Source organism: Phocoena phocoena, chromosome 5 (assembly GCF_963924675.1).
Source record: "Phocoena phocoena chromosome 5, mPhoPho1.1, whole genome shotgun sequence".
Lineage (NCBI taxonomy): Eukaryota > Metazoa > Chordata > Mammalia > Artiodactyla > Phocoenidae > Phocoena > Phocoena phocoena.
The window spans coordinates 69,278,875-69,423,053 of record NC_089223.1 but is presented as its reverse complement, the minus strand read 5'-3'; the positions used below and the strand labels follow the sequence as shown (position 1 = coordinate 69,423,053).

Genomic DNA, 144,179 nt, shown 5'->3' with positions numbered 1-144,179 from the left:
AAGCCTCTTTCATTTTGAATCCATACACGTTAGTGTTCAACTATTAGGTATGTAGACCGTGTGTGTGTGTGTGTGTGTGTGTGTGTGTGTGTGTGTGTGTGATGTATGCATGTTCCTTATATAAGGATTTACTGAGTGTCCTTTTCTGTCAAACGTTTGGTAAGATCGAGAAAAAAAAATCCTTCATGTGACTCTTCCCTCTTTCTGTTCTGGGGATATTTTAAAATAATAATCAACTTAAGAGAGTGGCTATCTGAGTACAACAATCTAGCATTCAACACGAGCCTTGGAATTTCTACTTTCTCTCAATAACAGTTTGATGAGGACAGGCTTTGGCTGCAGACTCCAACACTCCATATGTTTGATTTAGAATATTTTCCATGTTGTCACTATTTTTTCACAGATGCACAGATGAAAGGCAAAGTAGATTAAGCTGCCATAAAATACTAAGCTGTATTTTACAACAACCATACAATGACTACCAATGAATCTCTGCTGAAAATTGTCATGGGCAGGCCCTTCCTTTTCAGCTTTCTATTTAAGGAGCACAGAAAGAAAGGGTTGGAAGCAACCCAAAGGAGTCTTTCAGCATCTTATCCTATCTCTAATAAAGTCTGTACTTTGACCTACCCAAAAAGAAAGTTAATTTATTCTTTTGCTTTGAAGTACACAAAAAGAAAAACTTGATAACATTCTAGTTTAAAAGTACTTAATTTGCTTTCACACCTATTGTTTACCTATGCCAGTTATGTGCAAAGAAACTTAAGTCATGGTCCTTGCCCTTAAAAAATCTCATAACGGTCCCAAATCACACTTAGCTAAGAATAACAAACGTCAAAGGCATTACACCTTAAAGAAGGCTTCACAACATTCCTGTAAGATAGGTGTTATTATTATCCTCATTTTAGAGAAGGGGAAACTGATTTCCCCAAACGTACATAACTGAGTTTGCAGAGTTAACATTTACATACACGTAATCTCATTCTAAAGCCCATTCTCATTCCTCTACCCCACATTTCAACTTAACTGATGCCATTATTCTTCCTGGTTTTCACAGCAGTAAAAATGAGCAGTGAGTTGGGTCTGGACACCAACATGAGGCAGAAATAGTTGTTGAATATGTCTGACTCTCCAAATGTGACTTCTGGAGTCTAAAACATTCCCTGAAAATGCATACAATTATAGAATTCAAACATGATCTAATCCACTCTACCTCCTGAACTCATGGTCTTCATTGCTAATCAACCCCAGTTTAATTAGCTAGATGGGAGGACACCCTTCACAAAGAATGCATATATCAAATCATCATGATGTACACTTTAAATATCTTACCACTTTGTCAACTGTACCTCAATAAAGTTCAAAAGAAAAAGAAATTTAGCCTCAGATTCTTTATTCACAAGAAGCTCATGGTGGCCATTACCAGAGCTTCAGAGTTAACGTGTGAAACGAAAAGTCTTTGCTATGCTTAGACTAGTCTAAATCTTATTTCCCCAGGTTTATAGTTAAACTGAGTACACTACAAATCCTTAGTAAGGTATATAGTACCATATAAATATTAAGTTACAAGTCCTGTAGAGTTTATTCTCAACCAACCATCTTTTTTGCTTTGTTGTAGAAGAAAATAATAATGGTATCACAAAATAAATTCTTCATGAGAATTTCCAATAATGACTCCTCCTCTGAGTCAAGTAACCCTCTTCCTTCCTTGTCTTAGGGGGGATAATTTCAACAGGAGATTAGAGGCAGAATTTAGGCCTCATCAGATTGAGCCACAAGTAGTGGTTTTGAGGACAGAAGTATTGAGTTGAGTATGTATTACACTATTTAGAACCTTTAATCAAAAACTCTGTTTATTTTGAGGTGCAAACGCATACAACAGGTGTGAATTTATTCAACAATAATCAAATGTAAGAAATGTCATATTTTGAAGCAAATTACCCTGGTTCACGGCCCTCCGCAGGTATATTGCAGACATTCCCCACTGAAATCCTGCCAAATTGCAGAGTAGGTTTGCATATAGGAAACTGATCTCCAGCATCCCTTAATCCTCACAATCCAAGAATCTCACTCTTTGCCCAGATCAGGCTTATCCCCTCTCTCTTCTTTCTGCCTCTAACCTTCTAGTGTTGTGCTGTGCGTTACAGTGGCCATTAGCTCCATATAGATATTAAGCACACAAAATGTGTCCAGTCTGAATTAGGTGTTCTGTAAGCACAGAAAAACAAAAACAAAACAAAACAAAACCAAAAAAACTGCATTTCAAAAACCTCCTATGAGGTCTTCCCTGGTGGAACAGTGGTTGAGAGTCCGCCTGCCGATGCAGGGGACGCGGGTTCGTGCCCCGGTCTGGAAAGATCCCACATGCCGCGGAGCGGCTGGGCCCGTGAGCCATGGCTGCAGAGACTGCGTGTCCAGAGCCTGTGCTTCGCAACGGGAGAGGCCACAACAGTGAGAGGCCCGCATACCGAAAAAAAAAAAAACCTCCTACGAAAATAAGAGTCTTAAGTATGTCACTAACAATTTTTATTTTGACTACATGTTGAAACAATAATATTTTGGATATATCAAGTTAACTGAAATCTATTGTTAAAATTATGTTTACTCTTTCTTTTTACTTTTTTAAAAAGACGGTCACTAAAATATTTAAAACTACATGTGTGGTTCACATTACATTTCTGTTTGACAGGGCTGCTCTAAGATAATTTCAGCTACATTTGTTGATGGACTTGTACTTGTGAATACTGCCCTAGATTGTTACTTATTTTAGAGTGTTACCCCAAACAAAGAGAATCAATTATACATTCTCTCATCCCTAGAAGAACTTAGAAAGGCACAATTTTGGCTGTCCCAGGAGAGGAAAAGAGAGAAAAACACTTATCTCTCTTTTTCTCTTGAGGAACTGAGAGAAACACACAGCATTTCTCAGTTAGAAGTATCTCAGAACTTTCAGCGCTACTGTGAGACTGAAACATGGATCCAAGGTAAGAAAAATAGTTTCTCCCTGTGTTACAATAAATTATGTGTCATAGCATCACTGTTCCTAGTTACTCTGGGTTTCAGTTTCCATATCTCAAATATAGAACAGGTCATTAAGCTGTTTCCCATCTAGATCTCTTGTACTCAATGGAAACCATGACTTTCCATGTCTTTAAACAGACAAATAATATGACTGAAGTAAAGAGAACCAGGTTTTAATCTTATAACCACATAGAAAGTTTAACTCTGTATTCTGACACAATTGACCATCCCACATCTAGATATATTGGGTAAGCAGATTATGGCAAAATCAAATTACTAGACCATTGGTCATGACCCAATTATTTTCATCATTCAGAAAAAGTTTCCTTCAGTTTCACTGACATTTTAATCTCCTTCTCATAGAAGAGGGCTCTGCTTTGTAACTGACTCCCTTAGTATCATTTCAGTCAAGTGATTTTTACATCTCTGGTTCTACCTGTAAATTCTGCACCCTCTTGGGTTTCATAAAATGGTATGAAGTTTGTGACTTGGGAGCTGAGAAACACAATGTTCTGATCCGGTGCCCAAGTTAAATAGTATGGAAAATGACTCTTTCTTGAAGATGGATACTTTTGTTTACAACTAAATTTGATGATAATTTTAATTGCCATTAATATAAAGTCAATACTCATTTTTGAAAAACAAATAGAAATGCTTTTCACTGAAATTAGAAATGCTTGGAAAAGTCTGATCTTAATTGATATATATGGTCTTCTAACTTATGCCTGAAAAATATGGCAGAATCCAGTATCTTGACTGCATTTCATAAGATCTGGGTAAAGGCTTCAATTTTAATTTCTTTTTAGTGCTTAATTTCCCAGAAAACATTACATTTCTAAACTGATATCTCATATTGAAAACTGTACCGAAATTGACATGACTCAGCCACAATTCAACAAAGTAAAATGCTATCCAAAAATTTCCTTCTCAGGAGCTCTACAAAAGATATATGGCTCTCTAATTCAAAAAGACTCATGTACCACAATGTTCATTGCAGTTCTATTTACAGCAGCCAGGACATGGAAGCAACCTAAGTGTCCATCAACAGGTGAATGGATAAAGAAGATGTGGCACATATATACAATGGAATATTACTCAGCCATAAAAAGAAAGGAAATTGAGTTACTTGTAGTGAGGTGGATGGACCTAGAGACTGTCATACAGAGTGAAGTAAGTCAGAAAGAGAAAAACAAATACAGTATGCTAACACATATATATGGAATCCAAAAAAAAAGGTTCTGAAGAACCTAGGGGCAGAACAGGAATAAAGACACAGATGTAGAGAACGGACTTGAGGACACGGTGAGGGGGAAGGGTAAGCTGGGATGAAGTGAGAGAGTGGCATGGACATATATACACTACCAAATATATAATAGATAGCTAGTGGGAAGCAGCCTCATAGCACAGAGAGATCAGCTCGGTACTTTGTGTCCACCTAGAGGGGTGGGATAGGGACGGTGGGAGGGAGATGCAAGAGGGAAGAGATATGGGGATATATGTATACATATAGCTGATTCACTTTGTTATACAGCAGAAACTAACACACAATTGTAAAGCAATTATACTCCAATAAAGATGTTTAAAAATATTTTAAAAAAAGATATATGGCTCTCCATTAAATTTTTTTTTTTCCTGGCAAGTGTTTACACTGGCTAGTTCCATTAGCTAGTTTATTTATGTTTTACATATCAACTTTAATATAGATTTAATTCTAATGATGTTCATTTTTTTAGATATTGACATATTTCCATTAAAATACTAAGGTCAGTGGTTATTAATGTTTCATAATAAAGAGACGTAACACAGGAATAGTCTTCAATTCCAGTAGGGAATAATAGAATATTGAAAAAACTCTTCTATCTTGGAGTTATATTAGAGAATACGAGTGATTATACAACGGCCTTCTCCAGATATATTTAAGAATCAGGTGGGTGACTGGGTGGTTTAAGAATAATCTTGAAGAAAAATATTTTAAATCTCTCCTCTATTGCCTTCACATTCCAGAGTTGTGTTTTTAATTTCAGAAATATGAAAAAATATACTGTGCTGTATCCAAACAAAAAACAACTAGCTACACAGTATTTTAATCAATTGGGTTGATGAATTGTCCAGTGTTATCTGAAATAAATACAGCAACAGTTTTTATTAAGCTTCTAAATAGACTAATCTATACTATCTCTACTCCAATATTTACCAACTCTATCTATTGCTTCTGCCCCTCATCCTCTGGTGAAATTATTCACAATAAGACCACCAAGTCACCAATGTTCTCCTAATGTCAAATACCAATTTCAGTTCTGTATTTATCGATGCCATTGACATATGACGGGAGTTTGGCTGCACAAGGGCTGATTAGCAGTACTTGATAAGGGCCTTTCCAGCAAGGCTGAAGAGAGTTTTCCTGGAAGTCTCTTTTCCGATAGACAAAATCTCCAGTTTGCAAGGTGTGATGCTTAAGGTCTTCGTCTTCTGGGGTGCACTGTGAAAAGACTGCTTTACCCAACCGTGGTTATTTTTATTTATTTATTTATATTGCGGTACGCGGGCCTCTCGCTGTTGTGGCCTCTCCCGTTGCGGAGCACAGGCTCCAGACGCGCAGGCTCAGCGGCCATGGCTCACGGGCCCAGCCACTCCATGGCATGTGGGATCTTCCCGGACCGGGGCACGAACCCGTGTCCTCCGTGTCTCCTGCATCGGCAGGTGGACTCCCAACCACTGCGCCACCAGGGAAGCTCCAAGGTTATTTTTAATAGAAGCTTAGGCCTTTGCAACATTAGAGTATCTCTCCTTTTATCAGTTGTAGGTCAAAAGAAGCAGGAAGCAAGTGCATTGGGAGTCCTGTGACTGTCTCAAAGGGTGAGAGCTGATGAGTCCCAGAAGGGATGGATCTGAGATTTGGAAGGACCAACAGCAATGCTTGTGGCCAATGTATTGGAGGGCTTCTACAAACTTTTCCAACTGAGTCTTTTTTTTAAAAAAATTAATTAATTATTTTTGGCTGTGTTGAGTCTTCGTTGCACTCTTCGTTGCGGTGCACAGGCTTTTCATTGTGGTGGCTTCTCTTGTTGCGGAGCACAGGCTCTAGAGTGTAGGCTCAGTAGATGTGGCGCACAGGCTTAGTTGCTCCTCGACATGTGGGATCTTCCCGGGCCAGGGTTAGAACCCGTGTCCCCTGCATTGGCAGGTGGATTCTTAACCACTGTGTCACCAGGGAAGTCCCCTGAGTCTTAATAATGCCATTAGTGTGTTTGACTAAAGCAGAGGATTGAGGGTGGTGAGCACAGTGAAAGTGTAAAACCAGCCAAACAGCAGAGACTTGCAGAGGCACCTGGCCAGTAAAATGAGTCCCTTAATCACTGTGAAGTTCAAGAGGAGTTTCCCGGGTAGGGATGATATTTTCCAAAGGGACTTTAGCCACAGAAGAGAAAATAGCCTCTCTGAAAGGGAAGGCTTCACTCCAGTGTGAAAATATAAAGACCATGACTAAAACATATTTATACCCATTAGACAGAGGGAGTTGTATAAAATCTATTTGCCAGACTTCAAATGGTCCACTAGACAGTTTAAAGTGTTCCAGGAGCAGTAGGAACAGGCTTCCCTGACTTGTATTTTGGATAAGTAGGACAAGCGGGGTAGGTCATTGTTGTGGCCTTGTTAATGTTTCCCCACCAATATCAATTCAAGAAAGCTATCATTTTGTCCATAAACGAATGGCTTAATGTGTGTATAATGGCGAGGAGTGGGAATTTTAGAGTCTCCAGTAGGCCTGGATTGTTATTTAGCCTAAACCAGAGTTTTCTCTTTTTGCCAAAACAATTGTCAAGTTTTCAATCTTGTTTTTCCTTTTCTGAGGTCAATTTTTGGGCCTCTCTGGACAGTTCTTCCAAATTATTATTTGGGGAAATATCCCTTTGGACCATGACAGAGGTTTGGCTGCTCTTGGTCCCCTTAAGGGTAGTATTCCCTGCAGAAATATCAGCAAGGTGATTTCCTCTAGCTTCCTGACAGCCAAGTTCAGAATGCCTTGGAATCTTAATAATCACTAAAGTGGCTGGAAAAGGTATTGCATCTAATCATTCCTGAGCATTGGGGCCATTTTTAATTCTATTTCTACAGAAAGTAAGAAAGCCATGTTGCTTCCACAACATTCTAAAATCATGAACTATTCTGAGGGCATATCTTCTATCAGTATAAATATTGGCAGGTTTTTCCTTGGCCAAAGTACAAGCCTGTGTAAGAGTGTATAATCCAGCCTGTTGAACCAAACTAGCCACAGTGTCAAAAGTATTTATAATAGCATACCCAGTACAATATTTGCCACTGTCACCTTTTAAATAAGAACCATCAGTGAATAACGAGAAGTCAACTTTATCCAATGGAATTTCCTGTAGGTCATTATGAGGAGTCAGGAGGTGGTCCACCAGATTTAAGAGGTTGTGATGGACTTTGTTGGTGACAGAGGGGAGAAAAGTAGCCAGGCTAAGATTATTAAAATGTAAAATAGGGGACTCCCCTGGTGGCACAGTGGATAAAACTACATGCTCCCAATGCAGCGGGCCCGGGTTCAACCCCTGGCCAGGGAACTAGATCTCACATGCTGCAACTAAGAGTTCGCGTGCCACTACTAAGGAGCCTGTGTGCCACAACTAAGGAGCCTGCCCGCTGCAACTAAGACCTGGTGCAACCAAATAAATATTAAAATGTAAAATAGTTATCTGAGGGGCATTTAATACAAAGGATTTCATAGGAGGTGAAGTGGCTGAGAAATGCTGAGTGTCACGAGAATTCATGAGAGTTTCTACTGCATGAAGCACAAAAATGATTAAAGGGAACAACAATTTTCCCATTGGCCTTAACCAAAAGGGCAGTGGCTGTAATGTCTCTAAGGCATGTGGGGTATCCCTGCATTACAGGGCCCAGTGGCTGGCTATAATACCCTATGGATTGATGGTGGTTCCCATGTTTTTGGGTGTTTACCCAAGGGCATTCCCTTTCTTTTCACATCTAAAAAGGGAAAAGGGAATCTAATAATTGAGATTCCCAAGGACAAGTGGGTTCATCAAACTCTCCTTTAAGGCCCTGAAGGCTACGTCATTCAATTCTTCCCATAAAATTGGGTCAGGTTTATTATTGTTGAGTAAAACATATAGAGGTTTGACCATAAGAGAGATATATGGAATCCAATTTTGGCAATAACCTACTAGCCTGAGAAAACCTCCCAGTTGGCATTAGTTTTGGGTTTGGGGAAACAGGACACTGTGAAGTCTATCTGGATCTAGGTGTAGCCCTTGTTCTAATATCAGATGGCCTAAACATCAAACCTGGATTTGGGCAAACAGCAATTTTTCTTTTGTGACGTTACATTTTTCTAAGACTAAAAGCTTTATTAGCAAGTGGATGCTGTCTTCCTGTGAGGAAGTTTGAGAAGGAAAGCAAAGAAGCAAAATCATCCGCATATTGCAACAAAGTAGAACCTCTACGGAACTTTACATCATCCAGGTTAGCCTTGAGGATTTGCAAAAAATAAGGACTCTCAGTATAACCCTGAGGCATTACTGTTTTCTTACCTAGTGAAAGGAAGAAAGCATTGTCTAGCTTCATCAACCGGAATACTAAAGACGGCACTACATAAATCAAGTAAAGAATTTATTTACAGTGGGAATGCATATTAGTAAGATATAAGGGTTATGAACAACAGGAGTAACAGTGTTGTTCATTGCTTAGAGCATGGCCCAACCTCTGGACCTATACGGCCCTCGGCCTGTTAGGAACCGGGCCGCACAGCAGGAGGTGAGCGGAGGACAAGCGAGCGAAGCTTCATCTGTATTTACAGCCTCTCCCCATCGCTTGCAATACCACCTGCACCATCCCCCCATACACACCCCAGTCCGTAGAAAAGTTGTCTTCCACGAAACCAGTCCCTGGTGCCAAGAATGTCGGGGACCACTGGCTTACAGGTCCTGGACAAACCTCCACTCTCAGCCCTTAGGTTTTCTCACTGGTAAAATAGGAGTGTTACGGGGCTAGTACAAGAGATAATGAAGCTTTGAGCCTTGTAATCTTTTATTATAGGCTTTAAGCCTTGAAGGGCTTCATATCTTGAAGGGCTTCTTTACTTATAGAGTATTGATAAATTCTGGGGTTTTGAGGGGTCTCTGAATTTTTATGTGAATTTTGCCAACATCACTTGGCGATTTCACCCATAAGGAAAGTGGCAGCTGATTCAATAGTGACAAGTGATCAGTGTTTTCAGAATCTGCTCTAGTACCATCAGAGACTGAACCAAAAAAAGATGTCAAAGGGTCATTTAATTCACCTGGTGGGTTTTGATAACTGCTGTCAATTTCTAGAATTATTTCCATTTGGGAAAAAGAAAATCTGGCATACTTCTCTAAGAAGTCTTGGCCTAATAAGTGGATAGGGGTGGAGGAACTAAGGAGAAAATGGTGTGCATCACTCAAAGGGCCTAAACAAAAGGGAATAGGTTCAGAGACTGGAATCACTTGAGGTTTAGTAGAGACCTCCATTATTCAAACTTGTTTATTACTCTGAGACAAGCACATTTTAGAGTAGTGGGGTTGAGCACCGAGAGATTCATCCCCAATCTGAAGAAATGTTTCTCCAAGACAATTAAGAGAGAGGACTGGGAAAGGCCCTTGTACTTCCTTGGGCCACATGGCTGAGAATTGGGAGGACACTGGAAAGGCTGATTAGAGGTCTGGAGGCACCTAAAGCATGTACATTTGTAACAATCTCTCTTCCAATGTCCTGACTCATTGCAATAGTAGCTGAAACTAGGAGGGTTTTGGTTTCCTTTAGGAGCCTTCATTTGTTGGAGTTGAATATTTTGGTGTTTTCCTTGGAGGTAACTCATCTAAAGTACCAGAGAGTTGATTTGCCAGATGAACTAAATCTGGAGTGGACACAGTTTCCCATTTTACACTGGTCCTTTTCACTAGAAGGGAAGGGTCCCCGTTCATCCCATTAACAAAAAGAGAGTTAAAAATTATTTGGGTAGATTCAACATCTGAAGGAAGACCAGAATTTTCTTTAAAAAATAATCTGAAGTCAATTGCAATAATCATGAATAGGTTCATCAGATTTTTGTGTGCAGGCCTGAATTTTGTCCCAATGACCAGGCTTTGGAAAAGCTCTAGAAATTTCTTGATGAAGTCACCCAGCGATCACCCAAACCTGATTGTATGTTAGTTACTCTCAGCTGTAATTCTAGAGACCTCTCAGAGCTTTCCCAATTAGTGTTTTTTATCCAATGCTGAGCCTGGCCTACACGGACAAGCATATGAACTAGCTGATATAAATCAGAGAAACCAAGTGAATAAGTTTGAGTGACTGTGTTAAATTTCTCATCAAATCTGTGAGAATCCTCAATTACTTTGGGAAAATCTTTGACTATGGCTTGCAGTTCAGCTTTAGTCCAGGGAATACAGTAAGTCCCTGTCTTTGGGAATTATTCCATAGAAAACAATACTTCCATTTCAAGCCGATTTAGTTACGTGGTCCACTGGCAAAATAGATTTGTATTATATGCGTAGCAAGATATAGTCAAAGGGCTTCACAGGCGAATTCTATCAAACATTTAGAGAAGTGCTAACACCTATCCTTCTCAAACTCTTCCAAAATATAGCAGAGGGAGGAACACTCCCAAACTCGTTCTACAAGGCCATCATCACCCTGATGATACCAAAACCAGACAAAGATGTCACAAAGAAAGAAAACTACATGCCAATATCACTGATGAACATAGATGCAAAAATCCTCAACAAAAAACTAGCAAACAGAATCCAACAGCACATTAAAAGGATCATACACCATGATCAAGTGGGGTGTATTCCAGGAATGCAAGAGTTCTTCAATATATGCAAATCAATCACCGTGATACACCATATTAACAAATTGAAAGAGAAAAACCATACAATCATCTCAATGGATGCAGAGAAATCTTTCGACAAAATTCAACACCCATTTATGATAAAAACCCTGCAGAAAGTAGGCATAGAGGGAACTTTCCTCAACATAATAAAGACCATATATGACAAACCCACAGCCAACATCATCCTCAATGGTGAAAAACTGAAACTGTTTCCACTAAGATCAGGAACAAGACAAGGTTGCCCACTCTCACCACTCTTATTCAACATAGTTTTGGAAGTTTTAGCCACAGCAACCAGAGAAGAAAAAGGAATAAAAGGAATCCAAATCGGAAAAGAAGAAATAAAGCTGTCACTGTTTGCAGATGACATGATACTATACATAGAGAATCCCAAAGATACTACCAGAAAACTACTAGAGCTAATCAATGCATTTGGTAAAGTAGCAGGATACAAAATTAATGCACAGAAATCTCTGGCATTCCTATACACTAATGATGAAAAATCTGAAAATGAAATTAAGAAAGCACTCCCATTTACCAGTGCAATAAAAAGAATAAAATATCTAGGAATAAACCTACCTAAGGAGACAAAACACCTGTATACAGAAAATTATAAGACACAGATGAAAGAAATTAAAGATGATACAAATAGATGAAGAGATATACCATGTTCTTGGTTGGAAGAATCAACATTGTGAAAATGACTCTACTACCCAAAGCAATCTACAGATTCAATGCAATCCCTATCAAACTACCACTGGCATTTTTCACAGAACTAGAACAAAAAATTTCACAAGTTGTATGGAAACACAAAAGACCCCGAATAGCCAAAGCAATCTTGAGAATGAAAAATGGAGCTGGAGGAATCAGGCTCCCTGACTTCAGACTATACTACAAAGCTACAGTAACCAAGACAGTATGGTACTGGCACAAAAACAGAAATATAGATCAATGGAACAGAATAGAAAGCCCAGAGATAAACCCACGCACATATGGTCACCTTATCTTTGATAAAGGAGGCAAGAATATACAGTGGAGAAAAGACAGCCTCTTCAATAAGTGGTGCTGGGAAAACTGGACAGGTACATGTAAAAGTATGAGATTAGAACATTCCCTAACACCATACACAAAAATAAGCTCGGGCTTCCCTGGTGGCACAGTGGTTGAGAGTCCGCCTGCCGATGCAGGGGATGTGGGTTCGTGCCCCGGTCCGGGAAGATCCCACATGCCGCAGAGCGGCGGGGCCCATGCGCCTTGGCCGCTGAGCCTGCGCGTCCGGAGCCTGTGCTCCGTAACGGGAGAGGCCACAACAGTGAGAGGCCCACTTACCGCAAAAAAAAAAAAAAAAGCTCAAAATGGATTAAAGATCTAAATGTAAGGACAGAAACTATCAAACTCGCAGAGGAAAACATAGGCAGAACACTGTATGACATAAATCACAGCAGGATCCTTTTTGACCCACCTCCTAGAGAAATGGAAACAAAAACAAAAATAAACAAATGGGACCTAATGAAACTTAAAAGCTTTTGCACAGCAAAGGAAACCATAAACAAGACCAAAAGACAACCCTCAGAATAGGAGAAAGTATTTGCAAATGAAGCAACTGACAAAGGATTAATCTCCAAAATTTACAAGCAGCTCATGCAGCTCAATAACAAAAAAACAAACAACCCAATCCAAAAATGGGCAGAAGACCTAAATAGACATTTCTCCAAAGAAGATATACAGATTGCCAACAAACACATGAAAGAATTCTCAACATCATTAATCATTAGAGAAATGCAAATCAAAACTACAATGCAACATTATCTCACACTGGTCAGAATGGCCATCATCAAAAAATCTAGAAACAATAAATGCTGGAGAGGGTGTGGAGAAAAGGGAACACTCTTGTACTGCCGGTGGGAATGTAAATTGATAGAGCCACTATGGAAAACAGTATGGAGGTTCCTTAAAAAACTACAAATAGAACTACCATATGACCCAGCAATCCCACTACTGGGCATATACCCTAAGAAAACCATAATTCAAAAAGAGTCATGTACCAAAATGTTCATTGCAGCTCTATTTACAATAGCCAGGACATGGAAGCAACCTAAGTGTCCATCATTGGATGACTGGATAAAGAAGATGTGGCACATATATACAATGGATTATTACTCAGCCATAAAAAGAAACGAAATTGAGTTATTTGTAGTGAGGTGGATGGACCTAGAGTCTGTCATACAGAGTGAAGTAAGTCAGAAAGAGAAAAACAAATACTGTATGCTAACACATATATATGGAATCTAAGGAAAAAAAAAAAAGGTCATGAAGAACCTAGGGGTAAGACGGGAATAAAGACACAGACCTACTAAGAGAATGGACTTGAGGATATGGGGAGGGGGAAGGGTAAGCTGTGACAAAGTCAGAGAGTGGCATGGACATATATACACTATCAAACGTAGAATAGATAGCTAGTGGGAAGCAGCCGCATGGCACAGGGAGATCAGCTCGGTGCTGTGACCACCTAGAGGGGTGGGATAGGGAGGGTGGGAGGGAGGGAGACGCAAGAGGGAAGAGATATGGGAACATATGTATATGTATAAGTGATTCACCTTGTTATAAAGCCGAAACTAACACACCATTGTAAAGCAATTATACTCCAATAAAGATGTTAAAAAAAAAGATACAAAGTTTCTTAAACCTTAAAATACAGTAAGACCCCTACATACGAATGAGGTCCGTTCCGAAAGCACATTCGTAAGTCCAATTTATTCGTTTAGTCCAACGAAGTTAGCCTAGGTACCCAACTAACAGAATCGTCTATATAGTACTGTACTGTAATAGGTTTATAATACTTTTCACACAAATAATACATAAAAAACACACACACAAAAATAAAGAAAACATTTTAAATCTTACAGTACAGTACCTTGGAAAGTACAGTAGTGCAGTATAACAGCTGGCATATGGGGGCTGGCATCAAGTGAAGAGGCAAGAAGAGTTACTGACTGGAGGAGGGAGAGGAGGTGGGGGATGGTAGAGCTGAAGGATCATCAGAAATAAGAGACAGAGGGCAAGCTGCAATTTCACTCACGCCTGACGTTGATGGCACAGGTTCTGGTTCCTCGCTGGATTCATTCTATCTACCCTCTTGAAAAAACGATCCAGTGATGTCTGGGTAGTAGCTCTTTTTTTCTCATCATAGATGACATGATAGCACTGGGTTGCATTCTTTTTTAAAAAAACTTTTAATTTTATATTGGGGTATAGTTGATTATCAATGTTGTGATAGTTACAGGTGCACAGCAAAGCAACTCAGCCATATGTATACATGTAGCCATTCTGCCCCAAACTCCCCTCCCATCCAGGCTGCCACATAGCATCGAGCAGAGTTCCCTGTGCTATACAGTAGGTCCTTGTTGGTTATCCATCTTTAAATATAGCAGTGTGTAAATGTCAATCCCAAACTCCCTAACTATCCCTTCCCCCCACCCTGGTTTGCATTTCGAACGTCTGCTGCAACCTTCATATACCATTCTACGTTCGGGTCCTGTGCCTCAAAAACTAACAGTGCTTCCTCAAATAAAGAAAATTTTCTGTATCATGAATCTCTTCACTTCTTCAGCTACATCACCGCTTCTTTTACGCTTGCTTCCGGACGTCCTGGACTAGAAATAAAGACACTGTACTACTGTACTCTACACAGTCCTGTACAGTGAAGTACACAAAAGCACAACCACTTGTAGAGGATGCACACATGTGACAATGTACACCGGACACATGAACTTATGTGACTGGACATGTGAACACACGTTCGCATCTTTGAAAGTTCATACGTAGGGGACTTACTGTATTAAGAAATTAAGAGTTTAGTCTCTGGAGCCTCAGAAGGATTAAATTTAAATAGGTTCTGACAAGTTCAGAGGAAAAGGGAATGGGGCAAGTTTTGAGAAAAGGGGAAGTTTGGTATGATAATTATTGCAGGGGAATTGTGGGAATAGTGGAGGCACAGGCAGTGTAGAAGGAAAGGAAGAAGATGGGGCCAGTGACAGTTTCAGACCAGGAAAGAGTGAAGGGAGAGAAACAAGACGGCTCTGGAGGTGGAGCCTGAGGCAAAGAAGTCAAGGAAGAAGAATGTGAGGCTTCGGGAGTTATTTTATCTTTCTTAACCATTTGTTTGCCTCAGTTAATATTAAAATCTTATTTTGCAGAGAGGCACTTTTAGACTCCTGATAATGTTAGGAACTCTCAAAATACCAACCAAAACAAGCATTCCACTCAGCTCTGGAAATTTTTGAGTTATTGTGGTCCAATTTAGTAGTAAGGAAATTGTTTGGGGATTACAAAAGTTCCCCATAATGACCAGTGATATTCTAAATTGCCTTTGGTCAGGTTGGTCCATTTAGTTAGAAATGCACGTAAGGAAGGACCTCGGTTTTTAAACATAACATTGGCCACGGTCCATGTGGGTGGGCACCCTCAAAATATTTAGATACTTGGGGTCCCATTTTCAGCGGTTTTTCTCTCTACATTAAAAACAATTTCCAAGCAGCTCCAACAGCTTACAGCACAAATGGCTCAATTCAAACAGCTTGCAAGCCAATTCCAGCCAGTCCTAAGAAGACAGCTTGGTCCCAGAAGGGCCAAGGCAAAGGCTTTTTTTTTTTTTTTTTTTTTTTTTTGCCAGTCTGCAGAGGATAGTCTTTCCAAAGGAATAGTCTGAAGGCTGAAAAACTTGGCACAGTTTCTTTTGAAGCAGTCCCTTCCTGAAGGAATTGGGCCAACAGCAGTTCCAGCCACTCTCAGTTGAAACAGTCAGATCTCAAGATCAGCTTGACATGCCAAACGAGTACTAGGATACGGAACAAGGTCTTAACCAGAAAGTCAAAACCCTTAAATAGATCCCAAATAACCTGGAGAGCTTCAAACACAAAGATAGTGTGAGCTCAGATCCAGGAGAGAGACATACCTCCAAGCCCCAGAGTTGGTAAGAAAAGCAGTGAGTGACAAAGGGCTCAAATCTGCTCACCAGCCCCAGAGCCCTCAGGGGTCTTCTCTGGTTTCCATATGGGTGACCAAAATGTTGCCCTGAAACAAAGAAACTGCCAGATATTTCTCCAGCAAAGGTGGGTTTATGCAGGATTAGCAGAGAATTGCAATTCAGGATTTGCAACATGGCAAGCCATGTATACTTTCCAACATGGCAAGGGAAGAAGAAAGTTTTTATAGAAAGGAAGTTGAGAGGGTTCTAGTAAATAAAGAGTCCATGGTTTTCATTGGCCGAGTCCTTGCCAGGAAAGAAGAGGAGTCTTTCTTCTTCCTGTTGAGCTCTGCTATCATCACAGGACATGAGAGCTCCCCCTTCTGGTCTTTTGACTCTATTTAGTTGAGGTTTCTCTTTATTCTTTTTTTTAAGAGCAGACAGAAAGTCAATAATTTCTGGTTAAAATTAGCAGAACCAAACACACACACACACACACACACACACACACACACACACACACACACGACTATACTATTCAATTATCCCTAGAAATAAAGTAGTCTCAAATTGCAAACGATGAGAAAAAAAAAACTACTAACATTTTGCATTGCCAAACTTTTCTAATTTGATAGGTAAAGAATGGAACTTCATGTTAATGTACAATTTTGCAGTAAGGTTGAACACTGTACTTAATTTTTCCATGTGAAATATTTACTGGTTTACTTTCCACTTTTGAAAAGAGTTGTTGGTATTCTCTCTTACTTATAAAAACAGCTGATGATTAAATAAACTTTGTCAATTATGTTGGAAACATTTCATCCTGCCTCTTACCAGAAGCACCATTAGTATTTTCTTATATATTCTTTCAGAAATTTCCTATCCATATAGAGCCAAATATATGTGTGCTGTTTTCATATAAGGAATGTATATTCTTTAACATACAGGGAAGCTTACAAACTCTTCACTATTTGCTTACTTCATTTAAAATATTTTTTTTCATTTACAATATATTTTTAGAGGATTTTACCTTGTCAATACATATTTAAATCACTTTTTAAAGGCTGATAACATTGCCTTTGTATGTAGGTAATATTTTGTTTAAAAAGATCCCTTACCCCTGATTGTTTCTGGTCTTTTAATATTGCATATATCATACTGTACATATATTTTTAATGTATGTCAGCCATCTATAGGAAATTATTGTGCTGAAAGATATGTGCAGTTAGACTCCTGAGAGTTTTTATCAAGTGGTTAATCAAAGAAAATGTGCCAATTTACATCCCATTAACAGTAAGGGAGTACCTGTGTTAACCAAACATTTTAACTTTTGCCAACATAATAGACCAAAAATGGAACATCATCGTGTTAATTTGCACATCTTTGATTACAAATGAAGTTGGGATGTTTCAAATTTTCATAAGGCATTTGCATGTCTTTTATAGACTATCTGTACATAAGCTTTGCTGGTTTTATGTATATTCGTGTGTAGGTATGTATATTTATATAAAATATACCTTATGGGCTTTATTTACATCTTTCATATTTCAAAAGTTTTGTTCACTTGATCTTTTGTGGTGTGAGAAAGGTAGACAGATCAAAGGAACAGAATAGAGAGAACAGAAATAGAAGCAAATGCATATGGGGATTCAGCAAATAGCTAAACGTGGCATTTCACTTCAATAGGGAAAAGATGGATTATTTTTTTTCTTAAAGTGTTTAGAATGACTGCTAGTCACTAGGAACAAATAGAGCTATATCCCAATGTTATTATCTTTTACCAAAGTATATTTTATAGATATCAAAGTAGAAAATGTGAAAATTAGTCTCATAGGAAATAGAAAAAAAATGAGTATATTTATTCATTATTTTAGTGTTGGTAATGACTTTCTTCATGAGACATACAGCCCAGAAACTATAAAATATTGTTAAATTGCATATAACAAAATTATTAAATATCAGTCCAGAAAAAAATTACAAAAAAGTAAAAGCAAATGATAAACTAAAAATAGGGCTATGTCTCCTAAAGATATATAGCATTTCTACACATTAGAAAAGTAACAACCCAATAAAAACATGGGTAGATTATATAAAGAAGAAATATCACCAATTTATAAACCTCTCTCATCATCAACAAAATGCAATTTTTAAAAAAAATCTGATACCATCATTACCTTCCAGGCTGACAAAAGTGAAAATATTTATTAATATTCATCCAAAAATCTCAAATGCTGGTGAAGATTGGCTCCACTTCTTTGGAGAACAATTTGGCAACCACATAATTTAAAAGGCACTACCAAATGTAAAGCAGATAGCTAGTGGGAAGCAGCCGCATAGCACAGGGAGATCAGCTCGGTGCTTTGTGACCACCTGGAGGGGTGGGAGAGGGAGGGTGGGAGGGAGACGCAAGAGGGAAGAGATATGGGGATATATGTATACGAATAGCTGATTCACTTTGTTCTACAGCAGAAACTAACACACCATTGTAAAGTAATTATACTCCAATAAAGATGTTAAAAAAAAAGAAATAAAAGGCACATATTTTCTGGTTTAGAAATTTTACTTCTTGGAATTTATTCTTATACACACATGTGCACAAAAATGGATGCACTGACATTTATTAACAATGTTGTTTTCTGTCAGTATATTGTTAGCGAGGAAAGTAAAGCACTGAGCAGTAGGCTGGGATGGCTCCTATTTGTGTTGACATGTGGGACCCAGACCTAAACTGGAATGGAAACCTCTTTTTTTATTACACACGTGTTCAAATGTTACCATTTGAATTTGTCATTTAATTAATAATAATGCAGGTGATCATAGGACTTTTACTATCTAATATCCTGAAGTTTAATATTATGGCGGGATTTCACCAATCTCAGATGGACTGGTTATCCAGGAGTAACTGAAATTTTAACCTGCACTACATCACCCTTCTCATGAGACTATACACAACGAACAATATCAAATGGAAGAAGGAAGCTTTTGGCAGAAGCTATATTTGGCCTTAAACCTCAAAGCTTGTAATCATTTTATGTTGGAACTTCTGAAGCTTAACCTGTCACCTTCTGTATTTCACTCAAACTCTCCTCCCACACACACCTACTCAACCTAAGGCAGGTTTTCAGTATTATCACATTTCATGGCAGGAAGAGGCAAAAAATATGCAAAGAAAGAAAAAAAAGTAAGCTTCAGGGTTGTAGAAATGGCCAAGTTCCTGAACTGTAAGACTCGAGGAGGCATGAGAGAAAAATTCAAATGGAGCTAGCCATTTGATCCACAGATTAATTTCACTCATTGGTTGTTACAGCCTTTTCAGTATTTGACATCCAATAAACAGATGTCTCCTTTAGAAGAAAAAAGAAGAGTATGAGGGTGGAATCTTGAAATCTTTCTTTCCCCCAGACACTACAAAGCTAACAATTCTTAAGTCTATATTGCAAACTCATTCCTTTATTCAGAGGCCCGCCCAGACTGTATTTCTAAGTCAACTAAATTTCTTAATTTGAATATCCCACCATCATCTTAAAATTAACTTGTCCCAAACGGAACCTGTAATTTTCTCCTATATCTGTTCCTCTTGCTATGATAATCCCTGTCCTGGTTAAGGAGCCCCCCCCCCAGGAACCTAGACACTTAAGGTAAAAATGTCACGGTGGTCCCCCAAGCATCATTGAAGCAGGGCAAGAGGAACCCTTATGCCAATCCACACCCTTTAAAAAACACTGGATCTCTGTCTCTCTCTCTCTCTCACACATATACACAGGCACAGAAGGAGACACTATTAAGGAAGTCATGGGCACCTCTGTCCCTCTGAGTCTGGCACCCAGACTGGCACAAGGTGACCTGTGCCACCAATATCTTTCCTTTTGACAAGTACCCTTAAGTTTCCATGACAATGTTTCTCATATCTCTTGCCCTGGGAACTACTTCTGAATGATGGGAAGGTGTGAGGACTGTGTCACTACTGACTTCAGAAAGAGGCCTTGCTGTGGAGGAGGATGAAGATTTCAGTGGTGGATGTGCTTAGGTAAATGAAAAGACAAATTAATGAACTTATCAAATGTTCCTTCAGATGGCATAGGTACAGTGGATTCTGGCAATAACTTCTCATTAGTGCTAAGCATACATTTTCATGTTCTCTTCATGTTCCAATTTGTAGTTCCAGAGGTACTCAAGCATTAGTATCATATTACTAACTGTTCAATGGAGGCTGTGGAATATTTAGCAATATTAACAATTCATACTGATTTTAAATTTGTATCAGTAAAGGTCTAGAAGAAATAGGAATGAAGTATGACACCAATTCTTCATACTGGCAACCAGCTAGACATTAAATGCTAGAATTGTCCTTTAAATATAATATTCATTATAATTTGCATTTCACATCTTAATTTTAATAGATAATTGGGTTGCTTTAGATGAAACATCTTTCCCAAAAATATGAAAAGTAATTTTTTTATGTTTACTTCAATTTGCCATTTTATTGAAAAAATATTAAATTACATATACTTTGAGTATAATTACATGTTAGCTTTTAATCTCTTAAGCCATTGTTTTCATGAAAAATTCTTTACCAGAACACTCATATATGTACTATAATAATTAAATTTAGCTATTGTTGATATTTTGCCACACTGTTATATAAAAATCATAGATTAACACTACAGTTAATCTGTCATTACAGAATTATATTTTTCAAGATGGAAGGACAGAACATGTTTTCATTACTGGATTGTTAACTTAAACTTCTAAAAATTTGTGATATGTTGGTCTGCATTGACTGGGACCTGAAATGTGAGGGGCCAGCCTCCTCCTTCTAGCCCCCTCCTGTTCTCTCACCTCTAACACCAACCCCTCACCAAGTCCTGCTAGACCAACACCTAACCGCTTCTTGAATCTTTCCCCTCCCTTTGTCCACATCCTCATGGATTTAACTTGGATAATAACAACAGTCCTCTAACTGGTCTCATCTCCTCTATCCTCACTCTTATCAAATCTATTTTTCACAATACCAAAAGTAGCTTTTCTACATATCAAATAAGCAATATCACTACTTTGCTTTAAATACTTAAACACCTCGAGGGCATTATGCTAAGTGAGATATGTCAGGTAAAGAAAGACAAATATTGTATGATATCACCTATACATGGAATCTAAAAAAGCCAAACTTGTAAAAACAGAGAGCAGAATGGTGGCTACCAGAGGTTGGGGGTTGTCGGAATTAGGGAGATGTTTTAGAGTGCATACTTGCAACTAGTAGATAAAGAAGCCCTAGAGATCTAATGTACAGCATAGTGATTATAGACAACAATACTGTATTAAAAACTTCGAAGTTGCTAACAGACTAGATCTTAATTGTTCCCACCACAAGAAAAGAATTCATAATTATGTTACCTGATAGAGCTATAGTGGTAATCATATTGCAATAAACAAATGTATCAAATCAACACATTATAAACTTACACAGTATGTCAATAATACCCCAATGAAAATAAATTAAAAAATATATATATATAAAATGATGTTGGCAGACATTTAGGAAAAAACACCGTGATTATTAGGAATCAGCACAAATAGACATAAGAAAACAATATGTAAAACTAAGCCCATTCCCACCGCAGTAGTTGTGGTGGTTGTAATGGTGGTGGGTGATGGAAGTATCAGACTGAAAATACTTCAGTCACTCTGTGTTAGGTGAGACTTTCAGTAAAATCATAGTCTCAAAGATGAAATACATACATATATATATAATCAGCCCCCAACTAATTTTATTAGTAAAATCTGAACCTGTTATCACAATATTTAAGGACACTGCATAACTTCCATGTTTAATTTTCTGCCATTTTCTCACATACCTTATTCCTCTAATACTAGATGTTTTTTTCCCCATAGGCTCTATTTTTAGATCAGTTGAGTTTCACAGCAAAATTGAGCAGAAAGTACAGTTCCCATATACCCCCTGACCTCACACATGCACAGCATAGCCTCCCTAGCTATCAACAACCCTCACCAGAGAGGTACGTTTGTTACAATCAATCAACCTACACTGATATATTATTATCAACCAAAGCCCACAGTTTACCTGAGAGTTCATTCTTGGTGTCATACATTCTATGGGTTTTACCAATGTATCTACCATTATAGTATCATACAGAGTAATTTCATTACCTAAAAATCCTCTGTGCTCTGCCTATTCTTTAATCTCTCTTCCCTAATCCCTGGCTATCACTGATCTTTTTACTGTCTCCATTGGTTTGTCTTTACAGAATGTCATACAGTTGAAATCACACAGTATGTAGCCTTTTCTGATTGGCTTCTTTCACTTAGTAATATGTATTTAAGGTTCCTTCGTGTCTTTTCATGGCTTGATTGCTTATTTCTTTTTAGTGCTGAATAATATTCCATTTTACAGATTTACCATAGTTTATTTATCCATTCACCTACTGAAGTTCATTTTAGCTGTTCCCAGGTTGTGAGAATTATGAATAAAGCTGCTATAAATATGTTTGCAAGTTTTTTGTGGGCATGTTTTCAACTCAGATGGGTATACATCAAGGGAGTGTGACTGCTGGATCATATGGTAGTAAGTTTAGTGTGAGGTTCCCCCCTAAGCCTGGGTCCCCTTGACATTTTAAACCTCAGGATTGCCCACACTGAAACTCTAGCAATTTGTCAAGTACAGTTTAGATTTCTGTTCCAGTAAATTGTGATTTTCTCTGTCCTCCTGTCTCTCTAATTTGGGGGGCAGAAATTTGCCCTGTGACCTCAATTCTCCGATGGATGTAGAAGAGTTGTGGATATTCAGTCTGTTAAGCGTTTTACTTGTTTTTAGGACAGTGACAACTTCCAAGCTCCTTAGATGCCAGACCAAAATCCCCCAAATGTTGATTTTCTTAATGTGTCCTGCTATCTCTTTTACCTCCGTGCCTTTATACAAGTTTCTCTGTCGATCTGGGCTCCTGTGCACTTGTTGCCACCATCTACACTCATCTACACTGGGTGACAACAGTCTGTTTTTGTTCATTTCACTTGAAGATGGAAGCTGCATACCCAGTGTCTACACAAGGCACCAGGACACAGTTCTTTAACAAGAAACAGAAACCCAACCCAAATTAGCTTAAGCTAAAAAGGAAACCTATTGGCTCATTTAATATGAAAATATATGTGGTGGTTCTTGCTTTAGGCTTGGCTAGATCCAAATGTTCAGATGTTATCAAGATGGTACTGTCTTTTCATTCTCAAACGGACTATCCACATCTTAACAAAGATGGGTGCTCTGGGTTTTGCTGTTTCCTTATACCAAAAATTCCTGCCACAAAAATATAATGATCCCTTTACTACCAACATCTATAGTAATCCCTTGAAAAGTTTTGGAGAGGTTATTGTTCCCAACAGTAAGGGCTATTCTTACAGGTCAGCCTGGATTATGTTTTCTTGTATAGCCAGGAATCTCACATATAGAGGACAGGAACTCACCCAAAGGAAGGAATACAGACAAAATGTAAAGGTCACAGATAAATTCCAAGATGTAAAAGTCACAGATAAATTCCATGGTAACCTAGAGAGTCTCAAAAAATGTTCATATAATGACTTTTGGCAATCAAAATAGACAACTGAAATGACCCCTAACTTCATTTTTTTCGTATTTATTTTTTGCACATAGATTTCAAATTCACTGAAAATTTATTTTCTCAAATCTGGTTTGAAGTGCCTACAATAGCTTCTAACAAATATATATCCATTAACAGTTGCATAAATGGAATGTAAATTAACAACAGCTGCACTTGAAACAATTTTGTTTCTTTTTTTCCAAAATTATCTTTAATATGATTCTGATATTGTTTTTACAATTAAGAGGTTTTGAAGAAAAGATTCCTTGCCAAAAAGAGAATAACTTTTAAACATTTTGAAGGTTGTTTTATTGCTATAGAAACAATCACACCACCTGCTATTTAAAGAAATACTAACTTTTGCAACTGTATCTGCCTTGAATATGAATTAATACCCTTTCCATTATGTATGATATCTTGATAAGAACTGCTTGTATTTACCCAACTCTGTTCTGAAGAGTCCAGACCATTTTTGAACATTAGCTAATAAATACAACATCACCTTGAAGTGTTGTGGATATGATTATTTTCAGTAATACAGAAAAACTAAAATAAAAGAAGAATTCCTGATCTGCCTTATTTACTTATCAAATCATAGAAAAGACTGAAAGAAGGAGATGTCTGAAGTCCTCTGCTCATAATTCCCTGACTCATTCATTCACGAAATATGTATAGGGGTACAGCCTCTCAGCCAGCACTATCATAGATACTGCACTTTGCATACTTTGCAATTGTGTTCCAGTTATTTCTCCCATGCTAAGAATATTACTGTTATCGGTCTTGCTACATGTTTCTTTTCTTTATGCTCCTATTGTGTTTATGATTTAGTTTTTAAAGTTTGGCAACATGCAAAACTGTATGTAGATGATAACAGAAAACCCAAAAGTTGACTGGACATTTCAGGCAGGCTCTACACTACAAAATTTCCAAAACAAAACTAGTGGTGTATAGAGGTAGCTTTGATATGGAACACATCTTGATTTGTTACAAATTCTAAAATGCAACCGTTACATATCATGATCTCAAACAACAGCAAAGGATCCAAGGAGATAATTCGTGAAAGAAGAAATGGAAATAGTCAAATAAAATTTTAAAAATTCAACCTCGTTAATGATTCAATAAAAGCCAAGTAAAATAAGATGCAGGTTTTATATGTGATATTGGACTTTAATAAGTTAATACCATATTATGTAGAGACATTGAGGAGATGGGCCCCTTATATACTGCTGATGGATACTTTTGTAAAGCAATTTGGCACACGAATTGTGAAATATGGTATTTTTATAGACTATGATTCAGAATTTTTACTTTTAAGATAAAATCCCAAGGAAATAATCAGGAATGGGTACAGGTTATGTAAAGAATTCTCACTGCAGCATTATTTACAACAGTGATTAAAGAGAAGGCATTTTACACTGTAACCATGAGGGAATAGTAAATTATATTATGATACACTCATGTGTACAATGGAGAATTATATTTCCTATAAAATTTATTTAAGAGTAATTATTATTCACATGGAAAATTTTTACCATACCATGTTGTGATCAAAGTTGGACCAAATCTACACTAGAGGTATAGATACAGAAGTAAAAGGAGATACAGATTTGCAAAAAAAAAGTAGCAAAATGTCATTATTATTAATAATGAGGCAATCGTTGATGGTTACTTCCTTCTTTATATGTTCCTGAGTATTACAAGTTTTCTTCAATGATTATGTATTTGTTTTTAAAATAAAATGCAATAAAATTTATTTTAAAAAGTAAGTTGGTTTCTGGTTCAGGACAGCTGACTGAATATAAAAATTTTTTCTTCTCTTAACTCAAGATCCTCAAAAAGGGTCAATAGTAAAACGTATACACAACTATAATAAAGTGAGATAAGGGCTTTCAGCAGACAGAAGATTTATCAAATATGGACAAACAGAGGAGGACACACCCATCCTAAAATTTAAGAAGGGCCCAGAAATTGAGGAAGCTGGCCTTCTAGATATAACACCTCACTGTTAAGTTTTAGAAAAGGTGAAATATTCCCCATTTACCTTGACCCCTAAATAATGCAAACCTACCCAAAGTGTTGGGGTGGGGGGAAGAAGACTTCTTTCTATGAAACTGAAGTGGCTCTCCATGGGCAAGCTGGGATAAGTGGATATTTGCCTCAAAAGAAAAACTGTTCAAATTCTACTATTCAGAAAAATTCCAGTCCCCTGCTCAGTTATTCAAAACGAAGTCTGCCAGTTCACAGGTCCCATCCATACACCTGACATTGTCAGTCATTCTCATTATCAAAGAAAAATGCTAGAAATTGAAGAAAAACCTGTAGCAAGAGAAAGATCAGGGTAAACAAATTTGAAAAAGTTAGTCCAGTAGAAATATCAATTATCAGGGAACTGAAGAGAACTTTAAAAAAATAAAGAACTTTAACCCTAAACATGAAATTTTGAAAAGATTTTCTAATCCCAAAAATGAGAAAAGTGTGGTACAAAGAAAAAATTGCTAGATATTCATGTATCATACAAAGACATCCACAGACAATGTCTGAAATGGATTAATTAAGACATATCAATTTAAGTTTAATGATGTAGAGTTGTAAGAAGAAATAACGAACAGAAAAACAATTAGAAAACTGTAAAATGGTTCTAATGAAAGAGAGACTGAAGATAGAAGGAAATCATGTGGGAGACTGTTTATTTTGTTAAGCCCTTTACACTGCTAGAGTTTTAAAACCATGTACTTGTATTACTTTGTTACAAATAAAAACTAATGTTAAAAATAAAAGGGAAAAAATCTGTTTCAAAATGTTCCTTCTCAAAATAACAAGATTTCCAAACACAAGTCAGGTTTCTAAATTCACACTTGTTTTAACTCTCTGAGTAGTGAAAAGAGAAATGGAGAATCATCTCTGAAGTTTTAACAGGAATGATTTATTTTGTTGTTGTCACTGAAAGTCTGTAGTCAAATATGTACTTGATGTGAGTTAAATAGTGGGATGAAACTTTGGGATTTCAGTGGTTTAGATAAGCTATGTCTGTGAATGAAATTCTCCAAGCATCTTGCTAAATGTCTCCTATGCCATCATTAAAGAGGCAATGACAACAAAAATTAAACCTTGCTTTTAAAATGTTGACGTTTTTCAATTAATTCTCTTCTGTATTTTCTTCTCATGACCTATTTGCGTCAAAGCCATGTGTTCACACTGTAAGGCATTGGTGATCCTCTTGTCACAAGTTGGCTTCCGCAGCCTTTAGACTAATAATGCTCTTCAGCTCAATGCTGGGAATTTCCTGCTGAGATCAGGTCCTTTGACAGCCAGGATTCTTCAACCAATTCAGACTACAAAACAGCCTTGAAACAAGTTGGTCCAGCTCTGAACTGCCTAGAGAACAGGCACTACAATATCCCTTCCCCAGACTAAACTGGCAAAGAGCTTGGTAGATTCAAGGATATGAAAGGAAATCAGTTGACTAGAGCATTTTGGACAAAGGGGAGAATAATGTCTCAAAAACAAACCAACTAGTGCACAAGCCTGTGAATGTTTCTCTGATGTTGTGAACCCAAAAGACTATCCAAGTGAAAAAGCTCACTGGAAAAGGTCAAAGGAAATGACTGATTAAATGATTACATCAAAACTGAAAAAATTCACCTGTCAGAAATATCCTGAACAAATTTAAAGGGCAAAAACTAAAGTAAGAAAGCATTTGCAGCACATATGCCTGAAAATAACTGGTACTTTACGGTATCAAGAAGTCCTACAATTTAATAGGATGAGAATGTCAGTCAAAAAGCAGATGAAGGAATATAATGGACAATACATATACACACATACATACAGTTGCATAATACAATATTATCTTATTTTAAAATGTCCCATACTATCAACAATCAAATAAATGAAAATTAACACACAAATGACATGGCATTTCATTACCTCTCAGGTTTCAATCCTGCTTCTTAAAAATGAGATTACTAAGTGGGACTCAAGTGTACTGAACACCACATAATGCTGAAACTGCTATGTACAACTGGTGGAAGTTGGCAAAATTTTTCTAAAAAGCACTTCTGTCAATATCCATATCAATATATAACAAGTTTAAAAAGGGTTATACCTAGCAATTTCTCTTACAAGATGCTACTTAAAAATACCAGAAGTGGGCTTCCCTGGTGGCGCAGTGGTTGAGAGTCCGCCTGCCAATGCAGGGGACACGGGTTCGTGCCCCGGTCCGGGAGGATCCCACATGCCGCGGAGCGGCTGGGCCCGTGGGCCGTGGCCACTGGGCCCGCGCGTCCGGAGCCTGTGCTCCGCAGCGGGAGAGGCCACAACAGTGAGAGGCCCGCGTACCACAAAAAAATATATATATATACCAGAAGTGAAGATTCAAGATTTGTGTATAGGCTGCTTCATACAGTATTATTTCTAATAGTAATAAATAAGGAATTTATAGGTCTAACAGAAGATAAATATTTAAATAGATCCTGGATAGGTGACTCTCAAATAACACAAGTTTCCAAGCATGATAAAATGAATTTAGCTAATAAAACTTTTACTTCATAAGGTAGTTTACTTCATAAGGTAGTTAAGGGTGTCAAATAAATACACCCAAAGTCCTTAGAACAGTGCCTGGCACATAATAATAATAGGCAAGCATTATTATTTCATAATTATTAAATATTAAAAGGACTTATTCACTGCCAAACTTGCAACTGAAATTTTTATCACCTTTACCACTAATTAAATAGAATGGCAGAGAGGCAAATAGTTGTAAGGGTAAAGGCTTTGAAATCAAACAAATCAAACAAATGGAAATAATCATAAAAAGATCACATATTTACTGGGGAGATTTAAAGAAATAATGCATTTAAAGTGCATTTAAACATCACTGTTCTCAAAATGAAAGGCACATTGTCATTATTATGCACTATAATGCACTATAATAAGTGCATAAACAGTAAGTATAAATAAGTATACTAAATGTATTTTTAATTTTGGAAAATGTCAAAAACAATATATAAATATACAAATAGAAGTAATAAGAAAATGAACTCCTATGCATACAATTCTAAGTTTTAATAGTTTTCAACAAATGGCCATTATCATTTCATTTATGCACCCACTCCCAACATACACACTGGATTATTTTGAAGCAAATTCTAGACAGCATTTTACTTTAAAATGTCTCAGGGTATATTTCTAAAATACGAGCATTCTTTTACTTTTAACATAACCAAAATATCATTACATCTAAAAAAAGTTCTTTAAAATAATCACACGTCCAGTTTAGTCAGTATTTAAATTCCCTATCGTCTCATATATTTTTTGTTTCTTTAAGATCCAAGGAAAGTCCATATATTGCAATTATTTTGTCTGTTAAGTCTCACTTAATATATATGTTCCTTCCCACTCTCTTCTTTTTTTTCCTTGCCAGTTATTTGCAGAGGAAACTGGATATATTTGTCCAAAAGAGTTTCCCAGTCTTGATTTTGCATACCGCAGCCCCATGGTGTTGTCCAAAATGTTTCTCTGTCTCCTTATTTCTTGTAAATTGGTAGTTAGAATGATATTCAACTCTGGATTTTTTTGGCAACAGTAGTTCAGAGACAGTGTTTGTACTCTCACCAGTAGGCGTATATTGTCTTATTTTCTCTTTTTTTGTGATGTAAGTAGTCACTAATTACTATTGCTTAGATCCATTCTTTTAGTGGTAATATTCTAACTCTGTCTTTTTTCTTTACTTATTAGCTAGAAAAATATAAATGCTAAAATTTTTATTCCAATTTCTGAAATAACGGGATGGTTTCCTAATATTCTCTGAAGGGAACATTTAATTCCATTTTAGAGTTTTTCTGATTCTCACAGATGATTATGCTATCACAGACACCAACCAGCACAAGCCTGCTGGTTGCCCCTCATTGGAGGTCTGGATGCCAGCTCTGCCGGACTCCAAGATCAAAGATGCCAGTGCCAGCCAAGCAGTGTCCCTTTTCTTTGGAGGTCTAAGTAACAGTTCTATCCACCAACCTTTTTATGATTTGAAGTTCTCGTAAGTGCAGCTTTTTTTCCCTTTATTTCCCTGGTCATGGGTATTGTTTTTCCCTCTAGTTACTACCTGTGTGACATATAAGTGTTCTCATGTTCATCTAGTTCTAAGATTTCATTTTTTAAATATTTAAATCTCAGAACAATTTGGAATGAAGCCTATGAAGAGTGCCGTAAATGGAATCAATGCCATCTATTTTCCTATGGTTAACCAGCTAGTCCAACACTACTTAAAAAGTCCAAGTTTTCTTGGATATTGTTTGTTCTTCCAAATAAATTGTATGATCCACAAGTCAAGCTCCAGACAAAAGCATGTAGTGTGCGCTAAAGGCAGTATTTAAATCAGTGGGGAACAAACTCTTGCTGGAGTGAAGAAGTGTTGCTGTTGTGACACTCAAAGGAAGTAAAGGCAAAGCATCATCTAGACCCTTCGGAAAGGCTGGCGTCCTTTCTTTCCTTTTCAAGTTCCAGTTTTGCTATAGTGCCCCCTGCAGGCATATAGACTTGGGGAAGCCAGGGAGCAAAGAGGTGGTTAGCAGAGGCCCAGACTGCAAATCTGAGGGTGGATTTTGAAGCAGAGAAAAAAAAAGAGTTCAGTAACTGGCAATTTGCAGTATTTTGCTATTTCAAAAGTGTTTCCATGAATAGCATTCTGCATATACCTTTTCATGTATTTGCCAGTGCATTCTGAGATAGATTCCTAGAAATGAGATTGCTGGGTTAAAAGATAAATGCAAAATATAGCCAAATTCTCCTTCAGAGAAATTTACCATTTTCCATTCCCAGTAGCAATCTATGAAAGTGCCTGTTTTCCCTCAACCTCATCAACATTTAGTCAAACTTTGGGATTTTTGTCAATCTGATTGGTGAGAAACAGTATCGCAGTTTAGCTGTAATTAGCGCATTTCTTACGGAAAGTTGTGAAGATTTTCATGTATATAAGAGCTATTTGCATTTCTTTTTCTGTGAACTATCTGTCTGTTCCTATCTCTTTTGCCCATTGTTCAATTACCTCTCTACTTTCAGAAGGCTTTTATATATTAGGGATAGTAACTCTTTAAATTGACATAATTTTCAAACACTTTTTCTGATTCATCATGTGTTTTTTACTTTGCTTATTGGAATTTTTGCAATGTAGAAGTTATTTCTTTATATGGTTAAATGTATCAATATTTTTTTCTCCTTGCATATGGACTTTGATTCATAATTAGGAAAAATTTCACACTCTTGCTTTATAAATCCCATGTTTTCTTCTTGTTTTATATTTTCTTCTTGTTTTATATTTTCATTTTTTGTATTTAGAGATCCAAACCAGTCAGAATTTATTCTGTCTTCACCGTCAGAAATGGATACAATTTTATCTATTTTCCTTGTGGTTGACTAGTTATCCCAACACTATTCATTAAAAATTCATCTTCTCCCCACTGTGTAAATGCTACTGAGGCAAGAGACAGATGGGCCCAGGGTGGGCGGCAGGAGTTCATTCCCTGTGGACAGAAACTCCCTGTCAGCAGGAGCCAGAGAGGAGGCTGGGCTCTGCCCAGATAAAGGATAAGAAACCACAGACTTCTCATTCTCAAAGTCAAGGAGACCTTCCTGACTATAAAGCTTCTTGGAGGTCAAAAGGGGAGTGATGTTAAGCTACCCATAGGCCTCTTCGATGGAATCCATCTTGGCTAAGAGATGCATGTGCACACATGGGAGGTTCCTGAGATACACCAAATATGGACTCAGAACCAGGCGAATCAAAATGATTCGCCAAAGGAGACCCGGAAGAAATGTCCTATAAAAGTGATTCAAACTACCACAAGGCTGCAACTCTCTCTCTCTGAGCCAGCCCATGTGTCTACCCACACGTACCATTTTTCCTCCTAATAAACACTTCACTTGTTTCACTACTTTCCGTCTCTACGTGAAAATTCATTTCCACACAGTGATGGGCCAAGGCCTTGTCACTGGCTACTGGTCCCTTGTGGTCTAGTGGCTAGGATTTAGCGCTCTCACTGCCCCAGCCTGACTTCAATCTCTGGCCGGGAACCGAAACCCTCCTTCAAGCCGTTGCAGGCCGAGGCCAGCCGAGATCACTACCTTTGTCATATGTTAAATACAATAAGGTCTATTTATGGATTCCCTATTCTCTTATATTGAGCTTCCATTTGTACACGATAGCACAGGGCTTTAGAAATACAGACTCTGAAAAATGTTTTAATAACTAAGAGAGTCAGTCACACACTTACAGGACTTTCGTGTGTCCTGATTATTTGCTCTGATAAATAAATATTATAATTAACTTGCCAAGTCCCAAAGAAATATAGTTTATTAGTATTTCCTGGAAAAGCTTTAATGTTGTAATTATCTCAAGGAAGATTAAACTCTATATGACATTAAGTCTCCCTGTCCAAGAACATGGTATGTATTTTCATTCGTTTATATAGACACACACATATATGTTGGACATATGTCTATATCTAGGTGTTCTATGTGCTCATTTATTTTTCCTTTTGTAAATGGAATTGCCTCATCCACATTATCCTTTCGAACACTGATCTTATGATTTTATAATCTGATCCCACCCTGGAATTCTCTTATTGTTTGTAGTTACCCCATCAGTGTTTTTTGGTTTTCCACATACATAATTCTATCATCTGCAAATAGAAGTTAACTCTTTCTTTCCAATTCCTATGCCTCTAAATGCATTTTAATTTTATAAACTAATTCCTGCAATAAAAATGTTAAGTGACAATAGAAATACAGAACATATTTGCTTTGTGCTTGATATTAATCAAAAGTCTCAAATGTTTTTCCATTAGGTAAGATGCTGACTTTAGGGTCAAGGGTTGTAGGGGGTGTGTGTGTACGCGCTCACATGCATGAATCATATTTTTATTTTGTTTTTAAAGCATAATACATTTTAAATATTGTTATGCATCTATGAACATGAGCAGATGATTTATCTCCCTAGCTCTATTAATACAATGGGTTATATAAATGCTTATTGATATTTAACTATCATTGCACATTGCATTCCTGGAATAAATCCACGTGATCATCATGTATTATTCCCATACTAATATTGAGATTGGATTGTAATTTTATTTTAGGTAAAATCTTTGTAATGTTTGGAGTCTATAATACACTCATGTCATTCCTAAAATGAATTTGGAATTTTCCTCTTTTTTTTCTGTTCTAGAATAGTTTAGATTGAAGATTTTCTTATTTTCAAAGTTTGGCAAAATTTTCAACTGGGCCTATTCAGGGGTGTTTTTTTTTTTTTTTTTTTTTTTTTTTTTTAAATTGGAGTCATCGCTCTACTTCCTCTGTTTATTCTATGGTAATTGGTCTGTTTAGGCTTTATATCCTTTAGGATTAAGGAATTTTGATAAATTATTCATTTTATCTAGATTTTCAAATATATTTGCATAGGAATATGCAGAATAATCTGTTATATTTTTTCCTCAGTTTGAAGGAAACATTGCCATTTATATATATATAATTCATTCCAGGTGGATGAGGCTTTCTGTTTTATAATTTTGGGATTTTTTTTTTTTTTTTGGTTTTAATTGTAATAAGGTCATAGTATTTATATTACTTCAATCACACACACACACAACACAAATATAATCTTACTGTTTCTATAACCATACTGTTTTGGGGGAAAAGAGTGAACTTATTTAGACTTGAGAGATATATAAATCTCCTTCCTATTATTAATGCTTCTTTTTTGTCCTTGCATCTCCAGTGGCCTCTGTTGTCGCTATGGTGTTGCTTACGGCCCTGAACCGTGTGCCTACACTGAACTGCTAAATCAGAGAGATATAAATTTCAATTTTCTTGAAACTGCATTTTAGATCTCTCTCTTTAGCGCAGCCTTACTGTATCTAACCACAGACAAACTTAACAAGTTTATAAAGTTTAGCTCTGAAGAGAGATTTGGCTCAGTGACAGGGAGCTTTACAAAATGGTCAGTTCCAACTAATACAAATAAGGTGTGGCAGGTATTTGGGACTAATTCATAAAAGAAGATGCTTTTTGTTATTTTGCCACTCTCTTTCCCCCAGTCACTTCAAATTCTAATAATCCTATTCCACAGACTAGTTAATTATATTATATTCTGAGGAGATTCATAATGCAACCCAATAAATTATAAATTTTGAATGAGTAAAGTATTCAAAACATTTGTCTTAGTATATTCAGGCTGCTATAACAGAATCCCATAGACTGAGTAGCTTATAAACAAGAGCCATGTATTCTCTCACAGTTCTGGAGGCTGGGAAGTCCAAGATCAAGCTGCTTTCATATTCAGTGTCTGATGAGAGTCTGCTTCCTCATTTAAAGATGCTTCTTCTGGCTATGTTCTCACATGTCCGAAGGGCAAGTGGACTCTTTGGGATCTCTTTTATAAGGGCACTAATCCCGTTCATGAGGACTCTACCATCACGATCTAATCATCTCCCAAAGGCCCCACCTCAAATACCATCACACTGGGGATTAAGCTTCAACATGAATTTTGGAAGGATACAAACATTCACTCTATTGTAGCATTCTATTAATTAAACAACTATATAAATATGTGACATATAAGTAAAGACCAAGAAAATAATCTTGCTTAAACTTTTTATGTAATATTTCAGAAAAAGTAGTTGTAGTTGTGTACAATATAAAATTCCTCTTCATCCAACTGTCCTGGAATCTTCCTTTTAAGTGCTAGTAATAGCATTTTTGTTTCATTTTACAGAAACAACCATCCTAAATTTCTTCACTTCTTGGTAATAACTCAAGAATTGACTACCGAAGTTGGATAACATTTAGCAAATAAAGAAAACGCTATTTTTTCCTGTTGGTTTGATTCTTTAATTAGCCAAATTTTAATGCTGTTTGTTCCAACAAGGTGAAGTTAAATTATTATTTTTTTAAATTTACAGAATGATTCTCATGTTCAACAAATCATTCTATGTTATCACATTAGGAAAATAACAAGCATATTTCAAACTTATTTGTATTCCAGATATAATATTGTGAAAGTACATTGAAAATTAATTTTTACTCATATATGAAGTGGGTAGTTTCTTATAAGCTTAATTTATGAATAACTTTTAAAAAATAATTGTAAGGCCTGAAGTCTTACCCTATTCCACTGGAGATAACAGCTTTTATTGCTTTTCAGTATTCTTAGGGAGTAATTTTTACAGTTACTAGAACTGAAACAATTTCTTAGTATCACAATTTAGAGAATGTATGAAATAAACAAACTTTGGCAGGGTGGCATATGATCCTAACCAGCATTCTCATTAACACTGAGTGATGTAAAAATCACATAATGTCTTTATTACTACAGTCCTAAGAGTTAAAAACTCAGGTTCACAAATTATTTAGTAGGTAGGGGAAGTAGGTATATAGAGAAGAAGAAAGATATTGGAGTGAAGTTAAGGTTTTGCTAGCATATGCCCCTCATAAATATTAACATTTGAACGTGTTTCATCGAGAAAAAAAGGTGTGTGGTCAAATGTAATGCACTTGAAATTGTAACATAACTGAAAGCCTATATCTTAGCCTGAGGTAAGCAAAATTTTAAAATATAGCTCTTTAACATGCTTGAAGTAAATAAATTATAACATACTTGAGGTACATAAATTATCATACAGCTTATGAATATTTAGTTACTTCCTTAAAAACAGTTTGAGAAATTCTATAATCAATGAAATCACGTGTGTTTAAAATACTTTTATGAATATCCATGACTTCTTAATCCACAAAACATTAATGTTTCTATTGCTTACTTTCCTTATTTTTGGAAAAATAAAATTCTGAATACAGGCATAGAAGTTTGTTGTATATCATTCAGCATGGGTTGCAGCAGAGAAAGTTTAAAAGCTGCTTGATTTTAATATTGTTTCCGGGGTGATATAGTGGAGTCACATCATATATGTATTTAATTTAATCAGATTCAACTCTGTAGACTTGGAGACAAAGAGACAGGAACAGAGAAAAGGAAAATGGAAAGAGGTGTGGGGAGAAATTAAGAGACTGTGATGCAGATACAGAATGACAGAGACAAAAAAAAAAAAAGGAAAGATAGTGCATACAGGGCAGAACATTCCATTTCTTGTTCTGCTCCATAAGACTGTGTATTCTTGAGTGGTTCACTTTGCTCTCACAAAAGGACATGTCCTCACACTCTGTGCGGGGTGTATTGTACAATTATATTTGTCATGTGTATGTCTGGTAAACATATACTACTGTATCTATTCTTTATATAACAGAACACCACATTAAATGAATACAGAATTTTATGTGTAATTTAAGGTAATTTTGAAAATATGATTTTTACCTTATGGGCTTATTTTAGAGCCTACTCCTATAATATGATGAAGTCCCTTCCCCACCCCATTCATATGATCCAAGCTCCAAACAACAGTCTTAAAAATAAATTTTTGGAGATTATTCAAATTTTGAACTAGGGATAGTCTTTGTATTATCAAAGCTATATCATAGTCTAAGCCCTTGACAGTGACATTCCTATTTAGTCTCTTTCACCTAGAACAATAATATCTCTTAACCATTTATTAAAGGGCTGAAATTATAATCCTCAATCTCATCCTCATCTTCAGCAATACTTCCATCACTCATTTATTCATTTAACTAGATAAAATTTTATAACTGGGCTTCCCTGGTGGCACAGTGGTTGAGAGTCCACCTGCCGATGTAGGGGACACGGGTTCGTGCCCCGGTCCGGGAAGATCCCACATGCCGCAGAGCGGCTGGGCCCGTGAGTCATGGCCGCCGAGCCTGCACGTCCGGAACCTGTGCTCCGCAATGGGAGAGGCCACAGCAGTGAGAGGCCGGCGTACCACAAAAAAAAAAAAAAAAAAAAAAAATTATAACTGCTTATTAAGCATTTACCTTAACTCATTAGCAAACAGAATCTGTAAGTCAGGTATTATATCCCTTAACTTTATGATTAAAAAATTGGGAGAGATGAGCCAGATAGCTAAGGGGCAGAGTTAGGTTTTGAATACAGATTTTTCTGAATTCAAAGTCCGTATGAGTTTAGAAAGTTGCCTTTAATGCAAAAATCTAGAAAGAACAATATTTAAATAGAGCGACAGAATATTGTTTTCAAAACTGTATTTTTATTTCTGTAGTTGGCATAATACTTACCATTTAAATGTTCTCATTTATGAAGCAGTTTTAAAACTCTTCTGAATGTATTATATAATAAAATATCCATATACTTTTTTTGTTGTTGTTGGTATATTTGTCAGACAGCCATCAGTTATGGTTGTGTGTCTGATTGGAAGATCTTTCATTTCAAGAAAATGTGATATGTTTCCATGGAGATCAGCTTGAGATAGCCCAGTGACGAACTTCTTAGCTATAATTTCACATTGGTTTCTATGGTTTCCAGATAGGGGAAGAAAATGAAGTTGCCAATTTTTTTGTAACATAAAAGGTTATTGGAAAATAAGAGATACTGCTCAAATTAATGTCATTCCCCCAGGAAAGCAACTGCTGTTACTGCAAAACATGAAAGATTTTATGATGTATGTCGTACATCTATGCCATTTACTATACTCATAACAAATGAGGAACTAACATAATACTTAAACAATTTCCAAATTTCACAGAAATTTCTCTTAAAAGGGGGAATTCTCTATTGAAATCTGTTTTAACAATGGCTGCTAATAACTAGCTTGCTATCTCCACTTCATTTTTCTTACAACTTTGAAGATGGCACACACTGCCTCTGTTAGATCAGTTAAGGACGTGAGTGAAAACTCTAACACAGAGATATCTCTTACTTTATTTTACACCTGAGACCAGAATTTATACAGTTTTTTTTTTTTTGGATAGTTCTTGTCATTGTTATTAACTTATCTATAAGGTTGTGTCATGAAGCAAGAACTGGTAAACACTGGACCTCATATTCAAATCCCATTAAAGTGGCTGCACATAAATTAGGCTGATCAAACACACACCACCCTTTCAGTCCTATTCTCCGGCCTGACTCTTTAACTTACCAACCCTCCCAACAGTTGGCATGCAGCCACCCCAGTTATTTATCAATTTACCATCATCACATAGGATAAGATCAGGGTTGTCTTTTCTTAGAAAGCATGAAATATTCTAATGGAACAGTAGACCAAAAGCCAAGAGATGTGGATTCTATTTCTATCTTCATTTTTAGATGGCTTCCATGTCACTTAACCAACCCATGGCTAATCATGTGTATACATATATTGAATAGGATACATGACCAGCTTATGTACTCTACAGGATTACTATAAATTTCAAATGAGAAAAGCATTCAATCCTTCAACAACTATAAGAGCACATAGATATAGAAAGCTTTAATTATTCATTCTTCACTTATTATTCATACTTAAGCCCAGTACCAAAGTGTAGCCCTAGTAGCCCAGTTTTTCCAAGTAAAGGGGGAGTATGTGTCAAAATGAAGTTCTCCTCCTTTGCTGACAGCAAGCAAATGTATTCAGTAACTGCCAAGTAATATTTTCCTCATAATAATATATAATAATATAATTTTCCAAGAAGTGTATGAGGCACTATAAGAATTACATTATGACTGGAAATTTGATAACTTCATTCAAAAGTTAGTTTTAAGACACATGGAGAACAACAAAACAGCTTGTATTTGATGTTTTATGTATGATCAAATTGTAATAATCCAGTGAGAAAAGTCAGAAATAGCAGAAGATTCAATATCTCAATTTTCTTATAAGAAACCAGCAGTCACAAATTTTAATATAAAATAATTTATATATTTATGTGTATATACATTCCTAAAATAATTGTTTTTTTAAATATATATATGTATATATCTGTATAGACATATGTGTGTGTACATATCTATATCTATACAGATATACCCACGTATGCACACTCCACACACACACATACACACACTCGCACGCATGCGGGCACATGCTTACACATACATATATAAACCTAAAGAGGTAGGCTTTAATCCTCACTTCAAATCAGAAAATATTCAGGGCGAAGGTAAGAAAGAAAGAAATTGCCATTTTAAAATATAGTACTCATATACTGCATGCCTCATGCATTCCCTATATCTACTTCCTTGTTGATATACTCTCTTGATAATGTTTTTCACCCCCATGGTTTTCACAACAATCTAGATAGCTCCCTATCTTCTCTAGCTCCAGCTTGAATCCTTCTCCAGAACTTTCAACCTGTAAACTTGAAGAAAGACTAACAGACAGTGTAACTTGGAAGTAAAAGAACATATTCTAAAGCTTGACTCCAAGCTCCACTGTTTACAAGTTTTGTGTTTGGGAAGGTTTCATGTCACTTCAAACCTAGGATTGATAGGTTTGTAAACCATTTGACCAAGGAAGAAAGAATTCGGATCTGGTTCTACAAAATATGCTGGCCATATTTTGTAGAAGACAGCTTCAGTAATACAGCTTAATTCCAAATTGGCCCTGAGGAAGGGAAATCTTCCTGGTGGGCAGTACATGAAATAGTACACAGAGTTGTTGCTTGGCCAGAGGTACAACTGTATACCAAGCCATAGATGCCAGCTAATGGCTTGGCAGACTGGGCAGGGAATTAGAAGGAACACTACTGGAAAACTGGTGACAAGCATGGGGATGGATTATGTGAACAGACTTCTCTAAATGAGCACAGAGTAGGAAGATATTCTGGTTCCATATAAATACTCACCAAAAGGATACTCAGCAGAGGAGTATCTTAATACTCTGGTGGACAAGATGACCCCTTCTTATGGCTCTCACTCTCTTTCTCAGCCACCCTGTGCTTTCACAATGGCTCAGAGACAAAGTGGTCATCACAGCAGGGATGGAGATTATGTGTGTGCTCAACAACGCGGACTTGCACTCATCAAGGTTAGTCTGGCTATAGTCACTGTTGAGTGCCCAATCTACCAAACGTACAGACCAACACTGCACCTCCATTGGCACTATTCCTTGGAGGAAGGAAGGGAATCATCAGTGCCAGGTTGATTTCATTAGACCATTTCCATCATGGAAAAGGCAATACTTTGTTTTCACTTTAATACACACTTAGTAACAATGTAGATTTACTTTCTCTCTCTGTGACTTTCCTGTGAATACCATCATCCATGAATTTACAAAATGTCTTAATTACTACCATGGTATGCAACACAGCACTGATTCTGACCAAGAAGCTTATGTTTTATAATAAAAAGCAAATAATGTATAGTAATGGGCTTATGCTTATGGGAGTCACTGATCTTACCATGCATCCCATCACTGATAAAATGGTACAATGGCCTTGTGAAGTGTTAGTGACTGCGACAGCTGGGTAACACCACCTTGCCAGGCTGAGGTAATGTCTTGTAAGATGTTGGACATCCTGTAAATAGCCAACAGATATATAGTGCTATTTTCCTAGAGGTGAGATTTACAGGTCTGGGAATCAAGAGGTGGAGATCAGAGTGGCTTCTTCACAATTACCCCTAGCAACACACTAGAGAAGTATTTGTTTCCTGTCCCTATAACTTTGAGCTTTGCTGGTCTAGAAGTCTTAGGCTTTCATTAGAGATCACAGCAATGGTTCCATTAAACTGGAAGTTGAGAGTGCAACACTGCCATGGATAAAGGGTCTTTGTGATGTCCTCTTTTGGGGATAGGATTAGTTTTAAGAGAGAAAGTTGCATCATGTTAGGTGAAAGCCTATTTTTGCTACTGTCTTTTTTTGAAATATAGGTACAGTTAGGAAAGATGTGCACTGATGTCAAGTTGACAAGGGGTGGATTACTGTGGCTTTCTTTTTTTTTTTTTTTTTTTTTTTTTTTTTGTGGTACGCGGGCCTCTCACTGCCGTGGCCTCTCCCGTTGCAGAGCACAGGCTCCCGACGCACAGGCCCAGCGGCCATGGCTCACGGGCCCAGCCGCTCCACGGCACGCGGGATCCTCCCAGACCGGGGCACGAACCCGCGTCCTCTGCATCGGCAGGCGGACTCCCAACCACTGCGCCACCAGGGAAGCCCTACTGTGGCTTTCTAAATGTCAACTTAGCCAGGCTTGAACTGCTTTTTCCAGAATTCCCTCCTCTCTATGGTTTCAGGTTAGGATTGGCCACAAGAGAGAATGCATGAGATAGGGATGGTGGACATGAACCAGCATCCATTTTACACTTGGAAGGCTGGTGTAGAACAGCAGCCCTGCGCTGCAGCAGCTTGTGTATGCTGCTACTGACCTTCCGGCTTGATTGATAAGAAACAGCACCTGGGCCTATAGCTACTTTAACTCCTACCAGTTCTTCTCCAGCTCTTCTGAGTCCTGAGCAAGGTGAATGTGTAGTTCCACAGAGAAGGGCACCAGCTTCTCCCATAAGTCATCCATGTCATCTTAGTTAAAGACAGTGAGAAACAGGCACAGGTTCCAGTTTACAGTCATGACCCCAGTGCATCCTTCTCAATTCCCATTGGCCCTGGCTCTCCCTTACTTCATGTTCAGTTTTCCTCCTTTACTGTGAACATATTTAGTACCAGATACAAAGGCAACAGTCTTGTAAAAACTTCTCTACTAGCTCTCACAGCTGTAAGTTTTAATTCCCAAAATCAATCCTATATTCTATACTATTCACACTGCTTCTTCCTCTCTGATTAAATCCTGACTGAGATAATTAGTATAAAGAATATACAAAAAAAATTCTACAAATGATTAAGACAAACAATTGAATAGAAAAATGGCAAAAGCAACAAATAAAAAGGTCAGGGCTTCCCTGGTGGCACAGTGGTTAAGAATCCACCTGCCAACACAGGGTCATGGGTTCGAGCCCTTCTCCGGGAGGATCCCACATGCCACAGAGCAGTTGCCTGTGTGCCACAACTACTGAGCCTGCACTCTAGAGCCTGCGAGCCACAACTACTGAGCCCACGTGCCTCAACTACTGAAGCCCGCATGCCTAGAGCCCATGCTCCACAACAAGAGAAGTCAACGCAATGAGAAGCCCACGCACCGCAATGAAGAGTAGCGCCCACTCTCCACAACTAGAGAAAGCCCACAAGCAGCAACGAGGACCCAAAGCAGCCAAAAATAAAATAAATTAATTAATCAAAAAAAATAATGATTAAAAAAAAAAAAGAAAGGTCATATACACAAAAAACCCCAAAACACAAAAAGCTAACACAAGATGTTTGACCTGATCAGTAATCGGGGAAGCATAAATTAAAATATGAGCTATTGTTTCATGTTCATCAAAGTAGCAAATATTAAAGTGCATGAAAACTCTTAAGAGTGAGTTTGGATGTGGAACAAGAGGAGGTTGTACACATTGCTGGTGAGAATGTAACCACTTTGGGGAATAACTTAGCAATACTGATAAAGCTGAAAATGAGCATTCCCTAAGACCTATAAATTATACACCTAGGAACATGTCTTTTATCCAGAGAATAATGATATCTCTATATATTTGAGCTTGAGGAACAGTACACTTACCCTGAAGCTGATCATTCAGGAGTAGGAGGTGGTCTCCATTGCCAACTGTGATAAGTCACCCATAAGATAGTCCCAATTATCCTTGACTTGAGGCACTCATGTCCTTGTAAAATGGGGAGCCATGGTGTTTTGAAAAGAGGAGTGATATTACTAAACTAATTAAAAAAAAATTATCATTGTCACTGTTGTGCTTAAAAAAGATTGTGTGTGACTGCGGTGGGGGGGGGGTTCAGGGCAGGCTTGACGATCATCAAGTGTAAAGGAAAGGAGACTGGCTAGAGAGTTTTTATAATAATCCCAGCAAAAGTATGGTGGTTCAGATCAGGGAAGGAAAGATAAAGGATGTGAAAAATGGTCAATTATGAATATGTTTTTAAGAAAGATTCAATAGGATTTGCCAAACAATTAAATTAATTTGTTAAGTACCTATGTGTGTATGTCCACTGAAAGATACCTAGCATAAATCATTAAGCCAGAAAAATGCATGCTTCATTAATTCTACTTTCAAATATTTATTATTCATAATCCCCTGTAATCTATACCCACTGCTACTGCCTTGCTTTCAGGCACTATAATCACTATTTTCAACAACTTTTTAATGTTTTCAAATGCATTTTATTTCTTCGATTATGCTATATTTCAATGCACAGCAGAGTATTTAAATGACAAGCTGACTTTGAGACACTTCTGTATTACAGTAACTGTGATGCTTACTCATCATTCCACTCTTTTGGGGTGGCTCTGCCAACAGGGGAGGGGTTCCATTCTATTCCAACCTGTGTGGCTGTAAACACCCACACAACAACACAGAAAGTGGTTCCACCGGCTAGTATAATATGACCATATTTGTCGTGAAAATCTGGTGAGTGTTTTGAGTGGCTCTGTCTTGCCCTAATTTGCTGAATGCTTCGAATCCTGAGGCTACTTAGTGCATTTCTGACCAAGGGAAACATCATGGAGGTATGACAGAACTGCAGTTGATTGAAGCTGCTGGTCTATTTCCTTGCAAAGAAACCTGCAAAAACAAAAGATAGGCGATGACATCTGACCTACGTTTAATTCTTCTCACTTTGAAGGTTTCACCCACACTACGTCTTGCAGTGTGGCCAGGCAGGTAAGTTTTGACATCATGATGTCTGGAGTTGAGTCTTAGCTCTGCCACTGATTAGCTATGTGAACTTGTGCAGTTAGTTAACCCACTGAATAGAGAAATTTTCCATCTTGCTGAACTCCACATGACTTACTTCTACAATAAATTTTGTGTTATCTAGGAGCCTTAAGCCTATTACCCAAAGAACTGAAGCTATAGATTCTAATAACCATATGAAAGCATAAAAAAGGAAAATTCAATGGCAAACTGAGACAACAATGTCCAGCTGATAAAATGTCTAAAATGCCAACATGCCCCACTACTCCAGTGACCTGCCTATGTCTACTATAAACTCTGGTTTCAGTCAGAATTACAAGGCATTCACAGGGTATGTCACACCACCTCCTCTTCTTCTTGCTCCTTTTCTCCATTCCTTTTAACCTCCTCCCCATTTCTCATTTCTACCAGTACTTCTTGCCTTGAACTTTCCTACAGATGAAATTCTACTTGCCTTTTAAATCCCAGTCTAAAAGCCACCGTTTCTGTGAAGTCCTTTCGAAACCTCCCTAGGCTGAATAAGCCAACTCTTCTCTGAGCTTCTACACTTTTATAACCCTTCTTTCACACCATGTGACATGATGCATTCGCTTTATCATTTTTAAAAACAATTTTTTTAGAGTAGTTTTAGGTTCACAACAATATTGAATGGAAAGCACAGAGTCTCCATATAATTCCTGACTCCATACATGCATGCCTTCTCCATTCTGTACCAGAGTAGCACATTTGTTACAATCAATGAACCTAATTACAGTCCTTTATCATATATGTCTTTTGCAAATGTTTTCTTCCAGCCTGTGGCTTGTCTTGTCATTCTCTTGAGGAATTATCTTTACATTCTCCTCCAATAGTCTGCAAAATCTTCAAGATCAAAAGATGTAATTTTGCATACACAATAGCTGACACAAAAGCAAAGAAAGAACATTTTTGAGCTAATCTGAAATATAAATGGACGTTGGTATCCTCATAAGAAGTTAAAACCAACTGAGAACAAGCCAAAAAAATCATGAAATCAGATGTACATGTCCATAATAGCCCTAATAATTCTTTTTTTTAACAGATAATTATACTGAACAAGAGATATAGAAGCAGAAACACATGGAGGAGTTCTTTTCTTCAATGTCTCTTCTCAGTGCAAGGTAGCAAACAGTGCTCAGTCTCTAGCAATGACATATGTTAACTGTGGCCCAAATGCAGGCAACATGGATACAAAAGGGCCTGAGGTCAGTACTTGTAAACTTATAACTGCTCACTGAGATTTGCTAACGCAAATGATTTTATTCCCAACTTAGAAAACCAGACCCTAAGGTTCTCTTTTATTTCCTACCAGATGGTAAAGTGGTACTTTTCGTGATTGTGACAAACAGGGCTAAAACAGAACCAAGTGCATTTCCTCTAAGGTTCCAAACATTCAAAGTTTTTTCCTGTTAGTCATGAATCTCTTCACCAAAAGGCACTACAGGTTTAATTTGAACTGAATTCAGAGAATTGGTTGAAAGTGAAATGGATCAGAGTATGACAGGTGCAGCCTTAATCCAATACAAAAGCACTTGTGCCACACATAGCTTTCAGTCTTTAGGAAGGCACAGAACCAGAGAATAATCTGTGATAATAGGGATCTCTTGTGGATCATCAACTCATGCCTGCTGCTTTATGACAAATTGGTTTCATTATTCCTATCCTTTCAATGTTAAGTTGAAGTTCAAATACTTTGTCTCTAGTGACAATGATGGCACCCTTTGTAGATTAGTTCATCCTCTGGCTATTCCCATATCTGTGAACATTTTCTTTGCCATCTAAGTCTGAATTTGCTTGTACCAATGTATCCATTATTAAGAATTTTTTATTAGGAATGCCTTCTGTAGTACCTTTGATCTATTTTTGTTTATAAAACACATGTAAGAGCTAGGAACCTACTGATTAGAGAAATTTTCTATCTTGCTGAACTCCACATGACTTACTTCTACAATAAATTTTGTGTTATCTAGGAGCCTTAAGCCTATTACCCAAAGAACTGAAGCTATAGATTCTAATAACCATATGAAAGCATAAAAAAGGTAAATTCAATAATATAATCCAGGTAAAGAAAATGCTTCTCAAAGTGGATGCTTTCTGATGAAAACAACCTACAAAGAGAAGGAAGAACACAGATTTCTCTAATAAGAACAAAGCAGAGGTTCTCTCATGCCTGTGGCAATAAAAGAAAAGAAATATGTTCTGAATAAATATAAATAGTTAAAGGGAGCGAAGTAGCCTATGAGGATGAAAAGGAAAGACTGATTGTCTCATCTACTTTATACAGCAATGCTGAAGCTCAGTTCAGAAAAAATAATTAATACCGGACCTCAATCTAATGGTGATAGGGAGGTATACAGATTTGAAGCTTCACTGGTAATAATAATTTTAAATCACTAAAGTCCATAAAAAGAAGTAAAGCATAATGCAGGAAGGAAACTAATATTTATTATATATGCTTGTTTGCCAAACATCATGCCAGAATTTTGCACATCTGCAAAAAGAATGTGAGATGGTGATTATCTCCATTTTACACACAAGAACAAATGACAAGATGTGAACTCAAGTCCTATGATTCTAAATCCAGTGCATTTTTCAACTATGTCATGTTTTCTTAAAGTATATTCAATTCCAAGCATTGGAAACAAACAAACATACAAAGAAACAAAAAGCAATGTGGTTACCAGAGATGGGTCTTTAATTGAAAATGTTTCACTTCAGTTTACTATATATTTATGGAGTGACTACTGGCATGGCAGGGCCTGGTCTGGGAGCTATTGGTACCACCCCTACTCTTATGGTAGCTCATGGTACAGGGAGGGGATAGACAGAGCACTGTTATAAGGGAGGAGACAAGGCTACAGAAGAGCACAGGGTGCCCTTAATCCACAGAGGAGAGGTACATTTCAACCTGGGGTTCTAGGAATGGTTTTACAGGAAATGACACCTAGGTTAGATCTTGAAGGATGATTAAGAAACATAAAACACAAAACTGGTGGGAAAAAAAACGTAGACAAAGTAACACAAGCGAAAGCACAGACAGCTGAAATAGTATGGGGGCAGGGCAGCCTGATGAGCTCAGTAACACTAAGTAATAAGTGCTGAAGCAGCAAATGCCCATAGATGAGCCTGGAGGGATGAGAAAAGGACCACAACGGACACTGAGGACTTCATACGCCTTGCTGTGGCATCTGGACTCGATTCTGTCAGTGTTTCCTGTTGTTGAGAAAACCATGCTCAAACTCAAAGCCTTTTATGTGAGTTAACAAAGAGAATTCTTAATTCTGTGATTTTTCCCTTCACAGTAATATAAAGAAATACAAGAAAATAATATTCAACTATTCTTTGTTGAATAGTTTGATTCATTTTTAATTTGAAAATTTGTTTTGGTTTCATAGTTGTGTTAAGCTTTAAGCATAAAGAGGATGAATTTGATTTTATGTTTACACATATATAAGTGATTTTATAATCAAATAATTTAAGATGATACAAGTTGAGATGAAATAATGTTTCCTCTTTAAAAAGATGCCATAGGGCTTCCCTGGTGGCGCAGTGGTTGAGAGTCCGCCTGCCGATGCAGGGGACACGGGTTCGTGCCCCGGTCTGGGAAGATCCCACATGCCGCGGAGCGGCTGGGCCCGTGAGCCATGGCCGCTGAGCCTGCGCGTCCGGAGCCTGTCCTCCGCAACGGGAGAGGCCACAACAGTGAGAGGCCCGCGTAACGCATAAAAAAAAAAAAAAAAAAAAAAAAAAAAAAAAAAAAAAAAAAAAAAAAAAAAAAAAAAGATGCCATATGTATACCCAGAGAAAACCATAATTCAAAAAGACACATGCACCCCAATGTTCATTGCAGCACTATTTACAGTCGCCAGGACATGGAAGCAACCTAAATGCCCATCAACAGATGAATGGATAAAGAAGATGTGGCACATATATACAATGGAATATTACTCAGCCATAAAAAGGAACGAAATTGAATCATTTGTAGAGACGTGGATGGATCTAGAGACTGTCATACAGAGTGAAGTAAGTCAGAAAGAGAAAAACAAATATCATATATTAACGCATATATGTGGAACCTAGAAAAATGGTACAGATGAACCAGTTTGCAGGGCAGAAATAGAGACATAGATGTAGAGAACAAACATACGGACACCAAGGGGGTAAAGCGGGGTGGTGGTGGTGGGATGAATTGGGCGATTGGGATTGACATGTATACACTGATGTATATAAAATGGATAACTAGTAAGAACCTGCTGTATAAAAAAATAAATAAAATAAAATTCAAAAAAAAAAGATGGCATATGTAATCCACATTTGAGAAACATTCTTATAGGTGAGGAGAAATTACTGATTGGTTTAATCAGGAAAAGGCTAAGGTGGGAAAAAATCTGGAGGAAAAAATTAAGTGTTTATTTCAATGGTTTATTAAAAAGATGATGAGGATCTGAATTAAGTACTGATAACAGACAGAGAGGAGACAGAATTGAGAAATATTAGGAAAAGAAAATCATACTGATTTGGAAAATAAGTTACTCTAAGTAAATTGTGTATTCTATTCACTTAGCCTCTGCAGTAAGATTATGACCAAAACTCTGTCTCAATTTCTGTTAAAAATCAGCAGACATTGACACTGTAGCTTTTAGCTGATCCCAGGGAATTAGAGTTTGGGTGATTTAGATACAGAATGCAGAAAGGTCAAAGGAGACGTAATTGAGGTGTGCTAGGAATGACAGGTCTAGATACGTGAGTAGAAGAAAGAGGAGGAATCCTTAAAAGATTTACTGTATGGTCCTAAGGAGGGAAAAAAAAATTTCATCCAGTCTAAGTATAGTCTAACATGGATCAATAAATGACCTGCTTAGCTATGATATAAGGCTTTCTATCTAATTTCAGGAAGAAAATTGGAAACTGTGTCCTACTCCTCAAATGTGTTCAGATAGTACTGTTAAGTATCTCACAGGGAGATAATGCTCAAGAAGCAATCAATACCGAGCTTTCCCAACCTGGACACTATTGATATTGTGGTCCAAGCAATTCTTTGTTGTGGGTGGATGTCCTGTGCATTGCAGGGGGTTTAGTAGCATCCCTTCCTCTATACACTACATACCAGTAGTACTTCTTTCTCTTTAGTTGTGACACCAAAAATCTATCTCCAGACATTGCCAAATGTCACTTGTGGAGCAAAATCATTCCCTGTTGTGTACAGAGAATTCCACTGTCATATACAGAACAAAGTGTCTCATCACTTCTCCCACAATCTTCTAAATAGCATTGTTCTATTCAATACAGAAGGCTTAAATTCTAAGAAAATACATTCCCTACTATGGGATGCATGAAGGTTGCCCAACAATATTTTTTTTCCTGAACTAATCTCAATTTTTCAAATTTTTTGTGCAGTATAACTTAGATGAATCACTTTATCTAGGCATCTGCTTCCTCAACCATAAAATTAAAAAAGTGGAACTAATTTAGCTTTTCCCAAACCTGCCTGATCCTAAGAGTTATTTGGACTCTTTGTTACAAAATGTAGATTCCTGGGCTCCATGTCAAATGTATTGTAACAGAGTATCCAGGGGAGTAGCCTGAGAATCTATATTTTTTTAAACAAGTTCTTAGGAGAGTCTTGTCATCAGACAAGTTTATGGAACACTGAATCAGATAATCTCTAAGGTCCTATCCAGCTCTAATACTCTAGACCTTTCAAAGAGAAAAACATTTTAGGAAGACCATTTATTCTTTTAGGCCACTGAAAGAGTACAGTAGTAATTGAATTCACCACCATGGTAATTTAGAAAGCAGTACCCGAGTAACCTGAAAGAGTTATAGGGACCCCCTGGGAATAAGTTAGTCAACAAAAACATTTGGCGGCATTTAAAAACATTGAAAGCACTAGTAACACTGGTGTTCTGCTGTATAACGAATGATACACTTTCAAAGCTAAGGCTCCTAGACTCCATTACTCAACTGTAACATCTTTATTTCCACCTTTTATTTCTACTCTTCTTTGACAGTTTCAGAACAACAGAAAACAAGAAACAGTAAAAAGGCAATCTTCTTGAAATGAAATGCACCTAACCTGCAGTGTCTTCCGTTCATTTATGTATTTCTCAGAAAAGCAGGTTGCTCAAGGAGGGATTAAGTGTACATGGAGCAGTGTCTCCCATCAGGATTACTTAAGCCTTCAGCCTTTTTGTAACAGGAAATCTAGGAACCCTGCACAAGCAATGCTGCTGGTGGAAATGCTGAAAAATTGTTCTGTTTCAGATGTGATGGTATCATCTCCTGAGTCAATGAATCAATGGACGGTACAGCCATTTGATTAAGGCTGTAGATTATGTCACTTTATTAAGCCTAAAAAGTGACATAACGGATGTTACCTCAACAAATAAACAGGCAGATTACAGCGGTGGATTATTATGCCAGGAGGGAGAAATGACAGAGTGGACAACTCGCGAATCAATGTCCTTAAATGGCACATGTTGCTTGAAGAGTGAAGGGATATAAGGTATGTACTCTCCCTCAGGTACTGCTTCCCATGGCCACCATGAACAGACTGTTTCTATCCTATATAGAATGCTGAAGGTATTCAATAATGTCCATCCTGGGAATAACCACAGTGTTCATTCAGGCAATTCCTTTCATGAACCTAATTACATTAATGTGGTTCACTCATGAATCCCATTATATTTTTTTAGTCACAAAGTGCTCTCAACTATACTCACTTTTTCCCTTTCTGATAGCTATGTGTAAGAGAACAAAACAATAACAGACACATTGGGAGCTTTTCTCCATGCCACACTGCACGTCAAAGGCATGACTGTTCTCTATTAAACTTTATTTTGTTCTCTATTAAACTTTAGTAGGCCCAGCAAATTTCCTTAGAGCCCATGTTATTTTTACATTACAGGCCATTTCAAATATTGGAAATTACAAGGACTGAATAACAAATCCTTGTTATTTCAAGCAATGTATTAAGTGTTAGAAAGTGGGCTGCTGTGCTTACTCCCAAAAGATTTTTTTTTTTTTTTGCTGTGCGCGGGCCTCTCACTGTTGTGGCCTCTCCCGTTGTGGAGCACAGGCTCCGGACGCACAAGCCCAGCGGCCATGGCTCACGGGCCCAGCCGCTCCGCGGCATGTGGGATCCTCCCGGACCGGGGCACGAACCTGTGTCCCCTGCATCGGCAGGCGGACTCTCAACCACTGCGCCACCAGGGAAGCCCCCAAAAGATTTTATATTAACTACATTCCATGGCTTGTAGGTTGTGATATAGTCATGTCCAGCTAGAAGAGTCTATTTCAGTGGATCTGGCAAATCAAAACATCTGGATAAATGCATAGCATTTCTCCAACTTAATCTTGGAAAAGAAAGAGATCGTGGTTATAATAAATTCTAGAAACTTTGAAAAGTTTATCCAGAAAATGATATGGAGCCATTGAAAGACATTAGGAACGTGAGTTATGGGGTCAAATTTGCAGCTGAGACATTACTCTGGAGTGGGGAAGAGTTTGCAGGGGAATAATGCAGATGTTAGTGAGTAATAGTAAGCACTTGTACAGTTCACCCAGTCAAGATCTTAAAATGTGCCAGTCCCTTATTTCTGCAGTCATTATATTTCTGCATCCAATCCTTTGTTTTGCAGAGCCAGACCACAATTCTTTTGCACACACACACAAAGGTGAGAGCCTCTGAGGATCCACCTCGGGCCACTGGAACTCTCAGAACTTGACATATAAACTGGAATGTGAGAATTTATTTTATTAACTTTAAAAAAAGAATATTCCATTCCAGTGACTGGAATACATAATTTATCTTTCAGCTTAACTGGCTTGACACTGATTCCAAATCATGAAGTAACCTTCTATCAGTATTTCCCCAAACACGTGCCTATTTCAGTAGTTCTGTTTGATGCTAGCGGGTGTTATTTATAAAAAGGGCTTCTGTGTCATGTAAGTTTGAGAAATTTGCAGGTAACAAAGTCAAATTCTTTTTTACGGAAGTATTTCCCAAATCTCTATGGTGCTAATGCATACAGCGATTCTCTGAGAGGGATACCATGTGGTGCTTTCCAAACTTAGCTGAGCATGCCATGCTTTTTTCCCTCTGGAGCATATCTCCATATTTGTGTTTTCCAGAACACATTTTGGGGAATACCAAAGGATGTCTCTGTGGTCTCAAGGCTGTTACACCATTGTACTCATTTTAAATTGTTTAATAGTTCCAGGAGGCATTTCACAAACTAAATCACTTCCTTGTGGGGACTTGTAACATATGACTCAGGGAGTACAGAGTGTGTGGTAAGCCTAGGGTATCATAACAATACCCACAGCAATTAACTCTTGCCTTCATTATGTGAGTCTAACTTTTGCAGTTTTAGTATTTGTGCAGATGTTTTTCTCCTCTCCACATCTACCTTTATTCATTAAACGCTCTATGAGCAGAAAGACTGTATGATTCTTCAGTGGCCATTAGAGTTGCATCAGTGACCCCTCGTTGCATAATTTGAAACTTTCATCCAACCTTGAAATGAAAATGTACAAGCCATTCTTGTCTTTAAGTATGTCACTGATATAGTCATAAAAAGAAAAAAATAAAATATTTAACTTTTAGATATCAAAGACATTTTAATTTTGAAAGACACATTTTCCAAGTGTTTCTATTTTTCATGAAAATTGTTTTCAGGTGCTAACCAGAAATTAGGCTAGTAGGGGTCTACTCCAGAAGTTAATTCTGATCAAATCCACATTGGATTGGAATACTTAGTGCTGCAAAATAATACTTTCCCTGTTGTTTCCGAAAACTCCAGATTTTTAAATTTCCTACTTGGACTATCTCTGCCCTCCTAAACTCTGTTCAAAATATATCTGTAAATAAAACCTTTATGAGTAAGGCTTTTGTTTTGCCATCACCTGGGCAACTTATGGAGCATTTGCAGAGAAATTCCATTTGATGAGAAGAGCACTTCACAGCCCTGAAGTAGTAACTGTGATCACTTTGCAAGTTGTTTTACCAGACCAGTTCTGTCTTTCAGTATAATTTATTTTTTTCTTTTCACTTTCATAAAATTTTGGAAACTTCTTGAAAACTCTTAACAAGGTGTTGGCATTCTACTTTTTTTTTCTTTTCCATTTAGAATTCATTATTTGGAAGTGAGAAAGACTTTGGCCAGAGGGGCTGACTTTAGTAAACTGATTTTTTTCTTTGTAGATCCTCAGAAAAAACAGTGAGACAGGATGCACTTTGCCAAACCTTGGGGCAGGGTGCCTGCTTTAGTGAACTGATATTTCATTTTAGTTTTTCTTTTAAATTCCTGAGGGAAAAAGGCTAAAGAAGAACCAAGCCTGAAGGAGGTTACCCATCTAAACACATACAACAGAAATTCAGAACAGATTCTTGTTTTGAAGTCTTAAAATTTCCAATTAGAATTCTGGTTTCAAAGAGGTTACTTTCAGTTTCTTTAATCTAATGGAGTCTAAAATTTCATAGACTAAAAGGGTATGCTTAAACTAAATTGGCATAATTTAACCATTTGAACATTTGTTAAGGGAGAAGTGAGATTTACATGCAAATAGGCCATAATTTTGATTACACATACAATTTATGCAGCTTAGAACGATAGCTGATGGTGGATCTGTGGGCTTCTTATATAATGTATTTTATCACATTAATTGAATTGTAGATTGAACATCATATTATAATCATCATAAAAATGTGTTGTTAACGTTACTAAGAAATAATAGCAGATAAGCCTGAGAGACTTCTTTGAGAACAAATGTAGATAATTTATAAGACTGGGTAGATACAAAATAATGAGTTAAGATTGTTAGAATCTAATTGTGTTTTGAATTAATAATATCCAAAGTGAAGCAATTCCCTGCTTTTACTTCATAGTTCATGATTTTGCAGTTTCACCTATAACTTTATAATTTATATTAAAGAGCCAGAGAGAATAACTAGGAATAACTAAGAAAATCTTGGAATTAATACTGGGAAAATAAACCAGAGCCATGCTTCAGAAGCACATGCTCTCTCCAGGACTGGATTTAAGCTAAATTGTGAAAATGTTTCCTTTAAGTATGCCTTATAATCAATGTCACATATTATGTAAGAGCCTACAAATGGTATTTGCCAAAATATTGGGAAAGTCCCAAAATATTGATACAACATACACCCAGCAGGTAGATGATTCTGGGGATTCCCTACATAAAACATTCATTTATTTAACTGGAGAAAATAGTTCCAGAACAACAACAACAAAAATACCTTAAGCCAAAAGAGCAATTTATATTATGTGAACTGTACACAACGTGAGAATGTGTAGAAGGACACTATTCCATGGAAAATGGGATCTAGTTTCAAACAACAATTAATGAACCTTGGAAAATTCCTGAGTTTCCATTTTTTTTTCTTGCACCCCATCCAGTTTCCACCTCATCATTCAACATAAATAGATATTACAAAGATAAATAATGGCCCCTCTGTCCCTAAAATGGACATATTAAGTCACTTTTCTTGAATTTTCCACTATAATAATACCAATGATGCACTTTTCCTCTGGATACCTTCTCTTCAATTAGCTTCTATAATATTCCCTTAGTTTTCTATTTCTGTTTCTATGGCTATTTCTTCTTTACAAACTCATCTTTCTGTAACAGGTCCTTAGTGAAGGAGTTCTTCAAGGCTAAGACATAGGTTTGATTTTCACTTTATATGCTCTCTCTCTCTCTCTCTCTCTCTCTCTCTCTCTCTCTCTCTCTCTCTCGGTATTCCTAGGCATGCTAATAAACGTTATCATCAAAGGGCAATTAGACGACTCCCAAATTACGTCTCCACATATAAACCCTCTTCTTAGATCCTGGGCAATACATTAAACTGCCTTCTTAACATCTCTCCCAAGATAATTCAAATTCCAAAATAATTCAAACATAATTCAAAGATAATTTGATGCCCCTCCACTCTCAAACCTGGTCTTTACCAATGTTCCCCAAACCACTACACATCACTTCCACACATGTAGTTGAGAAAGTTAAGCTCAAAAATTCTTTGTGATACTTTCAACTCCCTTGAAACATTTAATATATCCATTGGCTTCTTTTATTTATTTACTTTAATTTTATTTTTAACATCTTTATTGGAGTAAAATTGCTTTACAATGGTGTGTTACTGTCTGCTGTATAACAAAGCGAATCAGCTATACATATACATATATCCCCATATCTCCTCCCTCTTGTGTCTCCCTCCCACCCTCCCTACCCCACCCCTCTAGGTGGACACAAAGCACCGAGCTGATCTCCCTGGGCTATCTATTTTATATTTGGTACTGTATGTAAGTCCATGCCACTCTCGCACTTCATCCCAGCTTACCCTTCCTTCTCCCCGGGTCCTCAAGTCCATTCTCTACATCTGCGTCTTTATTCCTGTCCTACCCCTAGGTTCTTCCGAAACTTTTTTTTTTAATTCCATATATATGTGTTAGCATATGGTAATTGTTTTTCTTTCTGACTTCACTCTGTACGACAGTCTCTAGGTCTATCCACCTCATTACAAATAACTCAATTTCTTTTCTTTTTATGGCTGAGAACTATTCCATTGTATATACGTGCCACATCTTCTTTACCTATTCATCTGTCGATGGACACTTAGGTTGCTTCAATGTCCTGGCTATTGTAAATAGAGCTGCAACGAACACTGTGGCACATGACTCCTTTTGAATTATGGTTTTCTCTGGGTATATGCCCAGTAGTGGGGTTGCTGGGTCATATGGTAGTTCTATTTTTAGTTTTTTAAGGAACCTCCATACTGATCTCCATAGTGGCTGCATCAATTTACATTCCCACCAACAGTGCAAGAGGGCTCCCTTTTATCTACACCCTCTCCAGCATTTATTGTTTGTAGACTTTTTTTTTTTTTTTTATGCGTTACGCGGGCCTCTCACTGTTGTGGCCTCTTCCCGTTGCGGAGGACAGGCTCCGGACGCGCAGGCCCAGCGGCCATGGCTCACGGGCCCAGCCGCTCCGCGGCATGTGGGATCCTCCCAGACCGGGGCACGAACCCGCGTCCCCTGCATCGGCAGGCGGACTCTCAACCACTGCGCCACCAGGGAAGCCCTGTTTGTAGACTTTTTGATGATGGCCATTCTGACAGTGTGAGGTGATACCTCATTGTAGTTTTGGTTTGCATTTCTCTAATGGTTAGTGATGCTGAGCATCCTTTCATGTGTTTGTTGGCAATCTGTATATCTACTTTGGAGAAATGCCTCTTTAGGTCCTCTGCCCATTCTTGGATTGGGTTGTTTGTTTTTTTGATATTGAGCTGCACGAGCTGCTTATAAATTTTAGAGATTAGTCCTTTGTCAGGTGCTTCATTTGCAAATATTTTCTCCCATTCTGAGGGTTGCCTTTTCATCTTGTTTATGGTTTCCTTTGCTGTGCAAAAGTTTTTGAGTTTCATTAGGTCCCATTTGTTTATTTTGTCTTTATTTCCATTTCTCTAGGAGGTGGGTCAAAAAGGATCTTGCTGTGATTTATGTCATACAGTGTTCTGCCTATGCTTTCCTCTGAGAGTTTTATAGTGTCTGGCCTTACATTTATGTCTTTAATCCATTTTGAGTTTATTTTTATGTATGGTGTTAGGGAGTGTTCTAATTTCATTCTTTTATATGTAGATGTCCAGTTTTCCCGGCACCACTTATTGAAGAGGCAGTCTTTTCTCCACTGTATACTCTTGCCTTCTTCATCAAAGATAAGGGGACCACAGGTGCATGGGTTTATCACTGGGCTTTCTATCCTGTTCCAAAGATCTATATTTCTGTTTTTGTGCCAGTACCATACTGTCTTGATTACTGTAGCTTTGTAGTATAGTCTGAAGTACAGGAGCCTGATTCCTCCAGCTCCATTTTTCTTTCTCAAGATTGCTTTGGCTATTCTGGATCTTTTGCGTTTCCATACAAATTGTGAAATTTTTTGTTAAAAGAGTTCTGTGAAAAATGCCAGTGGTAGTTTGATAGGGATTGCACTGAATCTGTAGATTGCTTTGGATAGTATGGTCATTTTCACAATGTTGATTCGTCCAGTCCAAGAACATGGTATATCTCTCCATTTGTTTGTATCATCTTTAATTTTTTTCATCCGTGTCTTATAGTTTTCTGCATACAGGTCTTTTGTCCCCTTAGGTATGTTTATTCCTAGGTATTTTATTCTTTTTGTTGCAATGGTAAATGGGAGCGTTTCCTTAATTTCTCTTTCAGATTTTTCATCATTAGAGTATAGGAATGCAAGAGATTCCTGTGTATTAATTTTGTGTCCTGCTACTTTACCAAATTCATCGATGAGCTCTATTAGCTTTCTGGTAGCATCTTTAGGATTCTCTATGTATAGTATCATGTCATCTGAAAACAGTGACAGTTTTACTTCTTCTTTTCCGATTGGATTCCTTTTATTTTTTTTACTTCTCTGATTTCTGTGGCTAAAACTTCCCAAACTATGTTGAATAACACTGGTGAGAGTGGGCAACCTTGTCTTGTTCCTGATCTTAGTGGAAATAGTTTCAGTTTTTCACCATTGAGAATGATGTTAGCTGTGGGTTAGTCATATATGGCCTTTATTATGTTGAGGTAAGTTCCCTCTATGCCTACTTTCTGCAGGGTTTTTATCATAAATGGGTGTTTAATTTTGTCGAATGCTTTTTCTGCATCTATTGAGATGATCATATGGTTTTTCTCCTTTAATTTGTTAATATGGTGTATCACATTGATTGATGTGCATATATTTGACAAATCCTTGCATTCCTGGGATAAACCCCACTTGATCATGGGATTTTTTGATCCTTTTAATTGCTGTTGGAGTCTGTTTGCTAGTATTTTGTTGAGGATTTTTGCATCTACGTTTATCAGTAATATTGGCCTGTAGTTTTCTTTTTTGTGTGACACCTTTGTCTGGTTTTGGTATCAGGGTGATGGTGGCCTCATAGAATGAGTTTGGGAGTGTTCCTCCCATTTTGGAAGTGTTTGAGAAGGAGAGGTGTTAGCTCTTCTCTAAATGTTTAATAGAATTCACCTGTGAAGCCTTCTGGTCCTGGTCTTTGTTTGTTGGAAGATTTTTAATCACAGTTTCAATTTCAGTGCATGTAATTGGTCTGTTTATATTTTCTATGTCTTCCTAGTTCAGTCTCAGAAGGTTGTGCTTTTCTAAGAATTTGTCCATTTCTTCCAGGCTGTCCACTTTATTGGCATATAGTTGCTCGTAGTAGTCTCTCATGATCCTCTGTATTTCTGCAGTTTCAGTTGTTACTTCTTTTTCACTTCCAATTCTATTAATTTGAGTCTTCTTACTTTTTTTTTGATTCATCTGGCTAGTGGTTTATCAATTTTGTTTTTCTTCTCAAAGAAATTTTCACCCTAAAGACATCTCAAATCCATTAATTTCTTTCTATCTAAAGTGTACCTATCATAGCTCAACTTTTCTTCACATGCTTTCCTTAAATGGCATTCCCACAACTTCTCTGCCATCCCCCGTCTATTCTCCCAACTGCTCATAAGTGATCTCTTTCTGTTTGCTTGGGATTTTGCGTCTTTGTTTCCTCCCTAGCTTTACTGAGGTATAACTGACATATGACATCATGTAAATTTGAGGTGTATAATGTGGTGATCTGATGTATGTATACTTTGTGAAATGATTACAACAATAAAGTTTGCTAATCCATCACCTCACATAGTTATCGTGTGTGTGTGTGTGTGTGTGTGTGTGTGTGTGTATGAGAGAGAGAGACAGAGAGAGAGAGAGAGAGAGAGAGAGATGAGGGTATTTAAGATCTACTTTCTTAGTAAATTTCAAGTTTACAGTACAATATTGTTAATATGTATAACAAACTATCAATTAGAGTTTCAGAACTTGTAACTGGAAATTTGCACCCTTTAACACACATCTCCCCATCTCCCCCACCCCCTGTCCCTGACAACCACCAATCTACTCTGTTTCTACGAGATCAGGTGTTTTTTTTGTGTGTGTGGTTTGTTTTTTTTTTTGATTCCACTTATAAGTGAGATCACAGAGAATCTGTCTTTCTTTGTCTGATTTATTTCCCTCAGCATAATGCCCCCTAGGTTTATCCATGTTGTCCCAAATGGCAAGATTTCATTCTTTGTTATGGCTGAATAATATTCCATTATGCATAGATAGATACATACACACATAGATATAGTATAGATATACATGCCACATTTTATTTATGTATTAATTTGTTTCCATATCTTGGCTACTGTGAATAATGCTGCAAAAAACGTGGGGGAGTAGATATCTCTTTGAGATACTAATTTTGTTTCCTTTGGATATGTACCCAGAAATGGGATTACTGGATCATGTGTTAGTTTTATTTTTATTTTTTTGAGGAACCTCCATACTGTTTTCCATAATGGCTACCCCAATTTATATTCCCACCAACAGTGCACAAGTATTCCCTTTTCTCCACATCTTCTACAACACTTGGTATCTGTTGTCTTTTTGACAGTAGCCATCCTAACAGGTGTGAGGTGCTATTTCATTGTGGTTTTGATTTTCATTTTCCTGATGATTAGTGATGTTGAACACCTTTTCATGTACCTATTGACCATCTGCATATCTTCTTTGGAGAAATGTCTATTCAGGTCCTTTTCCCATTTTCTAATTGGATTATTTGTTTGTTTGTTTGTTTACTACTGAGTTGTAAAAGTTCTTTATATATTTTGTATATTAACCCCTTATCAGAAATATGGTTTGCAAATATTTTCTCCCATTCCATAGGTAGCCTTTTCATTTTGTTGGTTGTTTCTTTTGCTGTGCAGAATCTTTTCACTTTGATGTAGTTCTACTTGCTTATTCTTGTTTTTGCTGCCTGTGGTTTGGTGTCAAATTTTAAAAACACATTGCCAAGACCAAGAACTAGGAGCTTCTTCCATATGTTTTCTTATAGGTGTTTTATGATTTCAGGTTTTACATTTAAGTCTGTAATCCCTTTCAAGTTAACTTTTATGAGTGGTGCAAGATAGAGGTCTAGTTTAATTCTTTAGTGTGTAGATATCCAGTTTCCCCAATACCATTTATTGAAGAGACTATCATTTCCCCAATGTGTGTTTTTGGTGCCCTTGTCAAAATTAGATGACCACATACATGTGGATTTATTTCTGGCCTCTCTACTCAGTTCCATTGATCTATGTGACTGTTTTTAATGCCAGTACATACTGTTTTGATTACTACAGCTTTGTAATATAGTTTGAAATAAGTACTTGTGATGCTTCCAGTTTTGTTCTTCTTTCTCAAGATTGCTTTGGCTAATTATGGTCCCTATGGTTTCATAAGAATGTTAAGATTATTTTTCTATTTCTTTGAAAAATGTCACTGGAATTTGGTAAGGATTGCATAGACTATATAGATCACTTTGGTAGTATGGACATTTTTACAATATAAGTTCTTCCAATTCACAAACATGTGATATCTTTCCATTTATTTGTGTCTTCCTCAATTTCTTTCATCGATGCCATAGTTTTCAGTGTACTGGTCTTTCACCTCCTTGGTTAAATTCATTCCTAGGTATTTTATTGTCTTTAATGATATTGTAAATGTGATCGTTTTATTTCTTTTTCAGATAGTTCATTATTAATGTATAGAAATGCAACTGATTTTTGCATGTTGATTTTATATCCTGCAACTTTACTGAAAATTTTTTTGGTGGATTCTATAGGATTTTCTATGTGAAGTATCATGTCATCTGGAAACAGAGACACTTTTACTTCTTTCCAACTTGCATGCCTTTTATTTACTTATTTATTTTTCTTGCCTGATTGCTCTGGCTAGGACTTCCAATACTATGTTGAATAAAAGTGGCAAGAGTGTGCACCCTTGCATTGTTCCTGATCACAGAGAAAAAACTTTCAGCTTTTCACCATTGAGTATGATGTTAGCTGTGGGCTTGTCATATATGGCCTTTATTATGTTGAGGTACATTCTTTCTATACCCAACTTTTTGAGAGTTTTTATCATGATTTTGAATTTTGTCAAATGCTTTTTCTGCATCTACTAAGATGATCATATGACTTTCATCTTTCATTCTGTTAATGTCCATATCACATTTAGTGGTTTATATATGTTGAACCCTCCTTCACCAGGGATCTAAAAGCAGAAACATGACTGTATCACATCCACACTGACAAATCTCTGTTATGTTCTCAGATGATTTGCTTTTAAAATGTTTAAATACAAATAGTATGATATACATGTGAATAAATTAACCTCGTTTACAGTTTAGGGGTTGTTAGTTAGCATTTGAAGTACACTAATCAGAAATGCACCATTCAGGAATGGTTACATATGCACCTGACATATAACCATAGAAATATATATCAGAGGGTTTAATTAGCATAAAGAATGTTAGAAACAATTTTTCACTGATAATATGAGTTGTATTCAAGATACATGGTTCACTAGAAATGTTATATTAGGGCTAATACTCTTGCATTAATGAAAATCTTGCAAGCATAGTAGCCTGATAAACTGGGAACAGCCCTTTAGTTCTAGAGTTCTATTGGTCCTGAGTTTATCTACTGCATGCAGAACTCTACCATGTAATTAAACAATCCGGTTGGCTGCTCCTGCATTTAAAAAGAATATCATCAGCCTTGTTTTAATGTAAGAAGTATGCCAAAGTGTCTAAGGATAGTGCCTGAATTTATGTTCTCATGGCTTCTTTCTATTCAATTCCATATATCTGATAGTATTAAATTGAAGAATTTCTTTCATAATAATACCATCCATGTGAACAACCTACTCAAACTATTAGTGAATACAAATATTTACCAAAAGAACCTGACAATGGTGAAAGGCCAAATTGTTTTAGGTCAGGACACAGTACCACTCAATAGTTTCTTATTACTTGTAAGATAAAGACTTACATCTTTGATATGACTATCCCAGTCTGCTTTGGCTGCCATGAAAAAATACCATGGATTGCATGACTTAAAAACAGAATTTTATTCTCATACAGTTCTGGAGGCTGGAGATTCTAAGACCAAGGCCCAGCAGGGTTTGTTTTCTGGTAAGGGCTCTCTTCCTGACTTATAGACATCTACTTCCTTGTGTGTCCTCCTCACATGGCAGAGACATAACAAGCTCTGCTATCTTCTTTCTCCTCTTATAAGGACACCAGCCTTATTACATTAGGGCCCCACCCTTATGACCTGACTTAACCTTGATAACCCCACAGGCCCAATCTCCAAAAACAGTCACACTGGGGGTTAGGGCTTCCAAATATGGATTTTAGGGAGACACAAACATTCAGTCCATAACAATGACCTATAAGGCTTATATGATCCTTGACCATTTAGTCAGCAACATCTCACACAAATCTTCTATTCACTGCCTGCATTCCAGTTACATGTGGACTTCTTTAAGTTTTTGGAACTCCTATTCCTTCTCTCCACTGTGTTTGCTGAGTTTTCTCCTCTTACTTCATGTAGCCAATTCTAACTCATCCTTCTGTTATGAGCTCAAATTGTTCTCTGAGAGACCTTTATATTTTCTCATTGATTGTTTCAATTACTTAAAAACAAAACAAAACAAAACAAAAACTAGGTCTATGACATGACTCACTTGGAATTTTATTGAAGCACACATATGAATTTGTTACTGTTGGTGGTGGAGTTCGTGGCATGGTATATAGTGAGTATTTGTATGTCTACTTTAGGATCCACTTTTTTTTTTTTTTGCGGTACGCAGGCCTCCCACTGCTGTGGCCCCTCCTGCCGTGGAGCACAGGCTCCGGACACGCAGGCTCAGCGGCCACGGCTCATGGGCCCAGCTGCTCTGCGGCACGCGGGATCCTCCTGGACCAGGGCATGAACCCACGTCCCCCGTATCGGCAGGTGGACTCCCAACCACTGCGCCACCAGGGGAGCCCAGGATCTACTTCTTATGCCAACATTTTCTTTTGACTTCCATTAGAAAATGTGGAAGTTAATTATAATCTTCATTTTAGAGCAGATGAAGTTGAGAAGATTTTATGCTATGCTGTTATTTGTAAATTTGAGTATTTATTGAAATACCAGTAAAAAACCAGACACATTCTCTGGCCTCTAGGAGCTTACACAGGTCACTGGGAAAGAAAGTCATTAAACAACCACAATCAGCTACAACTGCAGTATGGGATAAATTCTATAAAATGCCAAGTATTAATAACTTTAAAGTTATTTTATAATCAGTGGGCAGGAAAGACCTCTCTGAGCAAAAGACATTTATGGTGAGACCAGACAATGACTAGAAATGTTCCAGTAGAAGAGAAGGAAGGAATGTCTAAGAAGGCTCAACACACATGGAGGCCCTGAGCTAGAAACTGAAAGAAATTCAGTGTGACTGGAGAACTGTGAACTGGAGGGAAACCAGCACATGAAAGTTAGGAAATGTTGGTAGAAGCCAGTAATGCAGAACTTTGAAAGCCTCAAGGGGATTTTGGATTTTATTTATAAGTACAATACTTTAATTTTTATATATAACCATTAGTTACAGTATTGCTCCATAGAAATTGGGGTACTATTCAATCAGAATTCAGTGAAAATTTTCCTATAGCAATTAAGATAATCCAGTCTAGATATACTGCTGTCTAATGTTCTAAGCTGAGAGTAATAGAGCACAGATAATCTAGAGAAGTGGGTGGTGTTAGGGCCCTTGAAGACAATCAATCTTCTTCTCTTTCTCAAGAAAGCCATTATCTCAGCCATATATTTGCCAGGAATTAGATGACAAGTCAATTCATGTCTCTGCATTCAGGTAAGTGCCTAAACATGCAGACAGTCTCTATGTGTTTTCTGGTGAAACTTTAATATATTTTCATCTCCAGGAGTGGAGGTAACAAAGCTGGTATTACATGAAGAAAAGAATAACAAGGCATTCCACCTCAGCCAAAGAAAAGGAAATTATAAAAATAGCTGTGTGTTGAGTCAAAATCTCTTTCGTAGAGTGTTTTTAATTAAGATTTATATTTGCAGTAATGTGGCAGGATACACAGAATTATATCCATCTCAAAGCAGAGATTTAGTGATGGAAGAAGCCAGTCAAATAAGCACAGGAGGTTGGACAGCATTTATTCTGAGATCTTTTCCCCAAAAAGTGAATTGGAACTTCAGTTTTCATGGTTCCATTTTGTATGGAAACTAGTATCCAAAGCCCAAACCTGTCCAAGGCAGAAATCTGTCTTCTTACAACTGAGATTCTAAAGGGTTATATCTTCAGGGAAAGGGTAGGCCAGAAATAACCCACTCTGCAGAAAACTACAAGAAAACTAACTCTGTCAAACCTTGAAACTGCCTAGAGAGCACTGGTTAAAAATGGTGGATAAGATTTTAGAACCACAAACTGGCTTCTCTCAGGTTTACAGCCCAATTGCACACCGTCATCTGAAAGCCCACAAACTGAGAATATAATTAAGAGAGCCTAGACTCACAGAAGTAAATGTAAATCCTTTCTGGAAGAACACATCTCTACCCCAGATCTCAAAGGATTTTCACAATTAAAAGTCTTAAGGAAAATGAGCAGCTCATAAACAAAGTACAAAACACAAAAGAAACAAGGCATCAGAGGCAAGCACCAGAAGAAATAATAGAAGAAACTGACTCAAGAGTACTCTGGATGATGGAATTATCAGAGATAGTCTCCCTGATAAACATATTTATGACATTTGAATATTTTTTTAATCTTAAAATATATACTGTGAACAAGAAACTATATAGAATGACTAAGAAGATTTGAAAAGGAACCAAAAAGAATTTCTAAAAATATAAATAAAATTAAAAACCCAATGAATGGGTTTAATGGCAGTTAGTCACAACTAAAGAGAGAATTAGTGAAGAAGAAGATAACTATGAGGAAATTATTCAAAATTCAGCAGAGAGAAACAAAGAAAAAAATATGAAGAAAGGTTTTTGATGTGTTCAGATGCCTAGAAGAGAACTCAGACCACACTGATGAGTGTACATGGCATCAAATTACAGTAAAATATGCCTTCCAACTGGGCCTCTCAGAGATTTCCTCCTTCTTTTGACCCTTAAAACCAATCTGGCCTTTAATTTCTCAGTCACTTGAGCTGCCTGCAAATCAAACACAGGAAAAACTTCTTGGAAGGCAGGTGAGTTACTTACATAGGAAGGTAAATATTCTCTTAGCAGGGCCTCAGCCCTTGCTCAATCAGAGGCTTTTTTTTTTCAGTGAGTAGAAAAAGCTTTAAAAAGAATGCGATACCAGCAGAAGTCAGAGCTCCCTGAAAAATTGCCCTTCCTTCTATGTGTACAACTTGCTTGTCAGCAGAACCAGTAGCAGGGGGCCACCTAAATGGTAGCATCTGAAGTGCAATATAGCTTCCTGCTGTTTTCACGCAGCCAAGGTATCCATTAAAGATCTGGCACAGCTTCCAGAGCCACATTAGAAATGGCCTTTACTAAATACACAGTCTCCTCTTCCTTCCACATACAGATTATATTGCTTTAATTGGTCATTCATTCCTACTGTGTTTTCCTAGTCCCAAGAGAGGGGAGAGAGATGAACTGTTCCTGTATGTGTTATGGTACCACTGTTTCTTGCTGAGAAAGTATGGATAGAATTAAGGCTGAGAATGCATTTTCCAGAACTACTAGTTTCTTTTAGTTTTATGTTTGTAATCTGAATGCTTGGACTCAATATCCCAAGCAGTTTGAAACTCAAAGGTTCATTGCTTTGCCCCAGGGAAATATGGATCTCTGCTGGCCAAACATGATGAATTGCTTTTGGTTATGCCCTTCTCAGACCTCTGGAAGCATTAGGGAATAAAAATCAAGAGAGCCCAGGAGAGATCAGAAATTCTAACTACAGGTCATAAGTTGTTGAGAAGAGTGAATTACAAAAGACCTAAAAATCCCATCATTTATTAAGGCAACTTACTGATTTCTTTAATCATGACTGTCATATATTCAGCTATTGTCTGTATTTTTTAAAACTACTTCTGAGACTGCAAATAACCACATGAACAGTATGATCCTGGGTGCAAGATCCAGGAAATTCTAGTCTCAGCTCTGCAACTTCATTAACTATGTGATCTTGGGCAGGTTGCAAAATTTCCTTGCTTCATTTTCCTTATATATAAATAAGGATAATGATAACTATTGTAGTCTAAGGGGAAATGGCTTATAAGAGGTTTAATGAGAGTAGGAATAGGTGACAATGGAATACAGTGTCCAACAGAGGAGAACAAAAGGGCTTTTAGCTCTATAATTGCATATTCTAAACTTTATTAAGAAGGCCTGCCCTCTGATTTTTTTCCCACTTAATCAAAAACAATAATAGGGAGTCTTTTATTCATATTTGCATTTCTAGCACTTATGGAGTATCTTCCATATAAAAGTTCTCAATAAATGTTTGCTGAGTGAATAAATTCTGATAGAGTTAAATCAAGATAGGTGTCCAACTATAGCACCATACCAGAGATGACAAGGAAATGGGGGTGTATACATCACAGTTTTCATGTCACATCAGTTAAATGGAAACATATACATATAGACATATAGATATATATAGCTGCTTGCTTCAGTTTTCTTTTCTATAAAGGGTATAACTTCATGAACTTAAAAAAGAAATGTCCCATTTCCCCGTTTTTGTGTATATGTGATCTTTTATGTTAAATGGTCTTAGAGCAGACCCAAGGATAGAATCCTATTCCTACCAATGGTGACTCAGGTGGTTTAGTTAGACTTCAAATTGTCTTTGATATATTTTCCATAGAACTACATTTAAATCTTCAAGCACAAAATAAGGCCTTTCATCCTGCTCCTGACCATTTCTATCAGAGTTCATGAACATGATCTTAATTCAACCTAATTTCACCCTAATTTAACGGACTCTATATGTACTTCAATAATTATCTCTCCACCCCTGCCAAATCATAGGAACTTAAGAGGCAAGAGATCCAGCACAAGGCAGGTATGAGGTGTATATTCTATATAATTTCTTAAGTGGAAAATCAAAGTTTCAACTATATGAACTAAGTATGAAGCCACCAGAGAATTCAAATATCATTTATATTTGAAGTTGCATCCACATATGTGTTTATATATAAAGATATATGCATATACATATACAGACAAAATAGATAAATGACTAAAGACTTCGGCAACAAATTGATTCTCTGCCCAGGTTTTACTTATGTGAGTATCTGAATCTCTTCATGTAGTTCAAATGTAATTTGGCTACACAAAGAAGGTAATTCAAACTCTTGCAGTATATTAGGGAAGACAAAATAGTTTGGCGTTAAAAATATGGCCAATGACAACACACTAAGAACAGCCTCACTTAGAAGTAGGTAACCACCAACATAACTGATTTGAAGTGATCTGAAAGATTGCCTTTCCAAAACTGTTTCCTTTCTCTAGCTGCTGTTATGCCTGAATTCTTTAGCATTTTTTTCTTACTATTTAGGATCTTTAAGTGTATATATTAAGACAATGAGTATTATTTAATTTCCTGTTTGCTTAGTTGGTTATCAATTTAATAACAATTATTTAGAAATTTAAAAAGAAAATATTGCCACATCAAATGTATACATTGATTGTCAGATAAACTCTGATTTCAGAAATGTTAACATGCAAAAAATTCAAAACAATAAAATGCATTTTTTCACTTAAAGAAATGCCAAGGAACAGAATAGTCAGCTACATTATGTGCTTAAGTGGAGAGATCACAATCCAGTACCTGATCTTAATTCATACAGAAAGTCTTTTTTTTTCAACAACTTATGCAGGTTGTTTAGGTTTCAGATGTTTAAACAATACTGTCCAAACTCATGGTCTTAGACACCTGGATGATTTACTGCTAGTGCCTCCTTAGTGCAATACTCAGCGTACCTGACTCAAGGACACCGAATTACTTAAGGAGTCTGTGTAGTGAGCTTTAAGTAAGATTGTTTTTTTAAAATTTTGGATTGTTGAGAGTCCAGCACAAGGCATAGAGTTAAATGTCCACAGAAGCTAGAAAAATAATGGAAAAGTAGCAAAGGGGTTAAAGGTTTTCATAAGAATTAGGTAGAAAATTTTTACATTTCAACAAAAATATAGGTATTCTCTGTTTTCTTGTAGCACATGAAATACAATGTCTATTTTTACACTGATTGGACTTTCCATTCTAGATAGAGATGTGGGCACAGAAAAATATTTCTATATTGTTACAAAGAAAACCCATGGTGTAAGTATGATAAAAATTGAGAACTGACACCATGCTTAATGTTGGGGAGAGACAGGCTATGTTGGAAACCGTGGTAAAGTAATGAAATCATACTCTTTCCACAAAAGGAAACTGTATTTCACTGTTGCCTTGTTAGAACTTGAGCTAGGTTTCCAGATCTAATTTTTTAAGAGAAGCTGACCATCTGGATGATGAATGTGAGATATTCTGATTTTCAGTAGTAGGTTTAATTTCTAAAAATAAGGGGTAAGGCAAACAAAACACATCTGGGGGCCATATTCAGTCTATGAACTGCTTCTGTAAGATCCTATCTAGAGGAATGTTGCTATGGTCTATATGCTTGTGTCCCCCCAAAATTCATATGTTGAAATCCTAACCCTCAAAAGTAATGGTATTATAAGATGGAGCCTTTGGGAGGTGCTTAGACCATGAAGGTGGAGCCCTCATGAATGGAATTAGTACCTTATAAAAGAGGCTCCAGGGAGATCCCTAGCCCCTTTCACCATGTGAGGACACAGCAAGAAGTTGGTAGTCTGCAACCCAGAAAAGAGTCCTTACCCGACCATGCTGGCACCCTAATCTCAGATTTTCAACCTCTAGAACTGTGAGAAATAAATCTCAGAACTTCCAGCCTCCAGGACTGTTTATAAGCTACTCCACGTGTAGTATTTTGTTCTGGCAGCCCAAATGGACTGAGAAGGATGTTTCAGCCAGACAATCACTAAACTTGATTTCATGATCCAGAGAAGGCTATACTTCCTATAGTAACTGGAAACATGCACCCTCCTAATTCCCTCATCCCATTTTTCTCTTTGGACTGACCTGGATATTAGCTCTCAGGCTCTGGTTTTCAGGAATCCAGCCCATTAACAGTTTCTAAAAAGTCTGGTACAGATTTGGTTAGGTTATGCTTTTCATGGTTACCTTTCAGTCAAAACATTCACCTTTTAATGTTTTCAATAGCTCAAGTAGCCATTAATCCCTTCTTGAAAGATGCTTCCATTTTTTGCAGATGGTTCTCTTTGAAAACGCCACCTTCCTTACTTGCATTGGCTCGCCATACAATTATAACTCATTATCTGAAGACTTGGTTCTTCTATTAATGGCTACTTTCAAAGATTCTGTACTGGACTTTAAATTTGCCTGACCTTGTCCTCATATCCAGACAAATTGTACTAACTTCCCATCTCCCTATACTCAGTACTGCTCTAGTACTCTAGTCTTAATTTTTCATGCCTATCACCAATTTTCCACTCTAAATCTTTTGTGGATAGTCTTACTATGTTGGCACAAAGTGGAATACTTGACTTTAAAAGGAAGGTGATATCTGTCTTACCCTTTTTCCATTGGTAGGCTATTGTCTCTTTCTCCTAATTCCATGTAAACGATCATTTGTTGGATTGATGGCTATAGAAAGTTTACCCATTACTTCTCTTTCCTCCTTCTCTGTTACACACCCTACTCTTCTTTCATATCGCCATCTATTTTGAAAGTTCAATTTTTACCTGGACTCCCCCTCCCCTCAAATCGTATTGCTGGTGGGTAAAAATGGTAGCTGACAATAAACCTTCTTGGGAGTAGTGAAGGCACTATTTTTCCTAGGGTTGATCCTGACTCCAAAATGAAAACAATTTAAATGTATCAGAGATTTGACAAAATGTAAAATTTACACTTTCACTATTCAATTCACACAGCAAGTCATTCACTCAGAAACATATGGCACTATATAAGAAGACAGGTTATGTTTACTTTGAAATATAAATAAAAGGTACCATTTAATCATCAAATAGACAACTGATATTTCTATATCTTTGAAATAAAATTAGGCTTCTGTAAGTTTTAATATTCTGATTAGTTACCTCAACTACATAATTACCCCTACTCTAGATATTATATGCGGTACTGCTTGATACTTAAAAATACACTATAAATATACTTGGTTTGCTACTCATTATTTAGTACTATTAAAGATAATGTCTAAGAAAAGACAAGCTATATTCTTTAAAGGAAAGTACAAATAGGACTTCCAGTATGTTATGAAAAGCCTATAAGACTATATTTTGCAAACCAGAGTATCAGGGTTTCTGGAGCCAAATTTTAGCACTACAGTCATATATTGTTAATGGAATCATGTCTATTCAGTTTGGTGTTCTAATATAATTGCAAAAAGTCATTGTACTTTAGGATGACTTTAAATCTTTCATCATGGAAAGCATAATATCCAGTCTTTAGAATTTTACATTTCCCTGAAGTATACTGAACATAACTATACACTACTTTTATTAGCGTAATCTCTCACTGTTCAGTGATAAACATGTCATTTAAATGCTTTTGTCTAATTGGGTCATATTGCAATGAACAGTCCCCTCCATTAAGTATTGATGTATAATAGGAAGCTCCTCAATAATATCTTTTTCTCCACATACAAAGTAAAATCTGTTACAGCAGGACGATAGAGAGCCAAAACCTTCCATTATTTATGATGTCTGCAAGAACAATAGATGGGGTTTAATGGGGCAAAAGTAAGACAAATTAGAACAGAACTTTAGAGGTAGATTTTGGCTCAATATGAAGAAAAGGATTATAAATATTAAAGCTATCTTATAAGGAAACGGGGATCTTGGGAGGTAGTGAGATCTCTGTTATTTGAGGTGTTCAAAGAAGGCTGAAAGTGATGGAAAATTCAAATACTAACCAGGGCAATGGCCACCACTGTTTCCAAGTCATTGTCAAGAGATGAGATGCCAATAACTGGCAATTTTAGAAAAGATAGCAGAATATTTATTTTAACTGGAGAAAATTTATCTAACATATATTTATTTTGTGTTAGGAATTTTCCTATACCCTGGAGATAAAACAGCAAAAAAGGCATATTTCCTGATTTCATAAAGTTTATAGTCCATTGGAGAAAACTGTCAACAGACAATTACAGACAGGTTGAAAAGCATATGCCCCCCAGGTTCTATGACTATGGGGCAGTGAAGGACTATCTAATAGACAAAGCTCCAGCTAGCAGCATCAGGAAAGCAGGAGACCAAAATTTAAAAAAAAAAAAAAAAGACGCTTTTAAAGGAATCTGCATGTGATATAAAACAGCAAAGCTGTCAGGATTGCAAAACATAGCTATTTTTGGACTGACTTTACCATCTCCAGGTAAGGTGTTTGGACTAGATCTTGATGGCCATAAGGGGCCACTAAAGAATTTTAAGCTGGAGAGTAGTCTCATGATACTATAAATTACAGAAAGACAACTATATTCACAAAGTGGAAAGGGGAAGACCCAGAAGCAAGATGAGCACTGGTGTAATAAACTCAGCGGGAAATGATTCAGGGCTTAAGGTAGTGGCAATGGGAATGCAGAGAAGAGGAGCTGATCAAGAAATATTAGCCGCTCCTGAATTTGGTGACTGACTGATTATAAAGAAGGAAAATAAAAGAGGAGTAATAATGTCTCTTGGATTTCTGTCTCCTTCCTTGAGCAGCTGGAGAGGAAGCAATAAAATAAGGCCTTGGACTTCTCCATGTACCCAGGAGGAGCTCAGTAAAGATTGTGAACCACATCCCTTACCTGCACCCTACAAAAGCAAGAGAGGCTCACCAAGAATCCTATCCCACACATTCAGGTTTCTCTTGATTACCATACAATAACTAATTTAAAATTTAAGTACCATAGACTGTTTTCCTTCTTTTAACCTACATGTTAACAAGTAATCTGCAACAGGTGGCAGTAAGGTGGTCCTAGTCAACCTTATTTTTAAGGCAACATCCTAATTTCTTCTTACCATTTATGCCACTCCTCTGGATGCATATTAAATACAAACGTTTTACAGATACAGAAAGACTGTTGCACTACCCAGAGTAAATACAATGTGTATGTGAATTAGTAAGCTTAAGTGATGGAGAAAAGCTAGTCCAAATGGAACTAAGAATACTAAGCTGTCTTAAAGATGTATTTTCTGTCTCTGAGAACTATATTTTTTGAAAATTTTACTCCTTTGGAGAAAAACATGAATCTTGAATACAATTACCCTACTGTTAAGAGACTCTTGTTCCCGTACACAAGGAAATCCAACTGCTAGGTTGAAAGACAAAGTCATGTGCTATTATATAGATATTAAGCTCACTTAATATCTACATAATTGAAAATTAAGAGTTTTTAGAAAATCTTGGTTCGATGTGTCAAAATCCACTGATTTACAGTGATCCTTTCCTGAAATTCATCCTCTTGCATGGTAAGAGTAAAGCCTGAGGAATTATTTTGGCAACTTAGAAGACCATAGTTTAATTAGAATTCAAGAGGATATATATCTTATGTCAGCTTGGACTGCTATTAACAAAATACCATAAGAAGGTGGATTAAATAACAGACATTTATTTCTTATTATTCTAGAGGCTGGGAAGTCAAAGATCAAGGTGCTGACCAATTCAGTTCCTGGTGGGAGCCCTCTTCCTGGCTTGCAGATTGCTACCTTCTCACTGTGCCCTCTCATTTCACAGAGAGAGCTCTGGTCTTCCTTCTCCTTGTAAGGACATTAATCCCATCATGGAAGCCACACCTTCATGATCTCATCTAAATATAATGACCAATCCTCAACAAAATACTAGCAAACAGAATCCAACAGCAAATTAACAGGATCATATACCATGATCAAATGGGGTTTAACCCAGGAATGCAAGGATTCCTGAACATATACAAATCAATCAATGGAATACACCATACTAACAAATTGAAGAATAAAAACCATATAATCATCTCAATAGATGCAGAAAAAGCTTTTGACAATATTCAACACCCATTTATGATAAAAACCCTCCAGAAAGTAGGCACAGAGGGAACTTACCTCAACAAAATAAAGGTCATATATAACAAATCCATAGACAACATCATCTTCAGTGGTGAAAACTGAAACCATTTTCACTAAGATCAGGAAAAGACAAGGTTGCCCACTCTCACCACTGTTATTCAACATTGTTTTGGAAGTTTTAGCCACAGCAATCAGAGAAGAAAAAGAAATAAAAGGAATCCAAACCAGAAAAGAAGTAAACCTGTCACTGCTTGCAGATGACATGATACAATACATAGAGAATCCTAAAGATGCTACCAGAAAACTACTAGAGCTAATCAATGAGTTTGGTAAAGTATCAGGATACAAAATTAATGCACATAAATCTCTTGCATTCCTATACACTAATGATGAAAAATCTGAAAGTGAAATTAAGGAAACACTCCCATTTACCACTGCAACAAAAAGGATAAAATATCTAGGAATAAATCTACCTAAGGAGACAAAAGACCTGTATGCAGAAAACTATAAGACATTAAAGATGATACAAACAGATGGAGAGATATACCATGCTCTTGGACTGGAAGAATCAACATTGTGAAAATGACCATACTACCCAAAGCAATCTACAGATTCAATGCAATCCTATCAAACTACCACTGGCATTTTTCACAGAACTAGAACAAAAAATTTCACAATTTGTATGGAAACACAAAAGACTCCAAATAGCCAAAGTAATCTTGAGAAAGAAAAACGGAGCTGGAGGAATCAGGCTCCTGGACTTCAGACTATACTACAAAGCTACAGTAATCAAGACAGTAAGGTACTGGCACAAAAACAGAAATATAGATCAATGGAACAGGATAGAAAGCCCAGAGATAAACCCACACACATATGGTCAACTTATTTTTGATAAAGGAGGCAAGAATATACAATGGAGAAAAGATAGCCTCTTCAATAAGTGGTGCTGGAAAAACTGGACAGCTACATGTAAAAGAATGAAATTAGAACACTCCCTAACACCATACATAAAAATAAACTCAAAATGGATTAAAGACCTAAATGTAAGGCCAGACACTATAAAACTTAGAGGAAAACATAGGCAGAATACTGTATGACATAAATCACAGCAAGATCCTTTTTGACCCACCTCCAAGAGAAATGGAAATAAAAACAAAAATAAACAAAAATGGACCTAATGAAACTCAAAATCTTTTGCACAGCAAAGGAAACCATAAACAAGATGAAAAGACAACCCTCAGAATGGGAGAAAATATTTGCAAATGAAGCAACTGACAAAGGATTAATGTCCAAAATTTATAAGCAGCTCATGCAGCTCAATATCAAAAAAACAAACAAGCCAGTCCAAAAATGGGCAGAAGACCTAAATAGACATTTCTCCAAAGAAGATATACAGATTGCCAGCAAACACATGAAAGAATGCTCAACATCATTAATCATCAGAGAAATGTAAATCAAACTACAATGAGGTATCACCTCACACTAGTCAGAATGGCCATCATCAAAAAATCTAGAAACAATAAATGCTGGAGAGGGTGTGGAGAAAAGGGAACCCTCTTGCACTGTTCGTGGGAATGTAAATTGATACAGCCACTATGGAAAACAGTATGGAGGTTCCTTAAAAAATTAAAAATAGAACTACCATATGACCCAGCAATCCCACCACTGTGCATATACCCTGAGAAAACCATAATTCAAAAAGAGTCATGTACAACAATGTTCATTACAACTCTATTTACAATAGCCAGGACATGGAAGCAACCTAAGTGTCCATCGACAAATGAATGGATAGAGAAGATGTGGCACATATATACAACGGAATATTACTCAGCCATAAAAAGAAATGAAATTGAGTTATTTGTAGTGAGGCGGATGGATCTAGAGTCTGTCATACAGAGTGAAGTAAGTCAGAAAGAGAAAAGCAAATACCGTATGCTAACACATATATATGGAATGTAAAAAAAAGAAAAAAATGGTCATGAAGAACCTAGGGGCAGGATGGGAATAAAGACACCGACCTACTAGAGAATGGACTTGAGGACACAGGGAGGGGGAAGGGTAAGCTGGGACAAAGATAGAGTGGCATGGACATATATACACTATGAAATGTAAAACTGATAGCTAGTGGGAAGCAGCCGCATAGCACAGGGAGATCAGCTCAGTGCTTTGTGACCACCTAGAGGGGTGGGATAGGGAGGGTGGGAGGGAGGGAGATGCAAGAGGGAAGAGATATGGGGATATATGTATAGCTGATTCACTTTGTTATAAAGCAGAAACTAAGACACCATTGTAATGCAATTATACTCCAATAAAGATGTTAAAAATAAATAAATAAATAAATATAATTACCTCCCAAAGGCCCTACCTCCAAACATCATCACATCAGGGGTTAAGGCTTTAGCATAAGAATTTCGGGGGAATGTAGACATTCAGTCTGTTCTGCCCCTGGCCTCCCAAAGTTCATGTCATTTTCACAAACAATACGCTTTCCTTCCATCCCCAACAGTCCTTAAAGTCTTAACTCGTTCCAGCATCAACTCGAAAATCTGAAGTCCAAAGTTTCATTTTAATATCATCTAAATCAAATATGGATGAAACTTGAGGTATTATTTAACCTGAGGCAAAATTTTTCTCCAGCTGTGAACCTGTGAAACCAGACAAGTTATGTACTTCCAAAATACAACTGTGGGACAGACAAAGGATAGACATTCTCATCCCAAAAGAAAGAAAAAGGAAAGAAGGGAAAGGTGATGGGTCCCAAGAAAGTGCAAAATCTAGCAAGGTGAATTCCAACAGATCTCAAGGCTTGAGAATAATCCTCTTTGGTTTGACGCTCTGCCCTCCAGGCTCACTGGGGTGGTAGTCCTGTCTCCATGGCACTGCCTCAAAGTTCTGCAGGATGGTCCCGGCCCCAAGGCTTCGAATGGAGGCCATTTGGTCTATTGACACCAAGGCAGTATCCCATCTCTAAATCACTTTCAGGGTAACGTTTTCCTCTTTTTGAAGAATAGCACACGTTCACAGCTGAATAACTATATTCTCAACCTTGTCAAATCCAGAGTCCAACAGTCTTCCTTCATTTCATCCCATCTCTGCCCCCTTCAGTTCAAATTGGCAGAGCTTCTGCATGTGTAATTCCATAAGCTTTCTCTGTCACTTTATCAAGTGATAGTCCAGCCACACCCTTGGTTCTCTTCAGAACATGATTTTTCAGTCTTGCAATAAAATTACGCTGAGAATTTTCCAGTCTTCAAATTCTGGTTCCTATTGCTTAACAATCCCTTGTTCAATTCATTTCTCTTTCTTTACAGTTTACCAAGTTGCTCCTATAACACTTTGCTCAGAAATCTCCTCAGCTAAATATCAAATTTCATCACTCTCAAGTTTCATCTTCCATAACACACTAGAACACAGTTCAGAGAAGTTCCTTGCCACTTGATAACAAGGATCACCTTTCCTCCTGTGTCCAATAACATATTCCTCATTTCCATCTCAAAACTCACCAGAATTGCCCTTAACATCCAAATTTCTAGTATGCACCTCAAAACTCTTCCAGCCTCTACCCAATTCCAAAGCTGCTTCCATACAGTCAACTATTTGTTACAGCAGCACCCTACTCCTAATACCAAAATCTGTCTCAGTCAGCTTGGGCTGCTATAACAAAATACCATATATTGAATGGAAAAAATTTATTTCTTAACAATAGACATTTATTTCTTACAATTCTAGAGGCTGGGAAGTCTAAGATCAAGGTGCTGGACAATTTGGTTCATGGTGAGAGCCCCTTCCTGGCTGGCAGACTGTTGCCTTCTCACTGTGTCCTCACACATGGAGAGAGAGTGAGACCTTGTCTCTTCTTTTTATCAGGACACTCATTCTTCACGGGGGCTCTATGCTCATGACCTTCTATAAATGTAATTATGCCCCAAAGGCCCCACCCCCTCATAACAATAACCTCAATAATATTGAGGGTTAAAGCTTCAACAGATGAATTTTCGGGAGACACAAACATTCAATCTATAACAGTATATGTGGGAGTATCAAGAAAGACCTCAAAATATTCACTTAACAAATATTTATTGTGCCTATTATATGCCCAGGTATTGTGTATATAGAAGTGAACAAACGAAATTTTCTGCCGTGTTATAGCATACATTCAAATGGGGGAGGAGAAAACAACCAACAAAATATGTCCTCTAATATAACAGACATGGAAAATGCTATGGAGAAAAAGAAAAGGGATGGGCACAGAGACTACAAGTAGTGTAATGTGGAACTGGGTGTTGAAGAAAAGCCTCACTAAAAAGACAAGATTTGAGCAAAGACCTAACAAGAGGTGAGATAGTAAACAGTGTGGCTAACTGGATGAAAAAGGTTCATGATAGAGGCAAAAGCAGGTAAAAATCCTCATAGCACAGTGATCTTCAATATTCCAAAACAACAAAGAGGCCAGTATGGCTGAATGGAAGTAAACAAGTGAGAGAGAGAGTAGGTAGAATTTAGAAAGGAAATCAGAGACAAGATTAGGTATGGGCTTACAAGCCATTTTAAGGATTTTGGTCTACCTCTAAATGAGATGGGAGCTAATGAAAAGTAATGAGCAAAAGAATGACATTTCAATTGTCATTTCAAAATATGACTGCCATGTGAAAATAGGCTATGGAGGAGTAAAGGTGGAGGCAGGGAGGTTCTTTTAAGTCCATGCATTAAATAACTGTGGTTTAGACTAGGATAGTAGCGATGTAAGAAATAACAAGTGTCAGGATTATGGATATACTTTTGAAGTAGAGCTAATAGGATTTCCTGATTGGAATGTGGGGATAATGATAGAGAGAAGAATCAAGGATGATTCCATGTTTTTAGCCAGAGCAAATGAAAGGGTGGCACTCATAGGGAAGCATCAGGAGTATTTGGGGAAAGAATAGGGATTTCGTTTTGGAAATGTTAGGTTTGAGATGTCTGCTAGTCATCCAATTAAAAATATTGAGCAAACACTCAGATAGGCTGGGAGTACAAGGAAAGATTGGGCTAGATATAGAAATTAGGTGGTATTTTAGTCAGCTCGGCAGCAGTAGCAACCCCTTCTCCAAATCTCTTTGGGTTAAAACAACACATTTATTTCTCACTCACATTACTTCTTGGTAGCTATATGGGCTTCATAATGCACTTCTGTTTCTGTCTTCTTATTCCAGCACCCTGGCTGAAGAAGAATCTATTTCTAAGACATATTAGTTTTATCTCTCATGAGAAAAACAAGAGAGCAAGAGTGTGGACAGGTAAAGCTTCCAGTTGGAACTGGCATACTGTCACTTTCACTCACATTTCATTGGCCTAACACAATCACACGATCAAGCCAGAGAGAGGAGTAGTGATACATACTGTACTTACAGGAGGTGCTATTCAATGCTAGCCAGGCTACAAGAGAAAAGAATGTGACATCTTGTTGCAGGGACACAGGGAATGAGTGACTGAGTGCAATGGTATAGTGTATCACAGATTATATATTTGTATTTAAAACCTCAAGACTAGATGAGATCACCAAATAAGTGAGTATAGCAAAAGAAGCAAAATTATCAAGGACTGAGCCCTGGCTCATTCTATCATTAGAAGGATGACTAGATGAAAAATCGATAAAAGAGACTGAGAAAAAGCTACCGCTAAAATAACAAAGCAGAAGAGTGTGGTCAACTGGAAACCAAGCATAGAAGGAATTTCAAGGAAAAAATTATTATTTGTGTCAAAAGTCAATGACAAGTTAATGGGAACTGACAAATGACCACTGGATTTAGGAATTTGGAAGACTTTGGACTTACACAAGGAAATTTCAGTGTAGGGAAAGGGAGTGATAGCCTGAATGCAATGGTTTTAAGAAAAAATGGAAGAAGTACAATTGAGTATAGCTAGCATGGATTATTCGTGAGAAATTCTGCTTTTAACAAAGAACAAATAAATGAGTCAGTAACTGAAAGGTAAAGTGAGGTAAAGAGAAAGTACGTGTATACATGTGTGTGTGGGTGTTTTAAATAATAGAGAATAATAGCATTTATGTCTTCTGATTGGGAATGATCCAGCAGAGAGAGAGAGGGAAAAAAAATAATGCAAAAAAGAAAGGAGAAAATTGCCAGAACTAGGTCCTTAACTAGATAAGAGCAAAGGGATCCTAGGTACAAATGGAGGGGCTGGCTTCAGAGTGGCACTTAGAAAATTCATCTGTATCATAAGAAGGCAGGCAGAATATGTGGGTACAGATGCTGGCAGGTAAACTTCAATTTTCTCAAGAAATGCACAGGGCTGTAAAGGAAGAATCAGTAGACTAGTAAAAGCAGAATATCATGGTAGAGCAAGACACTGCATGGCTTTAGTTCCTGGTTCAGTCCTTAAATAGCCATTTGCCTAAAAGCAAATTACCAAACTTCTCTACACCTCGATTTCTTCAGTGGTAGATGGAGATAATACTGGCACCAAATGAATAAAGTTGAAAAGGATTAAATGACACAATGTATCTGTTTTCCAATATATTTCCCAATAAAATATAACCTCCATGAGGACAGGAATTTCCATCTTTTTTTTTCCTTTTTTATGTTATATCCCTAGTGTTTGTGTCCAAGACTTAGTAGGCATACATAACACTTGAAAAGTACTTACATGGTACCTGACATACAGTAAGTGTTCAAAAAGGGTAACCTATTATTATTACCACCAGTTACTAATTTTAACAGCATCTTCATTGATTCAGAGTGAAATGATTCATTCAATGATAAAGACAAGGGACCTTTTCCTGTGGTTAACATGTGTGTGAGATGGGGGGAGACTGGGTGTGAAAGATGTGATCTAAAATTCAAGCTCTGTAATAGATTGAAAACTTCCAGATTCTCTCAGGAGTATCCATGAACAAGGTTAAAACCTTTCCTATCACTATCCTTACTGTTTATATGTCTCCTAGAGGGAGTTACAGTATCTGCTATTCTCATTAATTTTTCTTTTTCAATACACAGTAACCATTACAATAACATGCATTCGGCAAACCAAATTATCTTCTGAATTTTCTAGGCTATCAGTATTTTCTCCTGGTAGCACTGTAGTTACAGGTAAATGCATGCAGATCTTGAGTTTCATTATTTTTCATGACTACCCAACCAAAATGTTTGTTGACTAGTAAAACAAGAAAAATAAACACCGTATATCAAATTCAATTATGAATGACCTACTTAAATAGTCTCCCACTGTTACACTTGAATTTTAAAATGTGCGTTTGGTGTTAATGTGGGAGATTAAGCATATAGAATCAGTAGACATTTTAAAACATAGCTTATATCTTGCATATTTAATCACATAAACTGATGATCCATTGAATAATTTGATATATCAATTAGCTCCATCAGCATTAAAATATTTGCTAGTATTTTTAGCATTTGTTAATTTAGCTAGTAGAATAATCAATGAAATTAAACTTTCACTGCAGAAATTCAAGAGTCCATCTGCCTATGTTATTCAACTGCAAGACCCATTCTTCTCAAATAACAATATTTTATATAGCAGGCACATGTTCTTATTCAATAACACCGAGTTTTCATAATTGCATACATTCAAAAATACTATATTAAACACAGATATTACTCTTGCATTGTAGATACTGGAAATGTTTACATTCATTGATATAATTCTTTTGACAAAAAACATGGCTTTTACCAAGAAGAATTAGGTAGTCATTCACTTAAGAAGCCACACATGTTTATTGAATAACCAATGCTACTAGCTATACTTCATCCAAAACTTATCTGCCAAAACTGTGATTAGAAATTTACTTACATTATCACATCTAATTCTCACACTACCCTAAGAGGCAATGTTATTCCAAAATCACATATAAAAATATAATAAGTTGATTAGATTCAATGACTTACCCATGGTTACATGGCTAGAATATGGTAAATCCAATAATCAAACTCAGCTATCACTGAAGCTTTGTTCTAAGTCTGTGACTATCATGTCCCCAACTAAAGAGGAGATTATGAGATATAGAAATGAATGATGCAGTCCCTGCCTCACAGTGTGATAGGGGGACAAAGAACATAAAACCAAAAATTTCAGAACTAATATAATAAATTACTCTAAGGAAAAAGTATGGAATGATGCAGGCATACAATCTCAGAGAATTTGGTTGGTTCCCTAAGAACTGAAAACATCAAATCTGTGATTACATACACTTGAAACATAAATACAACCCTAATTGCTTTGGCCTTTTTCTTTGTCCTCAGGTTGGCATGCCTATATATCTATGTGTTATACGAAGACCCTCTTTTGCTCCCATTTATTACCTATTTGAACAACAGCAAAATCTTCGTTTTTATATTATACCATAAGTAACATTTGGACTTAGTCCATACGCATTTTCTCTATAAAATTAATGAAATTATTCCAGAACACTACATCATTTTTATGATGTGAAGCCAATGTCTTCATTTATTGCACTTAAGAAAACATTAAACTTATTAAACATATGAAAATATTTTCCATTATAATTATCCCTGCAAAGGAGACTTTATAGCTGATGATGAATTTCAATATGACAGACATAGGATGACAATTATCATTTTGAAATTAGAAACAGTCACCCCAGTAACAGCCACATATGCTTATCAACAGTTCAGATCATATGTTCAACCATATATCTAGAAGAATAGATTTTCTATTAAATGGTGGGCATTAGGGATAAGAGGAAGGCACACAGGAAACATACTGAGAAAGCAAAAGTAGTAGCTACTACAGTCCAGTCCTTGGATGCCTAATATTTAATATACTTCTTTCTTCTGATAATGGACTCCTCCCCACCCTGATCATAGGAGTGATCACAGACCCAAACTAAGCCAACCAGATTCTCTCCTCCAGAAATGTTAGTCTCGGGAAACACACACACACACACACACACACACACACACACACACACACACAGAAAACAAAATTAGAGCTTAGTTTCTGATAACAATGCCTCAGAGATTCAATCAGCATCATCTACTATAGACAAAAATAGAGCTGCCCTAGTTTCTGACCATCTCAAGGCTTGGTTTTCAAATCTTCTCGTCAATCCTTTCCTACATATTCTGTTTGACAGTTCTTTTTTCACTACTAAAATAGTTATAAATTCTAACCTGGTACCTCAAGTGGGGTACATGAAAAGACTAGGGAACCCACCAGCATTGGTCCACTGCATTCCTTGTTCCACTGTTAAGTGAGATAGAAGATAAGAGATGATGTGTGTGGAATATTCTGACAATATTTAGAACATTCAGTTAGCCTATGAGTAATGGATCTGACAGAAACATTATAGGTAGGATCTGACAGAAACATTGCCTATAACCAGGCAGCTGGCTGATCTCTTAGAAATACCATTTCATATTAGGGCCCTGATGCTTATCAACGATTTAGGAAAATTAGGCACTCTCAGTAGCCGTAGCCAGGTCAGTCTTGGTAAGAGGAAGTCCATATTATTGAACACACCATCACTTCCATACTCACCCTATTGTTCCATTTTGTAAATGACCCCACTGAATAAACCCTGGGTTGACAAAGGAAGGAGAATGACTGCACCTACAAAATATGTCATCCTATTTACCTTTCTTTGAAGCAGGGTCTTACAAATGAAAAGTCACATATATTGGGCCTATTTAATGAGGTCAACTCACATTTTGTGTGCAAATGATATGAAGCAAACTAAAAAAACATGACCAATTTACTTAACTGGGAAGGTTAGAGATGGTACCTATATCAGACATAGAGTAATCAGACAACATTGCCAGGTCTCTGAATTTGACAGCTTGGCTCTTCTCCTTAGTTTCCTCATCTTTTCTACTAATGGTGGGAGTCCTCTCTTTGGTAGAGGACATGACAGATAATATCATAAACTTATCTTCTATTTCCCAGTGTCTGTATATAATATTTCATTAAATGTTAAATATGTGCTCATCCCAATCACAGCCAGATCTCAGTTACATTACAAGCCTCCTACACAACCCAATGACTTCTGTGAATAGCAGTCCCATCAGAACCTCATGGGGTAGAAGAGTGGCAAAGTATGAAGAAGATGGTACCAGTATTAGCAAAATTGATACTGGGTAGACAAAAATCAAACTGTGCATTAAAAAATACTACAATGCAAAATATAAAGTATCATACAAATTTAGCATTAGATACTAAAGATTGAACAGGCTTAGAGAAATAAAACAAGTTATGTGAATCAAGTGAATTATCTATTTCTATATTATTAAAAACCAACTGGAATAGAATTCTCAGCCCCAAGATCTACGTCAGACATAGAAGGATCAGTTCTGCCATGACAGTTTGTAATTCTCATAATTCAATGATGTCTTATCAATAAGTGTTGACTACTTAGCTTTACCTTTACTACCATCTAGAAGAGCTGCTCATACAGTATTATGCTTGTAAAGTATTAAAGATCATCAATTATTAACTCCCTGATCCTGATAGGATTGTTATCATCTTTCAATTCACACAAGTTAATTTCTTATTTATCAGGTAAAAGTGTTTATTAAAGAGAACAATTACACAGTAATATAATATGCTAAAGATACATGAAAAGAATTTGGCATCCAATTGTGAAAATAAAAGAAATTAAAGTATCCCAATAACTTTCAGAATCTATTTTATTACTCTGAGTTCTAAAAATATATTTCAGTAGCATTAAAAATCATCAGATAAGGCACATATTTTATCACTTTATGTCTCATTGCTTGTGCAGTTGTCTGATTCTCAAATCACTAGAGATTCACTCACACGCCTGTTAAATGAGCGGATGATACCCTGTTAAGGAAAGTTATACCATCACTGAGGTGGAACATACTGCCAAAGGTTTAGACCTAACACAATGCTGCTTTCCTGAGAAATCTCTCCTCTTGCTGGGAAATGAACACAAAAGCATTCCAGGTAATCTAATCCAGCAATTTGTGTGGAAATTTCTCAACAGTTATCTTCTTAAAAATCAAGTTTCTTCTCATTCTCATGCTTAAAGTCCATTTGCTCTCCCTTCATCACTACATTCTACCCAAATTAACAGCAATGGCAAGCATGCTAAGACATTAATCAAAGAGAAAGGAAAAAAGAAAGCTTTGGTTTGAGGGATCTTCTTCACCTAACCATATGGATGGAGTAGAAGAGGGGCTACCCATGAGAGAAGAGCCTGTTACCACACGGCAATCCTGCCCAGAAGGAAACACGGCTCTTCCATCTACCAATCTGATTAATACTTCCTTCTCTAGGAACAAATAAGGGAAATAAACAGAAAAAAAATTCCATTTTATACCAATGTTTCTGGACTGGTGAGAAAAATAAATATAATGTATGTAAAGTGCCTACCAAAGTGACTACACAGAGCAAACACTTAGTAGTAGATGGAAGCAATTAGATCTTTTTGAAATTCAAAATCGTTCTTTTTAGTTTTATTTTCATGGTGAAAAGAAAATACACACTCCTTGGAGAAAAACTTAAAAATGCAAGTGAACTAAAAGAATAAAGCTGAAAACTCTTGAATTCCCACTAAAAGGACTACTTAGTCATAACCACTGGTAACAAACTTGGGGATGTATCTTGTCAATCATATTCTTTATAAACTACATTTTGCATCTAAATAAATATTGTGAACGTTTTCTAATATCAATATCAACATCATTTTAATGCTCATGTACCCATGTAGTACATCCTTGTACTGATGCAAGTTTATCTGACCACTTTATTTGACTACTCTCCCACTGCTGAGCACTAATGCTGATTCTTTTTTTTTTTCTAATAAGTGATTCTGTAATAGGCATAAACGTAGCTAAATACTAGTGTGCTTGATTGTTTGGGATAAATAAATCCTCTAGGTGTATTTGGTAGCTATAACTACAATTATTTTTCTCATATATAATAGTTACTTGTTCAATATCTGTCTGGCAAGTAAATTTTTGAGACCTTTAGATACATTTTTTCTTTTCCCTTCCCCCATTTTACTGAAATAATCTGGCTTTGTACTTCTTCCCCTCAGGGTTTACAGCCTGGTAGAAAGTGGAAGCAGCCTAAGAGGCCTGTCCTTTATAAAAAGCCTAAAATCACTGAGAAGACTACGTCAGGTATCCTAGGGTGGGAAACAGTAAGGTAAGGATGCCTGCTTGTAGAAAAAGATGTCTATAGGTCCCTTTGGTATTATAGACTATAGTTGGTCTCCAAGGTGGCCAGACCTAAGAGGGTATAGTGGCAGGAGATCACATCTTAGAAACTTGAATCCTAGCAAAAATGTAGGAAAATAGATAAAGTTCCTAAACTTCAAGGGTCTGCTGTGGGCTTGGAAAAGATGATCATACTAACAATCATGACAAAGAGACCAGTCAGGGGCCTTCTTCCATTTTCTAATCATTGCAAATTCTCCTTTTGTGACAAAGAGACCAGTCAGGGGCCTTCTTCCATTTTCTAATCATTGCAAATTCTCCTTTTGTGACAAAGAGACCAGTCAGGGGCCTTCTTCCATTTTCTAATCATTGCAAATTCTCCTTTTGTGGTGTTAGGAGAGAACAGGAGACCAAGAAAGACTGACAAACAATTTCCTAGCAGAATGCCTGAAACACTGCAGCCACTCAATATTTATTAAATTGAATTAGAAAGTAAAAATACAATGGGAATATTGGTGGATATTGAGAGGACATATTAACTGTAGCTTGAGGGATACCGAAGAGATTTTACTGAAGAGAAAACATCTGAGATGAGGATCCTAGAAGACAGTGTCTGGCAGAGCCTTGATATACGTAGACCTCAGCGCCTGCTCAGCAGGACTTCATCAAGCTGTAAGGAAACTGGAAATGAATTCTGAAATTACTTTCATACCCTGCCTTGGCTCTATGTACTCAAGTATTCTCCCTATTTTCTTTCCTGGGATTTTAGTCTACTCTAGTTTTAGTGACTTCAGCCTATCCAGTTCCTGACCATCCATGTAATCCCACCACCTAAAGTGTATCTTCCTCACTCCAAGTCTCTTGAATGGCTTTTAGTCCTGATCTGTATGGCCTATGATCCCCAATTCCTTCTTTTTTTTAAATCTCTCCCTCCTGCTTTTTCTTTAAAAAATTATTGTGCTGGGCTTCCCTGGTGGCGCAGTGGTTGAGAGCAGGGGACACGGGTTCGTGCCCCGGACCGGGAAGATCCCACATGCCGCGGAGCGGCTGGGCCCGTGAGCCATGGCCGCTGAGCCTGCGCGTCAGGAGCCTGTGCTCCGCAACGGGAGAGGCCACAGCAGTGAGAGGCCCGCGTACCTCAAAAAAAAAAAAAAAAAAAATATTGTGCTAAGAATATTTAACATGAGATCTACCCTCTTAATACATATTTATATGTACCATACAATATTGTTAAATGATACCAACTCTTCAGCCTATAGCTATCTCTCTTGTAGCTTGGGACTTCAGAGACAAGGCTTTCAACAAATTGAGCTGGGTACCCGGACTTAGAATATTTCCAAATTGAGAAAATAGCACAAGGAAAAACCCAGGAAAGAAAAGTAAAGGGAAAAGTTGTAGAACAGCATTGTAGAACAAAGTATCAGATAGGAGAGACGCCCCAAATTTCACAGTTTAACATGTTCAATGTTCTTGGTCATATATATTCAGTCCAGTTATATTTAAATCAATATAAATGAAACCAGGCAAGGCTGGATATTACATAATACTTAAAAACTGCATTGAAAAACCAATTTTATTCCTATGGCAGACAATAAAAACATTATACATAGCAGGATAACAAAAGGCAAAAGTTGCCTTTTGAGAGTTTTGATGACATTAATGTGTCCTTGAGAAGATTTATTTTGTTAAACCCATGGTATTTTTTAAATACCTAGGGGTCACTTCTCAGTTAAAAAATCCATATCAAGTGAAATGGCTATTTTTAAGGAGTCAGAAAGCTAAACTAAGGAGTTAGAAATTCAAAAAGAATTTCTAACCAGCATATTTTGACCTAAATGATAATTTTTAGAATCCTTAGAAGCACCAGGATTGATTCTTGCCGTGTTAAAATGTGTGTGTGTGTGTGTGTGTGTGTATATATATATATATATATATATGTATATATAATTAATAAATAAAACTTTAAAAGTCACAAAAGGAGTAGTCTAATTAAAGCAATACTAGTAGTAAATTCATATTGTTCCAGGTTAAAGAAATGCTACAGAAAAAAAAAATGAGAAGTTCATGGAAAACATGATTTTGCCTATCTTAGTGAAAAGCAGAGAAAAGTGTTGACCTAAGTCAGTCCCTGAATGATCCATGGGACAAACTACTTTATCCTCAGGATTGTAGAGAGACTTAGGTGTGGAAGCTACCATTTCTAACAAGCACTGTGCTGACTCAGCTAGTTTCCCCAAATATCTGCTTTTCTATTTTCTGCTTTGGGCCCTAAGTCACCTCTGGTGTGTTCGAACTTAGTATTTGGTTTCTGAACTTCACGAAGTTTTTTACTGGGAAGCAAAAATAAGTTGAAGCTTAGTCAGAAAAACTTTATAGGACTCCATTTCACGCCCTGTGAATCCAATCAATGCTCAAAAATTAGGTGGATGATTAGCTAGTGTATGGATTATGGAGGCCATTTACTTCTCAAAGTCCAAAATAAGTAAACGAGACAACTGAATCATAGAACAGATCAATATTGTGCCTCTCCTACTTGTTATGTTACTACTGGTTAAAAACAACCATTACAAAAAATAAAATCTCGAAACAGAAAATAGATTTAAAAAGTTGTATTCTTCAGGAATGTTGAAATTGTTTATTGAATAAAAAGACCCTTTTGAGTTATCTGTCAATTTCATTCATCTACCACTGTTTACCATTACCTGAAAATTCTAGAATGAGCTATTTCTGGTGGGCATATTACTGTTCACAGCATTAATAATGTCATAATCCTGGAGCACTGGAGAAAACTACATAAAATGAAATAAGACGATATTTCATGCAATCCAAGGGGAAAAAAATATGAATTGTCATCCAAATGAATCACTGAAACTTCATCCCTGTTTTTCCCCTAAACATTAAGCTGGGCAAAGGAAGACTTGTAGTTTTTCAGTGGTTGTTTTTTTTTTTTGCCTCTCTCTGTAAACCCTGAATTGGTTTTTGTAAACTGGTTGGAGCTATACTCTTTGGGGAATTGCTTTTATAGATCCAATTAAAGTGTATCCTACGAGTATTCTGAAAGTTCAGGTTCAGCAAACATTTCTAATAATATAGGTAACACTTCTTGGAATTTTAAAGACAACATGAGAAAAGTAAGACCCTCTGTGGAATTGCCACTTAGTAACTAAAGGTAACAAAGGTTATCATACATTTTTCATCAAAAAAACTATTTTTGTAGGTTTGTTTTAAAAAGGCAGCAAAAAATATATTGGTTTGGACATGCTATATCTTAAAATCAAGTATACTTTCTGTGAAAAGGTATAATGTCTTTAATTTTTATGTCTGTCATCTAAGCACATCTTTTTATACGTCTACTTACAAGCAGGAAACATTGGGACATTTGAGGCAGAAACAGAGTAAGCAATTTATCTGTCTCAGGTGTGTTCTTTATGATTCTATTAACTTACTCAGCAAATATTTATTAAGCCCTGACCTAAGGCTAAGCTCTACAGATGACTCATAGCTTATACTCTAAATGTATGGGTTTTATTTCATTTGGAGGTGGGCAGCTAAATAGCCCCTGAAAAGCCAAATTCCTGAGTCTTTTAGGCATACATTTAACATTTGTAGTGTTTTGAATAATATTTTTTGATCAATAGTTTGGTCACTTCTTTTTCAAAACTCAAATTATATATATAGGTAATTTATTATTTTATTATTGCTATGCTTGTCTTATTGTTGTGCTTCTTTCATTGTCACCGCTCCATCCCAGATCAAGACTGTGCCATTCAGACAAAGACAATCAGGGTCACCCCAAACTGTATTCCCTGCCTTTGGTACCCTACCTTCCAATACATTTTAATTATTTTCAGCCCATACCTGTTCTAGTTTCCTATATCCTCCTGGAATTTCTAAAAAGCTCAGGCTCTTACTATTCCTGACAAATCTGTCCAAAGAAAGCAATACATATCAGTCTCACTGGGGTCTGCTAAGGTAAACACTACTAGATGAGCCCTGGGCACATGCCTGACCATCATTTGGAACCATCTATTATGCCCCTACTCTGTTGGTGAGACACCCCATTCTTGTTGCTTATGAATGAAGCCCTAGCCTATTCTCACTTTTCTGATTTTTTCTCCAAAATGTCCTCCCTCAGTGAGAGTAGAATTCCATTGTGAACTTCAGTTTGTTTCATAAGGGTACTTCGTTTTACCCTCAGTCAATGCCTGAAGTCCTAATAATATGTACTAATTACCCAGTTTTTTCTGAGTAGAAATAGTATCAGGGAATACATACATTTTATAATTCTATTTTTAACAAAATAATATATTTTGAACAAAAGTGTTGGGTTTTAAATAGATTCATAGGTGAATCGACTAACTTTCAGATATCCATTTGTTTCTTTTACTTCACATTGGATAGGATTATCTAGTGAATGACACTGGGATGTTCCTCTAGACTGCTTTGCAGTTAGTTAGCTAGGACCAAGTAGCTCTCCTTCTTCCAAACTAAACTCCCAAAGGGACCAGGAGCTTCCAAGATCTCAAAGTGCTAGGTACCTGGCTTTCTAACAATTAAATGCCTAGCACCTAAGCCCAAACTATCAATTTCTTCCCATGCAAAGCTGTTCTCACATTTGCCCTATTTAAAAAAAACAATAACTGTCAGAATCCAAACCCATGGAACATACAGCTGCACTCTTATCCAAGCATTCCTTTCTACAGGACTCTGAAAGAACAGGGGACCTCTCTATCTGCTGACTCTCCCACCTATAAATTCCAGCTTGCACCCAGTGATGCATATTGGTACACACCCAAGTCTTTAGACACTACAAGAAAAGACGGCATTATAATTAACAGCTATTTTCAATTCTGACTTTAGTATATACCAATGAAATGAAATAACATTGCTCAAATGGGTACAGAGCCAAAGAGCACCTCAAATTCCCCCAATATTTCAGTTATCACAAAGATCCAATGAAACATGCCTGATTAACTTCCAGAAGTAGATTTCAACGTCTGCAGTAAGAATCCCTATTGTCTATCTAACCCTTGATAGATCAGGAATCCTTTAGGATAGCAAATACTTTAATTAGAATCTTTCAGATTCTCAATCAGATTGCCTAAGACCATGACCTTTAGATGCTTAAACAAGACTCTAACAAGGGTCTTGAGTCTATACTGACCCCGAGGAGATGTCATTGAAATTACTTCTATATTGCTTGAGCCAGGTATTTTTGCAAGATATTCTCAAGATCAATTACTCCCATTCCAGATTCCAAGAAGCCAAAGAAACTATGATTTATTAGGCACTGGCAACCTTTAATATATTGCATAACCCAAATGAAACATTTGGCACTGCGATCACCCAAATCAGAATTTTTTTTTTTGGCCACTCCAGGGGCATGTGGGATCTTAGTTCCCTGACCAGGGATTGAACCCATGCCCCTTGCAGTGGAAGTGAAGAGTCTTTTTTTTTTTTTTTCACATATTTTATAATCTTTCAAAAAATTTTTTTAACATCTTTATTGGAGTATAATTGCTTTACAATGGTGTGTTAGTTTCTGCTTTACAACAAAATGAATCAGTTATACATATACATATGTTCCCATATCTCTTCCCTCTTGCATCTCCCTCCCTCCCACCCTCCCTATCCCACCCCTCCAGGCGGTCACAAAGCACCGAGTTGATCTCCCTGTGCTATGCGGCTGCTTCCCACTAGCTATCCACCTTACGTTTGGTAGTGTATATATGTCCATGACTCTCTCTCGCTTTGTCACAGCTTACCCTTCCCCCTCCCCATATCCTCAAGTCCATTCTCTAGTGGGTCTGTGTCTTTATTCCTGTCTTACCCCTATGTTCTTCTTGACATTTTCTTTTCTTAAATTCCATATATATGTGTTAGCATATGGTATTTGTCTTTCTCTTTCTGACTTACTTCACTCTGTATGACACAATCTAGGTCCATCCACCTCATCACAAAAGCTCAATTTCGTTTCTTTTTATGGCTGAGTAATATTCCATTGTATATATGTGCCATATCTTCTTTATCCATTCATCCAATGATGGACACTTAGGTTGCTTCCATGTCCTGGCTATTGTAAATAGAGCTGCAGTGAACATTGTGGAATGTGACTCTTTTTGAATTATGGTTTTCTCAGGGTATATGCCCAGTAGTGGGATTGCTGGGTCGTATGGTAGTTCTATTTGTAGTTTTTTAAGGAACCTCCATACTGTTTTCCATAGTGGCTGTATCAATTTACATTCCCACCAACAGTGCAAGAGGGTTACCTTTTCTCCACACCCTCTCCAGCATTTATTGCAGGCTATTTTAAAATGCCCTTTTCTTGGCACATGGCTCTAGTTACAAGTCAGGTACTCACCCCACCACCCACCCCCAGCAACATTATTATCATTTCATGTAAGTTATTCAAGGAACAAAGAATGAATTACAGTATCACAATCTATTTAAGGGATTTCTACTTTGAGTTAGCTCTCCAAAGGTTAGCCACAAGAGCTTCTAACTACAGGAGAGGCTGAAAACTAGGCTGCCACGTCTACAAAATGTCTCATGCTTGGTTATCTTGTAGAGGAGTTGTGGAAAAGGAAATTGGAGGGATATGGGACTTGCTTAAATTACCCCCACAACTATCTGTAGTGAAGTTACTGGAGCTTCAGGGACTGATGAGCTGAAAATCTTAGTCCTATAAAACTGTGAAGGGATTATACCTGAGGGGAATTCTGGTAAGGCTTAAAAATAGGCTTCCAGAGCAAAAAGGTACCTGGAGAAGTTTATCTTCCACTCCCACAAGCACAGGAAGGATGAATTTTAGATGGTTTTGAATCATCTACAATAAAGGAAATTCCATAAACTCTCTTAGCAACCAACAACTGTGGCAAACAAGTTTCTATATCATGTTCTAAGAGAAGCCCAATCATTCATTTTCCTCTTAAAATTAAGGAATTTCCCAAATGTCACATAGGGGTTCCTTTCAGTCTTGTGATTCCATGGATTCTAGCACTTATAAATCTTGACAAAACCCCTGAGGTCAGGTCTATGAGTAGTTTTCAGCTGTGCCGGCAATTTCCTTATTCTCTATTCCTTACATCCTCAGAAAAGGGGAAAAATTGAGTCAGAGAATCAGTGGGAAAAAATGTCTAGAAGAAGCATTGCTGGATAAAATATTTGGTATATACTTATACTAAAAAATTATTCATTGTTTATCTAAAATTCAAATTTAACCAGGTGTCCTGTATTTTTGTTAAACTTGGCAACTCCACTCTAGAATGAACAGACCCTGATCCTAACTAGAACTGCAGAATCTTAGCACTGGTAGGGAATTTAGAATTACTCCAACTTAAGTTCCACTCAGTAATAATATTAACAATATGACCTTTACTTGAGTACTTCTAGAAATGGAAGTTTCACTACCTTCTAGGCTAAACCATCAGATTTTCAGTTACTGAAAATTTATAGCATGTCCCAACTTTCATGGTGGCTCTTTTGGGGTAACTTTTTCTACTTGTTCTAAATATGCTATGTGGAGGTAAGAGGTTCTATGTTTCAACCACTTCCTACTTATTGGAGAAGATGGAATTCAAATAAAACCATGGTGTTCTGACTTCTTGCTTCATGTGTTAACATCATTACATCTATACATAGCTAGGATCCTGTCCAACTTTTCTTATTACAGATAAATTCCCTGCTTCTTTTTTTTTTTTTTTTTTTTGTGGTACGCGGGCCTCTCACTGTTGTGGCCTCTCCCGTTGCGGAGCACAGGCTCCGGATGCGCAGGCTCAGCGGCCATGGCTCATGGGCCCAGCTGCTCCGCGGCATGTGGGATCTTCCCGGAACGGGGCACGAACCCATGTCCCCTGCATCGGCAGGCGGACTCTCAACCACTGCGCCACCAGGGAAGCCCCCTGCTTCTTATATTTAGCACTCTTCTCAAATTGTAGCTCATTCTGAGCTCTGTTTGCTATTCCTTCATCATGCTGTGTGGTTAATTGATGCTCTTTTCATCATTTCTCTGGATCTTTACAAAAAAGCTGAGCTCAATTAGTGTTCCCTGTCCAATTACCATGCTTCTGACTTCTCCAACAAATATTTTATTTCATTAGAGTCAATATTTTTAAGATTCTCATCTGTCTTGAGCCAATGTTCCTTTAAGAGTCTCAGACCATGAAATCGTATCTTTACATTTTCTTCCACTTCCTCCCCCACCCTAAATATGTTTAGCACTTATAAATATAGTACATATCTTTATTCTCAGGTAACTCGGACACTTTCTTTCCACTTTCTTTCTTTTCCCAGTGCTTTCATATCACAACTGTTCTTGCTCTTTGGCCAAAAATTAAACTTAATTTACTTGACTGCTTTTTCTACTTTCCAATATATAAAGCTGTCCACAAAGAAAGTCAAATATTCATTATACTTTACACCCTCCTCATTTAAAAAAAATCAGAATGAGACTTTCTAAAGCAATCTTGCCTTTGTGCTACCTTTGAGGTCTCTGTTAGGAAAATATCAATATACTCCTTCCAAAAAACCTCAAAATGCTACATGTTAATTAAAGAATATATTCCAAAAACTACGTGTGTGTAAGACTATGTTACAGGTTTTAAAGTTCTTTCACACCCATTATCTTATTTCATCTTCATTATAATCCTGCAATATAAATATATCAAGAATTTTTGTTCCTTTTTCACAGATGGGACTACTAAAAGTAAGAATGGTAAAATTGAAGGTTACATGGCCAACAAATGGGAGATACAGGGGCTAAACCCAGATTTCTTAAGACTTCAAATCTTACAATGGAATATTACTCAGCCATAAAAAAGAATGAAATAATGCCATTTGCAGCAACATGGATGGATCTAGAGATTATCATACTAAGTGAAGTAAATCAGACAAAGACAAATATCGTATGATTTAGTTTATATGCGGAATCTAAAAAAATAATACAAATGAACTTATTTACAAAACAGAAATAGACTTACAGACATAGAAAACAAACTTATGGTTACCAAAGGGGAAGGGGGGATAAATTAGAAGTTTGGGATTAAAATATACACACTACTATACACAAAATAGATGATAACCAACAAGGACCTTCTGTATAGCACAGGAAACTACACTCAATATCTTGTAATAACCTGCAATGGAAGAGAATGCAAAAAAAGAATATACATATATATAAATATGTATAACTGAATTACTTTGGTGTACATCTGAAACTAACACATTGTAAATCAACTACATTTCAGTAAAATTTTTTTTAAAAAATTTAAAAAAAAGACTTCAAATATGTTTTAATGAGGTCTTTTTTGTTTCCTTCTCCTTTTTGTTTGGTTTGGTTCTCTTCATTTATCTTCATGCAATGTCTTCCTTTCCCCTCATATTTTCAGCCACTTTGTGGATTTTCATAGGTAAATGAGATCTTTGACATGTTTTACTCTTTTCCGCTTCTATCTGATGTTGTTTTAAAAAAAATAAAATAAAAAGAATACCCTTCCATGTCTTCAGGTAACCTTTAAATATCTGAAGGAATGGAAAGATACAAGCTCTTTACCAGATGTCTTGAATACCTTTATAATTTGATCACCTGGGGTCCAGGTCTTTTTCTTCCTCTTCCTTTTTCTTCCTAACTCTTGGCAGAGCATGTATGCTTAATCAATATGGACAGGCATGCACACGTGTGCACACGTACACATATACACACATGCACACACACATCTCAGATGCACTGGCTGTGCCTTTGTAATTTACCTCATAAGAAATGCTTGTCTGGTTCAAATTCAATCTTCTTGTCATTGTGCATTCATCTTATCTCTTTGCTGCTGTTCTATGTTACATGGATTCATGCTGGCCCTTAATGTACTGCCCTAATTATGCCCTTGCAATCTTCCTCCTTTTATTCATCTCTATGGTAACAGGTAACAAGGTATCTATATCTTGATACCCCATTTTAATATTTCATGTTCTAATGAAACAGTCAAATGACAAGAAGCATGGCTTAGGGCCTCTAAATGGAAAAATAAGATCACAATGCTAATGACTGACTTTCCATATCATGAAAATTAAAACATAATATAAAAGGAATGGTTACATAAATATTTTCCATAAAATGCTTATATAAGTATTTTCAGGTAACCTTTATGAGTTAGTTCTGTTCTTGTTTTTTTTGTTCTTTTTAATAAATGTGGACCTAAACTGTATGACTTCCCTATTTTTAGTATTGAATCAGAATAGCATTGTTTAATTATTATAATAAATATTTATATGAGTTAGAGTCATTTGTAATGACTATAACAAATACACTCCATAATATAGTATGAGTGAAACATATTAGAAATTTATTTCTTTCTCACTTAAAAGCATTAGACAGGTAAACAGTAGGACTGACCTCCCATGGAAAAATGCAGTCTCAATTCCAGGCTGCTGAAAGGGGCAATAAGCAGGGAGGCACCTACATGAGATGTTTTATTTCATTTTCAAGCCTGTAAGTGGCATGTTTTACTTTTGCTCCCATTCCACTTTCTGGCACTGTCACATGGCCATGCCTATTCACAAGAAAGTTTGGCAAATGCTACCAGTGTGACTAGGAAAAAGATTAAAACATGGATTTTGGTCAGCAACCAGCAATGTCTATAACAATATCATTAGCTGCATCTGAATTCTGAGGTCAATTTGATGATACCTCTTTAGTCGTATGACAAACTTTTTTTTTCTTTTAATATATTTATTGGAGTATAATTGCTTTACAATGGTGTGTTACTTTCTGCTGTATAACAAAGTGAGTCAGCTATACATATACATATATCCCCATATCCCCTCACTCTTGCGTCTCCCTCCCACTCTCCCTATCCCAACCCTCTAGGTGGGCACAAAGCACAGAGCTGATCTCCCTGTGCTATGCGGCTGCTTCCCACTAGCTATCAGTTTTACATTTGGTAGTGTATATATGTCCATGCCACTCTCTCACTTCATACCAGCTTACCCTTCCCCCTCCCCGTGTCCTCAAGTCCATTCTCTATGTCTGCATCTTTATTCCTGTCCTGCCCCTAGGTTCTTCAGAACCAAATACTTATTTGCCTAATTATTGGTCTGTCATCGGATACCAAACTTGTAGCACTGCAGATTTCAGAAGCAGACTTCCATTTTGTTTTCTGTAGTTCACCAGAGAAGTTGCCTTGTGCAAAGTAATATATCATCTGATTTCCTTTAGGTGGATCAACCTGGGAAAAGTGATCTGTAATACACCTATTTAAGTGTATCCTTCCTGGATGTAATCATCTTCCTACTGAAAACTTACTACTAAAAATGCATAGTTGATTTGAGTGCAAACTATAGAATATTTATAAAATAAAATGTTTCATTTAGGAAATGAACTAAGCCTACAGTTATTTTTTAATAAAAGCACCTTAGAAAAGCTTCCTTCTTTAAAGACATATATATGTAAAGTAAGAGTTACAACTCATAATAATGAATGATGATATGTTATAAGGTTGTCGGTAATGAATGATTTCAAAGATTATATTGCATTGTCATTTTTTATGGCTGTGTACTACTGATGAGTTGACTGTCATTTGACACTTTTGTTGAAGAGACATCAGCATTAGTTATGAGTTCCTAATGTAGTTATATTTGAGATGTTAGGGAATTTGTATGTGTTGGTAAAAAAAAATGCTAGCAATCCTATCATTGTTTTATTTGTTAATATATAGATGTGGTTTAAAAAAATGTCATTCAGAGGCATACAAATTATTCAGACAGTAAATAAAAGTTATCTCCAGTTGGGGTTGAAGTTAGACTCTTCTTTAAAATAATCAATAAATTATCAATTAATGTTGTAGAATAAGTATGAACAAATTTATGTCTATTAACTTCACACTGCATTGACTCTATTTAGATAGAAATCATGATAGTTATATTATGGCCTGTAATGTGATCATTAACTATCCTATTTGTTAATAATTCTAATATATCTTTTCCCTATTTATATTGTACCTTTTGTGCATCTTAGATCTGTCTTCCCCATACCTTTCCTTGGTGCTAACCAAGAAAATTCCAGAGCTTAACCTTGGAAATTAAAGACAGCCCTGACTCTAGTAAACGAAATCTCAGCAAATTAAGGACATGTTCTGCCTTCACCTACAACTGCAGAAATGCAGATTCAATTCTGCTCAAATAGTGAATTAAAAACTTAAAAATTTTACTTTCTTGTTCAGGTGGGAGGAAATATACAATCCTTCTATTTTCTATTGTTAAAGCTGTCCTTGGAAGTGTTATTTCAACAAAGAGTATTTGTGATATCAGGACTTCTAAGAATGTTGCAATGCCCTGTGAAAGTAAGTTTTAACCTCTAAAATGTCTGTAATACAGATTAGTTGTCTTAGTAGATAACACTTTGTTTCCCTGGTAATAGTTAAATTGCCATTTCTACTTTGGAAAGGTACCAAATAAATACTTGTAAGATTTGTCAAACTACAAGATCAGTGACACTGTCCCATTCTGTCTCATGCATGGGAGTAAAGTGAGACTTGTGACTGTTAGATTTTTAATATAAATAAAAAGTCTGAGAGTCTATCAAAATAAAAACTTGATGACATTAGGAGAAACAGATATGTAGATCCCCTTATATCCTCCATGAATGTTGACTCCCTCAGTCAGTCCACTGGACAACAAAATACATATATAATATATACAGTGAATACAAGACTGGGATTACATCCTGTAATTGCAATAGCAAGTAAAATTGCTGTATCCATGAATATATGTGAAGGAAACAAATTGTAGCTTGTTATTCAATGCCCTTAATGATATAGCCAAACCTTAACTCTTATTCTCTCTTTAGGCATCATGCATATTAGATTTCTTTGCCATTGTTAATACACATTTCATCTTCTCTGGCCTCCAGTTATTTGCTTAGCTTGTTCCCTTGCCTAGACGCTCTTTCTTTTCTTCTAAATCTTCTATACTTTTTTTTTTTTTAATTTAAAAAAAATTTTTTTTGCGGTACGCGGGCCTCTCACTGTTGTGGCCTCTCTCGTTGCAGAGCACGGGCTCCGGACGCACAGGCTCAGCGGCCATGGCTCACGGGCCTAGCCGCTCCGCGGCACGTGGGATCTTCCCGGACCAGGGCACGAACCTGTGTCCCCTGCATCGGCAGGTGGACTCTCAACCACTGCGCCACCAGGGAAGACCTAAATCTTCTATACTTTAATGGACATCTAAAATGCCGCCGTTTTTCAAAATATTCCACCCGTCTTTAAACCTAAACTGAAGTAATCATGTTCTTCTCTGAATTCTCACAGTATGTTATTAAAAACTTTTAAAATTATTTACTCTGTATTATAATTATTTAAATAGTTATCCTATCTGTTATTATACTGTAATCACCTTAAAATCATGATTGGTGTCTGAATCTTTTTTAATCCTCTACAAAATACCTTGTACATAGCAGAAACACAAATCAAATGTTGAAAATATTATTTAATTTCAAAAAATATTTAATTTAAAAATAATATCTTGTTTGCATTAGGATGATTTTCCACAACCAGAAAAAAACAGTCTAGTGCATAATAATAAAAAATTCAGGGGCTTCCCTGGTGGTGCAGTGGTTGAGAGTCCGCCTGCCGATGCAGGGGACACGGGTTCGTGCCCCGGTCCGGGAGGATCCCACATGCCGCGGAGTGGCTGGGACCGTGAGCCATGGACGCTGAGCCTGCGCGTCCAGAGCCTGTGCTCCGCAATGGGAGAGGTCACATCAGTGCGAGGCCCGCGTACCACAAAAGAAAAGAAGAAAAAGAATTCATAAAATAGCATAGTATTCACTTGCAGCAGAATACTACATATCTCACTGATTCGTTTTCACCGTAACCCTGGCTATGTGTGGACTAGAAGTGGACCTACATGAGAGGCATCTAGCTAGTGAGTATTTGCTATACTCTCTCAATTTACTTATTTATTTATTTATTTTTAATTTTTTTATTTTTAAGGGAGGTTAGATTCAGGATTTTGCTTCACTTTGCCTTTTAGATTTAGTGTGTGGAGAGAGTGATTCAACCTTACCTCAGTATTTTCAGGCAACAGCTCATAAGTGGGAAGTTAAAATAAGAGACAGACAAGAAGAAAGGGGATAGAGGGGAAGCAAGTGAATTTTAAACCTCAAATATACAGATTAAGTGCTTAACTGATAACATACCATCGTTCTTTGCTAGAGTCTATTTGTGTATGGAAGGAAGAGAGAAAAAGGAAGAATCAGAAAGAAGCTAACACATTAGATATTGACAAGAGCCAGGCATTCTGCTAAGTGATATACATGAATTATTTCATTCTATTCTAACAACAGGTAGAATCCTATTCCCCCTTCTTATTGATGAACAGGCTGAAGCTCTGGGGATTTAAGTACAGCTACAAGGTCAACAGACAAGCCAGGTGAAAAGTTCATCCCATCAGTTCTTCAAGTTTATGACCTCTCCACTATAACATGCTGAATAAACTCAGGTACGATCTGAATACTGACACTTTCACTGTCACTGTGCTTTTTAAAAAATTTTTTCTTCTCCCTATCATTCTTTAATTGGGCAACTTTAATTCACTAACTACGGGCTCTAAACATTCTGAATAATTACATAATCAAGGCATAATCCTAGGTCACAGAGTAAAGAGGACTTTCTGAAATACTTTCCCCTCTTGAGGAAACATGATGAAGTTAAAGCAAAAATAGCACAAAGAGGCTTGAGTCTGGTTGCAGAGTCAGGCTCAATAAAATTTAAAGAAAACCAGAAGATGGGGAAAACTGGGGCAGTTGAAAGAAGGCCAGACACTCTAATCATCTCAGTAGCTTAGAGTTTTGGTACTGAGAAGAGCTGGAAGTTCACCCTATTGAGACCCTCTTCAAACACGTTTTCTCCCTTGACTTCAAAACTTGCTTTGTACATGGGATGTCTGAATAACTCTTTGAACCTATGCATTTCTCAGCAGAACATAGAAAAAGAACTGATTAGAAATTTAAATTTCAGAAACATTCAAAATTGCAAAAGATAGATTTATTCCCAAAATATTGTGCCGTGGCTTCTTATTATGCCCCTTACAAATGGTAACTGCACTGGCATCCATGCCAGAATGGACAGTTTGAAAACATCCAGAATGGTTGTACAAGTGAGAATGAGTAACGAGAAAAATTATGTCAATTCTCAATTATTCAATTCTCCTGTATGTACTCAGTAACCTTTATTGAATTTACTGTCTTATTAATCCTGATTTTAACGTAGGAAGTATCAGCTTGTTGGGGTTTTTTTGTTCTTTTTTTTTTTTTTTTTTATCGGAGGCCCACTCTGTTCCGTGTATTGCAATGAACTCTGAAAAGAATACATGAGCATAAAAGACAAACTCCTAGACTTTAAGCATCATTCAATATAATGGAAAAACAAATAAGTGCACAAAAATGCGCTCAATACTATGAACAGTGCTCTTAGACATGGCATACACATGTGTATGCACACTTCTGTATGAAGTGCACCACAGATGGCTTATCTGTCTTATCTGTGCCATAAACATGGAGCCTCTATTCTGTGATATTTCAGATATTCCAATGTTGCAGAAAGCTCCCACTTTGCTTTAACTACTCATTTGGCTGTCTTTCTTCCCCCAAACACTGTAAGCTTCAAAAATGAAGTGGCCATTATTTCTACCTATTAATATATATGTGGTGCTTTATATAAGTGCTAAATAACTATTTTTTTAATGAATGACTGAATAAATGAATACAATGTTTTCAGAGTCACTTTGACATGTTTACAATCACTTCAAATTTTGCCCTTTTTAAAACAAAGTATTTTCTTTCATAGCATGTTAGCTTCTCTGGGCTGACAAGTAATAGAGTTCCTCGTATAACAGGGATTATTAAATGAGTACTTCTCACAGAAAAAATTGCAAAATGAGGGCAAATTTGATTTGGAGAACTTCTTGATTCACCTTTCCATCAAAACCCCCTTTTCTGGTACCATTTCAGGATCACATCTCATTCATTCTTTCTACATATGGAATTAAGTAATTAATAACAATAATAATTAAAGCTCCCATGCTAAGGGCTGAAAGCAGAAGAGCAACTAATACCTCACTCTCAGGAATCTTACAGTCCACAGGTAAAGAAATCAATAAAAGCAACAAATAAAAATTACAAACCATGATTAAATGCTAAAGCAAAGCAGAGTAGTGACAGGAAATCCTGATCTAGTCCCAGATAGAAACTAGGAGATCAGGACGAAATCCCAGACCTTTCAACTAACTGTCTTCATTTCAAAAGGTAACTGTACCATTTCTTCAAGGTTGATTGCTAGGTATACAGATTAAAATAACTCTCTAATCTGATGACTTGCTTTTTACTTACACAGAACAGTAAGTTAGGCAGTGCATCTCAAAAAACAGTCCAATCTAAGGTAAAAGTTTAAAATTTATATACAATAGCCCATCACAGAAAGCCAACCAGAATTACTACAGTTGAAGACTAGGAACCTAATTTTAACAGGTTCATCAATTAAGTTTTCTGCATACTGAAATTAGATCCACTACCTTATGCTGACTTTGCTTACTTAAAAACTACATCTGAGTTTCATACCTGGTTGTTTTTGTTGAAGCTCTTCTGCTCTGAACGCAACTCAAATATGAACTTTTAATTATTTTTTTAACAAGGTGTCATAAATTCAACAGGAAAATATGAGGTAAAAGCCATGAGAGGCACTTTGAAAACTGCACCAGAGAGAATTCAGTCACTCTTATCAAAGAAAATAATATTAGATAGCATAGTTAATTCCTACTGACAGAAACTACTTTTCCAGAAGAAAATATGAACTCTATTTGGCAGCAACATTCTTTGAAGTTTTCAGTGAATCCTTAAGTATTTTTGACTCTATGTGTTACAGCCTGTGTGTAAATGGACACATATTAACACACAACATAATAAGCAAAGAAGGGTGATCACACACAGCAGTTTTTTAGCAATACAAGGACTGGATTTGGAATATGCAGACCTGGTGGTTGCTCTACCATTTACTATTTTATATTAAACAGATCATTTAATCCCTCTGAGCATCATATTCTCTAATCTTAGATATGTGAACAATAGTACTTATACCATACTTGCAGAAAAGAGAATCAAATTGAATGAACATAAGCAGTATAAACTCTGAAGTGTTATTCAAATGTAGAAGTTGAATAATAATCACTGTCACAAATATTTATTATCCATGTCAAATACTTGGGATTATAATGGAATATGGAGGAATCTCTGTTGATTAACCATATTATATTATAAACTAAGCCTAGGAAACAAAAATCATGAAGTATGTCTCTATTATATTACCAAAATAGCTGTCAAGTGTTTAATATACTTTAAGAACTCAGTTTATTCAATTGTTTTTAACAGAAAATATGGGAGCTTCTATTTCTCAAGAATGACCACTAACATGAACTAGATCCCTTCCACAAAACCAACATGGGATATGCTTCAAAAGTGAGAAGGAATGACTAAAAGAGTCCAGAATACAGCATAAAAAACTACAAGAAACCCCTGGGGAGACAAAAGATACATAAAGGAGGTACAGGTGGGGAAAGGGCTATGGGGTATAGGATAGGGAGAAATGTCTACTTATGCATTATTTTTCTTCCTCATGATGAATTTTTTGCCCAACCATTGTCACAGGCAGGAAAAGAGCAGCACTGTGACAAACTGGCACAAAAATAGAAAATATAAACAAAATGAAATTTTATTAAAAGAAACGCCTTCCCTTACCAAAACATTAAAAAATCCTAGATGTTTTCAACAATCACAGTGTTTTTAAAAAAACAGATGATATCTATGTCATATAAATTACTACAGAAAAACTGAAATGATGCTACCAACTTATTTTATGGGCCTAGTAAAATCCAGACTCTAAAACTGGATAAGGAGAGTGTTCATGAAGGCAAATATAAATTATTAGATAACAGTACACTAATATATTAAAAAATAATAGCTCAGTGATAAAAAAAACTACAAAGTGCCTCACTCCTACCTTTACATAACAAAAACTAGACAAAAAGCAAAATAACAATTTTCTTTAACCCACCAGAGAACTGAGATCTCAATACAAACAGAAACAGGCATACCTCAAAGATATTGCTGGTTCGGTTCCAGACCACCACAATAAAATAAATAATGCAGTAAAGCAAGTCACATGAATTTTTTGGTTTCCTACTGCACATAAAAGTTATGTTCATACTACACTGTAGTCTATTAAGTGTGCAATAGCATTATGTCTAAAAAACCAATGTAGGGACTTCCCTGGTAGTCCATTGATAAAGAATCTGCCTTCCAATGCAGGGGACATGGGTTCGATCCCTGGTTGGGAAACTAAGATCCCACATACTGCAGGGCAACTAAGCTGGTGCACCACAACTACTGAGCTCACGTGCCTCAATGAGAGAGCCCACATGCTGCAAACTACAGAGCCCACATGCCCTGGTGCCCATGCACAACACCTAGAGAGAGAAAACCTGCACGCCACAACTAGAGAGAAGCCCGTGTGCCACAACAAAAGATCCCGCATGCTGCAACTAAGAACTGACACAGCCAAAAAAAATAAAGAAAATAAATAAATAAAAACCAGTGTACATACCTTAATTTAAAAATATTTTATTACTAAAATATACTAACCAAAATTTGACAATGCAAGTTTGCCACAAATCTTCAATTTGTTAAAAACAAACAAAAAAATGCAATATCTCCAAAGTATAGTAAATGAAGTATGCCTGTAATAAATACTTCAATAAACTGAAGTATGCCCATAACCCAAAATCTGGAGTAAAACAGGTGGCTACAGGGAGAAAAAAAGGCCATCATTTGCTTACCTGGTACAGATATTACCATATGCCACTTAAGCTAGTAAGAAGATTCAGCTAGAAATACTTAACAAATTTTTAAAGGTTATGTGTGGGTCACTGTTCTAGTGTGAAGTCCCTGATGCCTATAGGCATGGGGTGTTCCAAGCTTTCATAGGTTTTTCCTCCAGGAAACTCACCTGTTAACTGGGAAAATCCTAAAAGAATTTTTACCATGGTGCTGGCTGGAGGAGAACTGCATTTTGCTTTCAAAATTCTATCCAGACATATCACCATTGCTTCTCCTATAGAACAAAAGCCTTAATTTGCTGGGGGAAGATTAAAACAACAACAGAGAAAACAAAATAAAAAACCAAATAATCCCTCAAAAAACAAAAAATCTGTAGCCTGAGTGAACTGGTGGAAAGTCACTACAGCTGAAGGAGAGAACAGCAGCCAACACCAAAACTCCATCACATGCCTTATATCTCTTCAGGAACAAAAGCCTTAATATATAAGGGGAAGTGCAATAAAACTAAAGCCTCAGGCACTGGTGGAAAGACACTGAAGCTGGGGAAGGGCAACAGGAAAAAAAAAAGCTCTATCTCTGGGGTCTGGGGTGAGACAAAAAATACGTGCTATCTCCAGGATTACAACTGTAGAAGGGGCAAGAAGAACTGTGAAGACATGCCAGCCTATAGCAGGCTTAATTAAAACATGACAAAATCATCAGTTCCCCTAATCCTCACCACCATGCTAATAAGTATAGAGTAAAATAACACTGGAATACAGCACAACTCTTGACTAGATTAACACAAACTCCATACTACAGGCTTAGCAGAAGGAAGGGTGTGTTGATTTCTATACATACAAAAAAATCCAAAAAACAAACCAAACAAAAAACAACATCAAAGAAGCTTATTTCAGAATCTACTGTCCTTTATAGCATATATTTGTCGTTGTCTTCAACAACGACAAAAATCACAAGACGTGTGAAAAGGCAAAGGAAGAAAAAAAAAGTTTAAGAAATAAAACAATCATCAGAATAAGATCCAAATCAGATATGACACAGATGGGACTATCAAACAAGAAATTGAAAATGATTGTAATTAATGTGTTAAAGACTATAATGGAAAATATAGAAAAATGCAAGGATAATAGGTAATTTGAGTAGAAAGATGGAAATTATAAGAAAGAAACAAATGGAAATGCAAAAAATGAGACATATAGCGAAAGAAAGAAAAGAAAGAAAGAAAGAAAGAAAGAAAAAAGAAAGAAGAAGGAGAGAAAGAAGGAAAGAGAGAGAGAGAAAGGAAAGGGAAAGAAAAAAGTTAGTTTAGTTAGGAAGGAAGGAAGGAAGCCAGGCTTTGCCTGATGTATAAGTAGACTTTAAACAGCCAAAGAATCTGTGAGAGGTGAAAGATAGGTCAGTAGAAATTACCTTAACTTAAGGCAAAACGAAAAAAGAGTAACAGTACAAAACAAATCAAAAACCTACCACAACAGAACTGAGCTGTGACATAAGAGCTGTTAACAATATCAAACATATTAACATATGTGTAACTGGAATATCTAAAGTGAGAATAAGGTAAAAAAAAGGAAGAAAATGGCTGAGAAATTTCAAAAATTAGTGAAACACACCAAATTACAGATCCAAAAACCTTGAAGGACACCTAATAAGAAAAATACAAGAACATGTATTTATTTCAAACTGCTAAAACAAAAGATAAAGAGAAAATCTTAAAGAAAGCCAGAGAAATAAAATATATTACAGAGGAACATGGACAAGAATTACAGCAGACTTCCCATCAGAAACCAGACAGGCTAGAAGACAAGAGAGTGATATCTTTAAAGTGTTAAGAGAAAACAAAACAAACAGAGAAAAACTTGCTAACATAGAATTCTATAACAAAAATATCCTTCAAAAAGGAAAGTGGGGAGGAGAGACTTTTTCAATCTAACAAAAATTGATATTCATTACCAGCAGATATCTATAAGAAATGTTAAAGAAAGTTCTTAAAGTAGAAGAAATATGATAGGGCTCATAAACTTGGATTTACACAAAGACATGAAGAGCACTGGAAATGGAATAATGGTAAAATTTTATCATATTTTTATTTGCTTTAAAAACACTTTAAATCAACAAGTGTAACAATACAGCTTGTATTTAATAACATATGTACAAGTGAAATGTTTGATAAAAGTAGATCAAGGGATGGAAGAGAGGAGCTGGAAATATACTATTATAAAGTACTCACATTACATGTGAAGTGGCATACTGTATTTGAAGGTAGGCATAAATTATTTTGAAATGTATATTGTAAAAACTAGGACTAAAGAAATAAAGAAGAAAAGAAAGAAAGAGGGAAGGAGAGAGGGAGAAAGGAGAAGGAGAAGAAATAATTATAATTAAGAGGCAAAAAGAAACAAAGAACAAATGTAATGAGTAGAAAACAGCTAGCATGATGGTAGATTTTAATGCAATCATATGGAAAATCACTTGAAATATGAGTGGTCAAAACAAACCAGTTAAATGACAGAACTTATCAGATTGGATAAAAGAGCAAGACCCAACTGTATGTTGTCTACAAGAAAGCCACTTTAAATATAAAGTCTTAGGTAGGATAAAACTAAAAGGATGCAGAGATGCATACCATGAAAACAGAAATTAAAAGAAAGCTGTTGTAGTCTTATTAGTTTTATACAAAGTAGCCTTAGAACAAGAAAGGTTATCTGGTATAAAGAGGGACAATACATAATTATAAAGCAGTCAATTCTATGAGAAGGTAAAAGAATTTTAAATGTGCATGAACCTAACAAAAGAACTTCAAAATAGATTAATTGACCATAAGTGAGTGGGTTTATTTCTGGGCTTTTTATCCTGTTCCATTGATCTATATGTCTGTTTTTGTGCCAGTACCGTACTGTTTTGATTACTGTAGCTTTCTAGTACAGTCTGAAGTCAGGGAGTCTGATTCCTCCAGATCCATTCTTTTTTCTCAAGATTGTTCTGGCTATTCGGGGTCTTTTGTGTTTCCATACAAATTTTAAAATGTTTTGTTCTAGTTCTGTGAAAAAAATGCCTTTAGTAATTTGATATATACATATAACTGAATCACTTTGTTCTATACTTGAAACTAACATAACAGTGTAAATTAACTATACTTCAATTTTAAAAATGGTTTTCAAATGGGAGAGGAAAAAAAGAACTTCAAAATATATGAGTCAAAGACTGACAGATCTGAAAGGAAAAAATTACAAATCCACAATAATAGCTAAAACTTCAGCATTCTTCTCTCAGTAACTGATAGAAAAATTAAGCAAGTAATCATTAAGTATGTAAACAACTTAAATAGCACTATGAACCACCTTGCCCTAATTGACATTCATAAATCAATCCACCCAACAATAGCAGAATATATATTTTTCTCAAGTGTACATGAAACTTTCAAAGAAATATACCATATCCTGGGCCATATATTAAACTTTAACAAATTTAAAAGAATAGAAATAAAGCAAAGGACATTTTTAGACCATAAGGGAATTAAACTTAAACTAAATAACAGAAAGATATCTGGAAAATCCCCAAATATTTGGAAATTAAACAACACATTTCTAAATAACACATGAACCAAGAAGGAATTGTCAAGGGAAGTTTTTTAAATGACAGGCTAAAACATAATTAAAATACAACATATAGAAATATGTGTATGCAGCAAGTGCTGTGATTAAAGGGAAATACATAGAATTAAATGCTTATATTAAAAAATATGTAAAATCAGCAACCTAAGCTTTCAGTTTAAAACACTAAAGAAAGAGGAGCAAATTAAATGCAAAAACCAGCAGAAGATTAAGGAATGTATAAAGATCAGAGTAGAAATCAATGAAATTAAAGCAGAAAACAATAGATAAAAATCAAAGAACCAAACACAGGTTCTTTGGAAAATTAGTAAAATCAACAAATCTATATAGCAAGACTGACAAATAAGAAAAGACAGAAGACACAAACTACCAATATCAGGGATGAAAGAAGGGGCATCACGACTGATAACACAGGCATCCAAAAGACAAGAAGGAAACTCTAGAAAACAGATAACCTGATTAATCCTATATCTATTTTTTAAAAAAGAAATTTATAGGGAAAAAAAATCTTCCTAAAATAAAACTTTACACCCAGGAAGTTCCACTTGTACACTCTACCAAACATTTAAGGATGAAATAGTAGCAATTCTACACAATCTTTTCCAGAAAATAAAAGGAAACACTTTCTAATTCAATCTATAAGGCCAGCATTATCCAAAACAAGATAAAGATATTTCAAGAAAATGAAATCATACTCCAATATCCCTCATAAACATAGATGCAAATATGATCAACAAAATTAGTAAATCAAATCAAGCAATATATATATTGTGTTCCTTCTATGAATTCAAGGCTGATTCAATTCTCAAATATGAATCACTGCAGTTTACCATCTTAAGTAAAAATATATGATCATCTCAGTAGATACCAAAAAGCAATCAACCAAATTCAATATCCATCCTTGATAAAAGTGAACAAAACTTTTAGCAAACCAGAAATAGAAGGAGACTTCCTTAATTAAATGAAAAATATATGAAAAACTGGCAGTTAACATAATACAAAATAATGAGAGACTGAATTTTTTCTCCCTAAAGTCAGAAAAAAGACAAATATCTTCCCTTACCAAGCTTATTCCTTATTTTACTGGAAGCCCTAGCAAGTGCAATAAGACAGGAAAAAGAGATAAAAGGCATACAGATTGAAAAGGAGAAATAAAATTGCCTTGCTTTATAGATGACACAGATACCTATGGAGAAAACCTCAAAGAATCTAAAAAAAAAAAAAAAAAATTCTAGTACTATTAGGTGAGTTTAGCAAGGTTGCAGGGTAAATGCCAATAAACAAAAGTGAATCTAATATCTTTATGGCATCAATCAACAACTGAAATTTTAAAAAGAAAATCCCATTTGAAATAGCATCAAAAATATTTAAAGGTCTTCCCTGGTGGCGCAGTGATTGAGAGTCCACCTGCCGATGCAGGGGACACGGGTTCATGCCCCGGTCCGGGAAGATCCCACATGCCGCGGAGCGGCTGAGCCCATGAGCCATGGCCGCTGAGCCTGCGCATCTGGAGCCTGTGCTCCGCAACGGGAGAGGCCACAACAGTAACAGGCCCGTGTACCAAAAAAAAAAAAAAAAAATTACAAATAAATTAACCAAATACATATATGTTCTATGCATTAGTACAGTTTTCCAGAGTAACAGACCAGTTGTGTGTGTGTGTGTGTGTGTGTGTGTGTGTGTATGGAAGGCAATCTGCTTTAGTCAAAGTCTAATGATTTAAATGTTAATATCATCTAAAAAATACCTTCACAGTGAAATACAGACTGGTGTTGATTACGTACCTGTATACCATGGCACAGCCAAGTTTACATAAAATTAGCCATCACATTTCTATATTGAGGACTACACAACACTAATAAAATATATTAAAGAAGATCTAAATAAATGGAGAAAATATACCATGCAAGTGGCTTGATAGACTCAACAGATATGACAATAGATATAACTTCTAACAAAATTAATCTACAAATTGAATGCAATCGTAATCAAAAGCACAGCAAACATTTTGGTAGATTTTGCCAAGCTGATTCTAAAATTCACATGGAAAGACAAAGGAACTACACTAACCAAACAATCCTGAAAAAGAACAAGGTTAGAAGATTCACACTCCCCATTTCAAGACTTACTATAAAGCCAAAGCAATTATGACTGTGGTATTGGTGAAAGAACAGACATATGTTAGTGGAGTAGAATAGAAAGTCTAGAAATAGACCAAGATGAATACAATCAATAGATTTTTGCAAAGGCAAATTAATAAAAAGGGATAGTCTTTTCAACAATTATTGCTGGACCTGCTGGACATCCTTATTTTAAAAAAGTGAATCTCCACCTACAACTAATATCTTATTCAAAAATTAACTCGTAATAGATCACAGATGTAAATGCAAACTGTCAGACTAAAATTCCTCGAAAAAAACATGAAAAATAAAATACTATTTGTAAGATTTTGGGTTTGGTAATAAGTATTTTTATGACACCAAAAGTAACATACATAAAAGGAAAAATAAAACTTGCTAATTAGGACCTCATCAAAATTTAAAATTTAACTTTTGCAAAGGATACTGTTAATGAAAAGACAAGCTACAGACTGAAAGAAAATATTTGCAAATCACATAGTGGATTAAACATTTGTATGTATAATATATTAAGACCTTTTAAAATTCAATAATAGAGATATGGGGATATATGTATGGCTGATTCACTTTGTTACAAAGCAGAAACTAACACACCATTGTAAAGCAATTATACTCCAATAAAGATGTTAAAAAAAAAAAAACCTCAATAATAAGGGGAAAAGTCCACGATAACAAATCACTATTTTAAAAAGATGTAAAAGATATAAACAGACATTTCATCAAAGTATATATACAGGTGGTAAATAAGCATAGAAAAAGAGTCTCAACATCCTTAGGCATTAGGAAAAGAAATTTAAACTACAATGAGGTATTACTATATATCTATTAAGACGGCTAAAATTAAAACAAATGAACAAATCCTGACCGATCAAAATCTGCTGAAGATGTGAAGCAATAAGAACTCTCATTCATTGAGGGTGGGAATTCAAAATGATATAGCCAGCTTGGAAAATGGTTTGGCAGGTTCTCATAAAGTTAAACATATATTTACCATATGACCCCATAAGCATTAGACTAAATAAATAGAATATTACTAAGGAAATAAAAGATTTGAATGACTCTATTAATCAACCTGATCTAATTGACATTTATGGAACTCTCCACCCAATCATTTAAAAATAAATCATACATTGGACCATAAAACTAGTCACAGTAAATTTAAAGTGCTCATATCACAAAGATTACATTTCATGACTACAATACAGTTAACTTAAAAATTATAGAAAAACTAAGTAGCCCTATATATACTAGGGGAATTGCACTTGTAACTTAACAACTCCCCACAAAGACTACTGTAGGACAAACTGCTTTACTGATAATTTTACTGAACTTATAAAAAAGAAATAATACCAACCCTGCCAGAACAATTTTACAATGAGAGGAAGAAATACATCACAGCTCATTCTTTGAGTCCAGAATTACCCTGAAATCAAAACTAGACTAACATTATTAGAGAAAAAAAGCTACATAAAAGTCAACATTAAAACTTTAACAATATATTACAGTCAAATCTAGAAATATATAAAAAGGAAAATAAATCATATGTAAGTAGGTCAGAATCAGGGCTTTTGCATTTGAAAACCAACCAATGTAGTGCAAAATTATAAGGTAATAAAGTAGAAAAAATTATGTCAATAACTGAAGAAAAAGCTAATAGACTGGATGAGCCTCAGAATCTGAATATAAACTCTGCACATAAAATTCTTGATTAATTACTAAATAGCAGGCTCAGGTAAGAGCTGGGAGGCTTGACAAAAGAGGAAAAAGAAAAACGAAGAAAGATAAAGAGAGAAGAAGGAAGAAGAACAGGAGAGAAGAGGAGGAGGACAAAGAGGCAGTAACAGCAACTGGAAGCTGAAAAAAAGGATCAGCTGCTGAACACTGCAGGAGAAATAGATTTCAAAATTTGATTCCAAACAAGTTAATTTATAAGGACCTTTTCCTCTTTTTTTTTGGAAGAACAAAATCATCATCATCATCACTGAAAGAAAAAAGGAGTTTCTAAATTATTAAAGTATATTACTTACGATGTCTACTTTTCCACCAAAAATTATTAGGTAAGCAACAAAACAAGAATAAACATAAGAAACTGTGACCCCTATTCATGAAATAATCATTTAATAGAATCTGACTCTGAATGGCCACAGATGCTAGACATACCAGGCAAATAATTCAAGGAAGTTAATATAAATATGTTCAAAGAATTAAAGGGAGACATTAAAAACTTAAAGGAAAATATACTTCAATCTATGAACAGATATAGAATCTTAGCAGAGAAATAGAAACTATAAAAAAGAATGAAATGGAAATTCTGTGTCTGAAAAGTACAACTGAAATTTACTAAATGGGGTCAACACCAGTTGAAGAAGAAAGAATCAGTGAATTTGAAAATAGATCAATGGAATGAATAAAATTTGAACAACAGAGACAAAAAAAAATGTAGCAAATAAACAAAGGCTCAGAGACTCTGGGGTAACATCAAATGATTCAATGTACATTTCACTTGGAGTACCAGGAGAGTAGAGACAAAAAGTGAAAGAAAAATATTTCAAGAAATACGGGCTGTAATAATCTTCACAAACTTAGTATAAAGGAAAAAAAGAAAAAAGTAATATTAACTTACATATCCAAGAAGTTTAACAAACTCTCAGTGAGATAAACACAAAGAAAATCACACTCAGGTACTTCATAGTCAACTTCTGAAAGCTACAGATAAAGAGAAAACCCTAGAAGCAGGGGGAAATTTGATACATTACATAGATGTTGACAGTGATGCAATCAATGATGGGCTTTATATCACAAACAGTGGATGCCAGAAGACAACAGAATGGCATGTCCAAAGTACAAAAGGAAAAACAATTCAGCTAAGACCTAATCTATATCCAGTGAAACTACTCTTCCAAAATGAAGTTGAAATACACTTTTTAAAAAATGAGTTAGCAGCAGATCTTTACTAAAATAAATGCTAAAGGAAGTCTGGAGGATTGAAGAGAAATGAGACCAAATAGCAACTTGAATATATAGGAAGAAAAGTAAACTGTACATATACATATAGTTATGTATACATCCATCTCTGTGTATGCATATACACATATACATGTATACATGCGTATATATGTATGTATGTATATATATAAATTTTCTTTTAATTCTTTAAAAACATTATGTTGAGTATAAATAGAAGTGAAAGAGAGTGTTCACACTGCATGATCCCATTTATATGACATTCTAGAAGAAACAAAACTAATCTTTAGTGACAGAAAACAGATCATTAGTTGTCTAGGGCTGGGGATGAAAGGCAGAAATTGACTGCAAAGGGTCTTAAGGGAAGTTTTTGGTGTGATGGGAATTTTCTATATCTTCATTGTGATGCTGAGCACACAGATGCATATACTTATCAAAATTCTTCATACTGTACTCTCAGCATGGGTACATTTTACTGTATATAAATTATACCTTATTAAATTTGATTAAGAAATACATAAAGCAAAAACTACTGATTTGACAAAACATAAAGGATTTCTGTTCAATGAAGAATATAAGAAAAGTTATATATACTACCAAATGTAAAATAGACAGCTAGTGGGAAGCAGCCGCATAGCACAGGGAGATCAGCTCGGTGCTTTGTGACCACCTAGAGGGGTGGGATAGGGAGGGTGGGAGGGACACACAAGAGAGAGGAGATGTGGAGATATATGTATACATATAGCTGATGCACTTTGTTATACAGCAGAAACTAACACAAAAGTGTAAAGCAATTATAGTCCAATAAAGATGTAAAAATTTTTTTTCATTAAAGAAAAAATATATTAGAGACTAGGAGAGATGCTTGTAAACTACTGAGAATGAACTAAGGCTGCATATATGAAAAAGAGGCTCATCTTCACTACTAGGGTAATACAAATTTCAAAATACCAGTTTTCAAAGTGACAAAAATCAGGAAGTTGGATAGTAGAAATGTTAGAAAGTATAAGGGTGAAATTAAGCTGCCAGGTTTTGCTGTTAGGCCTGTAAATTGTTTCAGGAAAGCAATCAGGAAGTACTTAGTAAAATTACATGTACATGTGACCTACAAAATCCTCTTCTGGTAATACTGTCAATCATAGGAGATAAGATGAATAAAATGTGGTATATGCATGAGATGAAAATCAAGGTAACAATCAAAAATAAATTTAGATGCACAGTAGAATTAATAAATCACAAGAAAAAATAGTGTTGAGTAGAAAACCTATTAAACAGAATAAGATGATTAATAATAATTTATGTAAACTAAAACCACACGAACACATACATGTAGAATAAGCCTATATAATTTTAAAGGTTACATTCAACTCAAAGACTAATATGTGTATGAGTGGAGAGGAATGCCAGTGGAGATGAGGAATCAAGTAAAGGCAGTGATTATGAAAAAATAAAAGGAGAGAGGCCTTGCACAGATTGATATCAGAGAAGTAAAATTAATTTTCTGAATAAAGGAAAAAATGTATTTGTTACATTGATGCTTCTCAACACTTATGTAATGTTGTGTCCATATCCTTATATCTGAGCTATTACTCCTTTCTCAAGTGATAGCCTAAACTATGAAGACAACAGTAGTATTCTAAGCATGTGCTTTGGATTACTGTCTTTCTACATATCAAAGTGGATATAGCATTCTTTGGGGAACATCAAAGGATCATTTCATCACTTATTCCTCTCTAAAGAGAATATATTTATTTATCATGGTATGTGACATACTGCCAAGACTCATCTCATTTTACATTGAAAAATATGCCAAGAATTATGATTTAGTTTAGATGAACATTATGAAGTAACAGTACCCCTCATTTCACAACAATTATTTGGTGACTGGGAGTAAGTGTATCTTATGTTGTCTAAGAATAATCTACAAGTCCACTGGAGACCTATTTTCTACCTCAGCTTGTACCCACTTTTACTCTATTACAAAAATATTTGATATCTTTATTTCCATGTGCAATTTTTTCCAGGTAAAATTCTATTAATAATAGTTTTATTAAAGTATGTCATCATGAAGTTCTTTCTCTAGTGGAAGAGATAAGACATACAAGAATAACTGTAAGAAAAGCAATGTGTCATAAATGATACCCCTTCCTTTAAGGAATGAAGAAATTATTAAAGAGGAGGATCAGAGAAGTTTGTGGAAGAAATATCATTTAAGTTGGACCTTGATGTAATGGAGAATTCACATATTCTGAGATGGAGGAGCAAGATATTCCAAGTAAAGAGAACAAAGGGAGGTAAGAAAATAAAGAGTATGTAATGGAACTGCAAGTATTTCAGTTCACACAATATACTGTACCATATGGGGAGCCATATGAAATAAGACAGCAAAATTAAGTCAAAAGGCAGATCACAGATAAAGAATTTGAACTTTATTACATACAATTTGGGTAAAAGGTCCTGGTACATCAGAAACAAGTTAGGGATATCAATCAGTTCCATGGGAAGAGCTTGTAGAAAAAATGAAATATTGGTTAGAAAGTTATGACAACTGTCCTACCAAGAGATAAAGAGAGCTTGAATTAGGGAAGATGCTATGCAAATAGAGACAAGAGGAACAATGTATATAGAAATTTTTTTCTAGGAAATGGATAGCCATTGGGTAAGGGAGATAAGAAGTAAGTTAAAATGACTTTTTTTCCTATTCTAAGTGACTGGTAGTACACTTAGTTCCTTGCTAGGAAGAAAAAAAGGCGGAAGACCAGGTGTGAAATAATAGTAAATATAAATATTTGTGTATATATATATATCCATATATATATATTTGCCCCTGGTTCCTGCTACTATTTAGTCTTTTACCCCAGTTTCTAACACAGAGCTCCCAAAACACTTATAATTTCCTGAGTGATGGAAACACCTTTTGTTCTAATGAGGTGACTCCTGATGGGCACCTGGATGGGGGCTGGTCATGAGAAAGCAAGTCATGATTAGAAGCTAGGAACTTTCAACCCCACCCCACCCCCATTCGCTAGAGAAAGCAGAGGGGTTGGTAATTGAGTTAATAATTGATCATGCCCACATGATAAAGCCTCCATATAAATCCCAAAAGTACAGGGTTCACAGAGCTTCTAGGTTGGTGAATACATACACATGCCAGGAGGATGGCACACCCAACTCCACAGAGACAGAAGAAGCTCTTGCACGTGGGACTCTTCTAGGCTCAACTTATGTATCTCTTCATCTGGCTGTTCATTTGTATTCTTTAAAATATCCTTTATAATAAATTGGGAAGAGTAACTAAACTGTTTTCTTGGGTTCTATCAGCCACTCCAGTACATTATCGAACATGAGGAGGGTATCATGGGAACCTCTAATTTGTAGTCAAGTTGCGGGTAGCCTGGGGACCTACGACATGCACTTGACTTCTGAAGTGAGGGGAAGTCTTGTGGAACTGAGCCCTTAATCTGTGGAATTTTTACTAACTTTGGTTAGTGTCAGAATTTAACTGAATTGCATCAACATCTGACATGTTGGAGAACTGGTTACTGTGGGGAAAAAAACACACACACACATCTGATGGCCAGAGCAGTACTAGAGTTGTGAGGAAATACGGGACTTTTTCCTTTCTGGGCATTGGGTTTAGCAGAAGATAAGAAAATGTACTCTGGACTTAATGAGTTTTAAGTGCCTAAGGCAACTTTAACAGGAAATGTTCAAAGGGTGATTGTATTAGTTAAGGTAATGGAAGCTGCTGTAACAGAAAAACCTTGACATTTAATGGCTTAACAGAAAAACCTTGACATTTAATGGCTTAACACAATAAATATTTATTTCTTGTTCACCTAGTCTAGTAAAGGTGTAGGAGAGGGTAGGGAGTCTGTTTCACAGATACTCAGCAACTTTGGCTTAACAGTTTCTACGTCTTTAACAAAGGGCTTCCACTGTTTCTCTGGGTAATGGAAGGCATATTGTTAAATTAAAGTAGAATTCATCAGAAATGATGCGCCATGCTGTTTATTGCTACATTGTTTATAATATCAAAGTTAGCAACCAAATGTTCTTCTAGTTTACTGTAATGAAAATGGATTGTTTTCAGAATCAGAACAAATGAAATAATTGTTTTGAGATACACAAATACATCTCTCTCTCTCTCTCTCTCACACACACACACACAAACACACAAACACACACACACTCATACATACACACACATGTAAATTCTCACGAGGGCAGACCACTGGAGAAAGGCAATGGAAGAATGGTCCGTTAGCTGCATTTGAGACAGTAAGCATGCCTAGTCCTCTTATTGATTTAGAAGAAGTGAAAGAAATGGCTTTTACTAGGAAAAAAAAAAAAAACAACTCACTGAATAGGATATAGCTTCTTAAGGAAACCTCAACTACTAACCCAGCCTTTAAGTGCATTAAGTAGTGTAAGTCCATTTATGTCTTAGGCCATGAGACATATACATGAAATACCTAGAATAGGCAAATTTGTAACAATGCAAAGTAGATTAGAGATTACCAGGGTCTGGGCAGAATGAGGAGTTATTGCTTAATGGGTACTGAGTTTCTCTTTGGAGCAATGAAAAAATTTTGGAAATAGACAGTGGTGATGGTTGTACAATATTGTGAATGTAATTAAAGCCACAAAATTGTACACTTAAAAATGGAAAATTTTATGTTATATATATATATGTCACCACAATTTAAAAAAATGTTTTAAAATGAGTGTATAGAAGTTGGCTTTAACTACTGACTGCTATTTTAAAGTTAATTAATTTATACTTACCTAATTGATGAACTTGCTTCTTTTCTACCTGATTCTAAAGCATCCTAGAATGGTTCTGACAGTTTGTATTTTAAGCACTTCATTTCTTTTTTTTAACTCAGAAAATGATTTTATTATTTTTTTACATTTTAAACCTCATATTTATAACAGCATATTCTTTAAAAAATCAAGTGGTTTTTAACAGGTTTATGAGATAAAACACAAGCCTCCTGCTGTTCCTGCCCTGTTCCTGATTCTTACTCCCGTGAGGACACTATTTTAATAATTTTGGTGTTGCTTCTTTTATATCTTCCATATTTTTATTTTAGCCCTTATTTCTGAGAGTTCAATTAAATTTTAATTTTATTTCCTCAAATTTTAGAACAAGCTTAACTAACAACAACAATAAATATGTTCTACTTGATAATAAAATAGAACAATTTTGTGTGCTATTGCTCTGAACACTCACACCCATATACCCACAAACAAACTCATGTTAATTTCACAAATATATTACTTTTACTAGGTTGTTACAGAAATTAGACTATATATATTATATAGCAATGAGATTTTATATGTGTATGCATGTGTATGTACACATTTAACTCAATGTCCAGCACAGAATAAGTACTTCATACTGCGTAGTGGTATGACATAAACTATAGATAGAGCTCTGTTTAGACCTACATTAATTTCAAAAAGTAGTGTGCAGAATCAGTTGTGCTTTAAATAGTTTATTTTAGATTATATCAATCTCCTAAGTCCTCTCTTACAAAATTCTTTAGATTAATGGCTATTATGATGAAAGTGTCAATCTCTTCATTATAAATTCAACTATTGAAAAATACTTTTAAGAGTTAAGATTTGAAACAGTTTTTTTTTCAATAAAACCATTAACTTGAAACTTTATCTAGAATTCTCTATATTCCATTAGTAACATAAGGTGGCAAATCACACAAAACTAATATTAGAGAGTCCCATTACAAACGAAGCCTATGCATTCTTCATCTTTATCCCTCCATCGTACTATAGAATGAGAAATATGCTTCAGGGTAAAGTTTCCAAATGCAAAAAAAAAGATTCAGTTCTGATTACATTAAGGGAGAGAAGATAGGATAGCATTTTACTGATGATAAAGAAAGTTGTCAATAACAACTGAGTCACAAAGGACATTCAGCTCAAATTTTATCAAAGATCCAATGAAATTAGAACACTGTTCTCTAGGCATTCTGTTTAACCAAGTTTTTCCATATTTCAATTTAGTTATAGAAAATATCTGCACTACATTTTCCGAACATTCTATTTCCTGATAGAGCATCTTTTCAGTAATGCCCACTATTGGTCATTTGGCTGCCATTCTTTATTGACACTTGAAGGCAGCTGTGAGTTTAGTAGCCAACTTTAGTTAATTAGAAAAAGATTTGAGGGACTTCCCTTGTGGCACAGTGAGACTCTGCACTCCCAATGCAGGGGGCCCAGGTTCAATCCCTGGTCAGGGAACTAGATCCCACATGCATGCCGCAACTAAGAGTTCACATGCCACAACTAAGGAGCCCACCTGCCACAACTAAAGAGCCCACGTGCTGCAACTAAGGAGCTGGCGAGCCACAACTAAGGAGCCCGCCAGCCACAACTAAGACCCAGTGCAACCAAATATATAAATAAATATATATTTTTTTAAAAAAAGGAAGAAAAAGATTTGAAATTTTTCAAACTATTCCTGGCTTCCAATGCATACCGTATTAATCTGTTCAGGCCACTGTAACAAAAAACCATAGACTTAGTTGCTTAAACAACAGAATTTCTCACAGTTCTGGAGGCTGTAAAGTCCAAGATCAAAGTGCTGGCAAATTTGGTTCCTGGTGAGAGCTTTCTTCCTGGCTTGCAGTGTGTCCTAGCTCGCTGTGTCCTCACATAGAGCTCTAGTCTCTTCCTCTTCTTATAATTATACTGATAATCCTTATACCTCTAATACTAATCCCACTATGGGGGCTCCACTCTCATGACTTCATCTACACTTAATAAGCTCCCAAAGGTCCCACCTTTAACACTATCACACTAGAAGTTAAGTTTTCAACAAATGAATTTTGGGGGAACACAAATATTCAGTCCGCAACATATACTTTGCAATTATATTTAATTTGAAGTCAACACAGAACCTTAAACATATTTCTAAGTATCTTCTCATTATAAAAACTGTCTCTCTTCATAATTTTTTTTTTTTTTTTTTTTTGCAGTATGTGGGCCTCTCACTGTTGTGGCCTCTCCCATTGCGGAGCACAGGCTCCGGACGCGCAGGCTCAGCGGCCATGGCTCACGGGCCCATCCGCTCCGCGGCATGTGGGATCCTCCCGGACCGGGGCACGAACCCGCGTCCCCTGCACCGGCAGGCGGACTCTCAACAACTGCGCCACCAGGGAAGCCCTCTCTTCATAATTTTATTGAATATTTTAGAATGTTCTCATATATTGGTGTGCATCAGACTCACCTGTGGGAGCCTGCACACCATAAAAATGAGATCCAACCCAAACATACAAATATAGGCACAAATTAATGAAAACATTAACTTGGGTTTTCTATATATGAAAACTCCTGGCATAAAAATATCTCTTCCTATATAAATAATCTAAAGAGGATACTGGGAAGCTAAAAAAATACCTCTTTAAATCAAACTCCTTTGCAAATTCGTAAGTAATTCCTGATTATTATATATCCTTGATCCCTTTTGGAAATCTAATGCAATCTTCAAGTCATATTCATCAAATATTAATGGCTTACTATAATCACACACTTGTTTATAAAAATCAGGAATATATAATTTTGGGAATAGGTTTCATCAACAGGATGAGACAGTGCTCTCAGAAAAGTAATGATGATTAAATATCCACAAAGAGTTTTTTATAACATTCTGTTTTATGTGTTCCTATGCAGCCTCATGCTGTTTGCTGCCACGTTTCAGAAATACCAAAGAGCAAGGTAAGGTTTGGAGAAGGACAATAATAATAATAAACCATAGAACGGATTTATAAGTGAAAAAGATACCAAAGGTCAGAACTCCTCATTCCGAAAGACTGAGGTTGAAATAACTGAAATTACTGTAAACAAAGAAGACATGGATAAAGTGAACATGGGTATTTACTGAATTCTGGATGCATAGAATGTAAATCTAGAAAACAGTATACTCTTTGAAAGCACATTACTGCTTCACAGATGAGGCAAAGCAAGCAAAATAGCTTCTAGGAAAATTTAGGTGAATTTGCATATTCTAGATCAGCATCAAATGATGAAGGACAGTTAAAAGTTATTTAGGTCAAATCCCTATTCTATGACATCATGCAAAATAATCATGCTTCCTCAGAGGCAGCACTTTAAAAGTAAAAAAAAAAAACATCATGAATGAACTACCTGTATGTCTTACATTAGAAATAATTTAGATAATTTGTAATATTATAAGTGATTCAATATAGTTCAGATATAAAAATACATAAAATGCAAACATATCTCATATATATGACATATATATATCTCAGAAAACCACTCTTGATCAAATTTCATTAGAACAGGTAATTAGCATCCCTCATTAGATGAAAAGTGCAGATGGAATATGGTCACAGAAGCCAAAATACCTGTTACCTATGTTAGCTGTTCCCTGTTTTTTTCAGGAAGATTGGACTTATGCCCTAGAAGAGTATCTATAATTTTCTATCAGAACCTGGTGGTCATGCATTAATGGACCAAGCATAACTTGGTCCATTAATCCTGAGTAGAGTAAAAGTATGGAGTATTCTGTGATCACACAACATGTCTTGATGCCTTATTGGTATTCATAGCTTCTCTCAAGTGTGTGGTAGACTGGAGATGGTCAGTCCTTATTATTCAAACCTGGATCACTGGCAGCTTTCCTCTCATTCATCTTCTGGGAAAACCCTGTGTCACAGTTAGAATAAATGTTAATGTGCTCAGTTCTGTAGCTTATCCCAAGACCTGAGAATTCTGAATGGCATTTGGCCCAATCCCAGAAATTTTATTCCACATTGATTTTGCCTTTCCTGAGCTTTTTTTCATTTCAAAATCTGTACCAAAAATAATCACCTTAAGATCAAGCACTGAAATCAATGCCAATGTCCCTGGACTCTCTTTTTGAATCAGCTTCTTTGAGTGTTTAGTGTCTTTTCAAAACATTGACTGATTAAAATTTTTATGCTTTATTTTGAGACCATTTTCTCATTTTAACTCCTTTGAGTTGCTGTGATTTTATAAATAGTGTCCTTATTATGATCTGCTTCTGGCCTTCCTCACAGACTTCAGCGAGAGTCCTGGAGTCCTGGAGCCTATTTTTGTGCTCTCCTGAGGAGGCTTGTTCCCTAGCTCTCCCTCATTGTGAGTTTGTTCCAGGCTGTTGGCTGCCTAATGCTTTGATGTCTCTCTCCATTAACTAACTCTTGCCTTTCAACAACTGAGCTTCGGTTTCTTGTTTACTGCCATCCTTCTCACAGCTCTTGGCTTACTACTCTGTGTGTCAGTAGAATCCTTGGCAACTTCCTGTGTCATTTCTTGCCCCTCCTTCTCCACAAATTGCTTTTCACCAGTTTGGCTTTCCAAAGACAGCCTGTCAGCAATTCAAAGTGTGGATTTTATCTCTGGTCTCCTAGACAGTGCTCATTTTAATTATTAGTAAGAGGCAGAAGGCTGACACATAAAGGTAAGTAACCACCTACGCTGTCACTAAAAAGGCACAAGGATTAAGTCCTGTTCAGGGTGCCTGAAATCCCAGATGAGAGATTCATCTCTCTGATTTTAAAAATTTTGATTTTATTTTTAGGAGAGCTTGATCAAATTGTAAATACTCTCTTCTGTTTACCTTCAGGCTTTTCTACATATACTGCTGTGGCATTTGCCATATTATATATTCTATCTCATATTGTCATAATTAATCATTATTAATACACAATATCATAATTAATTTTGTTTCTATGCACCCATGAGACTGTAAGCCATTTACATAGGCATGGTGTTCCAGTCATTATATCTTAGTGTCTAGGGTAGTACATACATGGTGACAGTAGGTCTAAATACATGGTTGTTGAGTTAACAGATATAAAACATAGGTGGAGAGGTGGAAAACTTATACCACTAACTTCTAATGCATTCATTTTAAATGTAAGAAGTATCAGTTTGGGAAGTAAGTCAGTTGATGCAACAGAAAACTCAAATAACAATGGCTTAAACACAAAACGGTAAATTTTGCTCATATAATGAGAATTCCAAGGGAAGGAAATTACTGTTATTGATTTGAAAGTTCAGGTATGTCATGGCTAAAATCTCAGTAATATTCCTAACCTTTCAAGGCAGCAAGGTGGCTGCTCCAGTTCCAGTCATCATGTGTACCTTCCAGGAGCAAGGAAGAAAGAGAAAGGGCCAGAAGGAAGACAAGATACCATCAACAGCAAGAACACAGAGACTTCCCAGAAATTCCATCAGATTCCTGTTTATATTTCATTGGACAGAATTATGGCACATTGTCTCCCATAGCAAAAAGGAGAAAGAGATAATGGGGGGTTTGTGGGTTTTTTTTTCTCTTGACACCACAAGTAAAAAGAAGAAGAGAATGAATATTAAGCCACAAAAAAATCACTGTCACAGAGGGGTACTGAGGCGTATATGAGTGCTGGGAAAAAGTCAATTTAAGTGACAATGTAAAAGATTCAATGTAAATGAAAGAGAGCATATAACGTCAACTGATGGCTGCTTCACCATCTTGCCCAGTAATGGCTGACAGAAGTCAGACATTTTGATCTATAAGCTTGAAAGCCTGACTGAGGCATGAGATCTTCGTGGGAATCCTAACACAGTATCTTTCTATTCTTCATTAAGCCTCTTCATGGGCTTCATAAATAAAGTTGTCCTGAGCATTTTCTAAATATCTGGCTCTGTGGTACATTGAATAATATACCATAATACTTGCCTTCAAGCTGCCCACCTTAATCTAAACTTTGTAACAAAAGAAGTGAGCATAGGATCTTGCAATTCCCCTGAAGAAGCACTTAGGCTGAGTATGTGCTTGTGGGGTTAGAATTTTGTCAGGGAAGGATTGTCTTAGAAGGAGAAAGTGGAGCCCACCAAATGAAGTGCAGAAGGGTGTTACTGGCATAAAGGCATATGCATTAGTGCATAAAGGCACAGGAAGGCAAAGGAAGTGAAAAGCATTCTGGGATTTGTAATTTTTCAGTGGTGCAAAGCACAGAATTCAGAGGGTAAAGACAATGGTAGGGAGACAAATTAGAAGAGAGTAAGCAAGAACCAAAGGCTCTTTCTGAACAATGAGACAATGAATAATTTTAAGCTGTCATGAGTTCTATGTTTTAGGAAAATTATTCTGGTGTTACTAGGGACAGTTTACTGGAGACATGTAACACTGAAGAGAGAGAATTCAGTTAAAGGAGTATTCCAATTGTTCAAATGAACAATACGAGGGCTTAACCCAAAACAATATCAGAGGATTTGAAAAAAAGGCCGGATTCCACAAACATTAAACAAGTCCAAGAACAAACTCACCAAATGCTGTGTGTGCGCATGTGTGTGGTAGGCAGTCAGGGGAATAAGTGTAGAGGTGGGGCAGAATTGAGGGTAGAAAACTAAAACCACTCCCATTTCTTCACTCATTCACGGATTCAATAATGATGATTGAGTTGATTTTCCTAGTGGCAGTGGTGTTTGGCGTAATGTGCAACCTCAGTAAGACATAATAATATACACAGCTGCTCACATTAATGCCTATACATCTGACCCAAGCACAACATAAGGCAACTGCAACAAGAAAACAGTCACTCAGCCATTGAGAAACCCAAAAATGTGCTCTTGAATCATGGTTGAACAGCCTACTTCCTAGAGCAAATCTCAAGGACCAAAGGAATATTATGAAACACTAGATTTTATTAAGCAAAGGACAAGCCTGTTCACACCATGTTTCCATGGTGAGTTACTTAGTAGCCTTCAAAACAACTTATTAGCGAAACCAGAAACTTATTATATTAGCCTCTGTAGCAATTAATGAATAAAATCTGGTATCTAAAATATGAGGAAAAATTCTTAAACCATAAGGAAAATGATGCAGTCTTCACAAAGCCAATCCAAGTAATTAGATACTTAAATAAGAACAGCAAGGCAAAAAGGAATAGATTGTGGTCCCAGCTCCAGAGAAAACCAGCAGAAATGGTGAGATGGAAGCATGCAACAGTTCCTAAAATTAGCATTCTATTATCCTGCCTTTATATTCTGCAGGAAGGTGCCTTAAGGTTCACCAACCCAATAGTCCTTGTCACTGCTATTAGCTCAACGAAAATAATAACAAAGGATCTCTTAGTGCACTGCCTGGTTTGAAAAAAATTGTATAGAAGAATAAATTCTCAAAATAATTCTGGTTTTCGGACAAGAAGAGCATCCATGTTAAAAGATCCAGCTCTTCTTTTTCAAAAGATTGGTTTCCTGTATGTTTGTGCATTGGGAGATAATCTGACCTTAAGGACAACAAAATCAATAAATTAGCAGAAATGAGTAAGTAGGATTAAAACATATACAAAGCATAGTGTTTATAAGCTCATTTTAAGTCAAAAGGACCTCGATTGGAATCTTGGCCTTTGCACTTAACAGGCTTCTTAGCTTCTCTAAGCCTCATCAATAATATAGAAATAAAAGCACCTACTTCACAGAATTGTTGTGGGAACTAAATGCTCATGAGGCATCCAGCCTTAAATCTGGCAGATAATAAATCTCAAATACATATTAACATAAAGGATGAATTAACAACATTCTGCAAAGTACTGATTTGTATTTCCCTTTTACGGGATAAGAGATTAAGGCTCTGAGAGGCTCACTGACTTATCCAAGGTCACAATGCTAATAAATTTGCAAACCAGATTCAAACACAGGTCTACTACGGTGGGTTCGTTGTTCTGATTTTTTTTTATTCTATATTTTAGAAAATTTCCTTTTAACAGGACAGGACATAATATAAATACTGTGCTAAGCTTATGGCTTCAGAATTCAGTTGAAAGAGGGACCATACAGAAGAAAATGAAAGTAAAAGCAGTCTATTCCAAACAGCTCAGTGTGATAGCCCTGTAAATGATCAAGTTTAGAACATAGAACCTATGAGAAATGGTTAAAACGATCACAACAATCTAAGTTTGGAGAAGACACAGTAGGGGGAAATATAATTGCAGTTATCAAATTTACAGAAATGTAGTTTAGAATATTATGCACACTTTCACTTTGCAAGGATGGTTTAATTATTCCCAAAGGACTAAATATTAAATGCAAGGAAAAATGACAGTAATAAAATAGACACCCTGCTGCCAAGTTCGAATGAGAATTTACAGGAGTGGGGGTGATTTTAGGAGATGGATGAGAGGTCTATTGTGATTCAGGGATGAATTATTATGTTTACATTTGCAAGTTCCGTGGTTATAGCGGGGCTGCTGGGTCGTAAGAAAATCTTAAAACTTGGATTAATTTTTCCAAACAATGAATATTTCAAAATCAAAATGCAATGTCTGAATTCTCATGTTTAATTATTAAAATGCCCATGAGTTTACCAAAAAGAAACTGTTCACAGAAATTTGCCATTTAACAAGGTTATTACCACCAAAGAATTTGATTATCCTATAAAATTTTATCTCAGTATACAATTTCACATTTACCAAAGGATATATTATTGGTCACTAACTTTAACTGAAGAAGTTTAGGGATTACTATTACCAAATTCTACTTTCAAGCTAACCACTGATTCCAGATATAAACATGGATAACGGCAAGGAAAAAATTAAATTCATATTTCTAGGTAGTTACATACCATACTGGTCAGGTCAGCAGAGTACAAAAAGAAGGTCTATTACCATCTAATAGCAAAATGAGGTTTTAAAAACAGTGTCTAATATAGATAAGCAACAAGGATATACTGTACAGCACAGGGAATTACAGCCATTATCTTGTAATAACTTAAAATGGAGTATAATTTGCAAAGATATTGAATCACTATACTGTATACCTGAAACTAATATAATACTGTAAATCAATTATGCTTCAATAAAAAAAGAAAAAGAATTCAATAAAATTTTTTAAAAATTAAAAAAAAATAGTGCCTAGATTTCTCATAAACATAATTATACAATCACACCAGGGGGCGCTCTTAACACTGAAATGATGGATAACATTTTAAAACATGTGGTGGTCTTAGCTGGCCAAAGTAAAGATTTTTCTAAGCATGTATAGTACTTGCAACAAGTGCTTATCTCTCCAAAATGTTTGCTGGCAATACACATATTTTATTTTTCATCCAACTGATTGCATTAAGACTATCAAGTTAGTCAATCAAGTAAAACTTTTTCGACGGATAGAAAATATCTTATTTTGGAAACATTTGTTTATTTAGACTGGTATATGTCTCTTATACTTTCTGTGGTGGGACTAATTCTGAATAATAAATAGAGTGCTTAAGAGCACATACAACTTTTTAAAACGGTTTTGTTGTCAATTTTATTTTTTACAAAATTTCTTACCAGAACTTTAACTCTTTCTTTCTTTCTTTCATAAAAAAGGAGGGATCCTCAACATTATCTAAAATTGACACTCATAGTGAAATTCTAATCTCAGCACCATGGGCCTTTTCCATATTTTGTCATTACCTGATAGGAACTCTGAAGCTCAGATGCTCTCCTCAGAAAGTTCAAGATTCAGATTCCTAAAAATATAATTAGAAAATTAGTGTGAGGTTTCAAGGAAACAGAGAAAGGCAAAAGGTAAGGATGGGCTATATTACCCAGAGAAAATCACCACAGACTACTTCACCAACAGTAAATATTTTTATACGAGTGACACCTGATTAAATAAACTTTAAGAAATAAAGTACAAAGGAAAGAATTGCAAAGTATTCGAAAGGAAGAGGACATAGTTACCTGTCTTTCTATAGTGATACAGAAGGAGTTTGTAAATTTTTCTCAACGCATGTACTTGAGATCACCCCCCTTCATCTGTCAGCTGCCTCCACGAGTTACTATCTACCTGTGCACAAGCTCAAATAGGGAGAGTTCTGATCAAGGTTCACCTTATGTGTATGGAGAATAGGGAGCTACCTCTTCCACCTGAGTTCAGGGAAACAAGCATGAACTTCTCTACTGTTTGTGCCATAAATCAAATTTGCCATTATACTAATGTCTCAAATTCTAGTGACAGGAACAATTTTTTTCATTCTATAAAGTAAAAATACACCTGGAGAAAATGATACGTTTATTTATTACTTTAGACCAAAGTATATGTGGATGATAGGAAGCCCTACCTACCCAGAAACAGATATTAACACAGTTTTCCAAAACGTGGGTGAGGGACTTCCCTGGTGGCGCAGTGTTTAAGAACCCGCCTGCCAATGCAGGGGACACGGTTGTTCAAGCCCTGGTCCAGGAAGATCCCACATGCAGCGGAGCAACTAAGCCCATGCACCACAACTACTGAGCCTGCGCTCTAGAGCCCACGAGCCATAACTACTGAGCCTGTGTGCCATAACTACTGAAGCCCGTGCATCTAGAGCCCGTGCTCCGCAACAGGAGAAGCCACTGCAATGAGAAGCCGGCACACCACAACAAAGAGTAGCCCCGGCTCGGCACAACTAGAGAAAGCCTGTGCACAGCAATGAAGACCCAACCCAGCCCAAAAATTAATTAATTAATTAAAAACAAACAAAAAAATGTGGGCGAGAAGGAAAGAAAAAAAGAACATTGGATGAAAAAAGGACAGGCCCCAGAGGAGAAAACCCTGCAGAGAGAGTATGTTAGGAGGAGTTAGGTGACTACCATTATCGGCATTACTCCTTAATCTTTGTACGGAGAGGTTCATTAAGGCAAATGCAGCCTTGTTTGGTGAGAGGCAACATCTGACATGAACCAATCTGGCATGTGGCAAAGCCACAAGAGTTTCCATCAATAGCGAAATCAGAGAGCGGTGGTGTTGCAGTTCCATGTGGTCCATCCTGTTAGAAGCAGGCCCGGAGCCAGCTGGTATAAAATGGAGACAGAGGTTACTTCTTCCCATTAGGACTCCAGTTGCCAGAGAGCCACCAAGTGCCCTATATTTTAGATCAGGTCCTAGTGTTACCTGAAGATAAGTACACTAACCAAGAAATGGCAAATTAAAAATAAAGATTTAATAAATTGGATGTTGGATATGAGAGAACAGGAAGAGTCAGGATGGCATAAAAGTTTCTGATCTGAGCAACTGAAATAACAGAGCTGCCATTTAGTGGGACTGGAAAACCATGGGAAAAACAGGTTACTATTAGGGGAAATAATTATTTTGACTTTGGATATATGAATTTTGAGATGTCTATCAGAAGAGGAACAATATAAAGAAAGCAGTGGCTATATCAGTGTGGAGTTTAGAGAAGGATATCAAGCGTTAAATATAAAACAGGGTTGTCCAATCACTGACAGTATTTAAAGACGTGAGATACAAGAGGAAGTGAGTACAGTCAGAGAAGACGGATGACAGAGACTAGCCCTGGGGTGGGCAGGCTCTTAGGTGCCTCGATCATCCCTGCCTCCTGGTGGTCATGCTCTTGTATGATTCCAATTCCCTAGAGTGTGGGCAGGACCTGTAACTTGCTTGTAACCAATAGAATACATGACAGCACGCAGGCGATTGACACTGTGTGATCACATTATTACAGTGCCAATTGTGCCGGAGCTTTTTCCCTCACTAGCTGACTTTTGTGAAGCAAGCAGCCATATTGGGGAACCTCAACCTTTGCTGGGCAAAGAAGTGAGGGTAGCCTCTTGAAACTGAGGGCAGCCTCTAGCTGGCATCTTGTAATGTCTCCAGCTTCCAGCCAACAAGAAATGAAGCCCTCACTCCTATAGCCTTAAGAAAATAAATCCTGCCAACAACCTGTTTAAGCTTGGAAATAAATCCTTCTCTAGTCAAGCATTCAGATGATACCCCAACGCCAGCTGACACCTTGACTGCAGTCTTACAGAAGACCTAGTTAAGCTACACTAGACTTCTGACCCAAAGAAACTGTGAGATAATATATATCTGTTGTTTAAAAACCACTGAGTTTTAGGTAATTTGTTATGCACCAATAAAAAAGTAATGCAAGACCCGAGATACTACAAAATTTAGAGGTGAGGGAGCTATGAAAGAGCCAGGAAAAGACCAAGGAAGAGAGGCTGGTGAGGCAGGAGGAAAACCAAGAGAAAGGCATTTCTCCAAGGGACTTATTGCCTGCTTCCTCAGAGAAATCTGACAAATAGATAAAGAGCAAAGAGAAAGTTGAGTCCCCTGACCTGCTAGAGGCTCATGTGTAATCACTACTAAAGGTACACGAGAAGCCAGGTGGAGCCACCTCCATTCCAACCATGGGGTCCTCTACGTTACCCCTTCCTGGAAGAAAGTGGTAAGAGCCAGTGATACTACGTGGGTACTGGTAGAAGCCAGAAAGCATTCAGTTCTTTCTGCTCTAGGTGGTCATTCACTAAGAATATTAGCTGAAACATTTACAGCTGTTTTTTAGCAATGATGAGTTTCCCTACAGATGTTTTTGAGGGGGTGGGCTCTAGCAGTCTAGCCAGCTCATAGGTGATCACCATTGAAAGGCACATGAGAAGCCAAGTCCGAGCCACCTCCACTTCAGCCTCCTTCCAAGGAGAAAGTGGCAACTGGCACTGCTAAGTAAAAGACATACATACTTATTAGGCTCCCTGGAAGACCCAATTAGTGCCAGAGTTGTGCTACTTCACTGTTTATAAGGCTTTGAAAGTTGGTATTTCAAAACTGGCTAACACTTAATACTAATCAAAGTCAGTTCATTTTAATTACTAAGTAGCTAACATAACTTATTTTTAAACTTTTGTTTTTAGATATGCTTAGATTGGCTTTTAATGTACGTGTTTTTTTTTAAATCAATGCAACCAAATCTAATGAGCATGTATTATGTGAAAGGCCCTGAATTAACTAGGTATATAGCTCAGTGAAAGAAGCTGCCCTGCCTCTTTTTGTATATCTATAATTCATATGCAAACTTATACTATTTATAAAGCAGTCACACAATCAAACACTATGTTGTGCCCTAACGTGACTAGTATTCAGCTTTTATCTAGGTTTATCTACAGTGAGCATCCTATTTCCCTATAGTGCTTTGAAAGCAATTTCTTTCCTATTCATTCATTCAATGAAGATATACTGAGCACTCACTTAGTTACAGAGAGGGGCAAATTAGATAAAAAATGTGCAAGTATTCAATGTTCCTGTTCTATAAGAACAATGCTATCCAAAATGTGCCAAACATCTCCCTTTTCATTTATATCCTCAATATTCTTTATCAATGTATGTGTGTATACGTATGTGTTGTGTGTGTGTATAAATATACACACACACACACATTTGACTCTTAAACAACACAGGGGTCAGGGGTGTCAACCCTCAGTGCAACTGAAAATTCTCCTATGCCTTTATAGTCAGCCTCCTATATCCATGCTTCCTCCATATTCTCAGTTCCACATCTGTGGATTCAACCAACCTCGGATCATGTAGTGTCGTAGCATTTACTATTGAAAGAAATCTGCCTATAAGTGGACCTCTGCAATTTAAATCTGTGTTGCTCAAGGGTCAATTATATATATAAATATATACACATATATATACATTTACTCTGCCTGATATATAGTGTATACACATATACATGTATGTATGTGCGTATATATATATATATATATATATTACTGTATATTTATCTGTAGATACTCTGCTAACCTAGCAATACAACCCTTGCATCATCAGCTTTTCCCCAAGTTTTGCTCTATCATCAAGGCTAAAAGTTAAATCAATTGCTGATGTACTTCACTCGGTTCAGGTTAGCAGGCTTCATTATTCTCAGTCACGTCCTCGGCACCATGAAACAAAGGGAAGTATAAGACTAGATCATGGCATGGAGGAGTTTTCAACTTATTTTACTACTAATGGCTTTCCTAATCTTCTTTGTCACTATGAACGTATGCCCTTCCATAGAATTTACTCCTATTAGCTTTCCACTGAAACACTTTTTAGCACACAGTATGTTCTCAATAAGCATCACCTGACTGAAAAGCTACTTTCCAAAATGATTGAGGTGGCTTGCATGAAAATGGAAATATGCATTTAGACAAGCAAATGGAAATACACCATTAGATAAACATATACAAACTAAAGCTAAATAAAAAGGGCCTACAAAATGTTTAACCCACTCAACAATTTGTTTAATGAATTGAAGACAATAACTGTTTTTAAAACTATGTCCACATAACTATATTTGAAAATTAAATCTGGCCCTGTGCTTTCTCACAGCTATTACAAACAGCAAAATACAGATTGTGTAATCTTATTTCCAACAAAAAGAAGTATTTCATTTTATGAAAGAAAGCATGTTTTTCCTGGGTGATGAATTCTAAGAATTTATTGCAAAGATAATTAGATTAAAGCAAAAATCAGAGCACATATCTTCCTTAATGATCTAAAGAAAGATGGATAAATTGACACAGAATTGCTAAAATGAATGTGTTGGATTGAGTGAGATATACAGCTCTTTCCAGAATTTCTGTTGTGATTCTATCAACTATCATTCTTTGTGTTATTTATGGCTATACCCAGGGATAATTATTATTTATTAGAACAAGTTGGTGAGCATTTTCAAGAACAGAAGAAAAAAACAGCAGATTGCTAAATGAGCATACATGTCTTATATGTTTTCCCAAATGCACAATATATTTGTACAGTATAGGTTATCTTGCATGAAAAAACATACCTCAATATTAATATCTATTTTCTACTCCCCGGAAGAGCAAACTTGGGAGATTCAAGATGGCGGAGGAGTAGGTGGACGTGGAGTTCATTTCTCTCCATGGGTGCATCAGGAATACCTTTATAGATGCAACAATTCTCACAGAACACTGGCTGAAAACTAGCAGAAAATCTTGGACACTGGAAAAACTATAAAGATCCCTGCATAACTGGGTAGGATGGAAAAAAAGAAGGGAGAAGGAGGAAAAGAGGAAACGGGATGGGACCTGCACCCCAGGGTGGGGGAGATGAAGCAGAGGAGAGATTCCCAAATTTGGGGAAACACCCTCTCCGACAGGGAAATTGATTGGGATAAAAGGGAAGCATTTGAGGCTGTCAGAAGAAGGTAAAGCGGCTGATCCGTGGCACAGGGGACAGAGTGAGAAATATACATATGGTCCATACCACGGCTCTACGTGCCCCAGACTGGGACGTGTGTTCACAGGTGTGCAAGGGGGCTGGGAGCTGATGCATGGGGATTGGAGAACAGGCCCAGAGAAAAAACTGCTGTTGGCTGTGGGGAGACAGACTGAGGGTATGGGAGGGAGGAAATCTGCAGCAGGGAATGCCTATGGAGGAAGACTGGACTGCCACTGGGTGCTATTTCTGAGTCACACACAGGGGGAGGAGCCACTATTGTAACCTCTTTCTCCCCACACGCCGGTGCCTGCTGACGACAATAAAAGACGCCGGCTCAGGGCTGGCTCTTGTGTGCCAGCTGCCGAGCAATAAAAAGAAAAGCCCCCTCAGAGCTAGCCCTCACGTGCCTTATGCCAGGCACCAGAAAAGGCCTCACTAGGGCCATATCTCTTAAGCCCATGGCCACTGGCTTCCCTGTGCATTTGGAGCCACTGGGGCTCCCAATATCCAAACAGTCATACCACCTCTGCACTCGGTCCTCACAGGTGCAGAGCCAAGAGCTCCAAGGCAGCCTCAGGACCAGACTCCTGTAGGTGGACCACACGCAGAGGCAGGGATAAAACCAAACCTTAACCCCAGAGACAGGGTGACTAAAGAAGAATGAAAATCTTTCCAGCAGCTGTACAAGCTACAGATTAAATCCCCACGATCAGCTGGGTAGACACTGCATCTATGGAATATCTAAGTAGACAATGAGTGTTCCCACAAATGAAAATGGTGAAGCTCAGGCAGCTGCGGACTTTGGGGGTAGCACACGCAGTAAGTGGGCCAGATCACAGTCTGAGTGGTGCCCACAGGGCCCACAGCAGGTCCAGACACCAGCCCAGAGGCAGAGGAGAGCCTCTTGGGGAGGCAGAGGTGGGCTGTGACTCATGGCGTGGGCGAGGACACATATAGCAGAGACCCGAGGGAAACATAATTATCACTATTAATTTTATTATGTTTTGATTCATTCTGTTGTTGGTTGTAGTTTTTTTTTGTTCGTTTAGTTTTTTCTTTTTTTTTTTTTAGTCTTTTGGGATCTCCATGATTTATAACATACTTTTAATTTTTATTATTTTTTCAATGTCTATTTTTACTTTGCTTTCTTGTCCCTCATTTTTGCCCTTTTTATTTTATCATTATTATTTTTTAAATCACCTTTATCAGTTTGTTCTGTTTCCTTGCTTTATTCTTCAGTTAACACATTGCTTTGGTTTTGTTTTTAGGTTACGTGTTTTTGTCAGTTTTAATCTTAATTGTTTGATTTTATTTTTGAGTTCTATTTGTCTGGTTGTTCTCTTGCTTTTTGATTTGTTTGGCTCAGTTTTTGTTTCTTTTACCTGTGTGTGTGTTTCCTTGTTTCTGTTTCTCTTTGTTTGATTTTGCTTTTACCATTTCTCTGGAGTTTTCTTTATCTTTTCTTTTTCTTAAATATTCTTAAATATTTCTTAAACATTTTTTTGTATATTTCTGTTTCTATGTTGAATTTCTGTTGTTCTCCCTTCTTTCCCCCTTCTCATTTTCTTTTTTTTTTAATATTATTTTTGTCAGTTTGCTTGGTTTCTTTGCTTCACTTTTCAGTTGGCACTCTGCTTTGGTTTTGTTTTTTGGTTTAGGGTTTTTGTCAGCTTTCTCTTAACTGTTTGATTTCACTCTTGGGTTCTTCTGTTTGTTTGGTTGTTATCTTTCTATTTGACTTATTTGGCTCTGTTTTTGTTTCTTTTGTCTGTGTGTGTTTCCTTGTTTCTGTTTCTGTTTGTTGATTTTACTTTCTACCATTTGTCTGGGGTTTTGTTAGTCTTTTCTTTTTTTTTTAAAATCCCCTTTATTGCCGGGACAAGTGACCTGTGGTGTCTTGGTCCCTTGACCAGAAGTTGGGCCTGAGGCTCTGGAGCTGGAGCACCGAGTCCAGGATGCTGGACACTAGAGAATGCTGGCCCCAGGGAAGATTAATCGCCAAGAGCTCTCATGGACACCGCTATCTGATTCCAAGCTCCACCCAACTGACAGCACCTCCCAGCACTGGACGCCTCACACCAAACAACAAACAAGACAGGAACACAAACCCACCAATAAATACACAGACTACCTAAAGTAATACTAAGCACACAGACAACCCAAAACACACCACCTGACAGGGTCCTGCTCATCAGAGGGAAAAGACGCAGCTCCACACACCAGAACACAGGCACCATTCCCTCCCATCAAGAAGCCTACACAAGACACTGGATCAACCCCAGCACTGGGGGCAGAGAACAGAAGCAAGAGAAACTATGACCTTGCCGCCTAAGGAAAGAGACTTCAAATATTGTAAATCAGACAAAATAAGAAGACAGGGAAATATCATACAGGCAAAGGAGCAAGATAAAACCCCACAAGACCAAATAAATGAAGAGGAAATAGGCAAACTACGTGAAAAAGATTTCAGAGTAATGATAGTAAAGATGATGCAAAATCATGGAATAGAATAGAGAAAATACAAGAAACGTTTAACAAGGTCCTAGAAAACTAAAGAGAAGACAAACAGTAATTAACAACACAATAACTGAAATTAAAAATACTCTAGAACAAATCAACAGCAGAATAACTGAGGCAGAAGAATGGATAAGTAACCTGGAAGATAGAATGGTGGAAATAGCTGCCGCAGAGCAGAATAAAGAAAACAGAAGGAAAAGAATGGAGGACAGTCTCAGAGACCTTTGAGACAACATTAAGTGAACAAAGATTCGAATTATGGGCGTCCCAGAAAAAGAAGAAAAAAAGAAAGGGTCTGAGAAAATATTTGAAGAGATTATAGTATAAAACCTCGCCAACATGGGAAAGGAAATAGTCACCCAAGTCCAAGAAGCGCAGAGTCCCATACAGGATAAACCTAAGGAAAAACACGCTGAGACACATATTAATCAAACTAACAAAAATTAAACCCAAAGAAAAAATACTAAAAACAGTCAGAGAAAAGCAACAAATAACTTACAAGTTAACCCCTATAAGGTTAACAGCTGATCTCCCAGGAGAAACCCTACAGGCTAGAAAGGAGTGGCAAGATATATTTAAAGTGATGAACAGGAAAAACCTACAACCAAGATTACTCTACCCAGCAAGGATCTCATTCAGATTTGATGGAGAAATCAAAAGACTTACAGACAAGCAAAAGTTAAGAGAATACAGCACCACCAAACCAGCTTTACAACAAATGCTAAAGGAGCTTCTTTAGGCAGGAAACACAAGAGAAGGAAAAGACTTCCAAAAACAAACCCAAAACAATTAAGAAAATGGTAATAGAAATATACATATCAATAATTACCTTAAATGTAAATAGATTAAATGCCCCAACCAAAAGACACAGACTGGCTGAAAGGATACAAAAACAAGAACCGTATATAGGCTGTCCACAAGGGACTCACTTCAGACCTAGGGACACATACAGACTGAAAGTGAGGAGATGGAAAAAGATATTCCATGCAAAAGGAAATCAAAAGAAAGGTGGAGTAGCAATACTCATATCAGACAAAATAGGCTTTCAAAAAAAGACTACTAAAAGACACAAGGAAGGACACTGTACAATGATAAAGGGATCAATCCTGGAAGAAGATATAACAATTGTAAATATTTATGCACCCAACATAAGATCACCTCAATACATAAGGCAAATGCTAACAGCCATAAAAGGGGAAATCGACAGTAACACAATAATAGTAGGTGACTTTAACACTCCACTTACACCAATGGAGAGATCATCCAAACAGAAAATAAATAAGGAAAAACAAGCTTTACATGGCACATTAGACCAGATGTACTTAATTGATATTTATAGGACATCCCATCCAAAAACAACAGAATACACTTTCTTCTCAGGTGCACACGGAACATTCTCCAAGATAGATCACATCTTGGGTCACAAATCAAGCCTCGGTAAATTTAAGAAAATTGAAATTGTATCAAGCTTCTTTTCCGACCACAACGCTATGAGATGAGATATCAATTACAGGAAAAAAACTGTAAAAAATACAAACACATGGAGGCTAAACAATATGCTACTAAACAACCAAGAGATCACTGAAGAAATCAAAGAGGAAACCAAAAAACCCAGAGACAATGAAAACACGATGCCCTAAAACGTATGGGATGCAGCAAAAGCAGTTCTAAGAGGGAAGTTTACAGCAATTCAATCTCACCTCAAGAAACAAGAAAAATCTCAAATAAAAAACCTAACCTTACAAGTAAAGTAATTAAAGAAAGAACAACAGCAAAAAAAAAACCCCTAAAGTTAGCAGAAAGGAAGAAATCATACAGATCAGATCAGAAATAAATGAAAAAGAAATGAAGAAAAAATAGCAAAGATCAAAAGCTAAAGAACTAAAAGCTGGTTCTCTATGAAAATAAACAAAATAGATAAACCATTAGCCAGACTCATCATGAAAAAAGGGAGAAGACTCAAATCAACAGAATTAGAAATGAAAAAGGAGAAGTAACAACTAACATTGCAGAAATACAAAGGATCATGAGAGACTATTAAAAGCAGCTGTATGCCAATAAAGTGGATAACCTGGAAAAATGGACTAATTCTTAGAAAAGTACAAACTTGCAAGGTGGAACGAGGAAAAAATAGAAAACATGAACAGACCAATCACAACCACTGAAATTGAAACTGTGATTAAAATTCCTCCAACAAAAGCTGAGGGCCAGATGTCTTCACAGGAGAATTATATCAAACATTTAGAGAAGAGCTAACACTTATCCTTCTCAAACTCTTCCAAAATATAGCAGAGGGAAGAACACACCCAAACTTATTCTATGAGGCCACCATCACCCTGATACCAAAACCGGACAAAGATACTACAGAAAAAAGGAAAATACAGGACAATATCACTGATGAACATAGATGCAAAAATCCTCAACAAAATTCTAGCAAACAGAATCCAACAGCACATTAAAAGGATCATACAGGGCTTCCCTGGTGGCGCAGTGGTTGAGAATCTGCCTGATAATGCAGGGGACACGGGTTTGAGCCCTGGTCTGGGAGGATCCCACATGCCGCGGAGCAACTAGGCCCATGAGGCACAACTACTGAGCCTGCGCGTCTGGAGCCTGTGCGCCACAACAAGAGAGGCCGCAATAGCGATAGGCCTGTGTACTGCAATGAATAGTGGCCCACACTTGCCACAACTAGAGAAAGCCCTCGCACAGAAATGAAGACACAACACAGCAAAATAAATTCATTAAATAATAAACTCCTACCCCCAACATCTTCTTTAAAAAAAAAAAAAAAAGGATCATACACCATGATCAAGTGGGGTTTATCCCAGGAATAGAAGGACTCTTCAATACACGCAAATCAATCAACGTGATATACCATATTAACGAACTGATGGATGAAAACCATATGATCATCTCAATAGATGCAGAAAAAGCTTTGGAGAAAATTCAACACCCATTTATGATAAAAATTCTCCAGAAAGTGGGCACAGAGGGAACCTACCTCAACATAATAAAGGCCATATCCAACAAAACCACAGCAAACAACATTCTAAATAGTGAAAAAGTGAAAGCATTTTCTCTAAGATCAGGAACAACAAACACAAAGATGTCCACTCTCACCACTATTATTCAACATACTTGTGAAAGTCCTAGCCATGGCAGTCACAGAAGAAAAAGAAATAAAAAGAATACAAACTGGAAAAGAAGAAGTAAAACTGCCACTGTTTGCAGATGACATGATACTATACAAAGAAAATCCTAAAGATGCCACTGGAAAACTACTAGAGCTAATCAATGAATTTGGTAAAGTTGCAGGATACAAAATTAATGCATAGAAATCTCTTGCATTCCTGTACACTAACAACAACATATCAGAAAGAGAAATTAAGGAGACACTTCCATTCACCACTGCAACAAAAAGAAAAAAATACTTAGGAATAAACCTACCTAAGGAGGCAAAAGACCTGTATGCAGAAAACTGTAAGACACTGATGAAAGAAACCAAATATAATACAAACAGATGGAAAGATACACCATGTTCTTGGATTGGAAGAATCTATACTGTGAAAATGACTATACTATCCAAAGCAATCTACAGATTCAGTGCAATCCCTATCAAGTTACCAATGGCATTTTTTACAGAGCTGGCACAAAAAAAAATTTTTTATTTGTATGGAGACACAAAAGATCCTGAATAGCCAAAGCAATCTTGAGGGAAAAAAACGGAGCTGGAAGAATCAGAATCCCTGTCTTCAGACTATATTACAAAGCTACAGTCAACAAGACAATATGGTACTGGGACAAAAAGAGAAATTTAGATCAATGGTACAGGACAGAATGCCCAGAGATAAACCCATAGACATATGGGCACCTAATTTACGACAAAGGAGGCAAGGACATACAATGAAGAAAAGGGAGCCTCTTCAATAAGTGGTGCCGGGAAAACTGGACAGCTACATGTAAAAGAATGAAATTAGAACATTCCCTAACACCAAACACAAAAATAAACTCCAAATGTATTAAAGACTTAAATGTAAGACCAGATACTATAAAACTCTTAGAGAAAGACATAGGAAAAACACTCTTTGACATAAATCACAGCAAGATCTTTTTTGACCTACCTCCTAGAGTAATGGAAATAAAAACAAAAATAAACAAATGGGACCTAATGAAAATTAAAAGCTTTTACACAGTAAAGGAAACTATAAACAAGACAAAAAGACAACCCTCAAAATGGGAGAAAATATTTGCAAATGAAGCAACTAACAAAGGATTAATCTCCAGGATATATCAGCAGCTCATGCAGCTCAGTATCAATAAAACAAACAACCCAATGCAAAAATGGGTAGAAGACCTAAATTCACATTTCTCCAAAGAAAACATACAGATTGCCAACAAACAAAGGAAAAGATGCTCAGCATCACTAATCATTAGAGAAATGCAAATCAAAACCACAATGAGGTATCACCTCACACCAGTCAGAATGGGCATCATCAAAAAATGTAGAAACAATAAATGCTGAAGTGGGTGTGGAGCATAGGGAACACTCCTGCACTGTTGGTAGGAATGTACAGCCACTACGGAGAACAGTATGGAGGTTCCTTAAAAAACTAAAAATAAAACTATCATGTGACCCCGCAATCCCACTACTGGGCATATACCCTGAGAAAACCATAATTCAAAAAGATACATGTAGGGCTTCCCTGGTGGCGCAGTAGTTGAGAGTCCGCCTGCCGATGCAGGGGACACGGGTTTGTGCCCCAGTCCGGGAGGATCCCACATGCCGCGGAGCGGCTGAGCCCGTGAGCCATGGCCGCTGAGCCTGCACGTCCGGAGCCTGTGCTCTGCAGGGGGAGAGGCCACAACAGTGAGAGGCCCGCGTACCGCAAAAAAAAAAAAAAAAAAGATACATGTACCACAGTGTTCATTGCAGCACTATTTACAATTGCCAGGACATGGAAGTAACCTAAATGTCCATCAACAGATGAATGGATAAAGAAGATGTGGCACATATATACAATGGAATATTACTCAGCCATAAAAAGGAACAAAATTGAGTTATTTGTAATGAAGTGGATGGACCTAGAGTGTGTCATACACAGTGAAGTCAGAAAAACAAATACTGTATGCTAATGCACATATATGGAATCTAAAAAAACAGTACTGATGAACCTAGCGGCAGGGCAAGAATAAAGATGCAGACATGCAGAACGGACTTGAGGACACAGAGTGGGAAGGGGAAGCTGGGATGAAGCAAGAGAGTAGCACTGACAGATATACACTACCAAATGTAAAATGCATGGCTAGTGGGAAGCTACTGCATAGTACAGGGAGATCAGCTTGATGCTTTGTGACCACCTAGAGGGGTGGGATAGGGAGGATAGGAGGGAGACGGAAGAGGGAGGGGATATGGGGATATATGTATATGTATAGCTGATTCACTTTGTTGTACAATAAAAACTAACACAACATTGTAAAGCAATTATACTCCAATAAAGATATTTTAAAAAATTAAAGAGTAAGACTTTATTTTAATATGAAGTATCACATGAAGTTACATAAGTGAACATAATTTTAGATTATAAGGCACTGCAAAAATGTAAATTAGTGACTAACATTGAAAAAAGTATAGTTATTTATCAGTGTTTTATCAGTGAGAACAAATTGCTACTCTGCATAGGCCAAATGCACTGCCTGCCAGTACCACAGCAAGCCGCTGAAGCCATTATCCCTGATGAATGCAATCATTAGGCAGCCAGGCTTTGTACCACGTGTCCATGCCCCCACAGGACCAGAAGTCAGAGTTCCTGGGCTAGGCATCTAATCCAAGGGCAGTGAATCTATTGGGTTGGTTTGTGACATTAAATGAGAACTGGTTCAATTTTTAAAAAATACTGGGGCCAATGTACTTCTTTTTTCTCTTTGGATTCAAACTAAGAAATGACAGGAAGATTGAGCAGTGACAGAATTGAAAGTGACAGAGGAATAATGAGGTAATAAAAATTACTTAGGAATATAGGCATAGAGGATAACAGAGTTGCCATCGGAGGTGTTTTGGTTTATGACAGGATCCAAGAAGGTAGGTGGCCTCCAAAAGCACTTGCTTTGCAGTTCAATACAAATCCGTGTTCTAATAAGAAAACATCTTAACCCTTATTTTTCCAGGTTTAGTGAGATATAATTGACAACACTGAGTACATTTAAGAGACACAATGTGATGATTTGATTGACATATATATTGCAAAATAATTACCACAGTAAGGCCAGTTAACACAACCATCACCTCACATAGTTACCTCTGTGTGTGTGTGTGTGTGTGTGTGTGTGTGGTGAGAACCTTTAAGATCTGCTCTCTTAGCAATTTTCAAGCACGTGATATATTAGATCCCCAAAACTTACTCATCTTATAACTGGAAGTATGTACCTTTTAACTATCATCACCCAATTCCTCTCTCCCACTGCAACTCTACTCTCTGTTTCTGAGTCCAGTTTTTTCAGATTTCACATATAAGTGGTATAATACAGTATTTGTCTTTCTCTGACTTATGTCACTTAGCCCTCAAGTTCCATCCTTGCTGTTGGAAATTGTAGGATATTTTTCTTTTTTTATGGCTGAATATTATTATTTATATTATTTAGAAAATACTATGTATGAATAATCATATTATACATCAATGATTATATATTATCGATATCAATAATTAACACACTATATTAATTATTATATATATATATATATATACCTCCTGCTTTTCAAAGGCTTGCTTTACACTACTTGGCTTTTAGAACCTGTTTTTGTTAATCAAAAGAAATCTGAAGAGGATTTTTCACGTATACGAAAAAAGGCAAAAAGTAAAAATAGTGTTCAGCGCTTGTTTTGCAGTGAGGCCATTATATAAGCAGTGTGTACCTGGAGTAGCAAGAGTGGCACCACCAAGCTCCTTCCCCATGAACTACACTCAGCATCTCAGCATCAAGCCACTATAGTTTGAACTGTGTCTGTGAGCATCTGTGCTTTATCCAAATTTATTTCGTGCATCCATTAGCAAAATGTATGTATCCTAAGGTAACTGCTTCTTCACTTTACACCATTTCAGCTTAAGAAAGGTTTCATAGGAACACTCTGCTTTCGAATAGTGAGTGAAACCTGTATAGGACATCCTTATCCATTCATCCGTCAACAGATAAATTATTTCCATATATAGGCTATTGTAAATAATGCTGCAATAAACATGAGTGCAGCTATCTCTCCCTATGGAAATGATTTCATTACTTTAGGCTATACACCTAGAAATGGGATAGATGGATCACAAGAGTAGTTCAATTTTTAATTTTTTGAGGAATCTCCATATAATTTTCCATATGGCTGCCTCAATTTACTTTATCACCAATAGGGCACAAGTGTTACTTTTCACGACATTCTTCCCAGCATTTTGTCTCTTGGCCTTTTGATAACAGCGATCCTAACAGGTGAAGTAATACCTCATTGTGGTTTTGATTTGCATTTCCCTGATGACTAGTGATGTTAAGGACCATTTCATGGTACTGTTAGCCATTTGTATATCTTCTTAGGAAAAACACCTATCCCAGTCCTCTACCCATTGTTTAATCCAATTATTTAGAATCTTTTGCTATTCAGTTGTATGAATCTCTATATTTAGGATAGTAATTCCTTATTAAATATATGGTTTGCAAATATTTTCTGCCATCCCATAGATTGCCTTTTCATTTGCTGACTGTTTCTTTTGCTGTGTAGAAGCTTTTTAGTTTGATGTAGTCCCACTCATTTACTTTTGCTTTTGTTGCTTGTGCTTTTAGTGTCATAACCAAAAATGCCAACACCAACATCAAGGAGATTTTTTCCATTTTCTTCTAGAAGTTTTATGGTTTCAGGTCTTACATTTAAGTCTTTCATCCATTTTAAGTTAATTTTTCTCAGTTGTGTAAGATGGAGTCCAGTTTCATTCTTTTCCATGGAAATGTCCCGCTTTCACAACACCATTTATTGAATAGTCTACCTTTTCCCCATTGAGTATTCTTGGCTCCCCTGTCAAATATTAGTTGATCATATATGCATGGGTTTATTTCTGGGCTTTCAATTATGTTCCATTTATCTATGTGTCTGTTTTTATGCCAGGACTATACTTCTTAATTATTACAGCTTTTTAATATAATTTGAAATCAAGAAAAGCAATGCCTCCAGCTTTGTTCTTTCTCAAGGTGACTTTGGCAATTTGGGTTGCCAAATTTGACTTTGTGGTTCCATACAAATTTTAATTTCTTTTTCTACTTCTGTGAAAAATACCATGGGAAATTTGATAGGAATTTCATTGAATTTTTTTGATGCCTTCAAGTAGTATGGATAGTTTAACAATATTAATTCTTCTCATCCATGAACACAAGATATTTTCCATGTACATATGTCTTCTTCAATTTCTTTTGACAATGTCTTATCATTTTCAGTGTACAGGTCTTTCACTTTGCTTAAATTTATTACTTTTGATGATATTGTAAATGAGACTGTTTTCTTGAGTTCCTTTTCAGATAATTCATTATAAGTGTATAGAAATACAATTGATTTTTATACACTGATTTTTTATCTTGGAATTATTGAATTTGTTTACTAGTTCTAACAAGATTTCAGTGGAGTCTTTAGGGTTTCCTATATATAAAATAATGTCATCTGCAACCAGACACTTATACTACTTCCTTTCTGATTTGGATGTTTCTTATTTCTTTTCTTGCCTAATTGCTCTGGCTAGGACTACCAGTACCATGTTGCATACAAGTGGTTTAACTGGGCACCCTTGTATTGATCATGATCTTAGAGGAGGAGCTTTCAGCCTTTCACTGTTAAGTATGATGTTAGCTATGGACTTGTCAAATACAGTCATTATTATTTTGAGGTACATAACTTTTATACCCAACGTTGACAGTTTTTATCATAAAATAATGTGTATTCCACTATTTTTGGATGAAACATTCTATATATATATCTGTTAGGTCCATTTGAACTATTGTGTTGTTCAAATTCACTGTTTCTTTATTGATTGTCTATCTAGATAATCTGTCTTTTGTTCACAGTAGGATTTTAAAGTTCCCTACTATTAATTGATATTTATAGGACATTCCATCCGAAAACAGCCGATAACACTTTCTTCTCAAATGCACATGGAACATTCTCAGGATAGATCACATCTTGGGTCACAAATCAAGCCTCGGTAAATCTAAGAAAACTGAAATGACATCAAGCATCTTTTCCAAACACAACACTATAAGATTAGAAATAAATTACAGGTAAAAAAAAGACATAAAACACATGGATGCTAAACGATACATTACTAAATAACCAAGAGATCACTGAAGAAATCAAAGAGGAAATCAAAAAATACCTAGAGACAAATAACAATGAAAACACCATGATCCAAAAGCTATGGGATGCAGCAAAAGCAGTTCTAAGAGGGAAGTTTAGAGAAATACAAGCCTACCTCAAGAAACAAGAAAAATCTCAAATAAACAATCTAACCTTACACCTAAAGGAACTAGAGAAAGAAGAAAAAGCAAAACCCAAAGTTAGTAGAAGGAAAGAAACCATAAAGATCAGAGCAGAAATAAATGAAATAGAAACAAAGAAAACAATAGCAAAGATCAAAAAAACTAAAAACTGGTTCTTTGACGAGATAAACAAAATTGACAAACCTTTAGCCAGACTCATCAAGAAAAAGAGGAAGAGGACTCAAATCAATAAAATT

At 36.5% G+C, this 144,179-nt stretch overlaps 1 protein-coding gene across 1 annotated transcript; it reads right to left on the bottom strand.

Annotated features, from left to right (window-relative positions):
• Nucleotides 1-42,586: 42,586 nt before the first annotated feature.
• On the bottom strand, nt 42,587-126,431 carry COX7B2 (cytochrome c oxidase subunit 7B2). Its single transcript, XM_065878186.1, has 2 exons — nt 126,372-126,431; nt 42,587-42,999 (listed from the first exon to the last, which is right to left on the bottom strand). The coding sequence occupies exon 2, from the start codon at nt 42,938-42,940 to the stop codon at nt 42,695-42,697; it is 246 nt and encodes an 81-aa protein (XP_065734258.1). The 5' UTR covers nt 42,941-42,999; nt 126,372-126,431; the 3' UTR covers nt 42,587-42,694.
• Between the last annotated feature and the right edge of the window lie 17,748 nt (nt 126,432-144,179).

What these genes read in the sequence shown, in the direction of transcription:
- COX7B2 (XM_065878186.1), bottom strand. Translation starts at nt 42,940, where the DNA reads ATGATGTTTCCCTTGGTCAGAAATGCACTAAGTAGCCTCAGGATTCGA.